This window comes from Macaca mulatta, chromosome 14 (genome assembly GCF_049350105.2).
Source record: "Macaca mulatta isolate MMU2019108-1 chromosome 14, T2T-MMU8v2.0, whole genome shotgun sequence".
NCBI classification, from domain to species: Eukaryota; Metazoa; Chordata; class Mammalia; order Primates; family Cercopithecidae; genus Macaca; species Macaca mulatta.
Window position 1 is genome coordinate 47,172,843 of NC_133419.1, and position 111,008 is coordinate 47,283,850.

Sequence of the window (111,008 nt, forward strand, 5' to 3'; positions counted from 1 at the left end):
TAGGACAGGTGGATGGTGCCCCAGGATGTGAGAGCTCGATAAAGGAGGTGGGTGGGAGTGTGGACTCTGGATTGGTTGGCCTGCACATGGAGGGTGTGCTCCCATGAGAGTCATTTACTATCTCTAGGACTTGACTAGCTCTGAGAGAAATGGTCCCTCAGGGTCAGCAAGGGCCCAGATACCAAGCACCAAAAACACAGAATGAAAGGACATGATTAATACAACTTGCGAGGCACCCTTGGCATGGCTCAGGCATTCTGCTTAGACAAGCCAGGCTGTCTGAGAGTCTTGCCAGTGCCTGTCTCATCCTTGGCTGACATGCTTTCCCTGGTCACCTTTGCAAGTCGGCTTCCCTACTTAAAACACCTCCAGTCTCCATCCAGTCTCCTGCTCCACAATTCCCACCTGGAGAGCAGTCCTCACTAAGTCCTCCATAGCCTGCCTGCATCCGTCCTGGGACATTTCATTCCTATGACTGTCCCCAGTGTGTCCCATCTGCTGTTCACACTCCTCTTTCCCAGGTGCCCGTTTCATACCTCATGCAACACTTCTGTCGCCTGGTGGCCTGAAGCACATGCGCATGGCGTGTCCTGGCACAGGTAGAGTAGGATCTGATGTCCATGGGCCCTCAGCATCTCCACCACATCTCATGAACCATTCCTTGCCTAGATACAGTCCAACATCACTCCGACATTTCCTGTGGGATGGTGGGGTGGGGTACACGCACTTCTCTGTGGGTCTCCATTGACAAACTTTACGCTTAGCACTTTACAGGAAATGGTTTCATTCAGGCCGGGAGTAAGGAGGTTCTGCAAAGCTGTGCAGCCCTACTTTCCTGGCGCCCACTTTGGACGTAACTGCTACTGCAAACAACTCTCGCTTCTTCTGCCCTCGAGACACCCTCTGCCCCAAAGACTGTGGCAGGGTTCCTAGTGGTCTCCTCACTTGCGGCAGATCCCTTGATTCCACATCTCAGAGACTAGTACATGTCCCCTCTTCACTCATGTCAGGGAAAAACTCTCTCAAACCGCTTTTTCCCTCTGCCCTCAAACAGCAACGATCATCAACACAGAAGATCTCGATAACCAAAGGTGTGGGGTTTTTCTCCCCACACACCAAGCAGGAGACACCAGGAGTGTCCTCAAATGCAGTTCCAACACTACCTACCTGGAGACAATGTCAGATCCCACAGGTTGGGGGCTCAGTCCCTAAGGCCTCTCCCTCTTTCTCCCCAGTTGCAAGTCTGGGCCTCTGGACCTTCTGACTGACTGGCTTCAAGTTGGGGTTCCCATGACCCCCTTCTTGGGTTCATTTAATTTGCTGGAGTGACTCACATAACTCAGGGAAACATATTTGCTGGTTTATTATAAAGGATATTATGAAGGATACAGATGAAGAGATGTGGAAGGTGAGGTAAGGGGAAAGGGGCGTGGAGCTTTCATGTCCTCCCTGGGTGTGCCACTCTCCAAGAAGTGTTCACTCTCCAGATAGTGTTCAGCTATCTGGAAACTCTCTGAACCCTGTCCTTGTGGGTTCTTATGGAGGTTTCATTACGTAGGCATGACTGACAACCATGCAGAAATGTGATTGGACAAAAAGCATGTGATACAAACCCAGCAAGGCTTGTCTGTTCGCCTCTCTGTGCAGCATTCCTTCCTCCAGGGTATGAGGCAAGGCCCTTTCTGGAATGAGGCCCACAATCAAATTAGAGTCTTGCTTGGGGCAGGTGGAAGAAGGACAGGAGAAGGTAATAGACAGAGATTCTGTTTAATGAGGCCTACAGTGCCCAACAATATAACAAGGAGTTAGGATCCAGGAGCTGCAGATGGAAAGCAAAATATATGGCCGGCGCGATGGCTCACAACTGTAATCCCAGCACTTTGGGAGGCTGAGGCCGGTGGATCACCTGAGGTCAGGAGCTTGAGACCAGCCTGGCCAACATGGTGAAAACCCGTCTCTACTAAAAATACAAAAAGTAGCCGGGTGTGGTGGTGGACACCTGTAATCCCAGCTACTCGGGAGGCTGAGGCACAAGAATCACTTGAACCCGGGAGGCAGAGGTTGCAGTGAGCAGAGAGTGCACGACTGCACTCCAGCCTGGGCAACAGAAAGAGACTCGGTCTCAAATAAAAGATATATATATATATATACACACACAAAATAACACCACAACTTTTACTTTTTTAATTGACTTAACTTTTCATTGACTTAACTTTTCTTTTTTGTTTTGAGACGGAGTTTCGCTGTTGTTGCCCAGGCTAGAGTGCAATGGTGCAATCTCAGCTCACCGCAACCTCTGCCCCCTGGGTTCAAGCGATTCTCCTGCCTCAGCCTCCCAAGTAGCTGGGATTACAGGCATGCGCCACCACGCCCAGCTAATTTTGTATTTTTAGTAGAGACAGGGTTTCTCTAGATTGGTCAGGCTAGTCTCGAACTCCGAACCTCAGGTGATCCGCCTGCTTCAGCCCCCCCAAAGTGCTGGGATTACAGGCGTGAACCACTGCACCCGGCTGACTGAACTTTTCATAGATAACTTATTTATTATAAAGAATTAATTTGTTAGCTGGGTGTGGTGGCTCACACCTGTAATTTCAGCACTTTGGGAGGCCAATGCAGGTTTATTTACAATAAATACAAAAAGTATCTAGGCCTGGTGGTGTGCACCTGTAGTCCCAGCTACTTGGCAGGCTGAGGTGGGAGGTTCACCTGAGCTGGAGAGGTTGAGGTTTTAGTGAGCTGAGATTGTATCACTGCACTGCAGCCTGGGTGACAGAGGCAGACTTTGCCTTAAAACAAAAAAGAAAGAAAGAAAGAAAGAAAGAAAGAGAGAGAGAGAGAGAGAGAGAGAGAGAGAGAGAGAGAGAAAGAAAGAAAAGAAGAAGAAAGAAAGAAAGAAAGAAAGAAAGAAAGAAAGAAAGAAAGAGAATTTGTTGCATTCCAGATAAAAATTCCAGTGGGAAATTTTGATTCACATTGCATTTAATTTATAAATAAATTTGGGAGAATTGGTATCTTTGCTAAGCTAAAATATAATCTCTGTGGACATGATGTGCCACTTTTTATCCTTTAGCAGACTAAATTTTCTCTGTAAGAGGTTATTTCCTAGATAATATTTTTGGTACTACATTTTGCTATATTTTGTAACTGTTGTTGCAGAGAAATGCTATCAATTTTTAAAATTTCGCTATGAATACAGCAGCCTCACTGAATTCTCTTAGCAGTTCTAATAGTTTGCCATTTGATTCTGACAGGTTTTCTATGTAAAAGATGGTGTCATCTTGAAACAATGATCGTTATATTTCTTCTCTTTCACCTCTTACCTTCCTTGTGTTTCTTAAGCATTGGGCAGGTCTTTCAGGGATATGTGAAACAGTAGCAGTAACAACTGGATATCTTGGCCCTTTTTTTCCCCCCGCCCCATGATGGAGTCTCACTCTGTTGCCCAGGCTGGAGTGCAGTGGCACGATCTCAGCTCACTGCAACCTCCACCTCCCGGGTTCAAGTAATTCTCCTGCCTCAACCTCCTGAGTACTTGGGATTACAGGTGCCTGCCACCACATCCGACTAATTTTTGTACTTTTAGAAGAGATAGGGTTTTACCATGTTGGCCAGGCTGGTCGCGAATTCCTGACCTCCAATGATCCACCTGCCTTGTCCTCTCTAAGTGCTGGGATTACAAGTGTGAGCCACCACGCCTGCCATTGTGGCCTCTTTATCACCTGAAGTGTCTTCATTACACATGTTTGCTGTAGAGCAATGGTTCTCAAACCTTTTGGTCTCAGGATCCCATTACACTATTAAAAATTATTGAAGACCCCAAAGAACTTTTATTTATGGGGACTCTATTTATCAGTATTTACCATATTAGAAAGAAAAAATTTAAACATTTATCAATTCTTCAAAAAATTATAAATCTTCTATATGTTAACATAAATAATATATTTTATGTAAAAGCCATTTTCTGAAAAAATTAGTAAGAAGAGTACTATGGTTTTACCTTCTTGAAAATTTTTCATGTCTGATTTTTTTTTTCATACCTGGATTTCCCTATCTGATTCACCATCCAATTTGTTTTAATATGTTGTTTAGATTGGAGTATATGAAGAAAAGTCAGCCTCACAGAGATATATAGTTGAAAAGGGGGAGTGTATCTTAATGGTATTTTTAGATAATTGTGGCTATTCTTTTTTTTTTTTTTTTTTTTTTGAGACGCAGTCTCGCTCTGTCGCCCAGGCTGGAGTGTGGTGGCACAATAATGACTCACTGCAAGCTCCACCTCCCGGGTTCATGCCATTCTCCTTCCTCAGCCTCCTGAGTAACTGGGACTACAGGCACCCGCCACCACGCCCGGCTAATTTTTTAAAAATTTTTGGTAGAGACGGGATTTCACCGTGTTAGCCAGGATGGTCTTGATCTCCTGACCTCATGATCCACCCGCTTCTGCCTCCCAAAGTGTTGGGATTACAGGCGTGAGCCACCACACCCGGCAATTGTGGCTATTCTATACTATACCAAACTCAACAAGTGGTAGCTTCTGAAAAGTCAGTTACAATGTGGAAATTTGCACTCATATCAACGAACTTATCATATTGTGTGTACTCATGAGAAAATGAGACTGAAACATGAAAACAGTGTGTTAGTACTATTCTAAAAATAATTTTGATATCAAAGCCCCCCTAAGGAGGGATTCTCAGGGTTCCCTGGAAAACAGTTTGAGAACTGTTGCTATAACATATTGATATTTATCCTTTCTCAAGTCAGAAAGGGTCTCTTTATTTTGTTATACATTTTCCTTATCATCAATAGATGTTGACAATTATGAAATTCATTTTCTGCATCTAGTAAAATAAATGTACAGTCCTTTCCTTTGATTACTGGTACAGTGAATTACAAAGATAGATTTTTCTGATATTAAACTCTTCTTGAATCCCTGGAATAAACCCTGGTTGATCATGATGTACTATTATTTTCTCTACCGAGTTGGAAACATTTAGCATCTCTCTGTGAACTCTTTCTCCCTGGGAGTGTCAACTACCCTGCCTAAAAGATGTGTGACTGTGTGTGTAGACCCGTTCCAGCAGGTACCACTCTCAATGGTTTTAAGGTGGCAGGATGTAGTGGGAGAGGCGGAGGTGTCAATGCATAGGTGTCAGAGCAGAGTCTACAATGTCATTGTTCACACGGGAGCCACGCATTTGCTATTTATGGGGCGTTTGGCCATCCTTTACCTCCTCGCCCCACCCATTTCTCAGAGATTAAAAAAATGTTTTTAAAGACAATCTTGCTGTGTTGTCCTCATGTGTCCAATGTGGCCTCAAACTTGTGGGTTCAAGCAGGCCTCCTGCCTTGGCCTCCCAAGTAGCTGGGACTACAGGCACATGCCACTGTGCCTGGCCCATTTCTAAATTTTTTGTTTGTTATTACAAATGCCTAGCCCTCAGGGTATGAACATGGACTGCAGAAGAAGAAACCAGAGTTGCTGCTATGTCCACCAGCCTCTCTGCATGTCCTGGCCTCAGCCCTGCTGGGCTCTGGTACTGACCCATCTCTGGCCACCATGCTCCTCCACAAGCCTCTGCAGAGCTAATCTGACCCTGTTGATGTTCTCATGAGAGAGTGAACTGTGTGGCCCCTGCATCCCTCCATGATAATAGAGCAGAACAAGAGCTCTCCCATCCTTCCCTGCCTGGGAGCCGGGCACATCCCCAGCTGGGCTGCCAATTTAATGCACCACACTCGCATTCTCCCAAGGTGGGGCTCCAGGACTAGGCAGGAGCAGCAGAAAGTGCCCTGCTCTACATTGCCCTCGGCTCAGGAGCCAGCTTAGAAAAGGCATTTCCAAATTGGCTAGGCCAGCTGAGCAGAGATTTTCTGTGCCGAGAAATCTCAGGATATCCAGACAGAGGGGTGGAAGGAGCCTTCCAGGGCACACATGAGATGTGGCAGGGGTAGGCTGTCCATTTTAAAACTTAAAGGCTTTAGACATGAACTCACAGGGACTTCATGTCAGGGCCATCTGCCATGTGGCCCAGCAGGGCCCATCCTGAGGAAATGACCAGTATAGTCAGGAGCTGACTGAAAAGCTGCCCTCCATGCCCTCCAGCAGCCCAGGTGCCACCATCACGGGGCTCCCACTCTCAACTCTGCAGCCTCAGCCCCCTCAATGCTGAGGAGCAGAGCTGGTCTCCTGCCCTGGCAGCTGCCATGCACAGCAAACCTATCTTGTTCCCACAGGTTGCACAACTGGGATAAATGACCCGGGATGAAGAAACCACTGGCGTCCAGGAACTTGTCTTAGACCGTTTTGTAGGGGAAATGACCTGCAGGGACTTTCCCCAGGAACCACATCCAGCTTTTCTTCCCTCCCAAGAGCCCAACAGGGAAGGCTCAGCATAAATAGCAGCCACCTCTCCCTGGCAGACAGGGACCCGCAGCTCAGCTCCAGCATAGATCAGGTGAGGAGCACACCAAGGAGTGATTTTAAAACTTACTCTGTTTTCTCTTTCCCAACAAGATTGTCATTTCCTTTAAAAAATAGTTATCCTGGGGCCTACAGCCATACCATTTTGAAGGTGTCTTATCTCCTCGGATCTAGGGAGGTAAGCAGGGTCGGCCTGGTAGTACTTGGATGGGAGACCACCTGGGAATACCAGGTGCTAAAAGCTTTAAGAATAAAAAATTGTGATCTTACTTTGTGTTTATCCCATGTTGAGTTCTGTGCTGGGCAGAGGGAACACACGGTAAATGCGTTGTGGGGAATTACAGGCTACTTGAGGGAGTGACAGTCTGGTCGTAGCTCCCGCCTTTCTCCATCAATGCCACGTTGGCATCCTCTTACACAGTCAGGCTTTAGGGCTGATGGGTTCAGAACCAAGGGCTTCTGGCTCTGAGTGAGGTCCTGCTGCAAGGTTTCCTAGATGAGCCACTAAGATTCTAATAAGATCCAGTGGAAATAACCAGGCTCTCGTTGGAATATAAGTCCCAAGGAAAGCTGTGCCACTCTTGTGGGCGACTGCCTGACTTCTCCTTTCATTTCAGCACCATGAAGCTTCTCACGGGCCTGGTTTTCTGCTCCTTGGTCCTGGGTGTCAGCAGCCGAAGCTGGTTTTCCTTCCTTGGTGAGGCTTATGACGGTAAGGCTTCAGAAGGTATGCAGGATTTCTGAAGAGAAGCATCATCCTGGACCTCATCAAATGGGGGAAATGATGCTTTCGGAAGGCTGCTTTTGAACCACAGAGTTGCTAGTGTCTGCGTTGCTAGGGCCTGTCATGAACTAGGCTTTGCTGGATTGCCCATCTCGGGTCTTTCAGAGCTGCTGGGAATATCTTCTTTCCCCGTAGTGCAGCTTCTCGGTGTGTTCAGCGGATGGATCACGTTTCAGAAGCCGCTGCAAGGTGTATCAAAAACACATCTCCTGAGCCGTAAGGGACGGGAGATCCAGTAACAACGCACACGGGGTATTTTTGTGCTTTCTTAAGGTTTGAGCCGCTGCCTTAGGTTGTGGTGCCCAATGTTCAGGATGTGCCGGATGTCTGGGGAGCTGCTCAACAGCTTAGAGAGTCAGTCAGTTGCTCAGAGAAAGAACAATCATCCTTTCCAGGAGTAGCTGAGCTTTTGTTTTGAGTAGAAGATGCAAATTAAGGCCTGCGATTGGTATAAAATGTCCCTCAGCATAAATCTCATAAGAGCATGACTAAGGCTGTTGACCCTTCTGTCTTCTTTCTCCTTCCTTCTTTGCTTTCCTAGTTGGATAATGTACACGGCTCTTTAGCCTCGCTCTGTCAGGGGCTCCCTTCCAGGTTTGTTCCATTTCCATTCCTTCTCCAGCCTTCTTGACAGGAGATGGGAACTGACGTGCATCAAACTCCCACAAGGATCAGAGCATCTTCTCATTGAATTTCAGAACGACTCTGTGAGGCAGGCATCCTCCCCTCTTTGAAGGTGACAAAGCTGAGGCTTAGAGCAGCTGAGACCGCTGCCCAGGGACTTACTGCCAGTCAGCAGGTGGCAGAGCAGAGGTTTGAGCCCAGCTGTGCTTGAGGTCAGAGCTCTTGCCAGGTAGACGCATCACTGACCAGCTCCTAGAGCTTGATGGTTATGAATCTCAGGCACGCCTTGGCATCACCTGAACTACCCATGCCTGCAACTCTCCAACAGAGTCTGCAGAAACTGGCCTGGGGTGTGGCCTGGGCATTGGGACTTTCAGTTTCTCTCTGGGTGATTAGAGAGTGCAGCCAAGGCTCACACCTGTAATTCCAGCACTTTGGGAGGCCAAGGTGGATGAATCACTTGAGGTCATGAGTTTCTGAGCAGCCTGGCCAACATGGTGAAACCCTGTCTCTACTAAAAACAGTAAAATGTAGCCAGGCGTGGTGGCAGGCACCTGTAATCCCAGCTACTCGGGAGGCTGAAGCAGGAGAATCACTTGAACCCAGGAAGCAGAGGTTGTAGTGAGTTAGATCGCGCCAGTGTGCTCCAGCCTGGGTGACAGAGCGAGACTCCGTCTAAAAAAACAAAAAAAGAAAGTGCAGCCAAGGCCGAGCACCACTGCTCTATTACTTCCTCAAGCAACCCACAGCATCAGTACAGCCTACTGAGAAAGTGTTTAGGGACTTTTATGCTCCTAGCAGTCGGTGGGACTCAGGTCACAATGAGATGTATTCCATTTGCAAGAATATATATTTTAGTAGTCAGGGCGGAGGTGCTCTGTGTCTGCCACCTTTCTCAGCATCAGTATTTCATGTCACCACCTCATTCCTATACACTCCTGGATCTTATCATAGGCAGCTTCATTCTATAGCAGTGGCTCTTCACCAGGGGACCTGGAGAAGCCAACTAGGATAAAGGAATGTGCTTCTCAACCCACGGTATCCAAGGCTGCTACGATCGCAGGCTGAAAGCTTGAAGTCAGTGGAAGATTTGTCCTTCTATCATTCCCCTCTAAGGTGTTGTTGGATTCTTCATGTTCTCCTGATGTCCCTTCTGCCTTGCCTTTCCTTTCCAGGGGCTCGGGACATGTGGAGAGCCTACTCTGACATGAAAGAAGCCAATTACAAAAATTCAGACAAATACTTCCATGCTAGGGGGAACTATGATGCTGCCCAACGGGGACCTGGGGGTGTCTGGGCCGCAGAAGTGATCAGGTAACTGGAGTTCCTGGGATGCCAGGGCTGGGTGAGCAGAGCTTGCCTGCCTTGGACAATCAGGAGGGAGGCGAGCTCCTTGTAGAGAAGTTAGAGGCTGCAGACCCTCCTCCTCTTGCCCTCTCTCTGCCTCTGTGCTCAGTGTGAGGGTCTGAGTGATGGTAGGAGCGAGTGATTCCTCACCCTCCCTCTCTGGGTGCTGTTCATCCAGCCTAGGGGAGCCCAGCCTGGCTGAGTGGGGCGGTGTCCAGGCAGGGTCAGTGTTTTCACCCCTCCTTCCTTGGCCTTTGTGGGCTCCTCTCAGAGCCCTCCCTTGGAACCCCCATTCCAAGGGAGAATGGGAGGGTGGGCTGTTGCTCACTGGCCTGGTGATTAATCTCCCTCTTGCCTGCCTGGACTACAGTGATGCCAGAGAGAATATCCAGAAACTCCTGGGCCATGGTGCGGAGGACACACTGGCTGATCAGGCTGCTAATGAATGGGGCAGGAGTGGCAAAGACCCCAATCACTTCCGACCTGCTGGCCTGCCTGAGAAGTACTGAGCTTCCTCTTCAGTCTGCTCTCAGGAGACCTGGCTGTGAGGCCCTCAGGGCAGGGATACAAAGTTAGTGAGGTCTGTGTCCACAGAGGCTGAGATATGGCATACAATAGGCATCTAATAAATGCTTAAGAGGTTGAATTTGTTGAAACAGTGTGGTCTTTTGGTGCGTGCTGCCTGTTTGGTACAAAGGGGAAATCAATGCACACTCACGTGAAGGGTGAGCCTAGGTAAGCTGTGTGTTTGGATGTGAGGAGACATTCTTAGCAGTCATAGCGCAGACACCTGCATCAACCCCTCCACAAGTCAGACCTCCTTTTTTCCAGACCCTTGTGGATACATTATTGCTATTTCCAGTCCCTTCCTTGTCCAGGCTTCTCATCTCCTGTCAATTATTTCCTGTTGCCTTCTCTGTCCCCCAGTTCTTCGTTCCTCAGTGATCTCTGTTTCTGGAGGCAGGGGACACAGACAATTGAATCATGAAATCCTGCCTCAATGACTGCCACCCCAATCTTCCTTTCATTTCTCAGCAACACCTACAAATTCAGGCATTAATGAATTTCTACCCATTCTGTCTAAAAAATACCTCCAATGCAGTTCTCTTCCACTCTGTTTTTGTTGCCTTATTTCAAGTCTAAATATGTAATGCGACCCCTTTTATGAATGTTTTCTGAGTTTCTGGACCTTAACTAGATCAAAATTATGGAAGTCGTGGCAGTGAAGAGAGAGCCAGATAGAGAAGAACTGTTTCATCAGTCAGGGTCCCTTTGGAAGACAGAAACCAGGCAGTAATTTGAAAAGGGAAATTTTAATATAAAGAATTATTAACTGATAGCAGCATTAACTTCTAAGAGTACAGCATATGAGAAGGTATAAATTTGAGATTGGGCCCCTCACAAGACTGACATTGGATGGCAAATAATTTACTGGGTCCTTCAAACCAAAACTAACAAACTCCATTGAGGTATTAATGAAACTTGGCAGGAACCTGCCCAGGGTGTAACTTAACTCTGGGAATGCAGCTAGGGTTCCTGCGACAAATTTGGGGAACTGTCTGCTTGGGGGCAGGAGAGAGGATGTTATCACACCCCCTGGGAAGCCAGCTGTGAAAGTGGCAGTGCTCTGGACTGAATTATATCTTGCCAAAATGTGTATCTTGAAACTCCAACTCACAGCATGGCTGTACTATTTTGTTACAGCAGCCCGAGCTGATTAAGATAAGTGGGCTGCTGGTGAACATCATGGACGTCCTACTGAGGTGCCACAGAAATTGTCAGGAAACTGCCTTGGCTTTGGGATGCCACTCAGATCTCTGGGGCGAGTGCCACTGGGTGTCCTGTACAGGAGCTGAAAGGAAGCAAAGCACACACGATCAGGAAAAGATGCCTTCGTCTCCTGCTTGGCCCTCTAACACCCTCTGTGTGTGAAGATTAACATCATGCCCAACTGGCAAAGGAGAAATGCTTACAGGGTCCAGCTCCAGCATCACAGTGAGGGCAAAAGGGTGGATGTGGAGCTCAAAATAAAGAAACTGTTAACTGGCATACCCCTTTTCTCTGAAAAAAGAATTGAGGAGGACTCCTAAGGTGAGAAGATTAGTTATAAAATTATATTTACAGAGGAAAGACAAACTTATTTGTCAAGGAGGAAGAAAATGTATGGATATAAAGTAGAACTATTTACAACAGAACTTTCTCATACAGTTTCTATCAAAAGACACTAATGGAAGTGTAGGTATAGGAGGTATAGGAGGTTTGAGTCTGAGTCTCAAAGATGTGTCAATGCCAAAACAAGGCAAAGGCAAGATAAATAAGATGAAGGTGAGAGAGGTGGAAGATTGGCTCATGGGAGCATACTCGATCCACTGCTGAGATTAGTGTTCAGTCTAGTAAGGTCTGAATTGACCCCAAGTTGTAAAAAGAGACTGTAATGCTATTATTAGGATGCTTACAATCAGATTTCTGTCACAAGTACTGAAGTTGTAGATTTTGGGGGGCAGGAGATGGAGAAAAGGAGGGTGAGAGAAAGAATGGCTTTCAAAGGCAAATAAAGCAAGCTTTCAAAGTCTTTGCAGATATACAAAACTTTGCAATCAACATATTATTACTAGAAATAATTCACTGAAGCAAGATTCAGATACAGAAGTTCATTCATCAGTCTGTAAAGGACCAAATCACTCCCCTTCTTGAAATCTATACTTTGAAAAAAAATTTAATTCAATATAGTCCATAGGTTAAAAATGTTTTAAATCAAAATTTATATCCAAGGAAAAAAGTGCTTTGTTTACCCAGAAATCTATAATTTGTAAAGTCACACCTAATCCCTATGCTCTGACACACCCAAATACCTTTTATTAATTACTTGGTTTTCCTCAGTAAGAATTAACATGTTTCTCTCTGTTAGAAAAGTTTGAGAAAGGGAAATTGAATTGCTCTATGTTATAATTGTGTTTTGTTTTGCTTCGTTATTTGAGACAGGGTCTCCCTTTTTTGTCCAGGCTGAAGTGCCATGGTGGGATCATGGCTCACTGTAACCTCGACCTCTCGGGGCTCAAGAGATCCTTCCACTTCAGCCTCTTGAATAATGGGGACTGCAGGTGTGTGCCATGACACTTGGCTAATTTTTGTATTTTTTGTAGAGACGGGGTTTTGCCGTGTCGCCCAGGCTGGTCTTGAACTCCCGGGCTCAAGTAATCGGCCTGCCTTGGCCTTCCAAAGTGCTGAGATTACAGGCATGAGTCACTGAGCCCAACCCACTGATATATATATATATGTGTATGTATATATATATAAATTTGAGGGTGCCCAGATTCACATTGTTTCTGGGGTCATCTGTGAGGGTGTTTCCAGAAGAGACTAACATTTAAATTGGACCCAATAAAGTAGATTGCTGTTCTCAGTGCAGTTGGGCATCACCCATTCTGTTGAAGGCTTGAATAGAACAAAATAGAGGAAGGATGGATTTACCTCCCTTTTCCCCTGCCTCGCTGCTTGAGTTGGACATCTCCTCTCATCTTCTCTTGACCTCAAACTGGATTTACATGATCAGTTCCTCTGGGTCTCAGGCCTTTGAACTCAGACTGAATTACACTTTCCTGAGTTTCTAGCTTGCAGATGGCAGACTGTGGGACTTCTCAGCCCTCATGATCTTGTGAGCCAATTCCTTACAATACATACATACATACATACATATACATACATACACAAATAAATCATTTGTCTTGTGTCTCTCGAGAACCCTGACTAATAGGATACTGAATCTTTTCAATCTTATCTCCTATGACTTTAATTCATGTACCTCATGCTACACGCAAATTGAGCTGCTTGTTATTTTTAAACATGTCGTTGAATTAGGAATTATTTCAGACATTCAGAAATGTGCTTCCATGTGTTCATTCAGCGTTTATTGTTATTTAAAATATTTATTTGTTTATTTATTTATTTATAGATTTAGGGGGTACAAGTACAGATTTGCTACACTGATACATTGCGTAGTGGTGAAATCTGGGTTCTTAGTGTAACCATCACCCGAGTAGTGTTTATTGTACCTGTTAGGTAATTTCTCAACCCTCCACCCCTTTCCACCCTCCATCTTTCTGAGTCTCTAGTGTCTATTATTCCACTCTCTATGTCCATGTATACACATTATTTAGCTCCCATTTATAAGTGAGAAAATGTGATATTTGACTTTCTGGGTTATTTCACTTGAGATAATGGCCGCTAGTTCTATCTATGTTGCAGCAAAAGGCATGATTTCATTCTTTTTAATGGCTGAATAGTATTCTATGGTGTATATATGTGTATACACACATACACAAACCCCCCCATCATCCATTGATAGACACTTACATTAATTCCATATATTTGCTACTGTGAATAATAGTATTGTGATAAATACACGCATTCAGGTGTATTTTTTATACCTTTGGGTAGGTACTCAGTAATGGGATTGCTGGGTCAAATGGTAGCTCTGTTTTTAGTTCTCTGGGAAATCTCCATACTGCTTTCCACAGAGGCTATACTAACTGACATTCCCATGAACAGTGTATAAGCATATGCCGGAGGAGGCTATTCTCTTATCTGCCTTATGGCTGCATCTCATCAAAGAGAAAACAACTGCCTTCCACCTGCTCCATGAAATCTCATTATATCAGAGAAGATGACTGAGGAATTCAACCACGACTGGATGGACTTTTTCAAAAGATGACACCTGCTTCTTGGGCTCATTCAAATTTCAAGAGAACCATTTACAAGTTAATTTCTATCCCTCAGGTCCACTCATTCTTCCTGACAATCATTCATGACTTCAAAAAAATTCCCCATCTTCTACATTCCCCATCTTCTCCTCCCCTATGAAGAATGGTATATAATCACCTGTACCCCATTGGTATTTGGGAAATCACTCTCCTGTGATTTTTCCTCATGCATGTTAAAATAAATGTATATGACTTTTTCTCTTATTAATCTGCCTTTGTCAGTTTATTTTCAGCTGAACTCCAGAGAGTGAAGGAAGAAGCTTTTTTTCTTCATTCCTACATAACCCAGGCATTGATCCAGGCAATGAAGATTCAGTGTAAACAACCACCACTAACAAGACCATGGCCTTTGGAACCTGTGCTAAGAGGCATGGATGAGCTCCCTCAGCATGTGGATGGAGACTGAAGACAGGTCTGAAGGTTCGGTGTAGGTGTCTCCATTCTCTAAGAAGTTTGGAGGAGAAGCTGGATACAGCAAAACAGATTGAGAAGGAGCAGCTGTTGGGAAAGGAGGAAAACTAGGAAAGCATGGTGTTCCAGAGTCCCTGATGGAGCTATTGATTAGTAGTATCAGATTCTGCTCAGCAGTTGAGGAGTTCACCTTTGGCTTAAGCAACACGGAGCCACTGACTATCTCGTGAAGGTGGTTGCAGGGGAAGGTCTGGAGAACTAAATGGAGCAGTGATAAGAGAGAATGGGAGGTGGTATGATAGGACTCCTGGACACCCCAGACATCAATCAAAACACCACAGACAAGAAGGTGTGGATACAAAAACTAGCAGTTAGAAGAAATAATAGAAAATGAACTCCAACTATTTCTGAAAAAAAAGTAATGAGGGCAATTAATACACTGAATAAAGCCTCAATAAGTACAACAGTGTAGTACTGACTTATATATAGAAAAAACGTGATCAGTGGATCCAAATTCTCAGAATTAGATATAAGTGCATATGAGAATTTTGTATATGATAAAGGTTGTATGTTAACGTAGTAAGTAAAAGATGGACTATTCAACAAATGGGATTGGTACAACTGGGTGACCATCTAAAACAACATAATGTTGAAAACATACTGTATATACTATGGTAGGACAAATTCCAAATATGCTAAATATTTATCAACAAATAAGGAAAATAATAATAATAATATTAACATTATCTGGTGAATCTTTTATAACTCAGGGTAAGCTGCAACAATGTGGATGGAACTGGAGGTCATTATGCTAAGTGAAATCATTCAGAAACAGAAAGACAAACATCACATGTTCTCATTTATTTGTGGGATCTAAAAATCAAAACAATTGAATTCATGGAGATGGAGAATAGAAGGATGGTTACCAGAGGCTGGGAAGGGTAGTGAGGAAGGGGAAGTGAGGGGAGGTGAGGATGGTTAATGGGTACAAAAAATACTTAGTATGAATAAGACCTAGTATTTGATAGCACAACAGGGGGACTATAGTCAGTAATTTAGTTGTCCATTGTAAAATAACCAAAGGAGTATAATTGGATTGTTTGTAACATAAAGGATAAATGCTTGAGGGGATGGATACCCAATTTTCCATGATGTGTAATCCCAGCACTTTGGGAGGCTGAGGTGGGCAGATCACTTGAGGTAAGTGGGTTGAGACTAGCCTGGCCAACATGGCGAAACCCCATCTCTTTTAAAAATAGAAAAGTTAGGTGGGTGTGGTGGCGTGTGCCTATAATCTTAGCTACTCAGGAGGCTGAGGCAGGGGAAATCGCTTGAACCCCGGAGGTGGAGGTTGCAGTGAGCTGAGACCACACCACCGCACTCCAGCCTGGGAGACAGAGTGAGACTCTGTCTCAAACAAACAAACAAATAATTTATAAAATCTGATACTTTTTCACCATGGAGTTTCTTATGTAGGAATTTATCTTAGAGATATATTTGTACATGTGCAAGAGACATATGTCCAAGGTTAATAAATTCATCATTATTTGCAATATCAAAAGGTTAATAGCTGTCAAACAGCCATTTATATTGTATAAATTATGGTCCATCCATACAATGAAATACTGTGTAGCTGTTAAAAAAAAAAAAAAAAAAAAAGCAAGCCTGATATGGAAAGACTTCCAATAAATAGTTAGTAAGCTTAAATGAAAGTACAGAATAATACATATTTGTATGAAAAAAGAGATTTTATGCCTCGAAGACCTTCACCCTTGATCTTCTGGTGTTATTCATGTCCTTGTATTCTCCCAGAATCATTACCTCCTCCCACTGGTACAGTCAAGTCTTGCTTGTTCTGTCCTTACATTCTTTAGAGAGAACTCACAAGAGACAAGCAAACATCTCCTTTGCTAATAATGTTGATCACTTCCTACAACGTAACATCTATGTGCAATTTTTTGGGAAGACCTCCTACCAAACAGGTAAGAATGGAAAGACACAAAGAGAAGAAAGTGGAGAAAGACCTCTGTCTTCCCACACTGGATTTTGTGAATACTCTTCTATGATACAGGAAACTAAAAAGAGGGAAAAGTGGCAATTAAGAAACACTGCCAGAAAATAAATACCTTGATGACCCAATTTGGAAAACTGCTTCTGGATAAGGAAACACTATTACCCAATATGCTAATTTTTAAAATACCCAAAGAATTGAGCAAAAAGGACTTTGGCAAGGTGGGTTGTTGGATTTAAAACCGTTCTCCCGTTAATGCCAAAGCCAGCAGAGATACCAACTATAGCTCCATGGCCAGAAGGTACCAGCAGCTTTGCTTTTACTGAAATTTCAACTGGAGAAAGGTCCACAGGTGAGGTTTCTTCCAAGGAGTAATTTCTCTTATTTGACTCTTTTGAGATCCTTTTCTCACATAATTGGCAAATTTCAGTTGGAGAGAAACTGTATTTTCTACCTCATTATAAGGTCAGTGCTGAGGAGAGTAGGAACTCAGGAAATGCTTCTTGATTGACTTTAGTCTGCTTTATCAGGTGACAAATTGACCACAGACCAAATAACACGTTGGAATTCTCTTATTCTTTCTAGGGATCTGGGCTGAGAATTAAGGGTTTATATTTCTTCTTAAAACCCATTTCAATCTTTCATGCAGTTGTGATTCTAATACAAACAAATGGAAACAGGGAATTAGTCTTTCAAATTCAGTCCTTTGGCTGGCGCAGTGGCTCATGCCTGTAACCCTTTGGAAGGCTGAGGTGGGAAGATTGTTTGAGGCCAGGAGTTCGAGACTAGCCTGGGCCAAACATAGTGAGACCTTGTCTTTACAAAAAAAAAAAAAAAAAATTAGCTGAATGTGATGGTGCACGTTTGTAGTCCTTGCTACTCAGGAGGCTGAGGTGGGAGGATCACTTGAGCCCAGAAGGTCGGGGCTGCAGTGAGCCTTAATCGTATCAGTGCACTTTAGCCTGGGCAACAGAAAAAAAAAAAAAGAAAGAAAGAAAGGGAAGAAAGAAAGGGAAGAAAGAAAGAAAGAAAGAAAGAGAGAGAGAAAGAAAGAAAAAAAGAAAGAAAGAAAAAGAAAGAAAAAAAGGAGAAAGAAAGAGAAAGAAAGAAAAAGTAAGAAAGAAAAAAAGGAAAGAAAGAAGTTCAGTCCTGAAAACATAGATCTGTGTTTTATTTACGATTCTCTGCCCCTCTCTTTCTTTCTCTTCAGCACAATGAGGCTTTTCACAGGCATTGTTTTCTGCTCCTTGGTCATGGGAGTCACCAGTGAAAACTGGTTTTCGTTTTTCAAGGAGGCTCTCCAAGGTAAGAACTCTGGAGGATGGAGGGCACATACCCAGCATTCATTCTGAGCAGGGGCCACATACTCACTGGATATGAGTGCTCCTTAGAGAAGCCACACAGAGGTCAGAGCAGGAGTGTGGGTTTCTGTATCTTTCTTCTTCTAGGCTGGTCTAATTTATCACCCTCCCTTGGGGTTTCCAGACGAGTGGTTAAAGGTGCTTTGGGCCTAGCCTGTACTGTTGGTGTAGAGTGCAGAAGGATAAAGACTTCCAGGGGGTGATCTCCCACTGTGGAAATTTACAGATGGCAGATTTCTCAGGGCATGATGTTTATTTAGCTCATCCACCTCTGGGAACATACTGAGTTCACAATTATACTCCAGGATTGAGACATGCCTAGGAGAGAGTGGAATAATAAGTGCTTGCACAGAGAAATCCCATCCTGTTCCCAAGCAAATAGCCAATGCTTGGGATGCAGAGCTTATGAAAATTAAGCCCTAACTTATAAATAAATAAAAAGAGCAAATTTCTACTGATTAGCCACAGGAGGGCTGAGATACGGCTGGGAAACTGACTTCTGCCATTCTGGAAGGGAAATGAATGTTACTGATTAGCTGTTAAAATGGGAAAACTTTGTTGTCAGGTTTTGCAACACTTTGAACTTCATGTGTTGTTATTAATTTTGTAGTTGAATTTTTTGTAATTTTTCAATTGAAATTTTACAAATTTTCATTTTTTCTGTATTTTGTGCTTTTAAAAATGATATTCTCTAAATCGTTTTTAAAAAGTTTTAGTAGCATGTGCTAAGTGTTTCTGCACATAGTATAAAATATCTTTTTCCTTAAGTCATTGTGTTTCAGAATTTGTTGTATGGTTCACCAGCATTTAAATCGGCTGGGTGTGTTTGTTTAAAAAGTGCATTCCTGAGCCTCTTCTCATAGTTACTGAGTCAGAATCTTAAAATTGAATTGGGACTAGGAATAGCATTTGAAAAACTCCCCATATTACTTTCAGCACAATACCAATGAGAACAACTGTCTTGGGTTTTTCTGCCACCCAGTGACAGAATCTGTCAGGTGCTTGGAGAAAACTCTTGCTAGTCAATCTGGAAAACATAGAATGAACATAAAGCATGCATCAGAGAAAGGACAGTCATTATGCCATGCCAGAGATAAACTATTTGACAAAATTACAGACACAAAATAATACATGAAGTTAGTGAGAAATATCCCTTAGAACACAGTACGTAAGTAACAATTAAAACTATTTATCACAGCTTTTCTTTTTTCCAAGTGAGTTGGTTTAAAGAACTCAGTAACACGTAAACCACAGCAGAACTCAAAAATATTTATTGATTGAACAACACAGGCACTGATAGACACTTTCTATAGCTCTTCCTGGCTTAGACCTGTTTCAAACATCTATTTTTCCACTAATCTTTTAAAAAACTTTAAAATGATATATAACTTACATATAGTACACTGTATAGCTTGATGAGCTTTTTACACATACAAACATCCGTATTACACCATCAGATCAAGATGTCAAACATTTCACGCACCTTGGAAGGGTCTCTCATGCCCTCTTCCAGTTAACAACCCTCACAAAAGGTAACTCCTATTCTTACCTCTATCATTATTGATTAGTGTCCCTGTCTTTGATCTTTGAATAAAAGAAATTGTACAGAATATGTCTTTTGTATCTGGCTTTGTTTAACTCAACATTATGACATATTAATATACATGGCAACATTTGTCATGTGTATTAATGTTTTGTTCTTTTTCATTGCTGCATAGTATTCCATTGTATACTGATATCACCGTTTATTTATCTATCCTATGTTATTGGATAATTAGGCTTTTTAAAGTTTTGGGCTATTATGGATAAACCTGCAATAAACATTGGTGTACATGTACTTTGGTTTACATAAGTCCTCATTTCTGTTGTAGGTATACACTTAGGAATGGAAGTGTAGAGTCATAAGGTAGAGTCGTGTCAATTTAACTTTTGTAGATACCAGCAGTTTCCCAAAATTGTACCAATTTACACTTCCATGAACAATTATGAGAGCTGGGCATGAGGCTCACACTCGTAATCCCAGCACTTTGGGAGGCTAAGGCAGGAGGATCACTTGAGGCCAGGAGTTTGAGACCAGCCTCAGCAACAAAGTGAGACCCCCATCTCTACCAAAAAAAAAAAAAAAAAAAAAAAAAAATTAGCTGGGTGTGTTATCAGGTGCCTGTAGTCCCAGCTACTCAGGAGGCTGAGATGGGGGGATCACTTGAGCCCAGGAGGTCGAGCCTGCAGAAAGCCTTTATCACACCACTGCACTCCAGCCTGGGTCACAAAGGGAGATCCTGACTGAACAAAACAAAAACAAAATCCAAAACAATTATGAGAGTTCCAGTTGTTCCACATTTTTGCCCACAGTGTATATTGTCAGTTTAAACAATTTTTGTCATTCTGTTGGGTGTATAGTGGTATCTTATTGTCACCACTGCCCTTCACTAATAGGAAAAGGAATCCAACTTGCATCAAGTATTCCAATATGCTAGGCATTTTGTGTGTGTTACTTCATTTTATCTTCTCATTTAGTCTACCAGGGAGGTAGGTATGAATCCCCCCAATTGAAGAATGTGGAAACTGAAACTTAATTGTCGGGGCAGAGAGTTGAACATTTACATTCATACCCTTCATGATAAATCTGATTATCCAGGTCCTATGAAGCTCTCTCAGGTCATTCCACCTCATCACGTACTGCCCATTCCCTCGGCTTTCCTGTGCCATTTATGCCCATAACAGTCAGATTTATTCAAGTCCTAGTTGTCCTCAGTCAGCTGGTAAGGATGTATTTTTTCTTATGGGCTATGGTAGATGTGCAGCCCCCTCCATGTCCCTTGTAATGTCCCTGGATCTTACATCTGTAGTACTACTCTCCATTGTGACATTCCTCACATGAGCGTTCCCTCTTTGTACACAGCACACACAGACCCATGTAAGATGTAGCCTAGGGCATGACAGCTGCCAACCAATTCAATTCAATGTAATCCATGGAAAAGCACCTTCCTTACAGTTACTCAGGAAAGCTGTTCACAGGAAGTAATGTTTATCTGTATGTATGATTTCAAAGGATTATTTTGTCAAGGGTCAAAATCTGGAAATCAGTGGAAAATGATCATTTCTACATTTCTCCAGTATGGCACTAGGTTCATTTTTGTCATTTTTTTTTTTTTCTTTCCAGGGGCTGGGGACTTGGGTAGAGCCTATTGGAATGTGTTGACATCCAGTCACCAGAATTCAAAGAGATATTTCTATGCTCAGGGAAACTATGATGCTGCCGAAAGAGGACCTGGGGGTGTCTGGGCTGCTAAACTGATCAGGTAACACAGATTCCTGGGGACTCCAGTGACAGGCCAGCAGTGCCTATCTGTCTTGAGAGTCAGGAGAACCTGTGGCTCTTTCTCCTCCTCCACATACTCCTGGGGTCTGGGTGGCTGGCAGAGCCAGAGCAAGGCTGGTGAGGACATGTCTCCTTTCACCCACAAAGGGAAAGTAAGAACCGAGGAGAGGTCTGGAAAGCACACTGTTGCAGGGGCCGGGTTCAGGGGCTCACACCTGTAGTTCCAAGTCTTTGGGAGGAAGGTGGGAGGATCTCTTGGGCCCAGGGATTTAAGAGCAGCCTGGGTAACATAGCAAGACCCTTATCTCTACAGAAAATAAAAGAAATTAGCCAGGCATGGTGGCATGCACCTGTAGTCCCAGCTACTCAGGAGGCTGAAGTGGGAGATCCCTTGAACCCAGGAGGTCGAGGCTGCAGTGACCCATGATCGAGCCACTGCACTCCAGCCTGGGCAACAGAATGAGACCCTGTCTCCAAAACAAAAAAAAAAAAAATAATAATAATAATAATAAAGGGAAAGCACTCTGTTGCACAGTACAGAAAGTACCAGCGGACTTAGGACTTTGCCCAAGAAGATTGATAGCCTTCTTCCCCTTTCCATGAGTTTTCCAGCCTCCTCTCAGTCGTTCCTTGGGTGGGAGAAGAGGAGGGAGTTAGCAGGTGGAGCTATCTCAGGTGAGTCAAGAGATTAATCTCCTGTCTCCTTTCTTTGGGTTGCAGCAGTACCAGGGTCTATCTTCAGGGATTTTTAGACTATTATTTATTTGGAAACAGCAGCACTGTATTGGAGGACTCGAAGTCCAATGAGAAAGCTGAGGAATGGGGCCGGAGTGGCAAAGACCCTGATCGCTTCAGACCTGACGGCACGCCTAAGAACGACTGAGCTTCCTGCTCCTCTGCTCTCCGGCAACTGGGCTGTGAGCCACACACTTCTCCCCCCAGACAGGGACACAGGTTCACTGAGCTTGGTGTCCCCAGGAACTGGTATAGGGCACCTAGAGGTGTTCAATAAATGTTTGTCAAATTGAATTTGTTGATGGAAACTGGGAACATTGAGGCAGACTTTGTGGGAAGAATGGTCATCTGAGGCCATATGGAAGATAAACAGCACCATGGTAGATGAGCCTGTGACTGGGGGGCCCAAGGACTCCCAGCTGGTCTATAACTATGCAGGCTCCTCACATGACCCAAGCCAAGCTTCTCTGGTCATTTTCGGCCCCAGCTTCCCCTCCTGAGTAAGCCTAAGCAGGTAAAGCACTGACCATCATCCTGGGCTTCTGAGTGGCTGGAGTTATGGCTCTGGCACAGCCCTGGGCAGCCTTCTATCAGTCTCCTTTGTAACTCAGATGGGACTTCTACCCCCAAATCCCCACTTCTTCTTCGGGGCCTCACAGGTTATTTTGTTGCAGTTTCCAGTGTCTCTGTATACAGACTTTATACTGCCCAATTCATTGCATCCTGTCCACTCTCTGCCTCTAGGCCTTGTCCCCCAGTGACCTCTTTCCATATCGAGAAGGTACATTGTGGGCTGAGTGCAGTGGTTCACGCCTGTAATCCCAGCACTTTGGGAGGCTGAGGCAGGAGGATCGCTTGCCCAGGAGTTCAAGACCAGCCTAGGCAACACAGTGAAACCTCATCTTTATTAAAACCCCCCAAAAAATTAGCCAGGCATGGTGGCATGTGCCTGTATTCCCAGCTACTTGGGAGATTGAGGCTAGAGTACTGCTTGAGCCCAGGAGGTCAAGGCTGCAGTGAGCTATGATCACTCCATTGTACTCCAGCCTGTATGACAGAGTGAGACCATGTCTCAATAAAAAGAAGGTACCTTGCTTAGAGAAGCCTAATCCTAGGAGTTCTGTCCTAGAAACTGCTATGTTGGACTCTGGTTTGTTTATTTATTTATTTATTTATTTATTTTTTGAGACAGAATCTTTCTCTCTTGCCCAGGCTGGAGTACAGTGGCACCATCTCAGCTCACTGCAAACTCCGCCTCCTGGGTTTAAGCAATTATCACACCTCAGCCTCCAGAGCAGCTGGGGCCACAGGTGTGCACCACCATGCCCGGCTAATCTTTGTATTTTTAGTAGAGACCAGGTTTTGCCATGTTGGCCAGGCTGGTGTTGAACTCCTGGCCTCACGTGATCTGCTGCCTTGGCCTCCCAAAGTGCTAGGATTACAGGCCTGAGCCCCTCTGCCTGGGCGACTCTGGTTTATCTCTTATCAACACCTGTGCTTCCTCTGACTCAATTTTTAATTTGTCCTGCTCATTTTACCTAAGGAATGACTCTCCTGTTGGTTTTCCTTATCTTTATTATCATTGGGTTTTTTTTTTTTTTTTTGAGATAGAGTCTCCTGTCAAGCAGGCTGGAGTGCAATGGTGCGATCTCAGCTCACTGCAACCTCCGCCTCCTGGGTTCAAGTGATTCTCTCACCTCACCCTCCTGAGCAGCTGGGATTACAGGCATGGGCCACCACACCTGGCTTTTGTGTTTTTAGTAGAGATGGGGTTTCACCATGTTGGCCGGGCTGGTCTTGAACTCATGGCCTCAGCTGGCCAAAGTTCTGAGAGTACAGGCCTGAGCCACTGCACCTGGCCAGCATCTCATTGGCTTTTAGTTCAGATAAAATTCTACTTCCTATCCTAAAGGGGAAGTGAGATATGTAGATAAACAACACAGTTTAGTAAGAGCCTCAACAGAAGCACACACTGGTGGCAGTCCAAATTTTGCTGGGGTATGGGAAGTCAGCAAATAGTAATTAGAATAGCTGCCTTTTTAAATTGCAGTTGCAAGACTGTGCCCTATACTTTAAATATCTGATTTAAGCTGCAGAGAGGGCTTTGATGTTCTCAGCTGGATAAACTGAGGTTTAGAGAGGTATGTGTTTAGGACCTTCTCCAAGGTCACACATGTAACAGTTGCAGAGCCAGGACTACGGGCTGGTTTATCTGACTCCGGAACCTGTGATACACCGAACAGGGTCAAGAGGTTCAGCAGTGGAGACCCCTTTCTTCTTCTTGGATCTCCAGCACTTGGTTTAAATGGCCAGGTGAGCCCTTATGCTTGGGGAAATGCCTGACTTGTTTGAGAACAGGCACCATATCTTGTTCATCATTGCATGCATAATGCCTAGCAGGGTCCAGGCACTCAGTAGTTGCTTTCTGAATTAGATTATCACATTGAAAACCTATACTTCAACCCACATTACTCTTCACTCTTGCACATTGTCTTCTTCTTCTTAATAGGTCAAACTTGTTGAAAGTATTGCTCATCTACACACCATTCTTCACTTCTGATCATATGTTAACCCATTCCAGCCTGGTTTCTGTCCCCACAACTTCAGCAAAATAACTTTGTCACCACTGACCTCCATGCTGCCAAAAATAATGAACATCTCTCTCTTCTCATATCAGTAGCCCTGTGAGCAACATTCAGTGCTGTTGCCCTCCCCTTCCTTCCTGATATATTTAGTCTCTTGGCTTCATAATACTACTCTTTCCTTCATCAGCTCTAAGTAGCATAATATTACCCTCTACCTCCGTTCTCCTTTATTTCCTTTTTTTTTTTTTTTTGAGATGAAATCTCGCTCTGTCACCAGGCTGAAGTGCAGTGGCGCGATCTAGGCTCACTGCAATCTCCGTCTCCAGGGTTCAAGCGATTCTCCTGCCTCAGCCCCCCGAGTAGCTGGGATTATAGGCACACGCCACCACGCCTGGCTAATTTTTTTTTGTATTTTTATTAGAGATGGGGTTTCTAATAAAAATATTATTGGCCACGCTGGTCTCGAACTCCTGACCTCAGGTGATCCACCCGCCTCGGCCTCCCAAAGTGCTGGTATTACAGGCGTGAGCCACAGCGCCCGGCTCTCCTTTATTTCCTTAGCTGGGCTTTTTTTTTTTTTATCTCCCCAAACTCTTGTGTTCTTCAGACTTGGCTCTGGGCCCCCATTCTTTATTTCGCTATGCTCTCTTTCACAAGTCTAAATAGTACTTATATGTGGATGGATTTTAAAATTATACCTCTACCTGCAAACCTCATTTCTGAGCTCCATGTTTGTACATCCAACTGGCTACTTGACATATCTACATAGCTGGCTTCCAGATATCTCAAACTTAATGTGTCCCGAAATGAACTTGAGTTTTCCCATCAGAACTCTTCACACTCCAGGCTTCTCCATTTCAGTTAATGACACGGCCATTCTCTCTGTTCCTCACACCAGATAGGGGAATGTGTTGATGCTTCCCTTCACTTTAGCCCCACATCCAATCCGCTGGCCAGTCTTGTGATTCTACTTCCAAAGTTCATCTGTAATCCATTGACTTCCTCTCATTTACACCTTCACGCTCCTGGCTATATCATTTCTCATTGGGGTACTGCGGTAGCCATCTAACTAGTCTCCCCATTTTCTTTTCTTTCTTTCTTTTGTTTTGTGAGATGAAGTCTCGCTCTGTTGCCAGGCTGGAGTGCAGTGGCACAGTCTCGGCTCACTGCAACCTCCGCCTCCTGGGTTCAAGCGATTCTCATGCCTCAGCCTCCCAAGTAGGTGGGACTACAGGCACCTGCCACCACACCCAGCTAATTTTTGTATTTTTAGTAGAGATGGAGTTTCACCATATTGGCCAGGATGCACTTGATCTCCTGACCTCATGATCCGCTGCCTCGGCCTCCCAAAGTGCTGGGATTACAGCCATGAGCCACTGCGCCCAGCCTAGTTTCCCTATTTTCATACTTTGCCCCTCTCCTTCAGGTGATCGTATAATTTATCATCTAAACCAAGTCACTTGCAAGAATGAAAAGGAGCATTATTGATAATTGTACCAGGATAATAGGAATAGACCAGAACTGTCCTGGGCAAAACAGGACAATTATTACATTCAGTAGAAACTGTACTTCGAATTTTGGGTTTTGATCTCTTCCCCAACTAGCGATATGCCGTATGACACCCTCCTGCAACGCTGGTCAGTGGCAGTGAGCCGCAGCTCCTGTTCATCCTCAAGATCATGAGGATGAAAAACTGATACTCTGTAGTGTACTGTGTTGCCAGATGATTTTGTCCAATTGTAGGTGAATGTAAGTGTTCTAAGCATGTTTAAGGTAGGTGAGGCTAAGCTATGCTGTTTGGTAGGTTGAGTGTATTAGATGCATTTTTGACCTATAATATTTTGAATTTAGGATGAGTTATCTGGAAATAACCCCATTTGTAAGTCAATCTTATCATATCTTTCCTCTGCTTAAAATCCTTTTTAGAGGATTCCTATCTCACTTAGGTAAAATCCAAATCTTTATCTTGGCTTACAAAGCGCTTGTGTGATCTGTCCCTGGCCACCCCCCAGCATCATTACATGCCATACCTTCCCAAGCTCCCCACACTGGCCTCTTCTCAGTCCCACCAACAAGCCAGCCTCTTATTTGCCACAGGGCCTTTGCACATGACATTCCATCTGCCCCAGACCCTCTTCTCCTTGCTGCCCACATGGCTGGCTCTTTCTCACCTTGTGAGTCTCTCTTGAAATCCCTCCTCTGTGAGAGGCCTTCCCTGGCTGATCTACTATGGATATTCTTTACTTCTTAATCAGTTTTTAATATGTGGGATTATTTTATTGATATCTTGGCTTATTCTTGTTTGTTAGGATTTTCTTTTGGTCCATCTGTCTCCCTAGATTATAAAATAGGTCAGAGGAGTGACCACTTTTGTCTTGTTCACCCCTAAATATCTAGTACCAACTAAAGTGCCTGATATATAATGGGGCCTCAACGAATGCTTATTGAATGAATGAATGAGTGGTTGAATTAATTTATTAATTTACTAATAAAGGAAAAGTTTTATTTTCAAAGTAGGTCAGTTTAGTTTTAGGGAACAGGAAGGTGCTAATGAAGATAAAAGGGAGACAAAGGGAGTGGGAATAATAGCCGCACCAAAGTCAAATGGAAGCAAGAGGAGATGGGATCAAATCTGCAGGTGATGAGTTAACTCCAAAAGAGTAGAAATAGCTCTTGCTCTGAGAAAGGAAGGGGAGAAGGATGGGGTCAGGGAAGGTAGAATATTTGAGATGGAAGACAAGGGATCCGAGGGAGTCCAGTTGTATTTGTGTATTAGTCAGTTTTCACACTGCTATAAAGAACTACCTGAGACTGGGTAATTTATGAAGAAAAGAGTTTTAATTGACTCCCAGTTCTGCAGGCTGTACAGGAAGCATGGCTAACAGGCCTCAGGAACTTTCAATCATGGTGGAAGGTGAAGGGGAAGCAAGCACCTTCTTCATGTGGAGGCGGGGTGGGGGGTGGAGACGGGGGGAAGTACACTTTTAAGCCATTGAAGTCACTCACTATTATGAGAATAGCATGGGGGAAATCCATCCTCATGATCCAGTCACCTCCCACCAGGTCCCTCTCCCAACGTTAAGTATTACAATTCAACATGAGATTTGTCTGGGGACACAGAGCCAAACCATATAAACTTGCTTTTGTTGTACACTACCGCTCCCAAGATTCATCACATTACACTGTTTTGCCCATTTACTTGTCTGTCTGTAGGGCAAGTATGTGAGAAATGAAAGGCAAAAATCATGTCTGTTTTATTGCAAGTTATCATTGTATCCACAGCACCTATTATAGCTCCTGGCAAATAGTAGATGCTCAATAAACAGGTGTTGAAATGACAGATCTGGGAGGATGGTCCAAATTTGCCTCATGGAGTGTAATAGTGATGTGATGCTATCACCCTAGTCTCTCCCAGGTCTCAGAGTCATTACTGAGAAGGTTCTAGATGTTTTAGTGTGACCAGAAGGGCAGGGTGGAAGGGCATGGAAAGGTGTGGAGCTTACAACCTAAAGCTACCCGTTATTATATACAGATTAAAAACAATGCCGTTCTGTGAGTAATGGCATTCACAGCAACCTGGATGGGATTGGAGACCATTATTCTAAGTGAAATAACTCAGGAGTGGAAAACAGAACATGTTCTCACTCATAAGTGGGAGCTAAGCTTTGAGGATGTGAAAGCATAAGAATGATACAATGGACTTTGGAAACTCAGGGGAAAGGGTGGGAGGGGGTGAGGAATAAAAAACTACACATTGGGTACAATGTACACTGCTCAGGTGACGGGTGCACCAAATCTCAGAAATCACCAGTAAAGAACTTTCTCATGTAACCAAACACCATCCATTCCCTCAAAACCTATTGAAATACATTAAAAAATTAGAAAAACCAACGTCGTTCTACAAATGATATATATTATCCAAATGTAACGAGTTTATAGAGGATTCTCAGTTTAAGGGGCTTTTAACTCCAAGTGGCTTAGTTTTCCTAAACGCTGCTTTCATCTGTGGTCTTATAAACTCTTTTCTCTATCCTTAACAGTTAAGTCATTATAGAGTATTTAGATTATTAAAGGTCACTACAGTCCTGTTTCAAGCTCCAACATCGTGTCTGTTTTAAAGCATCCTGCTCCACCATTACCGGCTAGATTGTAGTGGGAGTGCTGGGAGGGGTGAGGGTTTAGAGAACTCTTTCTCTGCTCCTCCGGCACCAACACCTTAGAGAAGGGTGGGGATAGTCCAATTCTGAGATGCCTTTTTATCACACTTCTCAGCCTCAGGATTGGGAAGGGGAGAGATGTAAAGGAGGGGGTAATCATTTTGGCCTCACCCTAGTTTGATGTGCTTCTAACTGATGGTGATATATATTCTCTACTGATGTGGAGCTCTCCACCGAGTTGGTGGTCAGGGTTGTTCCTGATGTGAAATCCAGCCCCCTCAGATATGGGGGTGGAACTCCTCAGATATGGTTGTTCCCCAGAGAAGAAAAGCTGTATCTACGACTGGTCCTAAAAGTGGTCCTTGTTCTAAGCCCACTATCTGGGTAAGGTTTACCTTACCTGGCCCAGCCGCTGCCTTTTCCTTAACCTCAGTGGTTTTCTTAATAGACCCACCAGAATGACTGAGGATCTCTTCTCTTCCTACCCAGGGGTGCAGAGATCAGAGTTGGGTAAGAAGTCACCCCATCTTCTTTTTAGGCATATTCCACCACTACCTCTTCAGGCTCTGCTGGTCTGGGCTACTCCATCCTTCAGAAATCCCCAGATGAGAAGCAGACACCAGAATGTTCGTACACGGTGAGCTCTCAGGAACTCACCACACTCCCCTCTGCTTTGATGGGGGCACCAGAATGAGCTGGCAGTTTTTGCAGCTCCGTGTGCACCCAGCTGGGAAGGCATTTTTCTTTTCTTTGTATTTATTCATTTTTAATGTTTTAAAAATTCAACTTTTTATTTTAGAGACAGTGGGTACATGTACAGGTTGGTCTACATACATATATTGAACCCAAGTAGTAAGCATAATACCTAACAGGTAGTTTTTCAACCCACGCTCCCCTCCCTCCTCCTCCTAGAAGTCTGCAGTATCTATTGTTCCCATGTTTATATCCATGTGTGCTCAGTGTTTAGCTCCCACATATACATAAGAACATGTGGTATTTGGTTTTCAGTTCTTGTGTTAATTCACTTAGGATTATGGCTTCCAGCTGCATCCATGTTGCTGCAAAGGACATTATTTCATTCTTTTTTATGGCTGTGTAGTATTCCATAGCATGTATGTACTACATTTTCTTTATCCAGCCCACCACTCATGGGCACCTAAGTTGATTCCATGTCTTTACTATTGTGAATAGTGTGACAATGAACATATGAGTACATATATGTTTTTGGTATAATGATCTATTTTCCTTTGGGTATACACTTAGCAATGGGATTGTTGGGTCTAATGGCAGCTCTGTTTTGAGTTCTTTGAGAAATCTCCAAACTGCTTTCCACAGTGGCTGAACTAATTTACATCCCCACCAACAGTGTATAAATGTCCCCTTTTCTCTGCAGCCTCATCAGCATCTGTTGCTTTTTGACTTATTTTTATTTTATTTTATGTATTTGTTTATTTTTACTGAGACAGGGTCTCACTCTGCCATCCAAGCTGGAGTGCAGTGGTGCAATCACGGCTCACTGCAGCCTCAAACTCCCAGGCTCAGGTGATCCTCCCACCTTAGCCTCCTGAGTAGCTGGGACTATAAGCATATGCCACTGCGCTTTGCTACTTTTTTGTATTTTTTTTTCCAGAGATGGGATTTTGCTATGTTGCCCAGGGTGGTCTTGAACTCCTGGGCTCAAGTGATCTGTCAGTCGTGGCTTCTCAAAGTGCTAGGATTATAGGCATGAGCCATCATGCCTGGCCTGACTTTTTAATAATTGCCTCTGGCTGGTGTGAGATGGTATCTCATTGTTGTTTTGATTTGCATTTCTCTGATGATTAGTGATGTGGAACATTTTTTTTGGTATGTTTGTTGGCCACTTGTATGTCTTTTTTTTGAGAAATATCTGTTCATGTCCTTTGCATATTTGGTTTTTGCTTGTTGATTTGTTTAAGTTATTTATAGGTTCTGGATATTAGATCTTTATTGGATGCATAATCTGTGAATATTTTCTCCCATTCTGTATATTGTCTGTTTACTTCGTTGATAGTTTCAAAGAAAATGAAATACCTGGGAATACAGCTAACCAAGGAGGTGAACAATCTCTGCAAGGAGAACTACAAAGCACTACTGAAAGAAATGAGAGATGACACAAATAAATGGAAAACATTCCATATTCATGGATTAGAAGAATCAATATTGTTAATATGGCCATACTGCCCAAAGCAATGTACAGATTCAATGGTATTCCTATCAAACTACCAATGCCATTCTTCACAGAATTAGAAGAAACTATTCTAAAATTCATATGGAAGAAAAAAAGAGCCAAAATAGCTAAAACAATCCTAGGCAAAAAGCTGCAGGCATCACATTACCCAACTTCAAACTATACTATAAGGTTACAGTAACCAAAACAGCATGGTACTGGTACAAAAACAGACACATAAAGCAATGGAGCATATTAGAAAACTCAAAAATAAAGCTGCACACCTATAACCATGTGATCATCAGCAAGGCTGACATAAATAAGCAATGGGGAAAAGACTCCCTATTCAATAAATGGTGCTGGAATAACTGGCTAGTCATATGTGGAAGATTGAAACTAGACCCTTACTTTTCACCATATACAAAAATTAACAAGATGAATTAAAGAGGTCAGGTGTGGTGGCTCATGCCTGTAATCCCAGCACTTTAGGAGTCAGGCAGATTGCTTGACCTCAGGAGTTCAGCCTGGGCAACATGACCAAACCCGTTTCTACTGAAAATACAAAAAGGTAAGCAGGTGTGGTGGTGTATGCCTGTAGTCCCAGCTACTCAGTAGGCTGAGGCAGAAGAATCGCTTGTACCTGGGAGGCGGAGGTTGCAGTGAGCCGAGATCGAGCCACTGCACTCCAGCCTGGATGATGGAGTGAGACTCTGTCTCAAAAAAAAAAAAAAAAAAAGATGGAGTAAAGATTTAAATGTAAGACTCACACAATAAAATTCCTAGAAGAAAACCTAGGAAATACCCTTCTTGACATTGGCCTTTGCAAAGAATTTTTGGCTGAGTCCCCAAAGACAATTGCAACAAAAACAAAGATTGACAGGTGGGACCTAATTAAACTAAAGAGCTTCTACACAGCATTCTTATTTTCCTCTATGAACCCCAAATCTGTATGGAGAAATCACCAGTCTCCACAAACACTGTACTCCCCACGGACTGACAACCCTGCTCTCTCTCTCAATCTTTTCCTCAGTCTTCTCTTTATATGGACCAGAGGGTGCAATAGGGATGAGGAGGTGGTTGGTTGCTGAAGGCCTACACCGCTACCTCTTCATAAGCCTTGGGGGCTTATGAGATCTGGCCTTACTTCTTGGATGCTCTCTCTACAACGTGGGGTACTTGGAGCCTCTTTGGTCTCAGCTGTGGTCAGAGGGAAAAAAAAAATTACTCAACAACTTGTTTTCCAAACTTGGGTCAAAAGCAGCCCTCTTGCAATCTTCTAACTTACTAGGTTCACTTTTTAAAATCTCTAATTGTGGGAAAAAATCCAGGTCCATTCTCAGAGAACAGTGTGCTTTATTTACCCACAAATTCATTATTTATAGAGTCTTGTCAAAGCACATTGTTTAAAACATATTTGCAAAAACTCTAGCCAATGACCTACTTGTACCTTTTTTGAAATGACTGAGGGAATTTACGGTAATTCCAGGCTGGGCTCCATGTGCCTTGCTCCCGCAGGATCTGACCTGGGGCGAGTGCGCAATGCACTGTGGTCTTTGTTTACTCCTGTGCAGGGTTAGACTTAGTACTCTCCAAATAGTGCCATACTTCTCTGTAACACAAAGTCCTCAATCTATTTACCTTTCTGGTAAAGATGCTTGCAAAATTCATTCGTCCATTTGTTTATTTATTTATTTAACATGTATTTAATGAACTCCTAGTATTGGCGGGAACTCTTCTAGACCCTGGGAATACAGTAGAGAATAAGACAGAGAAGACTAGTGCTCTCATGGAGCTGATGTTTCACTGGAAGTGTTATTATCAAGCTAGTAAGTATTTAAGATCATTGTATTACATTATATTGTACATGTATTTGTATATATGCTATACTGCTGCCAAGTTTAGATTGCAGCTGTATAGCATTTGGTTAATAATACCAACACTTAATCCTATCAGACCAGATTTGAATTTCAGCTTTGTCATTGACTGTGTGGTAGCTAAGGGCATGACATGAAAACATGCTTATGCTAAATTGCCAGATGAAAACGCAGACTACAAAATGATAGATATTGTATCACTTGGTGTTTATGTATTCATATATCTATATACACTTCGGAAATAGATTAGAGACCAAGTATGAAGGTTCTACAGTGGTTCTCCTCACCCCTCCCCAATCTTGGCTGATGAAATTAGTATTGCTTTTTATTTTTATCCTTATACTTATTTTGTATTTTTCAAGTTTCCATCAGTGAACATGTCCGCTTAACTAAGACTCATTCAGCTGAACTATGTCACGGGCACCTTCCTAGGTACTGAATATCCGCAGTGAAAAACCCAACTACACTGTTCCTGTCCTGATTGGGATTCCAGTGTTCAGATAAGAACAAATAACAAATATTTTATTTATAATACAGTTTAGAGTTTATAGTCCTCTCTCTTTTTCTTTCTCTCTCTCTCTCTCCTTATATGGACTAGAAGGTGCAAAGGGAATGAGGAAGTGGTTGGTTGCTGAAGCCAATTCTGTACACAAACACAACACACATACACACCACACACACACACAACACACATACACACCACACACACACCACACACACCACACAGACACACACACCATGCACAACACACATACACACCACACACACAACACACATACACCACACACACATAACACAACACACACACAACACAACACACACACATCACACAGACACACACACCATGCACAACACACATACACACCACACATACACCACACAGACACACACACCATGCACAACACACATACAACACACACACAACACACATACACCACACACACAACACACATACACATAACACACACACACGACACACATACACCACACAGACACACATACCACACACAACACACGTACACACCACACACACACAACACACATACACCACACAAACACATGCACCATGCACAACACACATACACACCACACACACACCACACACATACACCAGACAGACACACACACCACGCACAACACACATACACACACCACACACACATATCACACACATACACCACTCACATACACATACACCCCATATACTCCACATGCACAGCACATACACACACCACACCCCCCCAACACCCCTCCCACACACCATACACACACACACCACACATACACCACACACATACACACCCCACACACACCACACACACACACACACACCACAGCAATACATATGCAAACACATAGGTACACATAATGCATACAAATTAATAAAGATTACAATAAAATATGCTCCATATTCCAATAATCCTTACTCTGACCTTTTTCCCCAGTGTGATTGCATTTCTTCTCAGGCCTGCTTATCCCTCAGGATTAACCAATGGAATTTAGGTAGTTGACCTTGAGAACTAGAGGCCCTACTACCTTTTTCCCCAGTGTGATTGCATTTCTTCTCAGGCCTGCTTATCCCTCAGGATTAACCAATGGAATTTAGGTAGTTGACCTTGAGAACTAGAGGCCCTACTACCTTTTTCCCCAGTGTGATTGCATTTCTTCTCAGGCCTGCTTATCCCTCAGGATTAACCAATGGAATTTAGGTAGTTGACCTTGAGAACTAGAGGCCCTACTAATTTCTGGTGAAAGAAGTTTCTTCAAGATAAGGAAGAGAAAATGCTCCATTTTCTCCTGTAGCTGCTAGATCAGCAGTTAGGATAATAAAAGCTATACTTACAAAAGTTCTTTCTGTTTTGTTGAGATGGGAGTCTCACTCTGTCTCCCAGGCTGGAGTGCAGTGGTGTGCCTGCAACCTCCGCCTCGTGGGCTCAAGCAATCTTCTCACCTCAACCTCTTCAGTAGCTGGGACAACAGGTATATGCCACCATGCCCAGCTAGTTTTTTTGTATTTTTGGTAGAGATGGGGTTTTGTCATGTTGCACAGGCTGGTCTCAAACTCCTGAGCTCAAGCCATCTACCTGCCTCAGCCTCCCAAAGTGCTGGGATTACAGGTGTGAGCCACCCTGCTTGGCCACAGAAGTTATTTCTAACACAAGAATTTTGCAAAACAACAGTAGCAACGACAACAATAAAAAACGCTTTGGAGATTGTTACTGTGTTCTGTGAAACACTATAATATCTTATTTAATATTTAGACTTTAATCTATACCTTTGAAACAAAATCATTATTTTGAAGGAATCTACCAGACTAGAAAAAAATGATAGTTGGATTGTGCCAAGTTTTGGCAAGGACATGGAGCTATAGAAATCCTCCTGTACTGCTAGAGCATGTAGATGGGTTATCCTGGAGAGCAGTGTGACACTTGGAAGCAAAAGAAAGACATATGGACTAACAATATCACTCTGTTGATATACATGGTGATGGCAATGGTGGCCTGCCTGGTGTGGGCACTGCCAAGATGCTGGCAGCTGCAGGGGAGGCGCAACTGGGCTGTGGGCTCTGCAGAGCCAGAGAGAGCCGGGAGCAGACAGGAGCCCCACTCTCCCAGGTGTGGCTGCAGCTGCCTAACCTGTGGCTATGGACCTGGGCATGTCCTGCACTCTTGGCCCCTGTCCCTGCAGGCTCAGAAGTGCCTACCACTGCTGCCTGGCCTCTCCCCACTCCTGGTGCTCACTCTGATCTCAGAGCAAAGTTGAGGTCAAGCCTGGGCACTGTCATCAACCGGCTGGGTGTGCACACACTTGGGGCGGTGCTGACACGCCAGCCCCCTGCTGCCTCCACCCCCTCTGGACTTTGGGCACTGATGAGCACAGGAGGGAGGCAAAGGTGGATGCTGAAGGCAGCTCAGCGATGGCCTGCAGGTGCCCCTCTGCACAAACAGCCTGGGCACCATGAACAGCAGCAGGAGGCAGACAGGCTCCTGGGCGGAAAGGGGCAGGTCCCCGGTGAAGCCTCACCTTCAAGCCAGGGATGGCTGGAAGCCTGGGAGCCAGGCTTTCAGTTCCATGAACCAGAATGAGAACTTATAGTGCCTTTTCCAGGCCTGCCCATGGCCACCCATGGGTCAATCAGCATGCATTTTCTTCCTTCTCAGCCCATAAAGACCCCAAGCTCAGCTAGACTCAGACACTCCACAGGACGACCAGCTGTGGAGACGAGCTGCCCACTCCAGGGTCTCCTCTCTGCTAAAAGCTGGGAAGATGTTGGGACTACCAGTGGTCGGAAGAGGCTACCCAATTCAGGTCTCTTCAACTTGATGGGATGACCTGCCTGCGGAGAGGAGCCACCCACTCCAGGGTCTCCTCTAAGATATTCTGTCACTCAGTAAAGCTCTTATTCACCTTGCTCACTCTCCTCTTGTCTCTGTATCTCATTCTTCCTGGATGTGGGACAAGAACCCAGGACCCTCCAGACCCACTGGATAGCAGGACTGAAAGAGCTGTAACACAAACTGGGCTGAAACATCACCCTTGTTTTCCACATTGTGGGCAACATGAAGGAGAGAAGAGAGGAGAGAAGAGCTGTGACCCTTAGGGGAGCCCAGACTTAGGAGCTCCCCAAGCTAGGGCTGTGACACCCTCTTTGGGGTTCCATGGTTCCTGGCATCTCCAAGCTTCCAGGTACTACCGTGTTCCCTGGGACCCTCGGTGAAGCCATTTGCGGTACGCCAGGTCCAGCCGAAGCCTCACAGGGAGCCCCTGCTGGTGCCTGGAGCTGCCTGCCCCACTACAGCCAGTGGGCCTGGCTGTCCCCTTGCTTACTCATGCATCCCCTGCCACTCTGTGCTTGGCTCACCCTTGGCAGGCATGACCTTGGGGCCAGTAGCACTAGCCAAATGCACCTGCCAGGTGGAATGAGCCCAGCAGGCCTGATCAAAACTTGGGCAAAGGCACCCCTGGCCACAGAGGTTTCCAGCAAGTGGAGTCTTTAGGTTTTTCCAAATATAAAATCATACAATCTGCAAACAAGGATAATTTGACTTCTTCCTTTCCAATTTGGATGCCCTTTATTTCTTTTTCTTATCTGTTTGCTCTAGCTAGGACTTCCAGTATTGTGTTGAATGACAGTGGTGGAAATAGACATCCTTGTTGTATTCCCCTTCTTAGAGGAAAGGCTTTCAGTTTTCCTCATTCAGTATGATGCTACTTGTGAGTCTGTCACATATGGCTTTCATTATTTTGAGATGTGTTCCTTCTCTATCCAGTTTATTCAGCGTTTTTTATCATGAAGGGATGTTGAATTTTCTCAAATGCTTTTTCAGCATCAATGGAAATTATCATATGGCTTTTATTCTTCATTCTGTTTATATGATGTATCACATTGGTTGATTTGCATATGTTGAACCATCTTTGCATCCCAGGGATAGATCCTTCTTGGTCATAATGAATGATCTTTGTAATGTATTATTAAATTCAGTTTGCTAGTATTTTGTTGAGGATTTTTGCATCAATATTCATCAGAGATATTGGCCTGTAGTTTTCTTTTTTTGACATGTCTTTGTCTGGTTTTGGCATCAGGGTAATACTGGCCTCATAGAAAGTGTTTGAAAGTATTTCCTCCTCCTCCTCTATATTTTGGAATATTTTGAGTAGGATTGGTATTTGTTCTTCTTTAAATGTTTGGTAGAATTCAGCAGAGAAGCCACCAAGTCCCAAGCTTTTGTTTACTGGGGGACTTTTTATTATGGCTTGGATCTTATGACTTGCTATTGGTTTGTTCAGGTTTTGGATTTCTCCCTGGTTCAACATTGGTAGGTTGTGTATGAGTCTAGGAATTTGTCCATTTCTTCTAGATTTTCAAATTTATTGGCGTATAGTTGCTCATGATAGCCACTAATGATCTTTTGAGTTTCTGCAGTGTCAGTTATAATGTCTCCTTTTTCATTTCTGATTTTATTTATTTGGATATTCTATCTTTTTTTTAGTTAGTCTGGCTAAAGGTTTGCCAGTTTTGTATAACTTTTGAAAAAACCAACTTTTTGTTTCATTGACCTTTTGTATTCTTTTCTTCACTTCAATTTATTTTATTTCTGTTCTGATCGTTTCTATTTGTTTTCTGCTACCAGTTTTGGGCTTGGGTTTGCTCTTGTTTTCGTAGTTCTTTAAGATGCATTGTTAGATTGTTTATTTGAAGTTTTTATTTTATTTTTTGATTAGGCACTTATACCTGTAAACTTCCCTCTTAGTACTGCTTTTGCTGTATCTGATAAGTTTTGATATGATGTGTTTCCATTATCATTTGTTTCAAGAATTTTTTCAATTTCCTTCTTAATTTCTTCATTGACCCATTGGTCATTCAGAAACATATTGTTTAATTTTTATGCATTTGTACAGTTTCCAAAATTTTTCTTGTTATTGATTTCTAGTTTTATTCCATTGTGGTCAGAGAAGATGCTTGATATGAGTTCAATTTTTTTGAATGTTTTAAGACTTGTTCTGTGACCTAACATATGGTCTATCCTTGAGAATAATTCATGTGCTGAGGAAAAGAATGTGCATTCTGCAGCTGTTGGATAAAATGTTTTGTAAATATCTATTAGATCCATTTGATCTATAGTGCAGATTAAGTCCACTTTTTTGTGTGATTGATTTTCTGTCTGGAAGATCTGTCTGTTGCTGAAAGTGGGGTATTGAAGTCTCCACCTATTATTGTATTGCAGTCTATCTCTCTTGTTAGCTATGATATTTGTTTTATATATCTCGGTGCTCCAGCATTGGGTGCATATATATTTACAATTGTTATATCACTTGCTGAGTTGACTCCTTTATCGTTATATAGTGACCTTCTTTGTCTCTTTTTATGGTTTTTGTTTTGAAATCCATTTTGTCTTATATAAATATAGCAACTCCTGCTCTTTTTTGGCTTTCATTGGCATGGAATATCTTTTTCCATTCCTTTATTTTTAGTCTCTGTGTGTCTTTATAGGTGAAGCATGTTTCTTATGGGCAACAAATCAATGGGCCTTGCTTTTTTTTCAATCCATTCAGCCACTCTATATCTTCTTAATGGAGAATTTAGTCCATTTACATCAACGTTATTATTGATAAATAAGGAGTTACTCCTGGCAATTTTTTTGTTTCCTGTTTTGTGAACTTCTCTTCCTTCTTTCTTTCCTTCCTGTCTTCCTTTAGTGAAGGTGATTTTCTGTGGTGATATGGTTTGTTTCTTGCTTTTTTTTTTGGTATATTTATTGTATTTTTTTTTGGGTTGAGGTTACCATGAGGCTTGCAAATTCTATCTCATACCCATTGATCTAAGCCAGTAAGAACCTAACACTGTTTGCATGAACAACAACAACAACAAAAAACAAATAGGCAAAGAGAAAATTAATAAGAACTTTACATCTTAACTACATCCCCCGACTTTTAAACTTTTTGTTGTTTCTACTTATATCTTATTGTACCATCTATATCTCATGTGCTGTCTATAAGTTGTAGCTATTATTTTTGATTAGTTCAGTGTTTAGTCTTTCTACTTAGGATAAAAGCTGTTTACACACCACAGTTACTATGTTATGATATTCTGTGGTTTTCAGTATACTTACTATTACCGGTGAGTTTTGTACTTTCAGATGATTACTTATTGCTCACTAACATCCTTTTCTTTTTGATTGAAGTATTCCCTTTAGCATTTCTTGTAGGACAGGACTAGAGTTGATGAAATCTCTAAGCTTTAGTGTGTTTGGGAAAATCTTTATTTCTCCTTCATGTCTGAAAGATATTTTTGCCAGACTTACTATTCTAGGGTAAAAATTTTCTCCCTTCAGCACTTTAAGTATGTTATGCCCCCTCTCCTGGTCTGTAAGGTTTCACTGAAACGTCTGTTGCCATATGTATTGAAACTCCATTGTATGTTGTTTATTTTCTCTTGCTGCTTTTAGGATCCTTTCTTTATCATCCAAAAGTTTTATTATTATTATTGTCATTTTTTGAGACAGGGTCTCAGGCTGGAGTGCAGTGGTGCAGCCTTAACCTTTTAGGATCAAGTAATCTTCCCACCTCAGACCCCTGAAAACTGGGACTACAGGCACATGAAAGCATACCTGGCTAATTTTTTGTATTATTGCAGAGACAGGCTGGCCTCAAACCCCTGGGTTCAAGTGATTCATTCACATCTGTCCCCCAAAGTGCTGGGATTACAGATATGAGCTACTGTGCCTGGACAGAAGTTTGATTATTAAGTGCCTTGAGGTAGTGTTCTTTGAGTTAATTCTGCCTGGTGTTCTATAACCTTCTAGTACTTGGATGTTAATATTTTTCTCTAGGTTTGGGAAGTTCTCTGTTATTATCCTTTTGAATAAACTTTCTACCCCATCTCTTTCTGTACCTCCTCTTTAAGACCAATAACTCTTGGATTTGCCTTTCTGAGACTTTTTTCTAGATCCTGTAGGTGTGCTTCATTGGTTTTTATTGTTTATTCTCTTGCTCTTTTGATTATTATTATTATTTTTTTTCAGACAGAGTCTTACTCTGTTGCCCAGGCTTGCTGCAACCTCTGCTTCCTGGGTTCCAGTGATTCTTGTGCCTCAGCCTTCCAAATAGCTGGGACTACAGGTGCACACCACCATACCCAGCTAATTTTTGTATTTTTAGTAGAGATGGGGTTTTGCCATATTGCCCAGAATGGTTTCAAACTCCTGGCCTCAACTTATCCACCCACCTCGGCCTCCCAAAGTGCTGGGATTATAGGCATGAGCCACTGTACCCAGCCTGATTGAGTATTTTCAAATAACCTGTCTTCAAGCTCACTAATTCTTTCTTCTGCTTGATCAGTTCTGCTCTTAAAAGACTCTGATACATTCTTCAGTATGCCAATTGCATTTTTCAGCTCCAGAATTTCTGTTTCTTTTTAGTTATCTCAGTATCTTTGTTAAATTCATCTGATAGAATTATAAATTTCTTGTCTGTGTTATTTTGAATTTCTTTGAGTTTCCTTAATGCAGCTATTTTGAATTTTCTGTCTGAAAAGTCACATATCTCTGTTTATCCAGGATAGGTCTCTGGTGCCTTATTTAGTTCATTTGATGAGGTCATGTTTTTCTAAATTGGGTTAATGCTAATAGATGTTCTTCACTGTCTGGGCACTGAAGAGCTAAAGTATTTATTGTAGTGTTCTGTCTGGGATTTTTTGTACTCAACTTTCTTGGGAAGCCTTTCCAGACATCTGGACAGATTTGAATATTTTGATCTAAACTGTATGTGTTTTAGGAGGCATCCCAAGTCCAGTAAAGCTGTGGTTCTTGCAGACTTGTAGAGGTATTGCCTTGATGGTTTTGGACAATATTCGGGATAATTCTCTGGATTACCAAGCAGAGATTCTTATTCTCTTCTCTTACTTCTCCCAAACAAATGGAATCTGTCTCTCTATTCTAAGCCGCCTAAAGTTGGGGGTGGAGTAACACAAGCACCCCCGTGGCCACCACCACTGTGACTGGTCTGGGTCAGACCTGAAGCCAGCACAGCACAAGGTCTTGCCCAAGGCCTGCTATAACCACTCTCTGGCTACTGCCTATGTTCACTCAAGGCCCTGGGGCTCTACAATCAGCAGGTGGCAAAGGCCTGTGTCCTTCCCTTCAGGGTGGTGAGTATCCTCAGGTTCCAGGTGGGTCTGGAGGTGCCAACCAGGATTCATGGGCTAGACTCCAAAACCTTAGAAATTTACCTGTTTTCTATTGTACTACAGCTAGCCTCACACTCAAACCACAAGATGCAGTTGTTCCCACTCTTCCCTCCCCTTTTTAAAGGCAGAGAAGCCTCACCCCATGGCCACTACCACCACAGGCCTATGGAAAGTACCACCAGACTAATACCAATGTTCCCTTAAAGCCCAAGGGCTCTTTAGTAAGTTTGTGGTGAATGTTGTGTGGCTTAAAAGTCACCCTTCAGAGCGGTGGGTTCTCCTCTGTCCCAGGGCAGGTCCAGAAATGCCAAGAGCCATGTCCTGAATTGGGGACCCCAAGAGCCTGCTTGGTTCTCTACCCTACTGTGGCGCTGCTGGTACCTAAAGTGCAAGGTGAAGTCTGCTTTACTTTTTCCTCTGATTTTCCCAAGCAGAAGGAGTTTCACCCCATTGCCACCACTGCTGGTAATGTGCTGAGTATCACCTGAAGCAGCAAGTCCTGAGACTCACTCAAGGCCTCAATATAGTACCTGGGTATTGCTGCTGGTTATTCAGGGCCCAAGGGCTCTTCAGTTAGCAGGTGATGCATGGTGCCAGGACTGGGTTTTTCTTTTCAAAGCTGTGGGTTCCCTTCGGGCCCAGCGTGTGTCTGAAAATGTTATCCAGGAGCCAGGGCCTGGACAGAGGGCCTTGTGACTCTGACTAGTGCCCTAGTCTTCTGTGGCTGGGTGGGTATTCAAGACGGAAGACAAAGTTCTCCCCACTCTTCCTTCTCCTCTCTTGAAGTAGAAGGCAGAGTTCTGTTTTGGAACCACAAACTGTGCAGCCTGGGCTTAGGGGAGGGTGATACTAGCACTTCCTTAGCACCTCAGTTGATGTCTCAGTAATTTGCCCGCCCCTACCTGCCACCCTTGCCCAGTCCACCATGTCTGGGCCTGATTCAGCACTAGGACTCATCGAAGAGCCGCAGTCTGTGTTAGTTAGGGTTTTCTTTCTTACTTACTTTCTTTCTTTTTTTTTTTTGACTTGAAAAACAAACTTCATTTCAAATTATCCAAAAAAAGTGTTAACTCTGAAACATTTAACATATTTCATTTAAACTCATACGGTCATAAAACTCAAACTATCAAACAAAAATAGCATTGTGTGCTTAACCACTTCTAATAATGAACATTTAAGAGGAAACATTTAGAGACTCCCACAAATTTGGGAGCCATTAGGCAACATATATTTAATGTTAAGCAAAGACAGCATTAAAAACGAAAAATCCTCAAATTTCAAGAGAATGCCTGTTCAAGTCTTTGGTATGTATTTGCACATGACAAAAGAAATATTTTAATTTAAAAGAAACCAAGTCTGAGTGCTTACCCTTTCTTCAAATGTAATCTCCTGTCCACCCTTCATTTTATGAACGCATATCCCTCACTCTACTTCATCTACACTGAACCAGTGTTAGTTCAACATGAATGGCTTCACTCAAAGCCCTCTAGATCCCATTTCATATATCCCATTGACTACCATTATTCCCTTACATGTTTGCACAGCCTTATACTGAGTATTACATTGTAACCGAGCTTGGGAATTTTAGGTATCCAAAGGTAATTATATACACACACCTTTCTGTTTTATTGCACAGTTCACAATATGGCTATACGGTAATCACACAACCAACCAGGTTAAAATGAATATCGACTGCTTAGACAAAAACGTTGATTACACAATATGGTAATTACACAACCAACCAGGTTAAAATGAATATCGACTGTTTAGACAAAAACGTTGATTTTGTCCCCAACCCCAAATGAAACAAGAAAGACACACATATTCACCACCATATAAAGGTTGTGTTTACTCTGTGGTGCAGTCCTGAGGGATTATACCACTCTAAATGTGTTAAATCCAGAATCCATAACATTCCTGGTGGCATTCAGACATGAAGTATAGGACACAAGACCATAAGTGTCCTGTGCTCATGAGCCATTTGTGCCACATATGTAACAGAAAGGGCACTTTTAAAGCTTTTCAGATATTCAATAGTTTGCCTTTTCAACCTTTTTTTTTTTTTTTTTTTAGATGGAGTCTTGCTCTGTCGCCTAGGCTGGAGTGCAGTGGCGCAGTCTGGGCTCACTGCAACCTCTGCCTCCTGGGTTCAAGCTATTTTCCTGCCTCAGCCCCCCGAGTAGCTGGGATCACAGGCATGTGCCACCATGATTGGCTAATTTTTGTATTTTTAGTAGAGATGGGGTTTTGCCATGTTAGCCAGGTTGGTCTCGAACTCCTAACCTCAAGTGATCTACCCGCCTCGGCCTCCCAAAATTCTGGGATTACAGACACGAGCCACCATGCCCAGTCTGCCTTTTCAAAATTATTACCACATTAGGTCACACTGAAGGTAAAAACAATAGTTAGAATCCTTTATTAACAACACATTTTGACTTCAAGTTCAGAAAAAGCTGTTGGTTACAAGTTCTGTTGAATTTTCTGTCAAATTTAAGAAGTCTATAGGATGATACGAAACCATCCCTGGTAATATATTTGCAGTTTGGTCTTCAAAAGCTGTAAAAAGTGACAAAGAAATAAAAAAAAAAACACTGAGTTAAAACCTTTAAAAATATTTATTAGGAATTGTTTTTAAATGCCACTTATTTGAGACAGCAGAAACCAAAGCATTTTCCTTAGAATTCTCACTTAGCTTATATTTCACAAAAGTGCTTCAAATTTCTACCACCTGTATGAGGTGTAAAGACAAAGGAAGCCCAGCAAAACCAAAGGTCCAATGGCATCTATTCCCAGGGCTAAGGTATAACCCCAGGCTAACCCACCTGCCCTGTGCTGAGTAGCTGGACATGCCCATGAGTGCTCAGAGTCACACACATGAATGAGAGGGTCAGGCATCAAGGTGCTTTTATTCATTCATTTCTCAAACTCAACTCCTTTCAAATCCTGACTCTATTTAACAGGCCAAAGGATGCTACTCATATTTATTTCATATTTATTTGGTGTCAAATTATTATTATCTTTTAAATCCTTACATCTGCACCTCGAAAGTAAACTGCAATATCCAGCACAACATTGTCAGACAGAGCTGTTGTATGGCTATTTACGTTCATTACTGCCTGGCTAATACTTAATACGCTTCATCCTTTACAGCTGAAGGAAGGATGTTCATTGTATTTAACCAGCCATACAGCATTTAGAGGTAAACAGCTTTTATGGACTATTTGCCCAGAAACTTTAAGTAAACTACCAAGTTGAGGCCCTGATTTTATTTTGGTCAGCATGTGTACATATTCACATGCAATTATCCGAAAGAAGAAAAACTGGTTAACAAGAAACCTACCATCATGTCATGCTGGAAATCAATCTTTAACTACATAATATTTACAGAAAGGGTTTTAAGATTCATAATCCACTTTTTCAGTTTGTCTCTTATATTTCATTAGTCAATTGGAAGTGGCATATGAATCATTTTGCTTTATCTGGAAAAAATATTTTCACATGTTCCAATTCCTTTGACAAAGAAGTTTTCATCTGCTAAGGGATGAGAATGCTATTTGGCTGTTACCTACTTTTAGAATTCAAACTAACCCTTCAAATGTCTTTATTTAGATCATATGCTCTCAAATTATCTTATTGTTTTACTGACACAATGGTAAAACTGGGTTCTCAAAATGTCAAAACTCTAATAGAGTCTCTATTTCCAAGAGTAAAATAAAAGACAGCCAACACTGTGGGGTGGAAACTATCCTGAGCCCTTTTCCCAACTCTGTAATATTTGGAAACCAGGGGTGGGGGGATGTGGGATTGCATTAATAGACTTCTAAAACGAAATGTTATGAAAGTGTTTATTTTTTAAAATGAGAGTTTTAAGAGAACAGGATGCTTGAATATGACCAACTCGTACTCAAGGGGAAAAATAACCACAGTCCTTTGCTGAGATGGCACCAATAATTCAAAGAAACCAAGCTAAACAGCATTGTATCTGTACACAATTAATAGGAAAACTTGATGGAACACCTATAACAAAATTTAAGTCCCTTTGTCTTTTGACAGTGAAATAAGTGAAGTTAAATTAAGGATGTTTTGGAAGGGTTGAAGGTCACAGTCAGAATCAAACAGAAAACTTTCAAACCTACAGAGCAAAATGAGAACTTTCGTAGCTCCTTGATCTACCATATCTAAATAGAAATAGTATAATGACTCTCCAATTGGTGCTTAGTTTCAAAACTAATACAAGCAATTTATCATGAAAAGCCTATACCTAATAAGCTGTTTTTCTTCTCTGTTCCGCCCCTTTGTCATATGCTTGAGCTTAATGAAGACTATCCTCTGCAGCTGCCCCTGAGGGCAGAGAAGTAAGCAATAGAGTAACAAAGGAAGCCTGAGGAGTCTCTGGCCCGGTCACAGTCATTTATGTTTCAATGCAGAAGATTTTAAGACTGGTTTGAGAAAAAGAATCCTATTTTGGGGATTAGGTTCCCTGTCAAAGGCCATCAGACGGACAGCTATTTACCAGGCAATTAGCCTAAATATCTTAGGTAGTGATAAAAAACAAAAAACAAAACAAAAACAAAACAAAACAAAAAACAAAAAACCCTTGTATTTTCCTATTGGAAACTTTTATTCTATTTTGTTGATGCTTAAGGAAAACAGCTTTGCCCATAACTCACTGTGGCCTGGAGTTATGACACCAACTTGTATTTGGCCAATTAAGACAGAGGCCAAACTGCATTCTTCTTAGAAGGTCTATTCAGTTGATAAATGGCACTTAACTGATGTTTTTTTTTTTCATATAACCGTTGCATTGATTATGCCCCAAGAGATAAGGGACAGATGGTAATTTAGATGAGAACCTCTGAAAAGATCTATCAGTTTTCTGTCCCATTCCAGCCAGATTTTTTGGGAAGCCTTGGGGAAAGACTGAAATTCCCCACCAATCTGAGACTGTATGTGAGTTTTTACAACATTAATTGGAAAAAACAAGAATCCCAACATGGCACCCAATAGACCTCCACCAATAAAATCATTAACCAAATGAGCTTTGTGAGTCGTCGCGGTAGGCAGATGCTACTTAATGGGACCTTGAAGGCAGGAAAAAAAAAAAAAAAAAAAGACATTGCTGAGTCCATTCCGGAAAAGAATGGGCACCAATCCTCGATAATACTCTCCAATTTCATGACATTTCAGTGCCTTGAAAGCCTGATACGTGTTGGTAAATTTATCATGATGCTTGTGGTCTTGAAGCAATGTCTGAAGTGAAAATTGCTTCTGTTGTCCCTGCAAGCACTGCTGTCACGCCACGGATTGCAAACTCTGGAGCACTGACATGCTTGTGGAGAAGGCAGGATAAATCGTCATACAGACCAAACGTAAGTGCAAGTGTAGTTGTCTGCTGCATCAATCGGGGAGAGATTCCACCATACAAGTTTCGAAATCCATCCCTTCTCAACTGAAGTGTTGCATCCCGGGTTTTGATGCCATGCAACTGTTGTGGAAAGAGGACCTTCTGAATGGGAAATGTGATGGCGACGTTGTTGAAGGTTGCACAGCAGCCACACAAGTAATGCTTCATTTCACCAAATTTGTAATATGAGGTGACATATCTTGTTTTGAAGATGTTAGTACTGGTGGTCTCTTTCCATGAGCTTCTGAATCCATCATGTTGCTTAAGATCTTTCTTTTTCATGAGGGACTCTTTTCTTTCTTTCTCTCCCCTCCCTCCCTCCCTCCCTCCCTCCCTCCCTCCCTCCCTCCCTCCTTCCTTCCTTCCTTCCTTCCTTCCTTCCTTCCTTCCTTCCTTCCTTCCTTCCTTCCTTCCTTCCTTCCTTCCTTCCTTCCTTCCTTCCTTCCTTCCTTCTTGTAACACCATCCGAGCCTGGAGTTTAGCAGGATGATAGCTTTCTGATAATATTCCCAATTTATTACATTGTTATTGTTCTATTAGGTTTCTCTCTTCTAGAGTCAATTTTGATAACTGCATTTCCGTTCTCCAGGCGCCCATTTTCCTAACCTGTGAAAAGCAGGGACGGGGGTGGACAAGGTCAATAAGTCCTCTTCCGTCTTTGACACTCCACAGTCAGGGGTCCCGAAGTGAGGAGAAATCCCAGTCTCCCGGGAGGCAGGGGCCCTTGCGCGGTGCCAGCTCCGCTCTCTCCAGGGCTTAGGCAGAGCGTGGCTCCTACCCGCCCCTGCGGTTCCTGCGCACCAGGGAGGTGCCTCCCCAGCCCAGGGCGCGACCGAATGAAGGCACAGCCTCCTTCGCAGGAAAGGTCGCCCAGCAACCGGACAAACACCCACCTCAGGAGAAAAAGGTGGGAGCAGAAGAGACTCAGAACTGATTCCGCGCGCGCCGTCTGGGCGGGGCCCGCAGCGGCCAGGCTGGGGCAGCAGGCTAGAGCAGAGGACTGGGGGGAGCCTCCAGGGAGGCCCGCTGCCCGGACGGACGGGCCCTTCGGCGCGTTTCTCCTTCCTCCAGCCACATGCGAGGGGAGGTGGGTGCTTCCCCACGCCCGCCCCGCACTCACCCATCCTAGTTAGGGATTTCTAGAAGGACAGAACTAACAAGATAGATGTATATATACAAGGGGAGTTTATTAAGATTATTGACTCACACTATCACAAAGTGAGGTCCCACAATAGGCCCATCGCAAGATGAGGAGTAAAGAAGCCAGTCTGAGTCCCAAAACGTCAAAAGTAGGGAAGCCAACAGTGCAACTTTCAGTCTGTGGTGGAAGGTCCAAGAGTCTCAAAGCTGAAGAACATGGAGTCTGATGTTCGAGGGCAGGAAGCATCCAGCATGGGAGAAAGATGTAAGCCAGAAGACTAAGTCAGTCTAGTCCTTCCGTGTTCCTCTGCCTGCTTTTATTCTGGCCATGCTGGCAGCTGATTAGGTGGTGCCCACCCAGATTGAGGGTGGGTGTGCTTATCCCAGTCCACTGACTCAAATGTTAATCTCCTTTGCAACACCCTCACAGACACACCCAGAATCAATACTTTGCATCCTTCAATCCAATCAAGTTGACACTCAGTGTTAACCATCACACAGTCCTTATGGCCTTGACTGCCTTTCATATTTACTTAAAGAAACAGCAGTGTAGGTGGCGACATTTGCAGGAACTCAAGTTCCAACCACTGGGCCTGTGATTCCTCTCTGGCTGGTCCTGGTTTAAAAGCTCACTCTGTGGGCGGGCATCATCTGAGTTTGGTCTGGTTTTCCTTTCTCCTCTAACAGGACTGTACTGAATTCAGTGGCTCATAATTGCTGTGTTCTCCCTCCCCCAGCACCCAGAGATGCTCTCCAGACCATGCAGCTGCTGCTGGGGTGTCGGGGAGAGGGGGTGTCAGCAATTCAAGACTGTTTTTTCTACCTCTTCAGAGCCTTTCAGCAATACCAGGTTAATACCAGGCACTATGAGGGCTCATCTGATTTACGGTTCTTAAGAAGGTTTTGTGTGTGTGTGTGTGTGTGTGTGTGTGTGTGTGTGTGTGTAGATAGTTGTTAAATTGGTGTCCTTGTGGGGGAATGATGGGTGGAGCTTTCTATTCTGCCATTTTGCCCTGGCTCCCCTTTTTCATTTTTTGAAATAATTTTAGGAGAATTGGTGTTAGTTCTTCTTTGTACGTTTGGTAGAATTCCTCGGTGAAACCATTCAGCCTTGGGCTTTTCTTTGTTGAGAGACATTTTATCACTCATTTAATCTTGTTACTCATTATTGGCCTGTTCAGGTTTTTTGTTTCTTCCTGATTCAACCTTGGTAGGTTGTATGTGTTTAGGAAATTATCCATTTGCTCTAGGCTTTCCAGTTTTTCAGTGTGCAGTTGTTCATAATAGTCCGATGATCTTTTTTATTTAGATGTTGTCAGTTGTAATATCTCCTTTTCATTTCTGATTTTGTTTATTTGGGTCCTCTCTCGTTGTTTGGTTGATATAACTAGTAGTTTGTTGATTTTATCTTCTTTTTTTTTTCTTTTTGAGATAAAGTTTTATTTCTGTCACCCAGGCTGGGGTCAGTGGTGTGATCTTGGCTCACTACAACCTCCACCTCCTGGGCTCAAGAGATCCTCCCACCTCAGCCTCCGAAGTAACTGGGACTACAGGCATGCACCACAGTGCCCAGCTAACTTGTGTATTTTTTGCAGGACAGGGTTTCACTATGTTGCCCAGGCTGGTTTTGAACTCCTGAGGTTGTGATCCACCCACCTCAGCCTCCCAAAGTGCTGAGATTACGGTGTAAGCCACCTTGCCCGGCCTGAGTTTATCTTTCCAAAAAATCACTCTTTGTTTCATTGATCCTTTGTATACATTTTTTGTTTCTGTTTTGTTTACTTCTGCTCTTATCTTTCTTTTTTCTTTCTATAATTTTGGGCTTTGTTTGTTCTCACTTTTTTAGTTACTTGAGGTGTATCATTAGACTGTTTGTTTGAAATCTCTCAATTTTTTTTGATGTAGACGTTTATTGCTTTGAACTTTCCTCTTAGCATTACTTTTCCTATATCCCATAGGTTTTGGTATGTTGTGTCTTGACTTTCATTTGTTTCAAGATTATTAAAAATTTCCTTCTTAATTACTTCATTGACTGAAAGGTTGTTGAGGATCATGTTGTTAATTTCCATGTTTGTCTAATTTTCAAATAACAAGAATTATTGATTTCTAGTTTTATTCCATTGCTATCTGAGAAGATACTTGATATAATTTAGACTTTAAAAAAAATTTGTTGAGACTTGTTTTGTGGCCTGCCATATGGTCTATCCCAGGGAATGTTCCATTTACTGATGAGAAGAATGTATATTCTGTAGCTGTCATATGAAATGTTCTATAAATTTCTATTAGGTACATTTGGTCTAAAGTGCACTGTTAAATCCACTGTTTCTTAATTTATTTTCCGTCTAGATGATCTGTCTAATATTGAAAGTGGGGTGTTGAAGTCCCAACTTTTCTTGTATTGTAGTCTATCTTTCCCATTGGAGGTAATAATATTTGCTTTATATATCCATATACTCCAGTGTTGGGTGCATGCATGCATATTTAGAATTATTTTATTTTCTTGCTGAGTTGATCCTTTTATCCTTATATAATGACCTTCTTTGTCTCATTTTACTGTTTTTGACTTAAAGTCTGTTTTATCTAATAGTACAGCTATTGCTGCTTGCTTTGGTTTCCATTTATGTGGAATATTTTTTCCCACCCCTTTATTTTCAGTCTGTGTCTTTACAGGTAAAGTGAGTTCCTTGTAGGTGGCATATGGTTTGGTCTTTTCTTTTTCTTTTTTTTTTTTTTTTTTGAGACAGAGTCTCACTCTGTTCCCCAGGCTGGAGTGCAGTGGCGCGATCTCGGCTCACTGCAAGTTCCGCTTCCTGGGTTCACGCCATTCTCCTGCCTCAGCCTCCTGAGTAACTGGGACTACAGGCGCCTACCACCATGCCCAGCTAATTTTTTGTGTTTTCAGTAGAGACAGGGTTTCACTGTGTTAGCCAGGATGGTCTCGATCGCCTGACCTCGTGATCCGCCTGCCTCAGCCTCCCAAAGTGCTGGGATTACAGGCGTGAGCCACCACACCCAGTCGATTTGGTCATTTAAAAAAATCCATTTAGCCAGTCTATACCTTCTAAGTGGAAAATTTAATGTTTACATTCAAGGTTATTGTTGATGTGAGGACTTATTCCTGTCATTTTGTTAATTGTTTTCTGGTTGTTTTGTACATCATTTGTTCCTTTCTCTCTTATTGTTCATTACTGTGGTTTGGTGTTTTTCTGTAATGGTACTGTTTGATCCATTCTCTTCCTCATTTGTATGTTTGCTTCACCAGTAAGTTTTTTTTTTTTTTTTAATACTTAAAGTTCTAGGGTACACGTGCACAATGTGCAGGTTTGTTACATATGTATACATGTGCCATGTTGGTGTGCTGCACCCATTAACTCATCATTTACATTAGGTATGTCTCCTGATGCTATCCCTCCCCCCTCCCCCCACCCCATGACAGGCCCCAGTGTATGATGTTCCCCTTCCTGTGTCCAAGTGATCTCATTGTTCAATTCCCACCTATGAGTGAGAACATGCAGTGTTTGGTTTTTTGTTCTTGCGATAGTTTGCTGAGAATGATGGTTTCCAACTTCATCCATGTCCTACAAAGGACACGAAGTCATCCTTTTTTATGGCTACATAGTATTCCATGGTGTATATGTGCCACATTTTCTTAATCCAGTCTATCACTGATGGACATTTGGGTTGGTTCCAAGTCTCTGCTATTGTGAATAGTGCTGCACTAAACATACATGTGCGTGTGTCTTTATAGCAGCATGATTTGTAATCCTTTGGGTATATATCCAGTAATGGGATGGCTGGGTCATATGGTATATCTAGTTCTAGATCCTTGAAGAATCCACACTGTCTTCCACAATGGTTGAACTAGTTTACAGTCCCACTAACAGTGTAAAAGTGTTCCTGTTTCTCCACACCCTCTCTAGCACCTGTTGTTTCCTGACTTTTTAATGATCGCCATTCTAACTGGTGTGAGATGGTATCTCATTGTGGTTTTGATTTGCATTTCTCTGATGACCAGTGATGATGAGCATGTTTTCATGTGTCTGTTGGCTGCATAAATGTCTTCTTTTAAGAAGTGTCTGTTCATATCCTTTGCCCACTTTTTGATGGGGTTGTTTGTTTTTTTCTTGTGAATTTGTTTAAGTTCTTTGTAGATTCTGGATATTAGCCCTTTGCCAGATAGACAGATTGCAAAAATTTTCTCCTATTCTGTAGGTTGCTTGTTCACTCTGATGGTAGTTTCTTTTGCTGTGCAGAAGCTCTTTAGTTTAATTAGATCCCATTTGTCAATTTTGGCTTTTGTTGCCATTGCTTTTGGTGTTTTAGACATGAAATCCTTGCCCATGCTTATGTTCTGAATGTTATTGCATAGGTTTTCTTCTAGGGTTTTTATGGTTTTGGGTCTAACATTTAAGTTTTTAATCCATCTTGAATTAAATTTTGTATAAGGTGTAAGGAAAGGATCCAGTTTCAGCTTTCTACTTATGGCTAGCCAGTTTTCCCAGCACCATTTATTAAATAGGGAATCCTTTCCCCATTTCTTGTTTTTGTCAGGTTTGTCAAAGATCAGATGGTTGTAGATGTGTTGTGTTATTTCTGAGGGCTCTGTTCTGTTCCATTGGTCTATATCTCTGTTTTGGTACCAGTACCATGCTGTTTTGGTTACTGTAGCCTTGTAGTATAGTTTGAAGTCAGGTAGGGTGATGCCTCCAGCTTTGTTCTGTTGGCTTAGGGTTATCTTGGCAATGCAGGCTCTTTTTTGGCTCCATGTGAACTTTAAAGTAGTTTTTTCCAATTCTGTGAAGAAAGTCATTGGTAGCTTGATGGGGATGGCATTGAATCTATAAATTACCTTGGGCAGTATGGCCATTTTCACGACATTGGTTCTTCCTATCCATGAGCATGGAATGTTCTTCCATTTGTTTGTGTCTTCTTTTATTTCACTGAGCAGTGGTTTGTAGTTCTCCTGAAGAAGTCCTTCACATCCCTTGTGAATTGGATTCCTAGGTATTTTATTCTCTTTGAAGCAATTTTGAATGGGAGTTCACTCATGATTTGGCTCTCTGTTTGTCTGTTATTGGTGTATAGGAATGCTTGTGATTTTTGCACGTTGATTTTGTATCCTGAGACTTTGCTGAAGTTGCTTATCAGCTTAAGGAGATTTTGGGCTGAGATGATGGGATTTTCTAAATATACAACCATGCCATCTGCAAACAGGGACAATTTGACTTCCTCTTTTCCTAATTGAATACCCTTTATTTCTTTCTCCTTCCTGATTGCCCTGGCTAGAACTTCTAACACTATGTTGACTGGGAGTGGTGAGAGAGGGCATCCCTGTCTTGTGCCAGTTTTCAAAGGGAAGGCTTCCAGTTTTTGCCCATTTGGTATGATATTGGCTGTGGGTTTGTCATAAATAGCTCTTATTATTTTGAGATACATACCATCAATACTGAATTTATTGAGAGTTTTTAGTACGAAGGGCTGTTGAATTTTGTCAAAGGCCTTTTCTGCATCTGTTGAGATAATCATGTAGTTTTTGTCTTTGGTTCTGTTTAGATGCTTTACCAGTAAGTTTTGTACTTTTGTCTGTTTTCATTATATCAGGCCATCATGAAATCTGGTCTTCATCTAATTAAGAATGAAATCATAAAATTTCTTGAAACAAACAAAAAAATCAAGACACAGCATACCAAAACCTATGGGATAAAGCAATGCTAAGAGGGAAATTTATTGCAATAAATTCCATGCTTTGCTTGCTAATATTGGACTCCCTCAAACAGTTGGACTAGTTGTGAATTCCCTCAACTTTTGCTTGTTTGGAAAAGACTTTTTTTCTCTTTCATTTATGAAGGATGGCTTTTCTGGGAATAGTATTCTTGGCTGACAGATTTTTGTTTTGTGTTTCATTTCAGCACTTTGAATATATCAACTCATTCTCTCCTGGCTTGTAGGGTTTCTTTCTTTTTTTTTTTTTTTTGAGACGGAGTCTTGCTCTGTCGCCCCCCGGGCTGGAGTGCAGTGGCCGGATCTCAGCTCACTGCAAGCTCCGCCTCCCAGGTTTACGCCATTCTCATGCCTCAGCCTCCCGTGTAGCTGGGACTACAGGCACCCGCCACCTCACCCGGCTAGTTTTTTGTATTTTTTTTTTAGTAGAGACGGGGTTTCACCGTGTTAGCCAGGATGGTCTTGATCTCCTGACCTCGTGATCCCCCCCCCTCCGTCTTGGCCTCCCAAAGTGCTAGGATTACAGGCTTGAGCCACCGCGCCTGGCCTGGCTTGTAGGGTTTCTGTTGAGAATTCCATTGTTAGCCTTATGGGTGTCCTTATATGTGACTACACATTTTTCTTTTGTGGTTTTTAGAGTTATCTCCTTGTCTTTGACTTTTGATAGTTGATTATAATGTACTCAGGAAACTTTTTTGGGTTGTATCTATTTGGTGATCTCCTAGCTTCCTGTATCTGAATATCTAAATCTCTTGCTAGACTTGGAAATTTTTCAGCAATTATTTTGCTAAATAGGTATTATATGTCTTTGACTTTCTCTTCACTTTTTGGGTCACACTAAATTCAAATGTTTGGTTGCTTATTGTGTCCAAAAAGCCTGTGTTACATAGGCTTTCTCTCTCTCGCTTTCTTCCTTCCCTTCCCTTCTCTTCCCTTCCCTTCCCTTCCCTTTCCTTTCTTTTCCTTTTTTTTTTTCACTTTGTTCTTTTCAAAAAAGTCTGACTGGGTTATTTTGAAACAGTTGTCTTCACGTTCTAAAATTCTTTCTTCTGTTTGATAGAGTCTATTGTTGAAGCTCTTGATTATTTTAAAATTTCATTCATTGAATTAATCATTTTCAGGATTTCTGTTTGTTTCCTTTTTAATGATATCTATCTCTTTTGTAAATTTCTCATTCATATCCTGAATTATTTTTCTAATTCCTTTGTATTATTTATCTGGGTTCTTGTGTATCTCACTGAGCTCCTTTTAAACAATTGTTTTGAATTATTTTCCAGGCATTTCATAAATTTCTTTTTCATTGGAATCTACTGCTGGATAATTATTGTATTCCTTTGGAGGTGTCATATATCCTTGCTTGTTCATGTTTCTTTTGTCGTTTCATTAATATCTGTGCATCTGGTGTAAGAGTAGTTTTTAAAATTTTTTGGATTGGCATTTGTAGGGCAAGACTTTTTCCTGTAGATTTATCTATTGTATTGGTTGAGTAAAGTACTTTAGGTTTGATTATGGGTACATGCAGTAGTGTAGTCCCCATATGATTTCTTTGCCTATAAATACTGTCAATATTGTCTGTGATTCCTTCAGTGACTTAGGCTGCATTTGTTAATAGAGGATGTGATGAGGCTTTTCTGGGATAGGATGCCAGGTGGGCCAGTCTACAGGCCCCAGTGGTGGCAGCAGGCCGAGCATGCCTGTTCTTGGGCCCCTGGGTGGCATCTATACAGACACTAGTATTAGAGGGTCTTGGCAGGCTGATTCTTGGGCTTCCAGTCAGCTTTCCTGGGTGTCAGTGATGACAGCACTTGCTTAGGTAGGCCCAAGCAGGGGGCTTGGGCCTTGGGTCGCAGTGCCAGGCTGAGCAGGTCTGTCCATAGGCCCTCCAGTAGCACACACAGGTGCAGGCTGCAGTGGGAGAGGTGAAGCTATCCTCAGGCTCTAGGTGGTGTGCTTGGTTGGCAGTGGTGGCAGTGGGTGGGAAGAGCCTGTCTTCTCAGGGCATGGGCAAGTGCATGGCGGCCCTGCTGCTCGGGAGAGGTAGAGTTGTTGACAGTGGCAGTCACCCCAGACAGGTGGCTCTCAGGATATGAGGAGTGCACACTTCATCCTCCTAGTGTCAGTGGCTGGCAGGGGGAGCTTATTCTCAGAGTGCATGCAAGTGCATGGTAGTCCAGCTGCTGGTGGGAGCAGAGATGCTGTCAGTGGCAGTGGCATGAGGCAGGTGGGATTCAGGCTCTAGGGAAAATGTGATTTGACTCCCTTTATCCTGGGGGCAGTTTCCTTTGAGTGCTGCACTACCCTTTCCCCAGGGTGCAGAAGGGCATGTGGACTAGAGTGCTGGAAACCCTGCAAGTCTGTTGCGTTCAGTTGTGGCACTCCAGGTGAACATGGGGTGATGTCGGTGGGGCTCTTTGGAATGTGGTGATGCAGGAGCTGTTGGACCCCAGCGCAGGATGCAGTCTTATGGGGTCTGGGCTCTCAGAATGGTGTCATGCTGCAGCTGTCCGGGTCTCCAGGAAATGTGTGTGACATCGCATGAGCTCCCTTTCTGGAGCAATGTTGTAGTACAGACTCCAGGGGGCTCTCTATACCAGTTTCAGGGCCCACGGCAGTTGAGGGGCTCTCCAGTGGCTAAGATTGCAGGAGTTCATGACGGGAATGTGAAACTGCTAGAGATCTCTTTCTTACCCTTTCCCCACACTGGGGAGCTGCTCGGAGCTTCCAGCTGATCCCAATTGGGCTTTCCTACTCATCTACCCATCTTTTCATGCCTCAAGTGTTTTCTGTCACTTTTTTGCTGTATTCCAGCATTCTCTGTTTGGAGTGTGATAATCCTGTAGCTATTTTGATTCTTCTTTGTGGAGTAGGCTAGTGTCCAGTGCCTCTAGTCAGCCATCTCAAAGCCCCTCCTCTATAGGTTCATTTTTAATTTATCAATATTAACAAGTAGATCAATTGACTTTCCTTCTAAAAGGTGAAGAGTTCATCACATGTAAGGATCCTTCTTCTTCCTCTTTCTACTTCATGAAAATTGTTATTTATTTATTTTCATTTGGTATAGACTCACAATGGTATCTCTTATGAGTTAACTTCTTGGGCCACATGCGACACTTAAATCAACCTACTTGTCATTTAAAAAAATGCCATTTGAATTAAAAATTATTTAAAATATTTAGAAAAGTTTTTTAATAGATTCATTCAGAAAATATTTATTAAGGATCATGTAAAGGGCTGAATCGTGTCTCTGCAATATTCATGTATTGAAGTTCTCATCCCAGTATATCAGAAGATGACCATATTTAGAGAAAAGGTCTTTACAGAGCGAATGAAGTTAAAATGAGCCTGTTAGGGTGAGCCTTGGTTGAATATGACTAATGTCCTTATAAGAAGAGGAGGTTAGGACAAAGACACATAGAGAGAAGATCATGTGAAGAGGGGAGAAGAAGTCCCCATAAATAAGCCAAGGAAAGAGTCCTCAGAAGAAGCCACTATGAGATATCACTATACACCTCTTAGAATGGCTAAAAAAAGTTCATAGTTTCGAATGTTGGCAGAGGTTTGGAGAAACTCGATTTTTCATACGTTGCTAGTAAGAAAGTAAAATAGTATAACTACTTTGGAAATTCTTTCATATTTACCTAAAAAGGTAACTATATACACCATACTACCTAGCAATCCATACTGGGCGTTTATCCTAGAGAATGAAATTATGTTCACTGAAAAAATTTGCACACAAATGTTTATAGCAATGATATGGTTTGGCTGTGCCCTCACCCAAATCTCATCCTGAATTGTAACTCCCACAATTCCCGCATACCATGGGAGGAACCTAGTGGAAGGTGATTAAATTATGGGGGTGGGTCTTTCCCATGCTGTTCTTGTGATAGTGAATAAACCTCATGAGATCCGATGGTTTTAAAAAATGGGAGTTTGCCTGCTGCCATCCACGTAAGATGCGACTTGCTCCTCCTTGCCTTCCGTCATGATCATGAGGCCTCCCCAGCCATGGGGAATTGCCAGTCCAATTACACCTCTTCCTTTTGTAAATTGCCCAGCTTTGGGCATGTCTTTATCAGCAGCATGAAAGTGAGGCGTTGCTGAAAAGATACCTGAAAATGTGGAAGTGACTTTGGAACTGGGTTACAGGCAGAGGTTGGAACAGTTTGGAGGGCTTAGAAGAAGACTGGAAAATGTGGGGAAGTTTGGAATTTCCTACAGACTTATTGAATGGCTTTGACCAAAAGCCTGGTAGCAATATGGACAATAAGATCCAGGCTGAGGTGGTCACAGACCGAGATGAGGAACTTGTTGGGAACTGGAGCAAAGGTGACTGTTGTTATGTTTTAGCAAAGAGACTGGTGGCATTGTGCCCCTGCGCTAGAGATGTGTAGAACTTAGAACTTGAAAGAGATGATTTAGGGGTATCTGGCAGAACAAATTTCTAAGCAGCAAAGCATTCAAGAGGTGACTTGGGTACTGTTAAAAGTATTCAGTTTTATGAGGGAAGCACAGCATAAAAATTTGTAAAATTTGCAGCCTGACAATGTGATGGAAAAGAAAAACCCATTTTCTGAGGAGAAATTCAAGCTAGCTGCAGAAATTTGCATAAGTAACCAGGAGCCGAATGTTAATCCCCAAGACAATGGAGAAAGTGTCTCAAGGGCATGTCAGAGGTCTCCACAGCAGCCCTTCCCATCACAGGCCCAGAGACCTAGGAGAAAATAGTTTCATGGGCTGGGCCCAGGGTCCATGTGCTGTGTACAGCTTAGGGACATGGTGCCTTGTGTACCAGCTACTCCAGCTGTGGCTGAAAGGGGCCAATGTAGAGCTTGAGCCATGGCTTCAGAGGGTGCAAGCCTCAAGCCTTGGCAGCTTCCACATGGTGTTGAGCCTGCTAGTGCACAGAAATCAAGAATTGGGGTTTTGGAACCTCTGCCTAGATTTCAGGGGATATATGGTAACGCCTGGATGTCCAGACAGAATTTTGCTGTAGGGGCGGGGCTCTCATGGAGAACCTCTGCTGGAGCAGTGTGGAAGGGAAACGTAGGTTCAGAGCCCCAACACAGAGTCCCTATTGGGACACTGCCTAGTGGAGCTGTGAGAAGAGGGACACCGTCCTCCAGGCCCCAGAATAATAGATTCACTGACAGTTTGCACCATGTGTCTGGAAAAGCTGCAGACACTCAACACCAGCCCATGAAAGCAGCTTGGAGGGAGACTGTACCCTGCAAGGCCACAGGGGCAGAGCTGCCCAAGAACACATGGGAACCCACCTCTTACATCAGCATGACCCAGATATAAGACATGGAGTCAAAGGAGATCATTTTGGAGCTTTAAGATTTGACTGCTCTGCTGGATTTCAGACTTGCATGGGGCCTGTAGCCCCTTTGTTTTGGCCAAGTCCTCCCATTTGAAATGGCTGTATTTATCCAGTGCCTGTACCCCCATTGTGTCTAGTAAGTAACTAACTTGCTTTTGATTTTATAGGCTCATAGGTGAAAGGGACTTGCCTTGTCTCAGATGAGACGTTGGACTGTGGACTTCTGAATTAATGCTGAAATGAGTTAAGTCTTTGGGGGCTCTATTGGGAAGGCATGATTGGTTTTGAAATGTGAGGACATGAGATTCGGGAGGGGCCAGGGGTGGAATGATATAGGTTGGCTGTGTCCCCACTCAAATCTTATCTTGAATTGTAACTCCTACAATTCCTGCATATCATGGGAGGAAACTGGTGGGAGGTGATTGAATTATGGGGGCAGGTCTTTCCCATGCTGTTCTTGTGATAGTGAATAAGTCTTATGAGATCTGATGGCTTTTGAAAAATGGGAGTTTGCCTGCACAAGTTCTCTCTTCGCCTGCGGCCATTCACATAAGATGTGACTTGCTCCTCCTTGCCTTCCGCCATGATCATGAGGCCTCCCCAGCCATGTGGAACTGTGAGTCCAATTACATCTCTTCCTTTTGTAAATTGCCCAGTCTCAGGTATGTCTTTATCAGCAGTGTGAAAACAGACTAATACAAAGAGCTTTATTTATAATAGCCAAACTGGAAACAATCCAAATGCCTTTCCAATTATGAATAGTGAAAGAAACTATAATACATCTAGAGAATAGAATTTTACGTAACAATTTAAGAAAATCAACAACAAATTACATACTGTAACGACTTGGATGGATCTTGAGGACATTATGCTGAGTGGAGAGAGTCAAACTCAAAAAGGTTATATACTATCTGATTCCGTTTTATAACATATTTGAAATGACAAAATTATAGAGATGAAGAGCAAGTAAGTGGTTGCTAGGGATTTTGGAAGGGGGATGGGTGTGGGTGTGACTATAATGTGTAACCTCAGAGAGTTCTTTTGTGGTGAAGTAACAGTCCCATATCTTGAATGTAGTGGTAGTTATGTCAATCTATACATGTGATAAAATGAAAATGTCATAGAATGGTTCGCAAAGTGAAATCCGCAACCAAAAAAAAATTGAGTGTATAAAAAACTAGTGATATCTGAATGGTTAGCTATGGTATAGATAACTTTATTGCACCAATGTCAATTGCCTGATAATATACTATATTTATGCAATCTATCATCATTGGTGTAGGCTGGGTGTAGGGTACACAGGAACTCTCTGTACTAGTTTTGAAACTTCTGGTTAATGTGTAATTAATTTAGAATGAAAAGTTAAAAAACAATGGAAAGATCAGTTGGTTGGGTTGACTACCTATGTGAATAACTGAAGTCATCAAGAATGAGGATATGGGGTATGTTAATGAGAAGTTAGTAAACTGAGACACACAGGCCATAAGATCATAGAATAAGCATCATACACACATCTCTAAAATGAAGCATATATTAAAATTTTGTCACATTTTCTTACAATTGGTCTTTAAAATACATAAATACAATTTTACAGATATACCTAGAGGCTCAAACCTGCATCTCTCCTCTCACTGATCTCTTCAGAGCTTCTGAAATTGATATGCATTATTCTCTCATATGTGTAACAGGATGTTGAAACAGGAGTTTTAATTGAAATACCAAGACACTAGGCTGGGCGGGGTGACTCACACCTGTAATCCTAGCACTTTGGGAGGCCGAGGCGGGCAGATCACTTGAGGTCAGGAGTTCAAGACCAGCAGCCTGGCCAACATGGTAAAACCACATCTCTACTTAGAAAGAAAGAAAGAAAGAAAGAAAGAAAGAAAGAAAGAAAGAAAGAAAGAAAGAAAGAAAGAAAGAAAGAAAAGACACTATAGATACCACATTTCAAAAGAGGTGCAAGGTGAACTGCAGAATTTAAATGTGAAGTTTTTGGATAACCAATTACCAACTCTCAATCCATCATCCATATCAAGCCTATTAAAAAGTTTAGAGTTGGATTTTTATGTGAGGAACAAAATGTTGAAGTTAATTTAAAGATGAACTATCTTCCCTAATTCCAATTTGGGTCTTTTGCAGGTAAAAATGCTGCACCAGAGAAGGGGGTGCTTTCCACTGCTTCTCTCTTTCCCCCCACTCCCACACTTCTCTTTGTTCTATCTCCCTGTTGTTTTTACCAATGTTTTCTGACCCTGAAGGATTTGACATATTCTGGGGAGGAATGTTGGGAGGTTAAGACATTTCCTTTTTGGCATCTCCTGCTGGGCTGACCTGGCTGGCCTGCACAAGACTTGGCCATGTTGAACAGTTCATTCCAACTAATTTCACAAAAGGATTGTCAACCCCTGTCACTTCAAGGCCACTACAGACACTAGTCATTGCTTAAAGCACTCCAGCCTTATGAGCCTTCTTTTTTAAAAGTTAAATTAAAGTTTTTTAGAGACAAGGTCTTGCTCTGTTGCCTAGGCTGGAGTGTAGTTATGCAATCCTGGCTCACTGCAGCCTTGACCTTCTGCATTGAAGCCATCCTCCTACCCCAGCCTCCCAAGTAGCTGTGACTACAGACATGTGCCACCATGCCTGACTAATTTTTAATTTTTTGTGGAGATGTGGTCTTGCTATGTTGCCCAACTAGTCTTGAACTCCCAGCCTCAAACTCCTGGACTCAAGAGATCCTCTTGCCTCGGTCTCCCAAAGTGCTGAGACTACAGGCATGAGTCACTGTGCGGCCTTTAGAGCCCTCTTAAGAGGGATCTTGCAACTATGACCAGTCCATTTTCATGCTGCTCATAAAGACATACCTAAGATGGGGCAATTTACAAAAGAAAGAGGCTTAATTGGACTTACAGTTCCACGTGACTGGAGAAGCCTCACAATCTTGGCAGAAGGCAGGGGGGAGCAAGTCATGTCTTACATGGATGGCAGCAGGCAAAGAGAGAGAACTTGTACGGGGGAACTCCTCTTTTTAAAGCTGTCAGATCTCGTGAGACTTACTATCATAAGAACAGCATGGGAAAAACTTGCCCCCATGATTCAGTTACCTCCCATTGGGTCCCTCCCATAACACATGAGAATTCAAGATGAGATTTGGGTGGGAACATAGCCAAACCATATCAATAACAAAATACTTGGGGTGGCACAAGGAAAGAAACTCATTTACATACTGATATCCATTCCCTAAATTATTTCTATGCTGTTATTTATTAACAATGCTACTATGAATTCCCTCCTTTCCCATTTCCAGAAAAAAAAAAAAGAATTTATTGGTACAGTTGAGAAAGATGGAGATGTTCTTAGTTTAGACTGCTTTTTCTAAGAATAAAACAGGAAAAACAAGGCTGAAATTAATCTACCCAAAGTCATTGAGGAATCACTAAGACACTTCCGAGGCATGAGGCTGAGAGAAGAGCAGGTAACTGTCAATGTTGGCAGAGCAGTGTTGCTTTCAAAGTCCCATCTGACTGACAGGGCAGAGGTTCTTCCTCACTGCTCCAATCTGCTTCCTGACAGCTCCAGGGTTTCCTGAGGAAGCCGCCCTCCACCTTCATCCACCTCAGGCATGTCCTGCAGAGCCCTCTGGAGAACCAGCTTCAGGTTCTGCCAATTTTGACGCTGCCTAAAGGAGCCCATGAAGAAGTAAATGATGGGGTTGGCACTGTTGTTAAGAGAAGACAGGACATCTGAAACTAGATGAAAATGACAAAGGAAGACATCAAAATCCATGAGGATCCAGAATAATAGAAACCACTTAATGCCGAAGGGCAGCCTGCAGAGAAGGAAGATCAGCACTGTGAGCAGGATGGTCACACAGCCTGGTCAGCAGGATGCACAGGGAGTCACAGGCTGGACTCACAGAGAACCAAAAAAAAAAAAAAAAAAAAAAAATCAGCCATGCTGCAGTGATGAAATCAAATGTCCAACACCAACCATAGTCACCATCACAAACTAAGAAACCACAGAACTTCCCTTTCAGGGTGCTCAGCAACAGGGACAGGGCCCAGAGCAGGGCACACATGACTGTTGACAGGTTTCTTGGGCAGTGGCAGCAGTACCAAAAAGGCCACAGGACGGACAGGCAGCACACTGTGTTCTCCACAAATATTTATTCAGTGAATGAATGCATGAATGAGGAGCCTTATGGTAGCAGCAGATTTGCGGGTTAAATGGGAAATAAAAATGAAAGCACAATTAAAAGCATTAGAACACACATGTATAATGAGAGGAAGAAAATTTCATTTATTCAGAATTCTTTTTCTGGACAATTGTGTGTGTTAACAGTAATTACTGATGTGTGTCCAAATAACTGAAGTTGATCACTAATGTGCCTTTGATATGAGAACTCAATGTGGCTTTGCTGAACACCTGGAAGCATTTTGGTACACAATGTTGGGGTAGGGAGTGGATTGGAGCTGAATTGCTCAGCAATATAGTGGATGAAGAAGTAAGTGAGTGTGAGGGCTGAGTGCCACTGAAGGAGGAAATGGAAGTATGCAAATAGAGATGGAGGACTACTAAGTGGGGTGCTGGGTGCGCACAACATAAATCTACTTCACTCTCTCCCAGGAGAACTTTAAAAGAGTTTCTTTTGCTGGCTAAATCTTCTGTGTGAGAAGAGTCTATGTTGGGATGTAGAAAAAGTGCTGGGCTTGGAATGTAGAGAGATGCTCATGCAGATTTCAACTGGAGAAAGAGGACTAGCTCTCATCTGGGTAAACAACAGCAGCTGACTGAGAGTTTAACAGCTACTATCTCCTTTAACCCTTAGGAGGGAAGAATTATTAATATTCCCATTTTACAGAGGATGGCATAGGGGCAGAAAATGGATGCATAATTATTCCTTGGTCTCACACAACGTGGATTTGAACCCAACAGAGCTGCCTCAGGATTCAACCTTTTGTCCAGCCCTTTGTCCCCAACACCACCAAGCATTCAATACACATGTTTGAGGGGGAAAGCAGGGGAGTAACTCCCAAGTTACATCCAAGTTAATTGTTAAGATTGGGGGTTGAAAAAAAAAAGCTAACCATGACAAACTTCAGTTAGAGAGAGAATGAGAAGCAAATCAAATAGGAAACAAAAGAGAGATGAGTGAAAGCCAATTAGGAACAGATAGAAGAATCCAGGAGCCCTTTTCTACCTTATAAATGTAGCCATCACTAGGTCATCCAGAGGACTCAATGAATCAGGAGGCCTCTAAGTGGAAAGAGGATGCATCTTCTTCCAAGGGTGGAGAGAAGCATCAGGCATGAATGCATCCACTATGAGCTCTCTTAGAGAGACAAACTCCCACAGCCTTGGTTGGCCAGGAAAACAAAAGGAAGGAAAACCAAGACTTCTGTTGCTCTTACTCAAGGTACTGAACAGTTTGTAAATGTATTATTAGGGTGTGATACATTTGTCTTCCTTATCAAAGCTGAACCTTCATAACTAAGTCGTACCTGTATTTGTTCACTATTGTGTCCTCAACATTTAGCATGTGCTCCTTAAGGACCACTTTTTGTAATACTCTCAGTTGATACAGGAAGAGGCTTAAAGAGTACATTGGATTTTCCTGTTTACATCATGAAGAGCATGGCCAATACCAGCCTCTGTCTCCTGGAGCCCTATCTGAGGCTTTTCCACTGTTTTCTGCCCTATCAATCATTATTTTTTGGGGAACACCCAAAAAATTGTCATGTGAACACAGAATCTGAGAGATTATTAGGGTCTGTAGAGACCCTAGTGTCCCCTGCTAACCATTCCTCTCCTCTGTCTCCTCTGTCACATAGTATTTCTTTTTTTTTTTTTTTTTTTGAGACAGAGTCTCACTCGGCTGCCCAGGCTGGGGCGCAGTGGTGTTATGTCGGGTCATTGCAACTTCCGCCTCCGGGGTTCAAGTGACTCTCCTGCCTCAGCCTCCCTAGTAGCTGGGATTACAGGCACCTGCCACCATGTCTGGCTAATTTTTGTATTTTTAGTAAAGATGGGGGTTTCACCATGTTGGCCAGGCCAGTTTGGAACTCCTGACCTCAGGTGATCCACCCACCTTGACTTCCCAAAATGCTGGGATTACAGGTGTGAGCCACTGCGCCTGCCCTGTCGCATAGTATTTCTGAGAGTTATAAATCACGAAAAGGATCCTGTTTACCCCAACCCCTGCCTTGATGCTCATGACATCTTGTAATTAGACACTAGACAATGGTAGGTGAGCAGATATGATGTAACTGACTCTTGGATTGATGCAATAAGTGTGGTCTCCCTCTGTCCTCCTCTTCTTCACCTCAGGCTGGAATGTTGATGTCACTGGAAGCCTGCAGAATCACGAGGATGAGGGCACCTCTCTAGGGATTAGGGAGCAGAACATGGAAGGGGTCCTGGTGTCTGATGCCTGGAACCTCCAGCCCAGGTCTAGTAAACTTTGTCACAGAAGTCATTGCTACTATGGGACATTTTTAGAGCAGCCAAACTTATACTCTGACTAATAAGGAAAAAGTTTTTTCTTTTTCAATTACATTCCATTTTCAGGGAATTTTTAATGAATGTGGAAGATTATTTCATAAAGTGACACTAGAGAAAGAAAGTGCAAACAGGAAAAAAAGTAACTGATGGAGATGTGATGAAAAAAATGGTTTAATAACATTTAGATAGAGAAAACCCCAGGAATAAAGGGAGGTTTGAGGGATAGTCTCATTGGCCCTGGAGATTTTTTTCCCACCCTTTTCCATTCTGTTTGACATCCCAAGAGGGATGTTTACCTCATTAGTGGGATTCTTTTCCTTCTGGTTTCTGGTTGAATTGAGCCAGTTGGAGACCCCAGCAGGAGGAAAGTGATTTCGGATTTTCACTTCCTGGCTCTCTGCCTATGTGGCTGTGTGTTGGTGATGCAGGGCTCCTCCACCTGCCTGGTCATCCTCTCCCGCCCCTACAGCTAGCTACAGATAAAGCTATGATTTCAGTGATAACTCCTCCTTCCCTGTCCCTTTAAACCTAGGAGAGGAAGCAGTGCTCCACTATTGCTGCTTAGGGTGCTGCCCCACGCATCGTCTCTTTCCCTTAACTCTGCCCATCTTAGTAAATAGTTCCCTCATGAAACACTCCTCAATTATTTCAGTTAGGACTATTTGTTTCTTTCTGGATGTTTCCAAATATACAAAGGAGAATAACTTTGAAAAGCAAGTAATGCAATAAAACCTGGGTGTACAGCAGTTCAGCTCTGGGAAGCAATGCCTGTATGTTATCCTACTCCTTAAATGAATGTAAGAGGCAGCCTCTTTCCATGAAAGCAGATTTGAATGGTTGGAATAAAGGGAGTGATACAAGGAGATGGATCTGAAGAGAGAAAGATCCGCTTGACTCTGTTTGGAAGTGCCACAGTTTGGGCTGCCAGTACTCAGTCTCCAGAATGAGACCTCATGTCTCCTTCCTTTTCCTGAGGGAGGCACCATTACCCACTGCATGTGGCACTCCAAGGTAGAAGCACAGGAATATAAAACTAGAGCAAAAGTTATAACTGGAAACCAGACAGTTTTTGGTATATATCCTTACCTTTCCTTCATTCTTTTGTCCAGATGTGGAGAGTTGTCTGGTGCTGAATGGGGACAGCCTTTCCTGGATTGGGATGATGGCTGAGGACTTTTCTTGTTTTTCCTTTTTCTTTAATGAAATTATTATTATTTAAATAGTTTTGGGGGAACAGGTGGTATTTGGTTACATGAATAAGTTCTTTGGTGGTGATTTCTGAGATTCTGGTGCACCCATCACCCAAGCAGTGTACACTGTATCCAACGTGTAGTTTTTTATCCCTCACTTCCCTCCCACCATTCCCCCTGAGTCCCCAAAGTCCATTATATCATTCTCATGCCTTTGTGCCCTCATAGCTTAGCTCCCACTTATAAGTGAGAACATATAATATTTGGTTTTTCATTCCTGAGTTACTTCACTTAGGATAATGGTCTCCAACTCCAACCAGGTTGCTGTGAATGCCGTTATGTTGTTTCTTTTTCTTTATCCACTCATTGGTTGATGAGCATTTAGGCTAGTTCCATATTTTTGCAATTGCAAATTGTGCTGCTATAAACATGTGTTTACGGCTGCGCATGGTGGCTCATGCCTGTAATCCCAGCACTTTGGGAACCCGAGGCAGGTGGATCACCTGAGGTCAGGAGTTCAAGACCAGCCTGACCAATATGGTGAAACTTTGCCTCTACTAAGAATACAAAAATTAGCCAGTCATGGTGGTGTGCGCATATAGTTCCAGCTACTCAAGAGGCTTGAGACAGGAGAATTGCTGGAACCTGGGAGGCGGAGGTTGCAGTGAGCCGAGATCACGCTCCTGCACTCCAGCCTGGGCGATAGAGCGAGACTCCATCACAAAACAAAACAAAACACTATGTGTTTACAAGTGTCTTAGACTCCCTAAATCTATTCTCCAGAGGCTTCCCCTTGCTACACTTTTTATTCTTACTTTTTAAACTTACGAGTTCTGAATAGTAAACGTATTTCTATTTTTAATTTATCAGTGTTAAGGAGTGGCTCAATGGACATCCCTTATAAAATGTAAAGAGTTCAGCACATACAACATATCCTTATTCTTCCTCCCTCTACTTCATGAAATTTGTTATTTATTTTCATTTGGTATGAATATTAAAAAATTAAAGCCTTATCTTCTATCATTGCCCTTCTTGTGCCTCATGCTGTAACCAAATTAAGCTACTTGTCATTTAAAAAATAATGTTATTTGAATTAGAACCTATTTAAATTATCCAGAAATAGTCTTCAATGCTGAGCAAATATTTTAAAAAGACCTTGTTATGGGCTGAACTGTGTTCCTATAATACTCATATGTTGAAATACTTAGCCCCAGTAACTCAAAATATGAGTATATTGGGGAAGGAGGTCTTCAGAGAGCTAGTTAAGTTAAAATGAGCTCATTAGAATGAGCCTTAATCCAACATGACTGATGTCCCTATGAGAAGAAGAGATTAGGACACAGACATACAGAGGGAAGACCCTGTGAAGACACAGGGAGAAAAAGACCCCATCTACAAGACAACGAGAGAGGTCTCAGAAGAAACCATGATGATACAGCAATATACAGCTCTTAGAAGGCTAAAGTAAAAAAATACTCCTTTCAAATACTGGCAAGGATTTGGAGAAGGTGGATCTTCTATACATTGCCAGTGGAGAAGTAAAATGGTACAGTACTCTAGAAAACGGTTTTAATCTTCTTAAAAAGTTAAATATACACTTACCATATCACCCAGAAATTTATCTTTGGAATGTATCCAAGAGAGTGGATAAGGATGTTCACTTAAAAGTTTGTACACTAATGTTAATAGCAGCTTTATTTAATAGTTAAAATGGAAACAAAGCAAATGTATTTTCACCATGAATAATGACACAAAGCTTACTGTATCCATACAAGGAAATACTCCCCAGCAATTAATTTTAAAAAGTTTTTGGACAGTTCAAATTGTATGGATCTATCCTGTACAATACGATGCTGAAGTACCTAGACGTTGTGGTATAAATTTAGCTAAATAACAAATATATTAACTCATATAGTATTTTTGTGGTGAGAACACTTACCCACTCTTTGCATTTTTCAGAACACAATATATTATCATCAGCTACAGTCACCATGCTGTATAATAGATCTCTTAAAATTGTTCCTCCAGGCTGGGCGCGGTGGCTCACGCTTGTAATTCTAGAACTTTGGGAGGCCGAAGTGGGTGGATCATCTGAGGTCAGAAGTTTGAGACCAGCCTAGCCAACGTGATGAAATCCCATCTCTACTAAAAATACAAAAATTAGCTGGTTGTGGTGGTGGGTGCCTGTAAACCCAGCTACTTGGGAGGCTGAAGCAAGAGAAGTACTTGAACCCAGGAGGCAGAGTTTGCAATGAGCCGAGATCGCACCACTGCACTCCAGCCTGAGTAACAGAGCAAGACGCCATCTCAAAAAAAAAAAAAAAAAAAAAAGAAAAAGAAAAAAAAGAAAAATTGTTGCTTCTATCTAAATGTAATTACGTATCCTTTGACCAATGTCTACTCATCTCCCCTTTCACCTAACCAACCAAACCTATGGCAACCACCATTTTATTCTCAACTTCTGTGAGATCACCTCGTTTAGATTCTACATATGAGTGAGATCATGTACTATTTTTCTTCCTGTGCCTTGCATATTTCACTTAACAGAATGTCCTCTGGTTTATCCAAGTTGCTGGAAATGACAGAATTTCATTCTTTTTAAAGGCTAAATAGTATTCCATTGTGCATATGTACCACATTTTCTTTATCAGTTTATCTATTGATGGACACTTAGGTTAATTCTGTATCTTGGCCATTGTGAATAGTGCTGCAAGAAACATGGGGATACAGATATCTTTTCAATATACTGATTTCATTTCCCTTGGACATTAACCCAGGAGTGGGATTTCTGGATATAGGTAGTTCTATTTTTAACATTTTTAGGAACTTCCATACTGTTTTCCCTAATAGCTGTACTAAAATACATTCCCACCAACAGTGTATGAGGGTTCTCTTTTCTCCACATCCTCTATGATACTTGTAATCTTTTGTATTTTTGATGGTAGCCATTCTAACTGGATAAATGATATGTAATTGTGGTTGTGATTTGCATTTTCCTGATGATTAGTTACATTGCACATTTTTTCTTATATCTATTGGTCATTTTTATGTCTTCTTTTCAGAAATATCTATTCAGTTCTTTTGCCTATTTTTCCACTGGTTCATTTGTTTTATTGCTATTGAGTTGTTAGAGTCTCTTAAATATTTTGGATGCTAATCCTTTATCAGATGTATATTTTGCAAAATTAGAAGGAAGGAAGGAAATAATAAAGATCAGAGCAGAAATAAGTGAAAAGAAGACTAGAAAAACAAAAGAAAAGATCAATGAAATGAAGAGTTGTTTTTAAAAGGTAAGTAAATTTTCTCCATTCAGTAATTCCAGAAATAAATAATTCATATGCTTTAAATTATGTGCCATTTTGAATAGTGTGATGAAATCTCTTGTGGTCCTACTCTCTCCTTCCTGGGATGTGATTCACCCCTTTGCCTAGCATATTCATGCTGTGTACCCTACCCACCCGTTTGTTACTTAGTAGCCCTCTCAGTTATTAGATCAGTTGTTGTGGTATCACAGTGCTTGTGTTCAAGTAAACCTTATTTTACTTATTAATGGCTCCCAAGCATTAGGAGTAGGGATGCTGGCAATTCAGATATGCCAAAGAGAAGTGGTAGAGTGCTCCCTGTAAGTAAAGGTGAAGTTTGCAACTTAGTAAGGAAGGAAAAAAATATAGAATGTGGAGGCTGCTAAGGTCTACAGTAAAAACTAAAATCATAAAGGAGGCAAAAGAAATTCATGCTAGTTTTGCTGTTGCACCTCAAACTGCAAAAGCTATGGCCACAAGACATGACAATTGCTTAATTAAGATAGAAAAAGCATTTAATTTGTGGGTTGAAGACATGAACAGAAATGTGTTTCGGTTGCTGTCAATTGAAACACATTTCATGCAACCAGTGGGGGGTCTCGGAATTTATCCCTTAAAGATAAGACAGAACTACTGTAAAAGGAAGGAAATAATAAAGGTTGGGGAAAAAACTAAATAAAAAGCAAAGGTACAATAGAAACATAACAATGAAGATGAAATTTATATTTTTGAAAAGATAATAAAATTGACAAATTCCTATCAATACCAATGAAGAAAAATATAAATAGAGAAAACACGAAACTCGCACTGGGAATCAAAGAGAGACTATCATGATACATACTACCAATATTAAAAATACAGAAATAAAAAGCTCTTTTGAATGATTTTTTGTCAAAATTTGACAATTTAGAAGAAATATAAGTACTCTTTTAAAACACACCTTCCCAAAATTGATCAAAGATACAGTAATTGCAAATAATCCTGTACCTACTAAGGAAATTGAATTTATAATTAAAAACTCTTCTACAAAGAAAGCTCCAGGCACACATGGCCACACTGGTGAATTCTATCAAACATTTAAGAATTTAAAAAATCAAGATCTAACCTTCAAGCTTCAGAACTATAAAAAACATGAACAAATTAAGCCCAAAATAAATAGAAAGAAACAATAAAAAGCAGAAATCAGTGCAACAGAAAACAAATAGAGATAAAATCAAAGCTATGATAGTACCATGAAAAGATTAATGATATTCACAAATTTTTAGCAATACTGAACAATAAACAGAGAGAGAATAACATCATTATCAAGAATGAGAGTGGGAATATTGCTATAGTCTCTAAAGATGTTAAAGGGATAATAAAGAACTATTATGAACAAATTTATGTCAATAAATTCAAAACTTAGATGAAAGGGACAGTTTCCTTGAAAGACATAATTTGTCAAAACTGACATGAGAAGAAATAGAAAATGTGAATAGCTGTATGTCTGTGAAAGACATTTTATATATCTTTCTATATCTGTATATCTATATAAATTTGTTGTTGTTGCTTTTTAATGAAATCTCACTCTGTCGCCGAGGCTGGAGTGCTGTAACCTCCGCCTCCCGGGTTCAAGTGATTATCTTGCCTCAGCCTCCTGAGCAGCAGGGATTACAGGCGCACACCACCAAACCTGGCTAATTTTTGTATTTTTAGTGGAGACAGGGTTTCATCATGTTGGCCAGGCTGGTCTTGAACTCCTGACCTCAGGTGATCCACCCTCCTTGGCCTCCCAAAGTTCTGTGATTACAGGCATGAGCCACTGCACCTGGCCAAGATATTACATTTTTAATTAAAACTTTCCACACATGCACATGCAAAAATTTAGATCCAGAAGTCTTGGATAAATTCTATTGATATTTAAAGGGAAAAATCATATCAAATTTATACAAATATTTTATCTTAAATTTCAGAAGGAAAGAATAGTCTCCAACTTATTTTATGAGACCATGTATATCTTTGATAGTGAAATCTGGAAAAGATATTACAAAAGAAAACTACAGACCAAAATTTCTTATGAATCAGATGCAAAAATTCTTAACACAGTAGTAGCAGGTAGAATCCTGAAATATATCAAAAGGATAATACAGAATGGCTAGTGGGGTTTATCTCAGTAGTGCAATGTTTGTTTAACATTTGTAAATCAATCAATGAAATTTACCACATTAACAGAATAAAGGAGAAAAATTATGTGAATATCTCAATAAACACAGCAAAAGGATTTGACAAATTTCAACACCCATGGAGAAGTGATTGATGGTCAAAGAGTGTAAAGCCTTAATTAAATGGGATGAAAAATTTTTTCTTTGAGATATATTACGTAGTGTGGTAAATATAGTAAATAATAATGTAGTATTCATTTGAAAATAGCTGAGATTATACATTTTATTTTTTTACTTCAATAACTTTTTGGAGAGCAGGTGGTGTTTGGTTACATGGGTAAGTAGTTTAGTGGTGATTTCTGAGATTTTGATGTACCCATCACCAGAACAGTGTACATTGTACCCAATGCATAGTCTTTTATCCCTCACCCACCTCCCACTCTCTTTCCTTGAGTCCCCAAAGTCCATTGTATCATTCTTATGCCTTTGTATCCTGATAGCTTAGCTCCTGCTTGTAAGAAAGAACATTCAAGGTTTGGTTTTCCATTCCTGAGTTACTTCACTTAGAGTAATGGTCTCCAACTCCATCCAGATTGCTGTGAATGCTGTTATTTTGTTCCTTTTTATGGCTGAGTAGTATTCCATGGTGTGTGTGTGTGTGTGTGTGTGTGTGTGTGTGTGTGTGTGTGTGTATGTGTGTGTGTGTATATATATATTTATATATATATGACATTTTCTTTATCCACCCATTGATTCATGGGCATTTGGGCTGGTTCCATATTTTTACAATCGCAAATTGTGCTGCTATAAACATGCATGTGTGAGTGTCTTTTTCATAAATGATTTCCTTTCCTCTGGGTAGATATCCAGTAGTAGAAATGCTGGAACAAATGGCAGATCTACTTTTAGTTCTTTAAGGAATCTTCACACTGTTTTCCATAGTGGTTTTACTAGTTTACATCCCCACCAGCAGTGTAAAAGTGTTCCCTTTTCACCACATCCATGCCAACATCTATTATTTTTTGATTTTTAAATTATGGCCATTCTTGCAGGAGTAAGGTGGTATTGTTTTGTGGTTTTGATTTGCATTTCCCTGATAATTAGTAATGTGGAGCCTTTTTTCTTTTTCTTTTTCTTTTTTTTTTGAGATGGAGTCTCGCTCTGTCGCCCAGGCTGGAGTGCAGTGGCCGGATCTCAGCTCACTGCAAGCTCCGCCTTGTGGAGCATTTTTTCATATGTTTATTGGCCATTGGTATATCTTCTTTTAAGAATTGCCTATTCATGTCCTCAGCCCACTTTTCAATGGGATAATTTGTTTCATGCTTGATGATTTGTTAGATTTCCTTGTAGATTCTGGATGTTAGTCCTTTGTCAGATGCAGTTTGTGAAGACTTTCTTCCACTCCATGAGTTATCTGTTTACTCTGCTGATTATTATTATTATTTTTTCCTGTGCAGAAATTTTTAGTTTAATTAAGTCCTATTGATTTATCTTTGTTTTCTTTTTACACTTACTTTTGGGTTCTTGGTCATGAAGTCGTTGCCTAAGCCAATGTCTAGAAAGGTTTCTCCTATGTTATCTTCTAGAATTTTTATGGTTTCAGGTCTTAGATTTAAGTCTTTGATCCATCTTGAGTTGATTTTGTATGAAGTGAGAGACGAGGATCCAGTTTCAGTCTTCTACATGTGGCTTGCTAATTATCCTAGCACTATTTGTTGAAAAAGATGTCCTTTCTCCACTTTATGTTTTTGTTTGCTTTGTTGAAGATCAGTTGGCGGTAAGTATTTAGGTTTATTTCTGGGTTCTCTATTCTGTTCCATTGGTCTATATGCCTATTTTTATACCAGTACCATGGGTTTTGGTGACTATAGCCTTATAGTTTGAAGTTAGGTAATGTGACGCCTCTAGATTTGTTCTTTTTGCTTAGTGTTGCTTTGGTTATGCAGGCTCTTTTTCAGTTCCATATGAATTTTAGGATCATTTTTTCTAGTTCTGTGAAGAATGATGATGGCATCTTGATGGGAATTACATTGAATTTGTAGATTGCTCTTGGAAGTGTGGTCATTTTCACAATATTGATTCTACCCATCCATGAGCATGGGATGTGTTTCCATTTGTTTGTGTCATCTATAATTTTTTTCAGCAGTGTTTTGTAGTTCTCTTTGCAGAGGTTTTTCACCTCCTTGGTTAGATATGTTCCTAGGTATTTTATTATTTTTTTCAGCTATTGTAAAAGGGGTTGAGTTCTTGATTTGATTCTCAGCTTGGTCACTTTTGGTGTATAGCAGTGCTACTGGTTTGTGTACATTGACTTTGTATCCTGAAACTTTACTGAATTCATTTATCAGATCTAGAAGCTTTTTGGTTGAGTCTTCAGGGTTTTCTAGGTGTACAATCATGTCATTAGTGAACCATGGCAGTTTGCCTTCCTCTTTACTGATTCGAATGCCCTTTATTTCTTTCTCTGCTAATTGCTCTTGCTAGGACTTCAAGTACTATGTTGAATAGAAGTGGTGTAAATGGGCATCCTTATCTTGTTTCAGTTCTCAGGTGGAATGCTTTCAACTTTTCCCCATTGAGTATGATGTTGGCTGTGTAGTTTGTCATAGATAGTTTTTATTATGTTAAGGTATGTCCCTTCTATGCCGAGTTTGCTGAGGTTTTTTATCATAAAGGGATGCTAGATTTTGTCAAATGCTTTTCTGTGTCTATTGAGATAATCATGTGATTTTTGTATTTAGTTCTGTTTATATGGTTTATCACATTTATTTACTTGTGTATGTTAACCTATTTCTGTATCCCTGGTATGAACCCATTTGATCATGCTGGATTATCTTTTCGATATGCTGTTGGATTTGGTTTGCTAGTATTTTGTTGAGGATTTTTGCATCTGTATTCATCAAGAATATTGGTCTGTAGTTTTCTTTTTTTGTTATGTTCTTTCCTGGTTTTGGTATTTGGGTGATACTGGCTTCATAGAATGATTTAGGGAGGATTCCCTCTTTCTCTATCTTTTGGAATAGTGTCAAAAGGATTGGCACCAATTCTTCTTTGAATGTCTGATATAATTCAGCTGTAAATCTCTCTGGTCCTAGACTTTTTTGTTGGTAATTTTCAAATTACCATTTCAATCTTGCTGCCTGTTACTAGTCTGTTGAGAGTTTCTATTTTTCTTCCTATTTTAATCTCCAGGAATTTGTCCATCTCCTCTAGGTTTTCTAATTTGTGTGTGTAAAGGTGTTCATAGTAGCCTTGAATGATCTTTTGAATTTCTGTGGTATCAGTTGTAATATCTCTTGTTTCATTTCTAATTGAGCTTATTTGAATCTTCTCTCTTCTTTTCTTGGTTAATCTCACTAATGGTCTATTAATTTTGTTTATGCTTTCAAAGAACCAGCTTTTTGTTACATTTATCTTTTTGTTTGTTTGTTTGTTTGTTTCAATTTCATTTAGTTCTGCTCCAGTTTCTTTTTTGTTCTTCTGCAGGGTTTGGCTTTGGTTTGTTCTTGTTTCTCTAGTTCCTTGAGGTGTGACCTTAGGTTATCTATTTGTGCTCTTTCAGACTTTTTGACGTAGGCATTTAATGCTATGAACTTTGCTTTTAGCACCACTTTGCTTTATCCCAGAGATTTCAATAGGTTATGTCACTATTATCACTCAGTTCAAAGAATTTTTAAATTTCCTTCTTGATTTCATTGTTGACCCAAATATCATTCAGGAGTAGATTATTTAATTTCCATTTATTTTCATGGTTTTGAGGATTCCTTTTGGAGCTCATTTCCAATTTTATTCCACTGTGGTCTGAAAGGATACTTGATATAATTTCAATTTTCTTAAATTTATTGAGACTTGTTTCATGGCCTATAATATGGTCTATCTTGGAGAAAGTTCCATGTGCTGTTGAATAGAATGTATAATCTGTGGTTGTTGGATGGAATGTTCTATAAATATCTGTTAAGTCCATTTGTTGTAGGGTATAGTTTAAATCTATAGTTTCTTTGTTGACTTTCTGTCTTGATGACTTTTCTAGTGCTGTCAGTGGAGTATTGAAGTCCACTATTATTACTATGTTGCCATCTATCTCATTTCTTAGGTCTATTAGTAATTGTTTTATAAATTTAGGAGTGACAGTGTTAGGGATATACGTATTTAGGATTGTGATATTTTCCTGTTGGACTCATCCTTCTATCATTATATAATTTCCCCCTTTGTTTTTTTTAATTGTTGTTGCTTTAAAGTAGTTTGTTTTGTCTGATATAAGAATAGGTACTCCTGCTCACTTTCGGTATATATTTGCATGGTATATCTTTTACCAACCCTTTACCTTAAGTTTATGTGGGTCCTTATGTGTTAGGTGAATCTCTTGAAGACAGCAGATACTTTGTTGGTGAATTCTTATCCATTCTGACATTCCGTATCTTTTATGTGAAACATTTAGGCCGTTTGCATTCAATATTAATATTGAGATGTGTGATACTATTCTATTCATCATGTTAGTTGTTGTGTTAATACATGGTTTTTTTTTTTTTCCATTGAGTTATTGTTTTATAGGCCCTGTAAGACTTAGGCTTTAAGGAGGTTGTATTTTGAGGTTTTATTTCCTGATTTAGAGCTCCTTTTAGCAGTTATTGTAGTGCTGGTTTGGTAGTGGCAAATTCTCAGTATTTGTTTATCTGAAAAAGACTGTATCTTTCCTTCTATTTAAGAGGGATCTTGCCACCATGACCAAATACATGGGGTAACAGAAGGAATAAAACTCATGAATGAATTATTCACCATTCCCTAAAAATCTCTATGCTTTTATTAACAGTGCCACTGTAAATTATCTCTTCTCCCATTTCCATCTGTCCAGATCCTATTTATCTCTCCTTCCCCAGTACAAAGATTGAGGTGACTGGCAAAATTCGCAGAGGGTATAATTATAATTATAATGCTGGGTAAATTGTAGTCATCAGTTAACATTCTACCTATTACACAAAGCCTTCCATCATCCACTCACTTCTACATACACACTTAGAAATGAGATCTGTTCTGTCTCTGCTGTCCTTCCTTGTGTTTGCATCCTGCAAGGTTTCAGAACAATTGGTTTCATGCTCATGATGGGCATGAGCATTGAGATTTCTTCTTCTATACTCTGCTGTTGTTAGGTAACAGCAAGCAAATGCCATCTATATCTATAGTCAGCATTGGTACATTGACAATAATGGTGCCCAATGGATGCCACAGCGTCATACAGAACAAACATCACAGCAGTCTCTTCAGATTCTAGGTCGCTGCCACATGGGTGAGAAGAACGTACGATTACTGTGATTATAGTCACTGCGTAGAGAGATGAATTTCCCAGGCTGCCAGGATCACAACAGCAGTTATCTTCAGTCCAGAGTTATGGTAAAGCTACACTTTACCCACCTATTCTGAAAAGAGGTACCTGAGCACAAATGCACAAATGGCACAATTTCAGACTGGGGCAATCCCGTAACCTCACTATCTGCTTGGCTTGCCTGGAATGAGCATGTGACCCATGTTGGCCATGCAGTCAGCTTGAGAATCCCAAATCCCTGAAACCAGGTCCAGTGTTCTTCCCATTCTAGCACTTGCACATTCTCCTTCTCTACATATCCTGGGATTTCTAGATGCTGATTTGGTTTTGCCTGGAGGCAAGGACTTCTACTGCTGGAACACACGGTAATGGTGGTAGATAGTTCCGCAATGCCTGTGACCTAAGCACGTGTAGGGTCTCTTAAAAATCTTTTCAGGAATTGTGTATTGGTGTGATGTTGGACTATAGATTGAGGGCTGTTGTAAGATTCAGCCTATTAATCTTTTGATATCATCAATTATACAACCGCTGCTGAGATTGTTGTCTTGCATGAGCAGTCACCTAGTGAACATTCTCTAATTTATTGGAATCTTATTGTTCTGCTTCAGCTGGGTGCTTGGGGGGTGGCATTCCTCTTCAGGATGGCAGCAAGATAACTGGGAATTTTTAGATACCCTCTCCTCTGAGAACCCTTGAGCCACAAATACAACTCTTGGATAGCATGTGTCACTTTGGGAGGCCGTCTTTTCTAAACTAGTGTCCTTCCTTCACAGGCTGTGTGCTCTATGAATGTAGGTGTGTTTACTTTGACTCCTAAGTGTCTGGCATGCAAGCTAGAGAATAGAAGATGCTCAGTATCTGTTTATACCGTAAACAGTAGAATAAGTGAGAGATGCTGTTATGAAAAGCCCACTTAATGACATATTCAGGAATGCAAGTGGATAGGTTAATTGAAAATGTCTGTTAATCAGTATTCATAAAAAGGGAAACATTTGTAACGTGAATATTTCATTTTTACCTAGAATTCATTCACTAAAATAGAACTAAACTACAGAACATTCCTTTGTGTAGGGTTTGCAAATAGAATTCTACTCTTATCTTGCTGAAAGCATATCTATCAATCATTGTCTATGATTTGCAGTGTGGATTCATTTAAATGTAGATTCTAGCGTCAGATGCATAGCATTCTCACTGAGTATATTGCTCCATATTGTTAATTTTTGTTTAATCTGATAGAGTTGGCAGACTCACACCTATTAAACTAACAATAATTTTGGAACCTGCTTTTATTGTCCCTTTAAGCATTCACATTAGTTTGTATGGAAACCGCAGTTCTTTCATACTCGTATTTTGTTGATTTGTGGTGTATTTTGATAAATTAGGTAATTATATTGACAAGCCTAATTGTCAAAATCAGGACAGGAAACAGATCCAATTGGTTCTTGTGAAGCTGATGACTCAGTGCCCTTGAGCCCAGGTGTACTAGAGCATAAGTGAATGACCACAAAGGCTCAGCATTTGCTCAGCATCAATCCATATATTTTCTTCAGGAAGTGGAAAGAATTGGATATAGAGATGGAATGTATTAGTGTGAGACTTATTTGAAAGGTGTTTGCTTTTATGCAGAATTAGCACAGTGCTTGATGAATTAGGTTCGAATGTTTGTTGAATTCATGCCTAAAAAATAGTCATGAATGGCAGCTCCCAAAAAGTGCCATTAGAGACTTTTATATCATTTCTCCCTTTCTGGGGAACATGCCTGGATGTCCTGCACGCTCTTCTTCGACATGGAACTGAGAGGAAATGATATCATTGGCCTGGGAAAGAAAGCATTTCACTAGCAGACTCCCACATCCCCTCCATTCTTCTTCCCAGAGGCAGTAAGCAGACCTGCAATGAAAGGGAACAGCTGTTCTCAGAAAAACCAACTGCAGAGGACACTCTGTTGTGTGGGAGGTACCTGTAGGAGTTCCAGTGAGACCTGGTGACTGAGCCAGCCTTTGCAAGATGTTGGACACACCTGTGATTTTCAGGTGGGAGCTGCTTGAGAAAAATAGTTACCAAGACTTCTAAATTCCACACCTAGTCTGTTGCACCAGAAATTCAAAGACATGTTCTCTGCTCTTAAAGACCTCAGAATGTGGTTGAAGAGAAAGATGTGAGGACAAACAATTGAAATATACTGTTATAAGTGCTGTAGTGGAGCAATGTGTGAGGCCAAGTGAGTTCAAAATGGGCTTCAGGGACGGAATCTAAGTTTTCATAAAGTTGAAATTTTCTTCCGTCAAAAGAAAAAGAGTCACTAACGTCAAAATAAGCAGTGGCCCAGGTGAGAACCAACATTATTTAATTCAATTGCCAAGTGAAAATTCACTACAGAATTCCTCATGATAAACATCTTTATCCAGAACTGTACAATTGATATCACAGACTCCCAGAATGGGCTCTCTCAATAACCCTCAGCCTGAACTAAAGACATCATATTAAAGCTCCTTGCCTGGAGCATTGGCTGCAAACACTGCCTTTCCACTTCCTCCGACACGTAGGAAAGCCTCACCTACAGCTATGTCCTACTATGGCATTTGGAAATTGAGGGTGGACAGATAGGATTCAGCATCAGCAGAGTGCTGGTCCTGGAAGAGCAATGGATCTGGACTCAGGGGACCTGAGTTCGACATTGTGAACAATGTGATACGAGTCACCAGTAAATTTGGTTGGACAAACGGAGAACTATAGACCTCTTTATTGCTTTCATAACTGCTTTGTACTGTCTCCTGCATACTCAAAATGCATGTGTCAGCTCCCCTCAGTGAGGGTCAATCTGAGGGGCAGCCTCACTGTCTGTGAGCAGCACACAGCCTGCTGTGATGTCACATCTTCTCTTGGTGGTCTCTTCTGTCGGCTTGAGTTATCTGTTGAAGGGATAACCACTAGTGGAGCATAGTCCTGAATTTTGTACTGATCCTGTGTTTATAATTACATGTTTTTAATTGTGGTAAAATGTTCATAACATACATTTTACAACTTTAACCATTTTAATTGTACAATTCAATATCATTAAGTACATTCACAATAAGTAGTAACCGTTACCACTGTCCCTTTTAAGAACTTCATCATTCCGCACAGAAAGTCCGTGCTCATTAAATAATTGGCTACACAGTCTCTCCATCATCCAGCACCAGGATCCTCCTAATTTATTTTCTGTGTTCAAGAATTTCCTAGTTTGGATACCTTGTAGAATTTGATCTTACAATATTATTATTTGGTATCTGGCATATTTTCCTTAGCACAATGTTTCCGTGTTCATCTAAGTCACAACTTAGAATTTTGTACCATGTATCAGAATTTTGTACCAACTGTAAGTTATTATCCAGATACTATAATTGACATTAGCATGGAAAAGTCAGATGTTTTCAGTTTTGCTTCTTATGTTAACAGTCATAAAACTGACTGAAAGTTACACCCAGAACGATTTGTACAAAACCTGGAAGAATGAAGAATTCTACACTTAAAGACTCTGTAAATGAATAATAAATGGTTTTCAAGATAATTCCAGTTTGAAACCAATATTGAGGTTTCCAATGGCCAAAATGGAACTGGTGGGGTATATTTATAGGCTCCTCACTGGTCCTTTAGTCCAGGAAGAGCTAAATAAGCACTTACCAGTTCTCAAGGGGAAAGGGCCATGGTTGTCTTTTCTAGAAACCAAGGCCAAGGTGTGACCATGTGTGGACAAATGACGGGAGAGGGCTATTCATAAAACCAATTTCTAAGACTGTTTTTATGAAGGGAGAATCTCTCTCTAAGGACATTATTTTGCTTTATATCTGAGAATTCAATGGAATTTAGAGGTAGCAGAACTCACTTATTCAGAATCGAGTTTCCAACTGCAGTAATGCCTCCAGTCATAGAAGGGAACATGATTTTCAGGGAAACATAATCTGAGAGATTATTAAGGAATCTTCCTTTTTGGTACTATCAGGTAGAAAACAAGTATAAACAGTGTTTTAGGGTTTTGGACAGGAAATCCTTTTATTACTATGAAAAGTGCAGAAAAAGTGTTCAGTAGGAAGGATTCAGTGTAAGATAACAGGGAAAATGTGTTGGTAATATCAAGGAGAATCTAAACATTGTACTGTCAGACTAATGCTTTGCGTGGGTGAAAACTGGAACTGTCAGGTTAGATAAACATCTATTTGAAGACCTTGAGTTACCACTGAGACATTTCTGAGGCACAACGCTAAGAAAAACGAATATAATTGTCAAGGTTGGCAGGGCAGTGTTGGTCTCAAAGTCCCGTCTGACTGACAGGGCAGGGGCTCTTTCACTGCCTACATCTGCTTACCGACAGCTCCAGGGTTTCCTCAGGAAGCCGCCCTCCACCTTCATCCACCTCAGGCGTGTCCTGCAGAGCCCTCTGGAGAACCAGCTTCAGGTTCTGCCTATTTTGACGCTGCCTAAAGGAGCCCACGAAGAAGTAAATGATGGGGTTGGCACTGCTGTTTAGAGAGGACAGGAACATGCAAACCCGATAAACGTGACAATATAAGACTTCCAGATCCCTGTGGATCATGTAATTTAGGGATCCCAGAATGCCGAAGGGCAGGCCGCAGAGGAGGAAGACCAGCACTGTGAGCAGGGTGGTCACGTACAGCCTGGTCAGCGGCATCTTCTGGGATCCACAGAGAATCCTGACCAGCCGGACCAGGCTAGAAACACAGAGAACCACACACAAAAAAGTCAGCCACGCGATTATGATGAAATTTGATGTTTCACACCAACAAGAATCAGCACCACTAAACGGGAAGTCACAGAACCTCCACTCCAGGATGCTCCGCAGCAGGGACAGGACCCAGAGCAGGACACACACGACCGCTGACAGGTGTCTAGGGCGGCGGCAGCGGTACCACATGGGCCATAGGACGGACAGGCAGCGCTCGGTGCTGATGGCGCTCAGCATGCTCAGGCCTGTAAGGTAGGGGACGGTCATCACACAAATGAGGATTCTGCGGGTGGTATGGGGGATATTGATGAGGCTTAACAGAAAACGTAAAACGTGGCCGCTGAGGAAGAGGAAGTCGGCCACAGCGAGGTTGAGGATGTAGGTGGAGACAGCGTTCCTGCGCATGCAGAAGCCCAGGAGCCAGAGCTCAACCGCGTTTCCTGTCAGCCCCAGAAGGGAAACGATGCACGTCAGCACCGTGAGGCTCAGGGTCAGCTTGTAGCAAGGAGTCTCCACAGTTCCGTTGATTCGTGTCACTGATGTACCCAGGGCTGGGATGGTTGGATCCATGCTCAGAAACCCCAGTCTGGTGCCCCTGGGAACACAGACCAGATGTGATCACCAGCTGTGTGATCTCTGATTCTCCCCACCACCCTGCCATGTGGGATTTTTACTGTCCTCATTTAAAGAGGAGAGATCAGAGACTCGCAGAGAATAAGTCACCTATCAAAAGGTGGGGGTCCTCAAATCCAGTTTTAAATCCAGTTCTTCTTGACTCTGAAGCCTGACCTCTCTCTACTGCCACACAAGTTCTGTACTGACATGGGAATAACATTAGGATCAAAATACCCCCAACTCATCCAGCCGGGGTTGTGGACCCGATCATTACTGTATCATGGGCCTGATATTTTATCTCAGATGGAGAAAGTCAGATACACAAAGAGGTGGCTGTGACACACTCGTGACTAGGACAGGAAAGAAGACCATGCTTTATGAATGAGAGGAAAATGTGACCTTCACTAGGATAAGTGTGAAAATGGCTGGGCCTGGTGGGTGAGAAATAACTCAGTGTATTAGTCATTGCAGACAGGACCACATTTTACATTTTATACTCACAGTGCCTATTTCCATGACCAGCACACTGTGCTCTTCATAAACATTCTTTCAATGAAGGAATGCATGCATGAGGAGCCTAATGGTACTGCTAGATTTGGATGAAATGGAAAATAAAGATGAAAGCACAATGTAAGGTATTAGAACACAAATGTATAACTGGATGAAGAAAATTTCATTCATCAGAATTCTATTTGTGGACAGCTCTATCTGTGTTGAGAAGAATTATTGATGAGTGCCCAAAACCTGAAATTGACAACTGATGTGCCTTTGAAATGAAGACTCAGTGTGGCTTTGCTGAACACCTAGAAGCATTTTTGTACACAGTGTTTGGGTAGGGTGTGGGTCTCATCTGAATTACTCAACAATAGAACAGAGGAAAGAGTAAGTGCAGATGAGGTCTGAGTATAACTGACGGAGGTAACAGAAGTGTGGAAATATCTATGGGGGACTACTAAATGTTCTGCTGAGTGTACACAATGTAAACCTATTTCATTCTCTCTTTCAGGAGATCTCTGGTAGCATTTCTTTGCTGATGAAAACATTTGTATGAGAGGTGTCCATGAGGGGAAATAGGCGACGTGTAGGGCTTGGAGTATAAAGAGAGATATTCATGCAGATTTCAACTGGAGAACGAGGATTAGGTCTAATCTGGGAGAATAATAGTAGCTGATTGAGAGTTTATAAGGTATTGTCTCTTTTAATCACCTGAAGAGCCCAGGAGGTAAGAATTGGTATTATTCCCATATGGCAGATAATGCAATTGGAGCATAAAGAAAGGGAATTATTTGTCCCAGGGGTTATATATGATATAGTATGAATTTGAGTCCAGCAGGGCTGACTCACGATCCAGTCTTGGAGCAGCCATTTATACCCAGCACGACCCTGTGTCGATTATACATGTTAAAGGGAGTAAAGCAGAGGAGTGATTCTCAAGTTAAATCCAAGTTGGCAGTCAAAATTGTGGATTGAAAAAAAACTGACCTAAGCAAACTCCAGATAGGGAATGAGAGGCAATTCAAAGAGGGAACAAAATAGAGATGAATGAACGCCATTTAGGAATAAATTCAGGAGTTCCTTTTTGCCTATCAGAGGCCACGTTTGCTCTGGAATCTTAAGGATGCACAGGGGCAGGAGGCCTCCTGGTGGACAGAAGATGCACCCTTTGCTGGGAGTACAGAGAAACATCAGGAGGGAATGCATCCATCATGAGTTCTCTTAGAGGGACAAGCTGGCACAGCCCTGATTAGCCGAGAAAGGAAATGGGAGGAAAAGGAGAACCTCTGTTATCCACACTCAGGGCACTAAAGAGTTTCTCCGTCTATATTTATGGTATGATATGTTTGTCCTCCTCGTGAAATCCGAAGCTCCACAAGGACTAACTCATACCCATCATTTTCCCTGTAGTATCACCAACATTTAGCCTGTGTTCCTTAAAGACCATCTATGGTATTATCCTCATATAACATAAGATGAAACCAAGGCCTAGAGAATTAAAGGGTTTTCCTGAGTTCACAACAGGAAGAGCAGGTCCAACACCAGTCCCTGGTCCCTGGAGCCCTGCATGAGGTCCCAATTCTGTTCTCTGCCCCATCATTCATTATTTCTGAGGAGTTCCTGAAAAATCTTGATGTGAGCACAGAGTCAGAGACAATCAGGAGTGAAGAGACTGCTAGGTTGCCCCAACATTCATTTTCCTCTTTGGTCACATAACAATTCTGAGAGTGTAAAAGCAGCACAAGGACCCACATCCCAGTTTTCCTTGGTGCTGAATCACATCGTATGGCCAGGTGCTGTTAAGTGGAAGAATCACAAAGTGATGTAAGCAATTCCTCACTCACGGGATCAATAGAAGGAGCAAAGCTTCTCCTTCCCCTCGTCCTTTTCCATAAGGCTGGAATGCTGATCTAGCTGGAACCATGCAGGATCACAAGGATGAGGGCAACTCTCTAGGGACTGGGGAGCAGCAATTTTTGGAATTCTGATGTGTGATGCCTTGGAGCTTCTAGTTCAAATTTCAAAGACAGTCATTTCTGGGTATTCACAGGGGACTTTTTCCAGAATTCAGCACACACCAAAATCTGCAGATGCTCAATTTCTTTATATGTGGTATTTGTATCTAGCCTATGCACTTTCTCCCAGATACGTTAAATCGTTTTTAGTTATTTAGAATAACGACAAAATGCAAATGCTATGTAAATTCTTGTCATATTGTAGTTTTTCCAGAAATAACGACAAGGAAAAACAAGTTTGTACCTGTTCAGTACATACACAACTCAACCATACCCTTATTTTTGGAATAGTTTCCGCCTGTGGTTTGTTGAATCTGCAGATTCAGAACCTAGTGACCCAGAGGCACAATTATACTTTCTTGTTTAAGATATTTCTACTTCATGTCTTGTTTAGAGCAGCCAAACTTATATTCTAAACAAATAAATATGTTCTCTTTTTAAAATTACATTTTATTTTCTATGCATTTTTGAAAAATGCAAACATTTCTGCATAAAAGTGACAGTAGAGAAAGACATGCCAAACGTTAAAGTAGTCTGATGGAGCTGAAATGAGACAGGAATCAATCACCTTCAGGCAGAGAAAGCCTCAGGAAGTAGGAGGATATAAGAAGGTGAGAGGGATAGTCTCATTTGCCATGAGGATTTGCTTTCCATTCTTTATCCTGTTTGACATCCCAAGGGAGTGGCTTCTAGGTACCACATCAGTGGGATTCTTTTTATTTCTGGTTTCTGATGAAATTGAGACACTGGGACATACCAGCAGGAGACTGGAAGACAGCAGGAGAGTGACTTGGGATTTCCACCTCCTGGCTCTCTGTTGGTGTATTAGTTCCTTCTTGCATTGCTAAAAAGAAATACCTGAGACTGAGAAATTTATGAAGAAAACAGGTTTAATTGGCTCATAGCTCTACAGGCTGTACAGGAAGCATGGCAGCTTCCGCTTTAGGGGAGGCTTCAGGAAGCTTCCAATCCTGGTGAAAGGCAAAGGGGGAGCGAGGCTTCTCACACAGTGAGAGCAGGAGCAAAAGAGAGAGGGAGGAGGTGCCACACATCTCACACGGTGAGAGCAGGAGCAAAAGAGAGAGGGAGGAGGTGCCACACATCTTACACGGTGAGAGCAGGAGCAAAAGAGAGAGGGAGGAGGTGCCACACGCGTTTAAGCAATTAGATTTCGTGAGAACTCATCAGTGTCACAACAACAATACCAAAGGGGGATGGTGTTAAAACATTCATGCGAAACCATCCCCATGATCTAATAATCATCTCGCACCAGGCCTTGCCTCCAACATTGGGAATTATAACCAGCATGAGATTTGGGTGGGGGGACACAGATCCAAACCATATCAGCCTGTGTGGTTGTGTGTTAGCCATGCAGGGCTTCTCCACCTGCCTGCTCATGTTCTTCCACCCCTATGGCTACAGCTATGGCTTTGGCGACAATGGTAATTGCTCCTTCCCCGTCCCTTTCAGCTTAGGTGAGGAAGTAGTGCTCCCCTATGTATTGCTGCTTAAGGTGCTGACCCATGCCTCGTCTCTTTCCCTTAACCCTGTGCATCTTTGTAAATACTTTCCTTATGAAACACTCCTTAATTATTTCAGTTTGGACTATCTATAACTCCCTTGGTCCTTTCCAGATAGGTAGAGAAGAATAAATTTAAAAAGGAAGTGAAGCAATAAAACCGGCTCTACAGCAGTTCAACTCTGGGAAGAAATGTCTTCATGTCCCCTTGCTCCTTAAATGAGTGTAAGAGGCAGCATTCTCTCCAGGAGAGCAGATTGAGTGATTGGAATGAAGGAGGTGATATGGGGATAAATAAGAAGGGGGACCCCATTTGGAACTCACACAGTTTGGGCTGGCAGCACTCAGTTTCCAAAAGGAAGCTTCATGTCTCTTGTCTTTTCCTGAAACAAGCTCGTGACTCCCTGCATGTAGCACCAAGGTGGAAGCACAGGGACATGATCTTATAGCAAAAACCGTAACTGACTATGGAAGAAGACAGTTCTTGGTACTTACCCTTATGGTTCCTTCTTTTGTCCAGAGGTGAAGACTCCTCTTGTGCTAAAGGTGGAGAGCCTTTCTGCGATTCAGTGGCTTCAGAGGATTTTCTGTGTTGCTTAATTCAGGAGATGCCTACAGGAGCTCAAATGAAACCTGGTTAGCAATCCAGGCTTATGAAGATGCTAGACGAACTCGTTATTTCCTTTATGAAGACTGTCGACAAATCCGAGGCCAGAGGTATTTGAGGCACAAATCCTAACTGAGATGATTCTTGGCCTCTGTCCCATATCCAATACATATCAGCCTCTCCCATCACATCCCATCTTGTTCAACTTCCTGTAAGTAATTGTTGTCCTGATTTTGAAAATCAATTATGGGCCTAGGTATCACATTAAGCAATGTGAACTTTCATTATGAAGCTTTATAACTAAAGAAAAAAGTAGATCTTGGGATCGTCAAGGCTGACAATGGCCTGACACCGTGTTTTGGTGTTTTCTTTATCATAGTATTGATATATTCATGTGTATACTTTCTTTCCAAATGCTAGAGAAGTGTATGCAAAGTGAATGTCTAGAATGCCATTGTCCAGAGGCTACCACTTGCTGCACATTTTATTCTAATTTCTTTTATTATTATCAACTCTGAACATTGAACAATTTTTAAGTTCTGTGAAGTTAAATCATTTATTATTTTTTTTTTATTTCAATGGGTTTTTGAGGGAACAGGTGGTGTTTGCTTACATGGATAAGTTCTTTAGTGGTAATTTCTGAGATTTTGGTGCACCTATCACCTGAGCAGTGTCCACTATACCCAACTTGTAGTCTTTTATCCCTCATCCCTCTTTCATCCTTCCCCGCAAGTCCCCATAGTGCATTATATTATTCTATGCCTTTACATGTTCACAGCTTAGCTCCTGCTTGTAAGTGAGAACATATGATGTTTTGTTTTCCATTTCTGAGTTACCTCAGTTAGAATAAAGTGTCCAATTCCATCTAGTTTGCTGTGAATGCCATTATTTTATTCCTTTTTATGGTTTAGTACTATTCCGTGGTATATAAATATATATATTATATAGTTTATACATTTTATATATATTTATATATATTTAACGGAATTGCTGGATGAAATGGTAGATCCACTTTTACTTCTTTAAGAAATTTCCACACTGTTTTCCATAGTGCTTATGCTAGTTTACATTCCTACCAGCAGTCCAAAAGTGTTCCTTTTTCACCACATCCCCACCAACATCTATTATTTTTAGATTTTTAAATTATGGCCATTCTTGCAGGAGTAAGGTGGTATCGCAATACGGTTTTTGATTTGCATTTCCCTGATCATTAATGATGTTAAGCATTTTTTCCTATGTTTGTTGGCCATTTGCATCTCTTTTTTTCAGAATTGTCTATTTGTGCTTTCAGCCCACTTTTTGATGGGACTGTTTGCTTTCTTCTTGCTGATTTGTTTGAGTTCCTTGTAGATTGTGGATATTAGTACTTTGTCAGATGCTTAGTTTGTGAAGATTTTCTCTCACTCGGTGAGTTGTCGTTTGCTCTGCTGACAATTGCTTTTGCTGTGTTAAAGCTTTTTAGTTTAATTAAGTCCCATCTATTCGGTTTTGCTTTTGTTGCATTTACTTTTGGGTTCTTGGCCATGAAGTCTTTGCCTAAGCGAACGTCTAGAAGCATTTTTCTGATGTTATCTTCTAGAATTTTTATTGTTTTAGGTCTTAGATTTAAGTCTTTGATCCATCTGGAGTTGATTTTTGTAGAAGGTGAGAGATGAGGGTCCAGTTTCATTCTTCTACATGTGGCTTGCCAGTTATCTCAGCACCATTTGTTAAAAGAGTGTCTTTTCCCCACTTTATGTTTTTGTTAGCTTTGTCAAAAATCAGTTGGCTGTAAGTATTTGGCATTATTTCTGGATTCTTTCCTCTTTTCCATTTGTCTATGTGCCTACTTTTATGCCAGTGCCATGCTGTTTTGGTGACTATAGCTTTGTAGTACAGTTTGAAGATGGGTAATGTGACGCCTCCAGATTTGTTCTTTTTGTTAAGTTTTGCTTTGGCTATGCGGGTTTTTTTGTTTGTTTCCACATTAATTTTAGAATTTTTTTTTCTAGTTCTGAGAAGAATGATGATGATATTTTGGGGGGAACTGCATTGAATTTTTAGATTGCTTTTGGCAGTATGGTAATTTTCACAATATTGATTCTACCCTTCCATGAGCATGGGATGTATTTCCATTTGTTTGTGTCACCTATCATTTCAGCAGTGTTTTGTAGTTTTCCTTGTAGAGGTCTTTCACCTCCTTGGGTAGGTATATTCCTAAGTATTTTTTTTTTACAGCTATTGTAAAAGTGTTTGAGTTCTTGATTTGATTCTCAGCTTGGTCACTGTTGGTGTATAGCAGTGCTACTGATTTGTGTACATTGAATTTGTATCCTGAAACTTTACTGAATTTATGTATCAATTCTAGGAGTTTTCTGGATGAGTCTTTAGGGTTTTCTAGGTATACAATCATATCATCAGTGAATAGGGACAGTTTGACTTCCTGTTTATTGATTTGGATGGTCTTGATTTCTTTCTCTTGTCTGATTGCTCTGCCTAAAGCTTCCAGTACTATGCTGAATAGAAGTGGTGAAAGTGGGCATCCTTATCTTGTTCCAGTTCTCAGGGAGAATGTTTTCAACTTTTCCCCATTCAGTATAATGTTGGCTGTGGGGTTATCATGGATGGTTTTAATTACATTAAGGTATGTCGTTTCTATGACAATTTTGCTGGAGGTTTTAATAATAAAGGGTGCTAAATTTTGTCAAATGCTTTTACAGTTTCTATTGATATGATCATGTGATTTTTGTTTTTAATTCTGTTTATGTGATGTATCACATTTATTGCCTTGTGTATGTTAACCTATCCCTGCATACCTGGTATGTAACACACTTGACAATGGTGGATTATCTTCTTGATATGCTGTTGGATTGGGTTAGCTAGTATTTTGTTGGGGATCTTTGCATCTATATTCATCAAGGATACTGGTCTGTAGTTCCTTTTTTTGTTACGTCCTTTCCTGGTTTTGGTATTAAGGTGACACTGGCTTCATACAATGCTTTAGGTAGGATTCCCTCTTTCTCTATATTTTGGAATAGTTTCAGTAGTACCAATTCTGTGAATATCTGATAGAATTCAGCTATGAATACGTCTGCTCCAGTACTTTTTTGTTGGCAATGTCTTTTTAATTTTTATTTTAATCTCACTGCTTCTTTTGGGTCTGTTCAGAGTTTCTATTCCTCCTAGTTTAATCTAGGAGGTTTGTATATTTCCAGGAATTTAGGCATATCATCTAGGTTTTCCAGTTTGCACATGTAAAGGTGATCACAGTAGCCTTGAAGGATCTTTTGTATTTCTGTGGTATTGGTTGTAACATCTCCTGTTTCACTTCTAATTGAGCTTATTTGAATCTTCTCTGTTCTTTCCTTGGTTAACCTCGCTAATGGTATATCAATTTTGTTTATGTTTTCAAAGAACCAGCTTTTTGTTTCATTTTGCTTTCCTTGTTTGTTTATTAGTTCGTTTCATTTACTTCTGCTCTGATTGTTTTTATTTTTTTTCTTCTGCTTGGCTTGGGTTTAGTTTGTTCTTGCTTCTCTAGTTCCTTGAGGTGTGACCTTAGATTGTCTATTTGTGCTGTTTCAGACATTTTGATGTATGCATTTAATGCTATGAACTTTACTCTTAGCACCACTTTTGCTGTAGCCTAGAGATTTTGATAGGTTGTGTTGCTATTATCATTTAGTTCATAGAATTTTTAAATTTCCATCTTGATTTCATTGTTGACCCAGTGATCATTCAGGAGCAGGTTATTTAATTTCCATGTTTTTGTGTGGTTTTGAAGGTTCCTTTTGGAGTTGATTTCCAATTTTATTCCACTGTGCTCTGAAAGGATACTTGATATAATTTCAGTTTTCTTAAATTTATTGAGACTTGTTTTGTGGCCTATCATATGATCTATCTTGAAGAATGTTCCATGTGCTGATGAATAGAATGTATATTCTGCAATTGTTGGGTAGAACCTTCTGTGAATATTGTTAAGTCCATTAGTTCTAGGGTATAGTTTTTTTATTTTATTTTATTTATTCATTATTGGTTTTTTTTGAGACGGAGTCTCACTCTATTGCCGAGGCTAGAGTGCAGTGGCACAATCTTGGCTCACTGCAACCTCCACCTACTGGGTTCAAGCAGTTCTCCTGCATGAGCCTCCCAAGTAGCTGGGACTACAAGTGCATGCTACCACGCCTGGCTAATTTTTTGTATTTTAGTAGAGACAGGGTTTCATCATGTTGCCCAGGCTGGTCGCAAACTCCTGAGCTCATGCAATCCACCCGCCCCAGCCTCCCAAAATGCTGGGATTATAGGCATGAGCCACCATGCCAGGCCTAGGGTATAGTTTAAATCCATTGGTTTTTTTGTTGACTTTCTGTCTTGATGACCTGTCTAGTGCTGTCAGTGGAGCACTATTGAGGTTCCGCACTATTATTGTGTTACCATCTAACTCATTTCTTAAGTCTAGTGGTAACTGTTTTATAAACTTGGGAGTTCCAGTGTTAGGTGCATATATATTTTGGATTGTGATATTTTCCTGTTGGAATAGACCTTTTATCATTATGTAATATCTCTCTTTGTCTTTTCTAACTGTTGTTGCTTTAAAGTCTGTTTTGCCTGATGTAAGAATAGCTCCTCCTGCTCACTTATAGTGTCCCTTTGAGTGGACTATCTTATTCCACTGCTCTACTGTAGGTTTCTGTGAGTTTTATGTGTTAGGTAAGTTTCTTGAAGACAGCAGATAGTTGGTTGATGAATTCTTATCCATTCTGCCATTCCGTACCTTTTAAATGGAGCATTGAAGTCATTTACATTCAGTGTTAGTATTGAGATGTGAGGTGCTATTCTATTCATCATGCTAGTTGTTGCCTGCATGCCTTATTTTTTTCATTGTGTTATCATTTTATAGTTCCTGTGAGATTTAATCTCTAAGGAGGTTCTATTTTGGTGCACTACAATGTTTTATTTGAAGATTTAGAGCTCTTTTCAGCAGTTCTTGTAGTGCTGGTTTGGTAGTGGCACAATCTGTCAGCATTTATTTGTCTGAAAGACTATATCTTTTCTTCATTTATGAAGCTTAGTTTCATTGGATACAATATTCCTGCCTCGTAATTGTTTTGTTTAAGGAGGCTAAAAATAGGGCTCCAATCCTTTCTAGCTTGTAAGGTTTCTGCTGAGAAATCTGCTGTTAATTTGATACGTTTTCATTTATTGGTTACCTGACTCTTTTACCTCAAAACTCTTAAGGTTCTTTCCTTCATCTTGACTTTTGATAACCTGAAGACTATGTGCCTAGGTGATGATCTTTTTGCGATGAATTTCACGGGTGTTCTTTGAACTTCTTGTATTTGGATGTCTAGATCTCTAGCCAGGCCAGGGACATTTTCCTTGATTATTCCCTCAGATAAATTTTCCAAACTTTTAGATTTCTCTTCTTTCTTGGGAACACCAATTGTTTTTAGCTTTGGTCATTTAACATAATTCCAAACTTCTTGGAGGCTTTGTTCATTTTTTAAAAATTCTTTTTCTTTGTCGTTATTGGATTGGGTTAATTCAAAAGCCTTGTCTTCGAACTCTGAAGTACTTTTTTCTTATTGTTCAATTTTATTGTTAAAACTTTCCAGTGTGTTTTGCATTTCTCTAAATGTGTCCTTTATTTCCAGAAGCTTATATTGTTTTTTATTTATCATGTTTATTTCTTTGGATTTTTTTTTTTTTGGTCCATACTCAATATTATTTTAGAAATTTCTTTAATTTGGTTTTCACCTTTCTCTGGTGCCTTGTTGAGTAGCTTAATAATTGACTTTCTGAATTCTGTTGCTGGTATTTCAGAGATTTTCTCTTGGTTTGGATTCACTGCTGGTGAGCTAGTGTGATCTTTTAGGAGAGCTGTATAACCTTGTTTTGTCATATTACCAGAAATGTTTTTCTGGTTCCTCCTCATTTGGAAAGATCTGGGGCTCAAGGTCTGCTCTTCAGATTCTTTTGTCCCATGGCATGCTCCCTTGATGTGGTGGTGCTCTATCCTTTCCCCTAGGGATGGGGCTTCCTGAGAGGCAGACTGCAGTGATTGTTATTGTTCTTCTGGGTTTAACTACCGGGCTCTGGGCTAGTACTGGGGAGTGTCTACAAAGAGTCCTGTGATGTGATCTGTCTTCAGGTCTCTCAACCATGGATACTAGCACCTGCTCTGGTGGAGGTGGCAGGGGAGTGAAGCGAACTCTGTGGGAGTCCTTGTCATAGTTTTGTTTAGTGTGCTGGTTTTCTGGAATGCTGGTTGTGCTAGCAGTGAAGTTCTCATGTGGGCAGACTCAGAACCTCTGGTATCCAGGATGTTGCAGGTGGTGGAATTAGCTGTTGTTTTCTCCTCTCTTGGAGCAGGGTTTTTCTTTTATGAGTTGCTGTAATGGCTTCAGTTGGTTGGCTACCAGCCAGGAAGCATCACTTTTAAGAGAGCATCAGGTGTGATAGGATAGTGGGGATACGAAATTGCCCTAAGGTTGTTTGGATAAATATTCAGGTTTCTCATGTGATCAGTGGGGACATAGAGCTCCCACGAGTTTGTGTCTTTTGTCTTTGGCTACCAGGGTAGGTAGAGAAAGACCATCAGGTGGGGGCAGGGTTAGGTGCGTCTGAGCTCAGGCTCTCCTTGGATAGGGCTTGCTGCAGCCACTGTGAAGAATAGGGGGTGGTTCTCAGGCCAATGGAGTTATATTCAAAAGGGGATTATTGTTGCCTACGCTGTATCATACAAGTTTTTTCCAGGGATATGCAGGAAAACTGGCAGTGACAGGCCTCACCCAGTTTCTATACAGCCATCAAGGCCAGTCTGACATTCACTGTGCCTCACCAATAGCACTGACTTTTTATCCAAGCAGCTGGTGAGCAGAGTTGAGATATTGTCCCAGGCTACAGCCTCCCCACTGAGAAAGCAGGACTTTCAGGCTTCACCCCTCTCCACCTGCTGTGGCTTCTGTGTTCATATCTGCACTTCCCATTTGCTTCCCACCCCTGGATCCTGCACAGAAAAATTCACACTCAGTTGAATTTATTACAAAGTAACTAGAAGTTTCCTTCTCCCTGTGGTCCTTCCCCAATACCACTGGTAGTTCTCCCCAAGGACCGCTGTGAGATAAGGTCAGAAATGGCTTCCCTGGGGACCGGACGTGCCTACAAAGCTCTTTTCACCGCTTCTTCTACTTTTATATTTTGGTCTACTTTCTGAATTCTAAATCTTACCTTTCAGCTCTAGGTAAGGTTAAATCCTTCTCCCGTGATCTGGATTTTCAAATTCCCTAGTGAGGATGCACATTCAGAGGTGGACTTTCCCCCTCTCACACAGTTTTTTGGATGTCTCACAGAGTTTGCAGTGGCAAACCGCTTCTTTCAAAGGGTCTGTGAATTCTTTTTTTTTTTCTTTGGTATGTTCCTGTGTTGATTCTTGGAGCAGAGTTCGTGATGTGAGTCTCCACACACATTCTGTCTACTTGAGTGGGAGATGAGTATTAGTCCTGCCTCTTATCTGCCATTTTTCCCTTTGTCAAGTAATTGCTTATTTTTAATCCAATTAATCAGAGCTGTTTCACATATAACCATCACAGAAACACATATAAATTCACATACAGACAGAAGAAGATTCAGTAGTTGTAAGAGTTTTCATTTGCCAGTTTTTAAGTTTCTTAATCAGATTACTGGCTTCAGAGTGGAGCCCTCAGAGAAGCAGGGCCAGGAAAGCTTGCAGTTTCCAGGGCCTAATAAGCAGGCATAGCTGGAAGGCCAAAACAGATCCTCCAAATTAAGGGTCACATTTTTATACTGGATCCTGGATCCTGGATCCTCCCAGAAAGAGGGAAATGTTACTGGAGAAGAGAGTGCAATGTTTCTACTACGTGTTTCATTGCAGCACAACCCAAAACCAATCAGCTCATCTTGTAATTAGCCCATCCCCCATGGGAGTCTCATCTCTTAATGGGGGTGGGGGGGATGCTTTCATACTTTCTAGGTGGTCAAAAGCATGCTTCTCTAATCCAAATGTGATGGTGGGTATGTTGTTTTTGACTCCCCTGTGTCTGGAATGCAAGCTAGAAAATAGAAGATGCTCAGTACATATTTATATAGTGAACAGAAGAATGAGTAAGAGATATTGGTATGAAAAGTCCACTTAATGATACATTGAAGACTGTAGGTGGATAGGTTAATTGAAAATGTCTGGTAATAATCAATTATAAAAAAGGATACATTTGTAAAATGAATATTTAATTTTTTTTGCTTTGGATGTATTTTCATTTAAAAAAATTTTTAAGTTATACTTTAAGTTCTGGGATACTTGTGCAGAATGTGCAGGTTTGTTACATAGGTATACACATGCCATAGTGGTTTGCTGCACCCATCAACCCGTCATCTAATGCTATCCCTCCCCTAGCCCCCCACCTGAATATTTCATTTTTATCTAGAATTCATTCACTATGAAATAACTAGTCTGAAGGACTTTCCATTGTGGAGGATTCAGCAAATAGAATTCTGCTCTGTCTGTTTTACAGAACACATAACTATCAATCACTGTCTGATTTCCAGTTTGGATTTGCTTAAGTGTAGATCTTAACGTTGGATGTATGGCATTCTGTCTGAGAACATATTTCAGTGGTGATCATCTTTGTTTAGTCTTGTTTAGTAGGGAGGCTTACACCTAATGCACTAACAGTAACTTTGGGACTTGCTTTTCTGTTCCTTTAAGCATTCACATTAGTTTTTATTGAAACCATGATTCTTCTTTTAACTTGTATTTCATCGATATGTCATATATTCATAAATTAGGTAATTATGTTGGCAAGTCTAATTGCCATATGCAGGACAGAAAACAGATCCAACTGGTTCTTGTGAATCTGATGACTTGGTGCTTTTGAGCCCAGGTGTACTAGAGCATCAGTGAATGGCCATGAAGGCTCAGCCCTTACTCAGCAGCAATCAATGTATTTTCTAGATGTACTGAATAGTATTGGCTATACAAATAGAGTCTGTTATCCAGAGATGTATTTGAAGGGTGTTTAAATGTATGTAGAACTAGCACAGTGCCTAACGAATTAGGTTTGAATGCTTGTTGAATTCATGCATAAAAATATTCATGAATGACAGCTCCCCAAAAGTGCCATTAGGGACTTTCATATCATTTCTTTCTTCCTGGAGAAAACTCTTGGATGTCCTGCATGCTCTTCCTTGACATGTAATTGAGAGGAAATTATATCATTGGCCTTGGAAAGAAGGTAGCTTGTGCGCAGACTCCTGCATTCCCTTTCCCCACTTTCTTCTCCCCAGAGGCAGTAAGCAGACCTGCAACGAAAGGGCAGAGCTATTCTCAGGATAACCAACTGCAGAGGATGCTCTGTTCTCTTGAGTGGGAGGTGCCTGTAGGAGCTCCAGTGAGACCTGGTGACTGAGCCAGGCTTTGCAAGATGCTGGACAACCCTGTGATTTTTAGGTGGGAGCTGCTTGAGAAAAATAGTTGCTGAGCATCTTGTAAATTCCACATCTAGTCTGTGGCACTACAAATTCAAGGAACTGTTTTCTGCTCTTAAAGACCTTACAGTGTGGTTGAAAAGCAAGACATGAAGACAAATTATTCAAGTACCCTCTTCTAAGTGCTATAACAGAGCAATGTGTGGGGCCAAGTGAGTCCAGAATGGCCTTCGGGGGCTGAACATAAGCTTCAGGAGCTTAAAGTTTTCTTGCAGTAAAACAAAAACGAGTATCACCGACATCAAAATAACCAGTTGCCCAGGTGAACAACAACAGTCTTTTGTTCAATTGCCAGGTGAAATTTCTCTCCGGAGCTCCTCCCTATGGACAAAATTGTTAGCTGAAGCTGTACAATTGATGATATCAGAGACTCTCAGGGTGGACTCTCCTAATAACCTCCAGTCTGAACTGATGACATCACATAAAAAACCCATGCCTGGAACACTGGCTGCAAGCACTGTCTTCCAGCCTCCTTACACCCTCACATACAGCCAAGTCCTAATACACTATTTGCAAATTAAGGGAGGACATATAGAATACAGAATCAGCAAAGTGCTGGGCCTGGAAGAGCAATGGAACTGGATTGAGGAGGTATGAGTTCTATGTGCTGAACAGTGTTACAGGAGCCATCAATAAATATATATATTTTTGAAAAATGGAAAACTATAGACTTCTTATTGCTTTCACAGATACTTTGTATTGTCTGCTGAGTACTCAAATGTCATTTGTCAGCTCTCTTCTGTGAGGGCCAATCTGAGGGGCAGTCTCGCTGCCTGTGAGCAACAGAGAGCCCACTGTGATGTTGTAGTGAATTCTCTTAATGGTTTCTTCTGTCTGCTTGAGTTATCTGTGAATGGGGTGACCACTGGGACAGAATAATCCTGAATTTTGCACTGATTCTAAGTTTTCATAATTAAATATATTAAACTGTGGTAAAATTTCCATAACATAAATTTTACTAATTTAATCATATTTAGAGTAAAACTCAGTGACATTAAGTATATTGACAATGAGATGAAACTATTACTACTCTCTCTTTTAAGAAATTTTTGTTATCCCAAACAGAAATTTTGTGCTCGTTAAATAATAACTACACATTCTCCCCATCCTCTGCCATTTGGTTCCTCCTAATCTATTTTCTATGTTTACCAGTTTTCCTAGCTTGGATATCTGAAAAATTTGAACTTAACAATATTGTTCTTTTGCATCTGGCTTATTTCGCTTAGCACAATGTTCTCAAGGTTCATCTAGATTGCAGCATGTATTAGAATTCTGTAGCCAAGCTAAGCTATTATCCAGATACTGTAATTGACATTATTAAGGAAAGGTCAGATGTTTTCAGTCTTGCTTCTAATGGTGACTGGCCATAAAACTAACTAAAAGTTACAGCCAGAACAATTGGTACAAAATTGGAAGTATCTAAGATTCTCCTACAACAGAAGGAATCTATAAGCGAATAATCAATGTTTTCAAGATAATTTCCACTTTGAAACCAATACTGAGGTTGCAAATGGCCAAATTAGAACTGGTGTGGCATATTTATAGACTTTACATGGATTCCTTGGTCAAGGAAGAGCTAAATAACCACTTAGTAGTTCTTGAGAGGAAGGGGCCATGGTGATCTTTACTGGAAACCAAGGGAAACAGGTCACCATGCCGTGCACAAATCACAGCACAGGACTTTTCATAAAACCAATTTCTGAGACTGTTTTTATTAATACAGAGAATCTATTTCTAAGGATATTATTTTCCCTTATATCTGCGAATTCAATAAAATTTAGAGGCACCAGAGCTTACTTATCCAGAATTGAGCTTCCTACCTGCAGCAATGCCTCCAATTATAGAAGGGAACATAGTCTGAGAGACAAATAAGGAATCTTCCTTTTTGATACTGTCACATAGGAAACAATTAGAAAGCAGAATTTTTCAGTTTTGGACTGGAATTCTTTCCATTTTAATGAAAATTGCAAAAAAAAGTTTTCAGTAGGAAAAAATTCAATGGAAGAAAATAGGAGAAATTTATTGGTAATATGAAGAGGAATCTAAACATTGTACCTTCAAACTACTGGTTTCTCTGAGTAAAACTAGAAATGTGAGATTAAAAGCTATTTGAAGATACTGGGGAATCACTGGGGCATTTCAGAGGCACAAGGATGATAAAAACGCTTATAATTGTCAAGGATGGCAGGGCAGTGTTGCTCTCAAGTCCCATCTGACTGACAGGGCAGAGGCTCTTCCTCGTTGCCCCAATCTGCTTCCCGACAGCTCCAGGGTTTCCTCGGGAAGCTGCCCTCCAACTTCATCCACCTCAGGTGTGTCCTGCAGAGCCCTCTGGAGAACCAGCTTTAGGTTCTACTAATTTTGACGCTGCCTAAAGGATCCCATGAAGAAGTAAATGATGGATTGGCACTGCTGTTAAGAGAGGACAGGACATCAGAAACTAGAAGAACAAGACAGGGAAAGTCATGAAAATCCTTCTGGATCCAGTATAATAGGAACCACTGAATGCTAAAGGGCAGGCCGCAGAGGAGGAAGACCAGTACTGTGAGCAGGATGGTCATGTACAGCCTGGTCAGCGGCATCTGCTGGGAGCCATAGAGGATCCTGACCAGTAGGGCCAGGCTGGCCCACAGAGAACCACACATAAAAAAAATCACCCCTGCAACTGTGATGAACTTTAACATGGGACAACAATGATAGTCATGAAAGTTCATCAGAAAGCTACAGAATATCCCCTTTAATATGCTCAGCATCAGGGACAGGACCCAGAACAGGGCACACATGACAGGTGTCTCGGGCGATGACATGGTACCAGATGGGCCACAGGATAGACAGGCAGCACTCAGTGCTGATTGCACTCAGCATGCTCATGCCTGTAACAGAGGCAAGTGTGGGCGTAGTGTTGAGGAACATAGGGAAATAGATGAGGATGGGGTGGAAGAAGTTATTGTAGAACTTCATGATTTCTAAAATCTGGAAGAAGAGGAAGTCAGCCCTGGCCAGGTTGTGGATGTAGAGGGAGAAGGTGTTACACTGCATGTGGAAGCCCAGGAGCCAGAGCACAACTGCATTTCCTGCCAGCCCGACCAGCTCAGCAATGAAGATCAGCACTGCGAGGACCAGGACTTCCAGGCCACAACATTGAGTATGGGTCTCCTCTGTCTCATGGATTGGTGCAAGTTCCGTACCCCAGGGTGAGATGGTTGGATCCATGCTCAGAAACCCTCCTCTGGTGCTCCTAGGAACACGAACCAGATGCGATCACCAGCTACATCATCTCTGATTCTCACTACCGCTCTGCTGTGTGTGAATTGCTGTCCCCATTTTACAGAGGAGAGAAACAGAAGCTTGTAGAGAATAAGTCACCTATCAAAAGGTGGGTATTCCACAAATCCAGTTTCAAATCCAATTTTTGCTAACTCTGAAGCCTGGGCTCTTTCTACTGCAACACAAGTTCTCTACTGACATGAGAATAACATTATGATTGAAACACCCCCACTCAACCAGCCAGCATTGTGGACCCAAGCATTACTCTGTCCTGGACCTGAAATTCTGTCTCTGGTGCAGGAATTCAGATACATGGACAAAAAGGTGGTTGTGACACCCTCATGACTAAGAGTGGTCATCCATGGATGAAAATGAAGACCATCCCTCATTGATCATAGGAAGATGTGACATCTTGCTAGGGCAAGGTCACACTTGTCCTAGGAAGACAAGGGCTAGAAATTGTCTGGGCCTGTTGGGCTAGAAATGGCTCAGTGTGTCCTTCATGGCACTTTTTAAAGTGAATAAAAGGAGCATTTTTTATATCCCCAGTGCCTAGCTCCATGTGCAACACTCTGTGTTATGCAGAAATATCCATCCAGTGAATGAATGCATGAATGAAGAGCCTCTCATGGTAGTGATAGCTTTGGATTAAATGTAAAATAAAATGAAAACACAATTAAAGGCATTCGAACACACACATATAATGAGATGAAGAAAATTTCATTCATCAGAATTTTATTTGTGGGCAGCTCTGTCTGTGTTAAAAGAAATTACTGGTGTATGCCTAAATACCTGAAGTTGACCACTGATGTACCTTTGAAATAAGGACTCAGTGTGGCTTTGCTGAGCACCTAGAAGCATTTTTGTACACAGTGTTGGAGGTGGGGGTGTGTGTGTGAGCTGACTTGCTCAGCAGTATGAGAGAGGAGAGAGTAAGTGCGGCTGAGGTCTGAGAGCCACTAAAGGAGGTAATTGAAGTGTGGAAATATCTATGGGGAACTTCTAAGTGTTCTGCTGGTGTACACAATGCAAACCTACTCAATTCTGTCTCCCAGGAGATCTTTGGTAGTTTCTTGGTTGATGGAAACATTTGTTTGAGAGGAGTCCATGAGGGGAAATAAGTGGAGTCCAGGGCTTGGAGTGTAAAGAGAGATGTTCATGTAGATTTCAACTGGTGAAAGAGGACTAGCTCATATCTTGGTTAAGAGCAGGAGCTGATTGAGAGTTTATTAGGTATTCTCTCTTTTAATTCTCTCAAGAACCTAGAGGGTAGGAATTAGTATTATTCCCATATTGCACAGCATGGGAGCACGAAAATGGTGAGTATTTTTCCTGGGCATTACACAGTGGTCTACCCTTTTCACCAGCCCTTTGGACCCAGCACCACTGTGAGTCAGTTATACATGATAGAGGAAAAAAGCAGAGGAGTCACTCTCAAATTTAATCCAAGTTGGCAGTCAAAATTGTGGGGTGAGAAAAAAACCCTAACCTAAAAAACTTCAGATAGAGAGAGAATGAGAAGCAAATCAAATAGGGAACCAAATAGAGGTGAGTGAAAGTCAATTAGAAAGAAATCAAGGAGCACTTTTCTGCATCACAAAGGCCACCTTTGCTCTGGAATCCCAAGGATGCACAGGGGCAGGAGGCCTGAGAGTGGAAAGAAGACACACCCTCCTATGGGAGCTCAGAGGAGCATCAGAAGTGAGTGCATCCATCATGAGCTCTCTTAAAGAGACAAGCTGCCACAGCCTTTGTTGTCTAGGAAATGGGAGGAAAACCAGAGCCTCTGTTATCCACACTCAGGGTACTTAAAGGTCGTCCATCTATTTTTGGGGTATGATATATTTCTCTTCCTCATGAAACCTGAAGCCCTAAGCACTAAGTCATGCCTGTTCTGGTTCACTGTAGTATCGCCAGCATTTAGCATGTGTTCCTCAAAGACCATCTATTGTAATATCCTCATATAAGATAAGAAGCAGCCGAGGTTTAAAGATCAAAGGATCTTCCTGAGATCACACCATGAGGAACAGACCCAATACAAGCCCGTCGTCCCTGGAGACCTGCATGAGACTTCTCTACTGCTGTTTACCCCATCAGTTATTACTTCTGAGGAGCTCCTGAGAAATCTTGATGTGAGCACAGAATCAGAGACAATCAGGGGCTGAAGAAACTGCTAGATTTCCCCAATCTTCATTTTCCTCCTCAGTCACATAACAATTCTGAGAGTTGAAAATCAGCACAAGGACCCACATCCCAGTTTTCCTGGATGCTCGATGACATCGTATGACCAGGTTCTGGTCAATGGGAAGTGAGCAGATGTGATGTAAGCAAGTCCTGGCTCATGGGATCAATAGAAGAAGCACAGCCTTTCCTTCCCCTCTTCCTTCTCCATCAGGCTGGAATGCTGCGTCTGGGAATCATGTAGGACCACAAGGATGAGCGCACCTCTCTAGACATTGGGCAGCAGAAAGTTTTGAAGTCTGATGCCTTGGAGCTTCCAGCTCAGGTCTTAGATACAGTCATTCCTGGGTATCCACGGAGGATTGGTCATAGAGCTCCTGCATACACTAAAATCTGCCCAAGCTTAACTTCCTCGTGTAAAATGGCATAGTATTTGCATAGAACATTCTCCTTTATACTTTAAATCATTTCTAGATTACTTATAATACCTAATGAAATGCAAATTTATGTAAGTAGATGATATACTGTATTCTTTAGGAAATAATGACAAAAGAAAAGTTTGAATCTTTTCAGTACCTACGCAACTCCTCTCTCCTTTCTTTTTTTGGAATATGTTCTGTCTGTGGTTTGTTGAATCTGGATTCAGAACCTACTGACATAGAAGGACAACTGTACTTTCTTATTTAAGATATTTCTACTTTGTGCTCTGTTAGAGTAGCTAAGTTTATATTCTAACAATAAGGAATATGTTTTCTCTTTTTAAAATTTCATTGCATTTTCTAGGCATTCTTGGTGAATGCAGATCATTCTTCATAAAATTGACACTAGAGACAGACTGTCCAAACATAAAAAAAAAAAAAAAAAAAAAAAAACTCTGATACAGATGAGATGAGACATGATTCAGTGACATTTAAAGAGAAAAAGCCCCAGGAAGTGGGAGGATATATGAAGCTGGGAGGGATAGTCCTATTTGCCATGAGGGTTTGCTTTTCTTCTTCTCTACCCTATTTGACATTCCAAGAGGGTGGCTTCTGCATACCTCATCAGTGGGATCATTTTCCTTTCGGTTTCTGGTTCCACAGAAACAATGAGAGACACCAGGAGGAGACCAGAAGGCAGGAGGGGAGTGATTTGGAATTTTCACATCCTGGCCCTCTGCCTGTGTGGCTGTGTGTTGGTGATGCAGAGCTTCACCACCTGCCCGCTCATCCTCTCCTGCCTCTACAGCATAGCTATGGCTGTGATCCTAATGGTAACTGCTGCTTCCCTGTCCCTTTAAGTCTAGGAGAGGAAACAGTGTTCCACTATTGCTACTTAGGGTCCCGCCCTATGCATCGTCTCTTTCCCTTAACCCTGTCCATCTTTGTAAATATTCTCCTCGTGAAACTATTAAAGTGCCATATGGAAATGGTTCATGATTTTAGAAAAAAGTACATATACATATGTTTATAGCTGCTCTATTTATGCTAGCTAACCTGGAAACAAGCAAAATGTTCTTTTACTTGTGCATAGTGAAATAAAACATAGTACATACATACAATGGAACACTCAGCAATTTAAAAAATCAACAATAAACTATACAACCATGGAGTGTATCTATACCTACAAAACTTGCATGGATTTTGAAGGCATTATGCTAAATGAAAAAACTAACTCAGAAGGTTAGATACTGTAACATTCCATTTTAAAACATCTTCAAACTGACAAAATTATAGAGGTGGAGAACAGATCTACGGTTGTCAAGGATTTAAGAAGTGGGATGGGAGTGGGTGTGACTATATATGGTAGCCCATGGAAGTTCTATGGTTGTGAAGAAACAGTTCTATATCTTCACTGTGGTGATGGTTATACGAATGTCCACATGTGAAGAATATGGCAGAATTAAACACAAATAAATACACCCCACTTCCCCAGAAATGAGTGCATGCAGAGCCGTTGAAATCCAAGTAAGGTCTGAAGTGTAGATGATTGTACTGTACCAATGTCAATTTCCTGGTTTTGATAATATACTATATTGATATAAGATGCCACTTTTGGTGTAGGTTTGGTGACGGGTACACAGGAACTGTCTGTACTCTTTTTGTTAAGTTCTTACTAGTTTTTAATTATTTCAGAATGAAAAGTTAAGAAACAATGGAAAGTTGTTTGTTGTATGGACTACCTCCATAGGTATTGAAGTCACCATGAATGAGGACAGAGTTTATGCTGGAAAGAAGTTTGTAAACCATGTACACAGGATACAACATAATGTAATAAGCATTCACACATCCACCACTAAAATGAAGTATATATTAACATTTTGTCATATTTGCTTCCAACTTCTCTTTAAAAATTGATGAACTAAATTGTACAGGTACAATAAAAAGTTCAAACCTGTATCTTTCCTCTCACTGATGTCTTCAGAACTTCTGAAGCCAATATGCATTATTCTGTCACACATGTGACAGGATGTTAAAACAGGAGTATTAATCTAAACATGAAGACACAGCCAGGTGCTGTGTCTCACTCCTGTAATCCCAGCAATTTGGGAGGCTGAAGTGGGTGGATCACTTGAGGCTAGGAGTTCAAGACCAGCCTGGCCAACATGGTGCAACCCCATCTCCACTTAAAATTTAAAAATTAGCCGGGCATGGTGACATGTGCCTGTAATCCTAGGTACTTGGGAGGCTGAGGCAGGAGAATCACTTGAACCCGGGAGGTGGAGGTTGCAGTGAACAGATATTGTGCCACTGTACACCAACCTGGGCAATAGAGTGAGACTCAGTCTCAAAACAAATTAGAAATAAATAAATAAATAAGAAGACGACACTATAGATACCTTATTATGAAAGAGGTGCAAAAGTGACGAACAGAATTTAAATATGGTTTCTGATCATTGGTTATCAACTCACAATCTATCATTCATACCAAGGCTATAAAAGTTCGAAGTTGAATTTTTATGTGCGCAATAAAATGCTGAATTTAATGTAAGATGAACCATCTCTCTATTCCCAGTGTTGTCGTTTTGCAGGCAAAAAGACTGCCAGAGGGAAAAAAGTGCACTCCGCAGCTTCTCTCTTCCTCCTCACCCTGTACATTTCTCCTTGTTTCGCTTCCCCATTGCTTTTATTGGTGTTTTCTGACACTGAAGGGTTGGACATACTCTAGGGAGGAGGGTCAGGAGAGCAAGACTTTGCTTGTTGGCTTGTCCTGCTGGACTGACCTGGCTGGTTCTCTCCAGACTTGACTATATTTTAGTGTACGCTCCAACTAATTTCACAAAATGAATGCCAACCTCTATCACTTCAAGGCCATGACAGGCAATGCTCATTGTTCAGAGCACTCCATTCTTGAGCCTTCTAAGAGTGTTCTCCTAACCACGTACAAATGCTTGTTGTGGCACAAGAAATGAAACTCGTTTATGTTCTGATCGCCATATCCAAAACAACACTATACTTTTATTAGCAATGCCACTAGAAATTAACTTTTCTACCATTTCCATCTGTCCAGATCATATTTATCTTTTGTTGCCTAATTCAAAAATGCATGTGACTGGCTAAAGAGACAGAGGATACAAGCTGGGTGAATTGTAGAGTCATCACTTCAAATTCCAGGTGTTTCAAGAAACCTTCCTTGATCTATTCACCATCCTAGACACATTTATTAATGAGGATTTTACCCTCTGCTCCCATCTCAGTGTTTAATCCTAGTGGATTTTGAGCCATTTATGCCAATATGATAAGCATGTGTAATAGGATCTTTTCTTCCACACTCTACTGTAGCTTCTGGAAAACAGAAGCTAAATTCCATCTATTTTTATAGTCACCATTGGTGCACTGACAACGTTAGTGCCCAATACATACCACACCATCGTCTGAGTTCTAGGTACCTTCCACATATGTGAGAAGAATATATGCTCAATGTCATTATAGTCATGATGTAGATGTATGATCTTCTGCACTTGCCTGACTCTCAATGATAGTTACCTTCAAGTCTATAGTAAGGTAAGCTCCCACCAATGTTTTCTTTTACCTGGACATAAGTGGCATAAGATTCAGACTGGAGAAATCTCATAAACTCACTAGCTGCTTCAGTGGCCTGGATAGGGCATGTGACCCAAGTTGGTCATGGAGTCAACATAAGAATCCAGGTTCCCTGACTCCAGGTCCAGTGTTCTTTCCAATCTAGCATTGTCCATTCTGCATCCCTACATATCTTAGGATTTCCTGATGCTGAGTTGGGCTTGGCCAGAGGCAAGGGGTTCGTCTGCTGGAATACAGGGTGGTGGGAGTAGGTAGTTCTGTAATGCCTATGGCCTACACACCTGTAGGGACTCTCCTTGAAATTGTTTCCACAAATTGTGAAGTGGTGAGACATCAGACTGTAGACTGAGCAACGTTACAAGGTTCAGCAGAATGAGTCTTGCCCTTCCATCAATTGTAAACCTTTTGCTGAAGATGTATTTCATCCTCATGTGTAACCACCTGGTGAACTCTCCCTTAATTTTTGGAACCATATTGTCATGCACACGAGGGAGGTTGGATGTGACATTCCTCTTTAGGATGGGAGTAAGACAACTGAGAGTTTTTAGACGCCCCCTCCTCTGAGCACACTAGACCCACAGATGCAGCTCTATGATAGCATGTTTCACAGTGTGCAGCAGTCTTCCTTGCATTAGGCTCCATCCTTTTACAGACTGTGACCTCTGTGAAGGTGGGTATGTTTTCTCTGACGCTCCAGTGTCTGGCATGGAGGCTAGAGGATGGAAGATGCTCAGTATGTATTTATAGAATAAACAGAAGAATGAGAAAATGACATTGCTATAAAGAGCCAACTTAGTGACAAATTTAGGACTACAAGTGGACAGTTTAAATGCAAAGGTCTGTTAAAGGACAATTTTTAAAAAATGATATATTTATAATACAAATATTTTATTTCTAAGTAGAATTCATTTACCAAAAATGAAGGAGATGAAGGACTTTCCTTTGAGTAGTGTTCAGCAAATAGAATTCTACTCTACCTGTCTTGCAGAAAGCACATCTATCAAGCATTGTCTATCACTTGCAGTTTGACTTTATTAAAATGCAGAACATAGCATCATATGAAAGGCATTCTGTTGGAGAATGTTTCTCAACATTGTTAAATTTTTTCAGTGCAGAACAGTTGTCAGGCTCACAGCTAAAATTCAATAACAATAATTTTGAATCTAGTCTTTTTTGCTCTGTTTAGCATGCACATTAGTTTTCACTGAATCTACACTTTTACTTTCATACTCATATTTCATTGATTTACATTGTATTTTGATAAATCAGGTACAGCATGCATCACTTAACAATAGGGATACATTCGGAGAAATGCATCCTTAGGCAATCTCATTGTTGTGTGAACATCATAGAATGAACTTACACAAACCTAGATGGTATGTAGCCTGTTACACACATAGGCTATATTTTATGGTCTATTGCCCCTAAGTTACAAACCTACACAGCAATAACTGTACTGAATAATGTAGGCAGTTATAGCACGATGTAAGTATTTGTGTTCTAAATACATCTAAACATAGAACAGGTACGCTAAAAGTGTGGTACTAAAGATTAAAAAATGATATGCCTATATAGGGCGCTTATCACGAATGGAGCTTGCAGGACAGTGAGTGAGTTACTCTGGGTAAGTCAGTGAGTGGTGGGTGAATGTGAAGGCCTAGGATATTACTGTACACTACTCTAGACTTGATAAACACTGTACATTTAGGTCACACTAAATTTATAAAAAATTTTCTTTCCTCAATAATAAAGTAACCTTAGTTTACTGTAACTATTTTACTTTATGAACTTTCTAATTTTTAATTATTTTCTCTTTTGTAATAACACTTAGCTTAAAACACAAAGACGTTGTACAATTATACAAAATTGGTTTTTTGAATTTCCTTATTCTATAAACCAATTTCCTAGACTATTTTTATGCAGGCAGAGAGTCTGTCTCCAAGGACATTATTCTCCCTAACACCTGAGAATTCAATGAAATTGAAAGATAGCAGAGCTCACTTTCTACCTGCAGCAATGTCCCCAGCCCCAATCTCAGAACAGAACATGATTTTCAGGGGAGCATAGACTGAGAGATAAATAAAGAATATTTTTCAATATTGTCAGGGAGGAAACAATAAAGAAGAGTTGTACGGTTTTGGTCAGAGATTCATCGCATCAGATGAAAATTGCTGCCTCAATCCACTTCCCGACAGCTCTACCTTTCCCTGAGCAAAGTATCCTTCCCTGTGATCCATCCTAGGCATGTCCTGCAGAGCCCTCTGGAGAACCAGCTTGAGGGTCTGCCTATTTTGACGCTGCCTAAAGGAGCCCAAGAAGAAGTAAATCATGGGGTCGGCACTGTCTTAAGAGAGGACTGGACAACTAAAACTGGAAGAACATGACAAAGGAAGACATAAAAGTTTTTGTGAATCCAGAAGAACAGGAATCACTGAATGCCAGGGGGCAGGCCGCAGAGGAGGAAGACCAGCACTGTGAGCAGAGTGGTCACGTACAGCCTGGTCAGCGGCATCCGCCAGAGCCACAGAGGATCCTGACCAGCAGGACCAGGCTGGTCTCACAGAGAACCACAAATCTAAAAATCAGCCACGTGCCTGTGACAAAATCAAATGTCTGAAACCAACTGTAGTCCCCAATCTTAAACAGAAAAGCACAGTAGTAACCTCCAGGAAGGCGAGCAGAAGGGACGGGGCCCAGAGCAGGGCACACAGGACTGCTGACAGGTATGTGGGGTGACGGCAGCAGTACCAGATGGGCCACGGGGTGGACATGCAGTGTTTGGTGCTGATGGTGCTTAGCATGCTCAGCCCTGCAAGGTAGTAAAGGATCATCACAGCATTGAAGAAGCTAGGAAAGTAGATGGAGATGGAAGAGAAAGTGCTGATGAATTACATTGGTGAACGTATACTGTGGCCACTGAGGAAGAGGCAGTCCGTCTGACCAGGTTGAGCATGTAGATAGAGAAGGTGTTCTTGGGCACATGGAAGCCCAGGAGCCAGAGCACAACCGCGTGTCCTGCCAGCCTGACCAGGGCAATGATGCACATCAGTAAGTTTGGGATCAGGATCTCCAAGTCACAAGTTCAAGAAAGGTTCTTTTTCTTTCCATTCATTGATGTGAGTTTTGTCCTCCAAACTGGGATGGTTGAATCCACAGTCCAAAACCCTTCACTGGTGCCTGGGGAAAGACAAGGAGATTTGAGCTCCAGATGTGTGATCTCTGATTCTCAAGATCACCCTGCAATGTGTGAATTACTGTTCCCATTTTTCAGAGGAGAAAAACAGGGGCGTATGGAGAATAACCAAATAAAATATCAGGAGGCCTTGGATCTGGTTTCAAACCAGTTCTTGCTGACACTAAAGCCTGGGCTCTCTCTATTGCAACAAGATTCTCTAATCACATGGAAGTATTCCTTGATCAAAACCCCTCCATTCAACCGGCTAGGGCTATGGGCCCGAGCTTTACTCTGGACTGGGCCAGAAATTTTCTCAGGTGCAGGAATTCAGAAAGACAAAGAGGTGACTGTGACACCCCCATGACTAAGAGTGGTCTATCCATGGAGGAAGAAGATCATGATTAAGGGACACAAAAGGATGTAGCATTTTGGTGAGACAGATGTAAGGATGGCTGGCCTGATAGGCTAGAAAGGACTCAGCATGTCAGTCACTGAAGACAGTGAGGTAAGAGGTGGGACTTGATTCTAGAGCCAGGGACTTAGACATCAGACCAAACTGAAGACTAGCTAAAACAAGGCCAGGGTGAAAGCAGCTTTCCACAGGACATGCCCACCAGTGTGCCATTGAGGTAGGAGGTGTGACTCGACTCTGGAGGTGAGGACTCTGACACTGGACCAGATTGAGGACTAACTAAAACAGGGCTGGGTGGAAGCAGTTTTCCATAAGAATGCCCACCAGTGTGCCATGTCAGTTTACCATGGCCATGGTAACACCTAGAAATTATCACTTTTTTCCATGTCAACTACCTCATTACCTGGAAGTTACCACCCTTATCCTAGAAATTTCTGCATAAACTGCCCCTTAATTTGCATATCACTAAAAGTGGGCAAAAATATGACTGCAGAACTGCCCCTGAGCTGCTACTCTGGACACACTGTTTATGGGGTAGCCCTGCTTGGCAAGGAGCAGTACCTCCGCTGCTTTAATAAAACTTGCTATCTAACACCACTGGCTTGCCCTTGAATTCTTTTCTGTACAAAGCCAAGAACCCGCTTGGGCTAAGCCCCAGGAAGGAGCACTACTTTTTATATTCCCAGTGCCTAGCTCCATGTAAGGCACACTGTGTTCTCCACAAACATTTATTCAATGAGTGAATGCATGCATGAGGAGCCTAATGGTAGTGGGAAATTTGAGCTAAATAGAAAGTAAAAAATGAAAGCACAATTAAAGGTATCAGAACACACATATGCATAAGACGAAGAAAATTTCATTCATCAGAATTCTATTCGTGGACAGCTCTGTCTGTGTTAAAAAGAATTAGCTACATAAGCCTAAATATCTGATCACTGATGTGCCTTTGAAATGAGGACTCAGTGTTGGCTTTGCTGAGCACCTCCGAGGCATTTTGGTATGGTGTTGGGGTAGGGTGCGAGTCTGAGCTGAATTGCTCAGAATATACAGGAGGAAAAAGTAAGTGAACATGAGGCCTGAGTGTCGCTGAAGGAGGCAATTGAAAAGTGGAAATAGACCTGGAGAACTTCTAAGTGGTGTGCTGGGTATGCACAACATAAACCTACTTCATTCTCTCTCCCAGATCTTCAGT

General features: G+C 41.5%; 3 protein-coding genes, 1 long non-coding RNA gene and 2 pseudogenes across 9 annotated transcripts; 3 read left to right on the forward strand and 3 right to left on the reverse strand.

Moving 5' to 3' along the window:
• The first annotated feature begins 6,290 nt into the window (after nucleotides 1–6,290).
• On the forward strand, nucleotides 6,291–9,822 carry SAA2 (serum amyloid A2). Of its 2 annotated transcripts, XM_015114693.3 has the most exons (5): nucleotides 6,310–6,455; nucleotides 6,539–6,599; nucleotides 7,039–7,133; nucleotides 9,005–9,143; nucleotides 9,547–9,822. In XM_015114693.3, exons 3-5 carry the CDS (start codon nucleotides 7,043–7,045, stop codon nucleotides 9,683–9,685), a joined length of 369 nt encoding a protein of 122 aa, XP_014970179.3. In that variant the 5' UTR covers nucleotides 6,310–6,455; nucleotides 6,539–6,599; nucleotides 7,039–7,042; the 3' UTR covers nucleotides 9,686–9,822. The 2 variants fall into 2 exon arrangements, with proteins under 2 accessions (XP_001086242.3, XP_014970179.3); XM_001086242.5 differs by lacking the exon at nucleotides 6,539–6,599 and having other exon boundaries at nucleotides 6,291–6,455.
• Nucleotides 9,823–16,565: 6,743 nt separating this feature from the next.
• SAA4 (serum amyloid A4, constitutive) lies at nucleotides 16,566–22,070 on the forward strand. 3 transcript variants are annotated; one of them, XM_077963142.1, is made up of 5 exons: nucleotides 16,567–16,710; nucleotides 17,569–17,663; nucleotides 20,883–21,021; nucleotides 21,577–21,716; nucleotides 21,816–22,070. In XM_077963142.1, the coding sequence occupies exons 2-5, from the start codon at nucleotides 17,573–17,575 to the stop codon at nucleotides 22,067–22,069; spliced, it is 624 nt and encodes a 207-aa protein (XP_077819268.1). In that variant the 5' UTR covers nucleotides 16,567–16,710; nucleotides 17,569–17,572; the 3' UTR covers nucleotide 22,070. The 3 variants fall into 3 exon arrangements, with proteins under 3 accessions (XP_001086019.2, XP_077819268.1, XP_002799662.2); XM_001086019.4 differs by lacking the exon at nucleotides 21,577–21,716 and having other exon boundaries at nucleotides 16,566–16,710; nucleotides 21,762–22,070; XM_002799616.4 differs by lacking the exon at nucleotides 21,577–21,716.
• A 9,076-nt stretch (nucleotides 22,071–31,146) lies between these two features.
• Nucleotides 31,147–103,074, forward strand: LOC144334279 (uncharacterized). Its single transcript, XR_013403970.1, has 3 exons — nucleotides 31,147–32,532; nucleotides 87,190–87,487; nucleotides 97,055–103,074. It is a non-coding gene; the product is annotated as an uncharacterized LOC144334279 (long non-coding RNA).
• Nucleotides 44,423–52,950, reverse strand: LOC144334277 (mitochondrial nicotinamide adenine dinucleotide transporter SLC25A51-like; annotated as a pseudogene). The gene has a single exon (XR_013403968.1). The product of XR_013403968.1 is annotated as a mitochondrial nicotinamide adenine dinucleotide transporter SLC25A51-like (transcript).
• LOC144334278 (mas-related G-protein coupled receptor member X1-like) lies at nucleotides 56,876–63,013 on the reverse strand (annotated as a pseudogene). Its single transcript, XR_013403969.1, has one exon. The product of XR_013403969.1 is annotated as a mas-related G-protein coupled receptor member X1-like (transcript).
• Nucleotides 81,627–82,595, reverse strand: MRGPRX4 (MAS-related GPR, member X4). Its single transcript, NM_001040618.1, is given in 1 exon segment — nucleotides 81,627–82,595. A coding segment is annotated over 1 exon segment (969 nt).
• Nucleotides 103,075–111,008: the final 7,934 nt, after the last annotated feature.

Excerpts from the sequence above, each read along its gene's own strand:
- SAA2 (XM_001086242.5), top strand. The coding sequence starts at position 7,043 with ATGAAGCTTCTCACGGGCCTGGTTTTCTGCTCCTTGGTCCTGGGTGTC. Across the intron at positions 7,134-9,004 it reads CCTTGGTGAGGCTTATGACG|GGGCTCGGGACATGTGGAGA; the intron begins GTAAGGCTTCAG and ends TTTCCTTTCCAG. Across the intron at positions 9,144-9,546 it reads TGGGCCGCAGAAGTGATCAG|TGATGCCAGAGAGAATATCC; the intron begins GTAACTGGAGTT and ends CCTGGACTACAG.
- SAA4 (XM_077963142.1), top strand. The coding sequence starts at position 17,573 with ATGAGGCTTTTCACAGGCATTGTTTTCTGCTCCTTGGTCATGGGAGTC. Across the intron at positions 17,664-20,882 it reads TTTCAAGGAGGCTCTCCAAG|GGGCTGGGGACTTGGGTAGA; the intron begins GTAAGAACTCTG and ends TTTTCTTTCCAG. Across the intron at positions 21,022-21,576 it reads TGGGCTGCTAAACTGATCAG|TACAGAAAGTACCAGCGGAC; the intron begins GTAACACAGATT and ends TCTGTTGCACAG.